The sequence below is a fragment of the Bombina bombina genome, chromosome 3 (genome assembly GCF_027579735.1).
Source record: "Bombina bombina isolate aBomBom1 chromosome 3, aBomBom1.pri, whole genome shotgun sequence".
NCBI lineage: Eukaryota > Metazoa > Chordata > Amphibia > Anura > Bombinatoridae > Bombina > Bombina bombina.
Genome location: NC_069501.1, coordinates 999,493,102 through 999,637,280, shown reverse-complemented (window position 1 = coordinate 999,637,280; position 144,179 = coordinate 999,493,102). Strand labels below are relative to the sequence as shown.

General features: G+C 39.8%; 1 protein-coding gene across 1 annotated transcript; it reads left to right on the top strand.

Annotated features, from left to right (window-relative positions):
* The first annotated feature begins 32,645 nt into the window (after window positions 1-32,645).
* On the top strand, window positions 32,646-133,240 carry LOC128654296 (retinol dehydrogenase 7). The gene is made up of 5 exons (XM_053708153.1): window positions 32,646-32,739; window positions 37,866-38,196; window positions 90,811-91,069; window positions 116,691-116,854; window positions 132,967-133,240. The coding sequence occupies exons 2-5, from the start codon at window positions 37,884-37,886 to the stop codon at window positions 133,185-133,187; spliced, it is 957 nt and encodes a 318-aa protein (XP_053564128.1). The 5' UTR covers window positions 32,646-32,739; window positions 37,866-37,883; the 3' UTR covers window positions 133,188-133,240.
* Window positions 133,241-144,179: the final 10,939 nt, after the last annotated feature.

Sequence of the window (144,179 nt, the reverse complement as noted above, 5' to 3'; positions counted from 1 at the left end):
GACAACAGTTGTAAAAGGAGTAGGTAGGAATGCAGTAGGATCTGAGGGAGGTGCTTACCTGGTTTACGCCTGGGGCAACGGTCCATTGTCCTCTTATTTCTCAACCTGTGGTACCTGCACCTCTGGGGTACCAGGAGCATTGGGAAGGAATAACTTTTACCTTTTATAATTTTATTTATTTTACTTATCCAGGCTAAGGTAAACATTTGATTTGTCAAATTTATTATTCTCATTTATTTGTACAAAAAATATTGTCATATTTATAATAATCATTTTTATGAGAAAGTGTATATATGAGTGTAATACTTTATTTTAATGTATTTATGTTAGCACAGCTTTAATTTTAGCCCTAACCCTTTATGTGAGCTCTTCAGTCTCGTTAACCCGACAAACGCAAATTTAGATTGCATTTGGCGGTGCACAATTACTTTTAACTTGTATTACGCGCGCAAGTTATGACGGGGGGCAATATTTCAAATGTTAGCGCACCATTTGTAATCTATCCCCATGTCGGTAAATTATCAGATGGCTGGTAACCCTACCGGCGCTAACTAGCTCACCACATCTGGAATTTAGTCCTAGCCTAAGAATAGTGTGTAGATGTAAATTATATTAGTTGTTTGAATATTGAAGCTATTAGTGTAACCGCTTGGTTTCTGTAAAGTACTTAAGGTTCTATAAAGTATTTTAGTTTCTTTAAATGAATGTGCACCACCATTGTCTGTCTCTTCTGCTGAGGACAGATTAGGGGCAGCTATAAAACAGGCAATAAAGAGAGTGTGCAAACAAGGCTGCGTGGGATATATGTTTGTAAAGTAACTATCATACATTTAAAGGGACAGTAAATATTTTGTGATTACAAGACATTTCTGTGGTCGTACTATAGAATAACAAATCATACAAGTCTAAACATTTTTTTTAAAACAAATTAACATCTTCTTTGCTGTATTTTTTTATTTTCTTCAAAAGCCAAACCCCAACCACCACTTGCCTTAATTGAATAATCCAGTCTGGGCTTAAAGGGACAGTCTACACCAAACTTTTTATTGTTTGAAACAATAGATAATCCCTTTATTTCCCATTCCCCAGTTTTTCATAACCAACACAGTTATATTAAAATACTTTTTACCTCTGTAAATACCTTTTATCTAAGCCTCTGCAAACTGCTTCTTATTTCAGATAATTTTACAGACATGCATTTTAGCCAATCAGTGCTGACTCCTAGGTAACTCCACAAGTGTGAGCACAATGTTATCTATATGGCAAACAGTTGTGAAAAAAAAATCAAAAATACAGTCAGATAAGAGGCAGCCTTCAAGGGATAAGAAATATTGCTAGATGAACATTACTTAAAGGGACAGTCAACACTAAAATTGTTATTGTTTAAAAAGATAGATAATGCCTTTACTACCCATCCCCCAGCTTTGAACAACCAACATTGCTATATTAACCTCTTAAGGACATATGACGGAATTTTTCCGTCATAAAACAATTGAGCAAACTGAAAGCTGTGTCCTTAAAGGGTTAATATACTTTATAACATTGAAACCTCTAAATATCTGCCTGTTTCTAAGCCATTAAAGACAGCCTCTTATCACATGCTTTTTATTTGCTTTTCACAACAGGAGACTACTAGTCCATGTGAGCCACATAGATAACATTGTGATCATGCCCATGGCTTGTGGGATACCCTGCACAAATTGACTAAAACGCAAGTCAATAGATAATAACTAAAAGTCATGTGATCAGGGGCTGTCAGAAGATGGTGTAGACCAGACTGTCCCTTTAAGCTAAAATTTGCCTTTATAAAATATTTTGAGGGACCTTGCCATACTGACAAGACTTAACAGGCCCTAAACCATTTATTTTAAAATTTTAAAGTGTTCACTGTCCCTTTAAATATACACTCAAACATTGATATGAAAGGGTAGCATTTAAACCTAGGCATTGACAAGAATAAGAAATCATCCAATGAACATTATCATGAAGTATCTATCATCCATTAGCATTAATAATTAGTACACAATCACCCAATGAGCATAATTAGGAAATATACAACTGAAATTACTGGATTAGTTTTTATTTAAATATAAAGCACTTTTGCTTTACCTTTTTCAGTCAAAAACAAATTCAACAGGGTAGATTTAACAAACAGCGGATGCGGCTTTCTATGCCCGTAGTTTACGGCTCGGTGATGGTGACGGACTGCAATCATCCCGATCCAATAATATCGGGATGATTGACACCCCCTGCTATCAGCCGATTGGCCGCAAATGTGCAGGGGGCAGCATTGCACAAGCATTTCACAGCGTATGCTTTCGGCATTTAGCGGTCAGGTGGACATGATTCGCTACAGTGAATCATGTCCGCCCAGCACTTGATAAATTGGCCCCAACATATTTAATTGCTGCTCTTCCCTGTGAGTGACAGAAAATTCTTACATACAATGTTACTTTAAGGGGACAGAATACAACACATTTCATATAAGTGCATGTAAAAGACACTACTATATAGAAGAATATGCACAGATATTTAGCACTGAGGTTAGGCTGAGACACCCACTGAAATGGGCTGAGAAAGCAGGAAGAGCAGAAACTCCCATTACACAAATAGAGGCAAGCAGGAATCTGTAGACATCAGTACATATACATCTAAAACTTTGGGGCTTGGTTTAGGAGTCTGAAAATAAGCACAATGTTATTTAAAAATAAGCAAAATTATACATTTTTACAAAAATACCCCCAGATGGGCTATATAAATGGGTCATCTACAAAACATTTATGCAAAGAAAAAATCTAGTGTACAATGTCCCTTTAAGTTAGCATATGCAATACTAGCTTTAAAGGAATGTTGAACAGAAGAAAAAAAATAATCATGTATAATATCTAAAAGAGCAGCATTTATTCATTTTATTACTATTTACATCAACACATTTAAGTTATAGCTCTTTAAAATTAAACGTAACCCAACAGGATATGAAAGATAGTCAAAAATATGTTGAAATATGTGTTTTTATCACTGAGAAGAAAACAACTCATCCTTATTCTGCTGGTCCAGGATTCTATCCTCTCCTGACAGTCTCCTCCTCTCGCAATTGTTGATATCTTGTACATGTATATCTTTTTTTTATCTACATTTAATTGATGATGATTTCATATTCATTATCAATTTTGTATTTGGTATGATTTAATAAAAAAGGAACATTACCATTGTTGGCATGGGCAACACCATCTTGTTTTTCAGATCCGGTGATGCTCAGATTTGTGGCCAATATTGTTATGATTTATATGATGTGCGTTATCATTCATTCTTTGGACGTTATCAAGTGCCTTTTTCTGTTGAATTTGAGGTGTCTATTTTCTTGATGATATTTAATCAATAAATTGTGTTGAGTTGCGATCCCAAATGTCTATGCTGTCCATGCATCGTATATCTGATCCGATATTTTTCCAATATGGAAATGGTCTTATTGTTTGCATTATGATTGTTCTGATGTTGAAAAAGACATATCAGGATAAAAAAATAGCTGGTAAACATAATTGATAAGATTGGAATCAACTCCATAATTTGTGCCATTATTCAGCAAAGATGAACCTCGTTCTCTACAGTGAGGTTTTGACATTTTGGTGATATTTTAAAATCCTTAACTTACGGCTAGATTTAGAGTTTTGTCGGTAACGACCCGCGTAGCTAACGCTGGCTTTTTTCTGGCCGCACCTTTAAAATAACTCTGGTATTGAGAGTCCACAGAATGGCTGCGTTAGGCTCCAAAAAAGGAGCGTAGAGCATATTTAACGCAACTTCAACTCTCGATACCAGAGTTGCTTACCGACGCGGCCAGCCTCAAAAACGTGCTCGTGCACGATTCCCCCATAGAAAACAATGGGGCTGTTTGAGGTGAAAAAAAACCTAACACCTGCAAAAAAGCCGTGTTCAGCTCCTAACGCAGCCCCATTGTTTGCTATGGGGAAACACTTCCTAAGTCTGCACCTAACACTCTAACATGTACCCCGAGTCTAAACACCCCTAACCTTACACTTATTAACCCCTATTCTGCCGCCCCCGCTATCGCTGATCCCTGCATATTATTATTAACCCCTAATCTGCCGCTCCATAAACCGCCGCTACTTACATTATCCCTATGTACCCCTAATCTGCTGTCCCTAACACCGCCGACCCCTATATTATATTTATTAACCCCTAATCTGCCGCCCACAACGTCGCCTCCACCTGCCTACACTTATTAACCCCTAATCTGCCGACCGCACCGCTATTATAATAAAGTTATTAACCCCTAATCCGCCTCACTAACCCTATAATAAATAGTATTAACCCCTAATCTGCCCTCCCTAACATCGCTGACACCTAACTTCAAACATTAACCCCTAATCTGCCGACTGGAGCTCACCGCTATTCTAATAAATGTATTAACCACTAAAGCTAAGTCTAACCCTAACACTAACACCCCCTAACTTAAATATAATTTAAATCTAACGAAATTAATTAACTCTTATTAAATAAATTATTCCTATTTAAAGCTAAATACTTACCTGTAAAATAAATCCTAATATAGCTACAATATAAATTATAATTATATTATAGCTATTTTAGGATTAATATTTATTTTACAGGTAACTTTGTATTTATTTTAACCAGGTACAATAGCTATTAAATAGTTAAGAACTATTTAATAGCTAAAATAGTTAAAATAATTACAAAATTACCTGTAAAATAAATCCTAACCTAAGTTACAATTAAACCTAACACTACACTATCAATAAATTAATTAAATACAATACCTACAAATAACTACAATGAAATAAACTAACTAAAGTACAAAAAATTAAAAAGAACTAAGTTACAAAAAATAAAAAAATATTTTCAAACATAAGAAAAATATTACAACAATTTTAAACTAATTACACCTACTCTAAGCCCCCTAATAAAATAACAAAGCCCCCCAAAATAAAAAATGCCCTACCCTATTCTAAATTACAAAAGTTCAAAGCTCTTTTACCTTACCAGCCCTGAACAGGGCCCTTTGCGGGGCATGCCCCAAGAAATTCAGCTCTTTTTCCTGTAAAAAAAACACATACAATACCCCCCCCAACATTACAACCCACCACCCACATACCCCTAATCTAACCCAAACCCCCCTTAAATAAACCTAACACTAAGCCCCTGAAGATCTTCCTACCTTGTCTTCACCTCACCGGGTATCACACCGATCCAAGCCCCTGAAGATCTTCCTACCTTGTCTTCACCTCACCGGGTATCACACCAATCCGTCCTGGCTCCGATATCTTCATCTAAGCCCAAGCGGGGGCTAGACATCCATCATCCGACGGCTGAAGAAGTCCAGAAGAGGCTCCAAAGTCTTCATCCTATCCGGGAAGAAGAGTAGATCCGGACCGGCAACCATCTTCTTCCAAGCGGCATCTTCTATCTTCATCCGATGAGGACCGGCTCCATCTTGAAGACCTCCACCGCGGACCCATCTTCTTCCGACGACGACTTCCCGACGAATGACGGTTCCTTTAAGGGACGTCATCCAAGATGGCGTCCCTCGAATTCCGATTGGCTGATAGGATTCTATCAGCCAATCGGAATTAAGGTAGGAAAATTCTGATTGGCTGATGGAATCAGCCAATCAGAATCAAGTTCAATCCACTTGGCTGATTCAATCAGCCAATCAGATTGAGCTCGCATTCTATTGGCTGTTCCGATCAGCCAATAGAATGCGAGCTCAATCTGATTGGCTGATCGGATCAGCGAATCAGATTGAACTTGATTCTGATTGGCTGATTCCATCAGCCAATCAGAATTTTCCTACCTTAATTCCGATTGGCTGATAGAATCCTATCAGCCAATCGGAATTCGAGGGACGCCATCTTGGATGACGTCCCTTAAAGGAACCGTCATTCGTCGGGAAGTCATCGTCGGAAGAAGATGGGTCCGCGGTGGAGGTCTTCAAGATGGAGCCGGTCCTCATCGGATGAAGATAGAAGATGCCGCTTGGAAAAAGATGGTTGCCGGTCCGGATCTACTCTTCTTCCCGGATAGGATGAAGACTTTGGAGCCTCTTCTGGACTTCTTCAGCCATCGGATGATGGATGTCTAGCCCCCGCTTGGGCTTAGATGAAGATTTCGGAGCCCGGAACGATCGGTCATACCTGGCATGGTGAAGACAAGGTAGGAAGATCTTCAGGGGCTTAGTGTTAGGTTTATTTAAGGGGGGTTTGGGTTAGATTAGGGGTATGTGGGTGGTGGGTTGTAATGTTGGGGGGGGTATTGTATGTTTTTTTTTTACAGGCAAAAGAGCTGAATTCTTTGGGGCATGCCCCGCAAAGGGCCCTGTTCAGGGCTGGTAAGGTAAAAGAGCTTTGAACTTTAGTAATTTAGAATAGGGTAGGGCATTTTTTTATTTTGGGGGTCTTTGTTATTTTATTAGGGGGGTTAGAGTAGGTGTAATTAGTTTAAAATTGTTGTAATATTTTTCTGATGTTTGTAAATATTTTTTTATTTTTTGTAACTTAGTTATTTTTTATTTTTTGTACTTTAGTTAGTTTATTTCATTGTATTTATTTGTAGATATTGTATTTAATTAATTTATTGATAGTGTAGTGTTAGGTTTAATTGTAGGTATTTTATGTAATTAATTTATTGATAGTGTAGTGTTAGGTTTAATTGTAACTTAGGTTAGGATTTATTTTACAGGTAATTTTGTAATTATTTTAACTATTTTAGCTATTAAATAGTTCTTAACTATTTAATAGCTATTGTACCTGGTTAAAATAATTACAAAGTTGCCTGTAAAATAAATATAAATCCTAAAATAGCTATAATATAAATATAATTTATATTGTAGCTATATTAGGATTTATTTTACAGGTAAGTATTTAGCTTTAAATAGGAATAATTTATTTAATGAGTTAATTTATTTCGTTAGATTTAAATTATATTTAACTTAGGGGGGTGTTAGTGTTAGGGTTAGACTTAGCTTTAGGGGTTAATCCATTTATTAGAATAGCGGCGAGATTCGGTCGGCAGATTAGGGGTTAATAATTGAAGTTAGGTGTCGGCGATGTTAGGGAGGGCAGATTAGGGGTTAATACTATTAATTATAGGGTTATTGAGGCGGGAGTGAGGCGGATTAGGGGTTAATAACTTTATTATAGTAGCGGTGAGATACACTCGGCAGATTAAGGGTTAATAAGTGTAGGCAGGTGGAGGCGACGTTGAGGGGGGCAGGTTAGGGGTTAATAAATATAATATAGGGGTCGGCGGTGTTAGGGGCAGCAGATTAGGGGTACATAGCTATAATGTAGCTGGCGGCGGCGTGTGGACGGCAGATTAGGGGTTAATAAGTGTAGGTAGCTGGCGGCGACGTTGAGGGGGGCAGGTTAGGGGTTAATAAATATAATATAGGGGTCGGCGGTGTTAGGGGCAGCAGATTAGGGGTACATAGGGATAACGTAGGTGGCGGTCGGCAGATTAGGGGTTAAAAAAATTTAATCGAGTGGCGGCGATGTGGGGGGACCTCGGTTTAGGGGTACATAGGTAGTTTATGGGTGTTAGTGTACTTTAGAGCACAGTAGTTAAGAGCTTTATGAACCGGCGTTAGCCCAGAAAGCTCTTAACTACTGACTTTTTTCTGCGGCTGGAGTTTTGTCGTTAGATTTCTAACGCTCACTTCAGCCACGACTCTAAATACCGGAGTTAGGAAGATCCCATTGAAAAGATAGGATACGCAATTGACGTAAGGGGATCTGCGGTATGGAAAAGTCGCGGCTGAAAAGTGAGCGTTAGACCCTTTCCTGACTGACTCCAAATACCGGCGGTAGCCTAAAACCAGCGTTAGGAGCCTCTAACGCTGGTTTTCACGGCTACCGCCAAACTCCAAATCTAGGCCTTAGTGTTTTACAGTATGTGAATTGTTAAAAACCTGTTATAAACTGATATAAGTGCATCCACTTTCTTCTAATAGAAAATAATCTCCTGCACTGTTCTTCTAGATTTCAGATAAAAAATCTCACTCAAAAACGAAAAAAAGTTCTTTCTTAATGATTGAAAAATTTAAAGAGAAATACTTTAAAAATATTACTAGTTAAAAAAATACCAATCATACCATACACAAATATCATTTAGGTCGGTTAACACTTATCAGGAGGGTTTTCGTCTCTTAAACTATTATTTTTACACATATAAATTAATATTTTCCTTAGACACTGTACAAAGGGATTGATCCAAACACCACAATATTTTTTTTCACACAATATTGCCTTGCTTTTGTGCCTTACCGGTTCCTTTTGTGAGCGATAAGCTAAAAAACTGCAGAGAGACAATAACTGTTAATATTGAAAACTTTGTAACTATGTAAATGCTGCCTTAGCAAGTTGGAGTCAGCAATGTAAAATGAAATGCTCTAGAGAATTAGAGCATATGTTTTTTTTGTACTGGAATGTCCATCTAAGTAACGTTTCCATGTATTCACTTACAAAATAATCAAAAAGCCCACGCCCAAAGAAGAACTCATCATTAGCAAGTAAGGGTTTAGACATGTTGCTACCAATATTTTATAATGCTGTTACATAAACAGAAAACTAAGAAACTTTTTCACTGTGAAAAATAAAATATGATCTTTCCTTTATGACCTTCAAAATTGAAATATTTCCAAAACAGTGTTATTCTTTTATATGAATTTTGTTGGCTGAAAGCCTTTGGAGACTAAGTTTGTCAGTTCTGTGGAAACAAATTGAGATTCATAATTTAACATGTTTGGAATATGAGCTTTAGCTGTCAGTTTTATGTTTTTTGTATCTTTATTTCCTTCCACCCAGATAACTTACCCAATGTGCACCCTCTATACCTACCATTTGGTCCTAGAATTAAAGAGAAAGGAAACCCCAACATATTATTTTGTGATTCAGATAGAACATACAATTTTAATCAACTTTCCAATTTACTTCTATTATCAAATATACTTTATTCTCTAGTTATCCTTTGCTGAAGGAGCAGCATTGCACTACTGGCAGCGAGCTGAACACATCAAGTTAGCCAATCACAAGAGACAAATGTGTGCAGTCTCCAATTAGCAGCAGCTCCCACTAGTGTAGGATATGTACGTATTATTTTTCCACAAGAGATACTAAGAGAACAAAGCACATTTGAAAATAGAAGTTAATTTAAAAGTGTCTTAAAATGACATGCTCTATCTGAACTCTGCAAGTTTCATTTTTACTTTCCTATAACGTTAAATAAGCTCTCTTATAGCCTTTGTCAGCAGTATCCTTCTTCCTCAATCTTTAAAACAACCATATAGCCAGTATAGATCTAGTAGGTGCTGGAGGGTGCTAGGCTCCCTTATTAATTACCAGGGACATAACTAGATTTCATTGGGCCCCAGGGCAAAGTTTGTGGTGGGCCACATATTTAAACAGCAGCCTTTAAATATGCGGCCTCGCCAACTTGCGCACATATTAATAATTGAAAGTAACGCGTTTGCTCAAGCACAAACTAAATTTGTTCTCACCAGTTTATCGCAACTGAAGACCTTGCATAAAGGCTAAGGGTTAAAAAAGTGCACCAAACACAACATGAATACATTCAAATAATGCTTACTCATATATACAATATACGATAAAAATTATTCATATAAATATTAATAACTTTTTTTATAATGGTTAAAATGTTTATGGTATATGTGTCTACTGTCTAACTATGTGTATATATATATGAATATATATATATATATATACTGTATATGTATATATACACATATGTATATACATACATACATATACACACACACTTTGAAGCCCTTTCTTAATATTATAAACATATATATATATATATATATATATATATATATATATATATATATATATATATATGTATAAAATATTTTGTACTAGTTACAATATCCGGTTATCTCTACTACAAAACTAAAAACATTTGCAAATAAGACTGATTAATTTTGATAAAATGAATTTTGGAACTTCATATCATGTTATTCACAAAATGAAACTAAGTATATATTTGATTCATTGTATTGTAGAAAGGCTATAATCATGTATATCTCTGTTAAAATAGACAGTTATTTCCCCCAGTGAGCCTATTCTAATGATGCTATTAAAGTTCACACCAATGATTGAACACCATACAGGCCAGACGAAGCCCAACATAAGTTTGGCATTCGGGTGAAATGCGCGTAGCCATGGAATTTCTACATGCAGGGGATTTTAGCTGAGCCCTGTTTTTTGTCTATCAGCAACTGCCCGGTTCAGAGTGATTCTCAGAGGTACAGCTATTGGCACCCGAGTAACTCAATGCCCATGTTCCTGGAACGGATGTATCAGGTATAAACTTACCTTTCTCAGGTGAAGCGGTCTTGGAATTATTAAGCCATTAAGGACTGAGGGAATGTTACAACAATACAGGTATGATGTTTCTATATTTGTCTAACCTTCTGTGAATAACCATCCCCGGATTAAAAGGGTTTCCGCTTATATCACTGATCATCACTACACATATCAAAGGGATTATCCGCCCTAGTGGAGGTTACTACAGGGGGCCTCAGCAAGACTTAGCTTCCTCATTTCTGGGCATACAGGACTTCCCCATGAGATTTACAAATCTGTATTTACTATTACTAACATCGGACTAGCAACAAAGTAGCATTCTTTTTTACCGAGCTTTACGATGGATATCCATTCTACCTATACAAGTCTTTACTAGCATTTGCTTAAATCCTTCCCGGGAAGTGTGTATTAATAGAACCGGTTGTTGCTTGATATACATGTGCCTTTTTTGCTTTTTGCTTTTTTCTTGTTATTTTTGGGTTGCTTTACCTTGGAATTTGATGTTGACATGATTAAAGTTCCAGTCTCTTATTGTGGCATTTACTAGAACCACTGAGTTCAAACATTTTTCTTTATAATCAGTGCTGGTTTAGAACAGTCTTTCTGGGGACTTTCATTTTTTGTTTGTACCCTAGATATTCTCTGTAATATTTTATTTAGCATATGACTTTTTCCGTGCACCTCCATTCTGTAACAGATTTGTCAAAGCAGAATGTAGTGAATTATTGATATATTTAAATTTGTGCTGGTAGTTATATTCTAAATATATATATATATTACAAAAAGTGACTCATATATATTTAAAAAAAAAATAAAAAGAACATTTCCTTCTATCTGAAGAACATAAGAATGTGGAATATTTAAAACTACATTTGGGTTTAGCGCTTTATGTCTAACGTGGTGTAGGGTTAGCGGGTGAGTGGTAAGTATTCGTTTTAAAAAAAGAAAAACATACTCCAAGTCTATGGGAGACGTATTTAACCAGCATGCGATATCCGAAGTCCAGCTGTTACAGTGCATCGGGTTTCACTTGGGCACAAACTATTTTCAAATTGTAATACCAGCACCAACCCGCCTGCGTTAAAATTTTACTTTCAGCAGTGTTTGCACACAAGCAGAAAAAAAGTTAGCGTGCACTTGTAATCTGGCCCAGTGCCTTTTGCTCTTTGATACTCCAGAGAGAAGTATAGGGATACAGGGGATTAAGAAAATAATCATAACACAGTGTAATATGCCACGTGTTGTTGTTAATCTGAGGTTGTATTTACCTAATTTCAAGACCTGCTAAGGACCAGATGATTGTTATTTTGTCCTGATATGTAAAATCATAGAATTTAAGGAGGTCTACTTTTTTTTCCGCAAGACTTTATACCACTTGTTATTGGCTCACCTGTTGTGTTCAACTAGTTCTCAGTAGTGCATTCCTTCAAAAAAGGATATCAAGAGAATATATAACACACAGAGGAAGTCTGGCACTCACTTGCAAGCACTCAGCTAAGATTAAAAGCAAAAATGAAAGAGTTAGTTATCGCAACTGAACAAATCGGCCAAGCCCAGGAACAACGTCAAGGTCTCTCCCCATCCTCTGTCCCTAATACAGCCAAATGCAAGCTCTCAAACAAACTGGAAGTCTCCCAAGGGTGCATAGGCCTTATGTAATCTCCCAATATACATACAAAACACGGAAGTGGACTGCACTTTCAGACTGGAGAATTATCGACTTCCGGTAGGAGGAGCAAACACACGCTTTGAGTCTGCATTCTCCTACAACTCGATGACAGTTCCAGGTCTCGTCGACCTGCCAGATTCCTTGGCTGAGACACTACTCTCCAGCTTGGATACTTCTGATGCCCTACTCCGGTAGGTCCTGACGGGTAGAAGTCAGCACAGTGGCTACAGGCTAGTTAGCCGTGGTCCATAGCCCCAGACAACACCAGCATTAGCTCAAGCTGTAGAACCACTTTTTGCTGCAATACAAAGAGGACAGACGCCAGGTGCACACAAGTACACAGAGCCGAAGGTAAGCTCTGGCTGAAAAATGGCCTAAGATCTTTCGGCCCAGGATGCCAAGCTACACTACGGTAGTTAAGGGGAGGGCATCACTGGGGAGTCCAGATCGATAGTGCTGATGTGCGAAGGCTCTAACAGACTGCATCCTTGACAGATTAGCTGGGAGTACAACTGGGAAAGTCCCTGTGGTACACAGGGAGAAGGTAAACCGGGCTGCTTTTATACAGTTAAAAACTGCAGGGAGGACCCTGGTAAGCCTGAACTGTGTATTAAATGCGGGGTTAAATGGAGATATCTGCTATGATTAAAGTAACGTTCCCTGTCCCCAGGGCTGAGGCCAGCATAAGAGTTGTTAAAACTTTAAATCTTGGACACTCCTTTAGCGGGGAGTACAATCGTGAAAGTCCCTGTGGTACACAGGGTGAAGGTAAGCCGGGCTGCTTTTATTCAGTTAAAAACTGCAGGGAGGACCCTAGTAAGCCTGAATGCTGTATTAAATGTGGGGTTAAATAGGGATATCTGCTACAATCTAAGTAACATTCCCTGTCCCCAGGACTAAGGCCAGCATGAGAGTTGTTAAAACTTTAAACCATGGACACTCCTCTCCCTCCCGAGGGAAAACAGCACAATAGCTGAGGGAGGCTTGCGGTAGTAAGCAGGAAGTATCAAGACCTACAACAAACCCTCAACTCATGCAAGAAAGGGAAAGTTAAAATTAAAATTTTGCTGGCATAGGAGGTACCTGGTCTGAAGGAGGACTGAAAATGATAAATTCTGGTTGTGACACTCCTCCCCGCATTAATACAAGTCAAGGAACTTTAAGCAGTTATCACTCTGCTATTATCTGTAAAAGGTAATTGTGTATGCCTGGTAACTTTTTACTTTACAGGTTAAAATAATGCTGGGTTGTGTCGGAATTTATAAGACCTAGTTGTTTTGTTTAAGATTGGCAGCTTCATACGATTAAAGAGATTACTGAGATATAAGTAATATATGTGTTACAGCTATAGAAATGCGGTTCAATGTATGTTGAAAATTGAAGAATCGTGTTTTTCTATAAAGACTCGGTTTAAAAGAAATTCACTATAAAACCCGGGCTGAATTTATATAAATTAACAAAGGCTATGTTGGAGTAATTTGCTGCAGTTATCCATAGAAATCAGTACTGCTGCCCATAAAACGACAACAAGAAAAAATTATAAAGGTGTTTGGTTTTCTAGATCTTAAATTGGCCCAAATGATGGTACTGAGCTTTGTAGTACTATATTCATTTTTATCACATCTAAATTGTCTGCTATAAGAATAATAAAGACAAAAGTGTACTGTTGTGATTACCAGGCCCCAGTGAACTGTGGATATTGTATAGGTTTGAATACGTCTGTATATCATGTTCGCATAACTAGAAGGTGTGTAAACAATTACGATTAAAACTATATTGGGAAGTATTAGACCCCTATTTAATATAGGGGACTATAGCGACAATATAACAGTGGTTATTTTAGGTCCTTTAATTAAAGAGGCATAGCTATAGTCACCTGAAAGAGAGCCTTCTTTAAAGGCTCCCCCTCTGTTCTCCTTTTTTTTTTTTTGCTTCCCCACTATCACCTACACCGCTTTTCAGCACTATCGTTTTTTTCTTCTCTTTGCTCTCAACCTTGTTGAGGGTTCACAAGCTACTAGATTTACACACGCCTTTAGACCTATATAGGTTTATTAAAAATCTTTTTGTTTTTCCTTGAATGGATAAATTGATGACACTAACAACTAGTAAATCACGAGCTATACTCCCTAAATCGAAAGTGAAAAAACACTTAAAAATGTTTAACCGTACATGAAGAATTACACTCAATTTCTATGGAGAACAATTATTAAAGCAGATGGCTGAGCTATTTACATTATAATTTGAAGGGATCAAGAATGAGCTTTCTAATCTTACCCTGGAAGTTAGACAGTTTGCAAACAGGCTGGTGATCTCCTGTCTTCTGCGACTGTTCTGTTGCCCCAGGTTGTTGGTATATTAAATCAAACCTCCATGCCCGTAGAAAGAGCACATAGAATAGGAGCTGTTAAGTACAATACTAGTGGGAACTCCAAGCCTAGAATAGTCATAATTAAGTATCTCAATTTTCAGGAAAAGGTAAGTATCTTTACATTCTTTCATTTTGTGATTTCTAGAGTTGAACTGCATAAGCTACTACTTTTTTAGGATTTCTCTGTGGAGACAGCAGCTAAGAGGAGAACTATGGCTCCAATCTGCACAAAATTTATTAATGCTAATTTTCAAGCAAGACTAGTTTACCCAGCAAAGATTATTATTGATATAAATGGTACTACAAAGGTGATCAGTGATAGTATGACAGCTTAAGCTTAAGCTTCATGCAAGGAATTAAAAATAGTATAGCAAGAATAGAAGGATTTTCTATTGATACTAAAAAAAATATTGATGGTGTCTGGGCTATTTTGTTGTTTTAAAGCTTCTTTTTTTTCTCTCTCTTTCTCCCATTACCCCTCCGCGGGTCCCCTTCCCCCTGCTCCACTCAGGCTAAGGGGTTAAAAAATGTTTTATATAGTTACCTGCAGACAAAGAAATATGGATAAGCCAAGTGGAATGAATACCTCCACAATAACAGAAAATACATAACTAAACCAGAGGTTTTCTGGGAAGCCTTTAAGGCATTTGTAAGGGGTGAGATAAAGGCCTATTTGTGTAAATGGAAAAAAAAATTAAAGCAAGAGAAATTCAACTGACCAACCAAGTAAGAAACAGTTATGAAGCATATATCGCTACCCCTTCTAAACAATTGTGGGATAAATATGCAGATAAAAAACAAGAAAGGGATCTATTCCTTAGACAAAAAGTTATACAAGAAGATTTAAAACAAAAAGCAAAAATCTGCGGTAATTATGGAAAGTCAGCCAAATACCTCTCAGCCTTAATCAAAAACAGACACAGTAATAAAACAATTTAAAAAATTAGGAACGAAGGTAAAGTTTATACTAATCCGGGTGAAATTAGAGAAGTTTTCTTTGAACATTATAAGAGGATTTATGCGAAGGACAATGTAAACTTACAGAATAAACAAAGTTTTTGGAGTAAGTGTAGGGTTCCCAAAGTTCCTAGAGGAATTAAATCTCCCAATTTCAGTGGAAGAAGTGGTAGCCCAAATTAAAATAGGCAACGCTAACTAAGCACCTGGTCCTGACCAGCTTCCGATTGAAATGTATAAAATCCTAAAAGACCACATTGCAGTTGTCCTGGTGAATCTTTTTAACCTCTTAAGGACATATGACGGAATATTTCCATCATTAAACAATTGAGCAAACTGAAAGCTGTGTCCTTAAAGGGTTAATGTATACTTTTTTGAAAATAAGAGGCCCTCGAAATACGTCTCGGCTTCTACAATTACTTTGATACCCAAGAAAGATAAAGACCCAAAAAATGTGTCATTTTATAGACTGATATCACTGCTTAATTGTGTCTACAAAATTCTTATGTCGATTGTAACAAATAGACTAAAGAATTATTTGGGGAAAATAATTAATGAAGACCAAGTAGGGTTTATGACTGGTAGAAATATTACTAAAATTATTCGTAGGGTCTTAATGGTGCTGGAATATTTCTGGACTAAAGCCAAAGATAAGGAAAAAATAAATAAATTGAACCTAGCACTACTACCGGTTGATGCTGAAAAGGCTTTCAACCTTATAAACTGGGACCACTTGTTTACTTCGCTTTCCCAATTTGGGTTTAGTGGGAACTTTGTAAATTTAATCCAAGCAGTTTAACATAATCCAATTTCTAATCTGTTAATTAATTATGAAATTACCAATGATATTACACTTGAGAAAGGTACTAGACAAGGATGTCCCTTGTCACCCCTTCTGTTTAATTTATCATTAGAACCCTTTGCCATTAGACTACGGCAAGAGCTGCTAGGGATAACAATTGGGCAAGTCAAAACTGTTCTCACACTTTTTGCTGATGATCTATTATTATTCTTAAGTGATACTGATAACTCGATACAACAATTTTTAACACTTGCAGAGGAATTTGGTTCCTTTTCAGGATATAAAATGAATCCAGATAAATCAGAAATCTTATGGATTATTAAAAATAAGTGTGTAAGATCTAGCTGTCCCTTTAAAACAGTAGAAACAATAAATTAGCTGGGTATTAAAATTAACAGAGACTCGTCCCAATGGTATAATTTAAATTTTACTCCTTTTTTTGATAAATATAATAAATGTTTAGATAACTGGATGATGCTACCCATCTCACTCTCAGCCAGGATCTCTATGGTTAAAACTATCTTCTTTCCACAATTACTATATCTTTTGCCAAATTTATCTATTATAATTCAGGCTAGAGATATTAATCTTTTTAACAGAATATCTGCAAGATTTGTATGGAAACAAAAGAGCAAGCGGATTTCTCTTTATAAGTTAAGTTTAGATGTTGAAGCAGGTGGATTAGCCTTTCCCAATCTAAGGTATTATTTTTAGTTGCCCAAACAGGTTAACAGAAAAAGAATATGTAACTAACTTACAGCTGGAGACTGGGATAATGACACCATTCTCCCTGAAGGCACTTATACATCTTTCTAAGATAGAAATGCCCAAATGAATAGCTAAGATGATGATATTTTCAAACCCTATTCTAGCTTGGCAAAAGTACTGCAAATAATTAAATGTTAACTGGAAATCATCTAAATTCTTGCCAATTTGTAGAAATCCAAAATTTCCAGGAGGGATTTCATCTAGAACTTTTAAAGCTCGGCATAATACATTTTTTAAAAACATTTTGCAAATTTAGGATGATACTCTAGAAGTAGTCAAAACATTTTCAAAGCTTTAAGCTGAATTCGCCTTACATAAGCATAACTTTTATGCCTATTTACAATTCAGACACTACTATGGAAAACTCAGGTAGGATAATAATTTGGATTGGAACTTGGGAGATATTTATTCAGCTATTAATATTTATAAACAAGGTAAATTCTCCATTTCTTTTATGTATAATATTTTACTTAAGCAGGCTGATCAAGTACATTTAAATGGCTTGTTGACAAGGTGGAAAAAAGACCTCCAACTTATTACGATTGAAGAGATCGAGGAAAGTTTTAGGTTGGTCAAAAAAGCAACCTCTAAAATCTCGTGGAGAGAATCGCATTGCAAACTTTTAAACAGGGTATATATAACACCACTTCAGTTAAAAATATGCGCCTAGATTACAAGTTTTGCGTTAACAGGGGTGCGTTGCTAACGAGCCTTTTTATCCCATCACTCCCTTAAGACAACGCTGGTATTGCAGGTTTTTTTAAATCCGGCATTAGCCGCAAAAAGGTGAGCGTAGAGCAGAATTTAGCTCCACATCTCACCTCAATACCAGCGTTGCTTAAGTCAGCGGTAAGCTGGTTAAACATGCTCATGCACAATTTCCCCATAGGAAACAATGGGGCTGAGCTGGCTGAAAAAAACCTAACACCTGCAAAAAAGCAACGTTAAGCTCCTAACGCAGCCCCATTGTTTCCTATGGGGAAATTAATTTTATGTCTGCACCTAACACCCTAACATGAACCCCGAGTCTAAACACCCCTAATATTACACTTATTAACCCCTAATCTGCCGCCCCTGCTATCGCTGATAACTACATTATATTATTAACCCCTATTCTGCTGCTCCGGACACCGCCGCCACCTACATTATACTTATGAACCCCTAATCTACTGCCCCCAACATCGCCGACACCTACATTATATTTATTAACCCCTAATCTGCCCCCCCCATTGTCGCCACAACTATATTAAATTTATTAACCCCTAATCTGCCGCCGTCAACGTCGCTGCCACTATAATAAATGTATTAACCCCTAAACCTAAATCTAATCCTAACCCTAACACCCCCCTAATTTAAATATAATTTAAATACATCTAAATAAATTTACTACAATTAAATAATTTTTTCCTATTTAAAACTAAATACTTACCTGTAAAATAAACCCTAAGATAGCTACAATATAACTAATAGTTACATTGTAGCTATTTTAGGATTTATATGTATTTTACAGGCAACTTTGTATTTATTTTAACTAGGTGCAATAGTTATTAAATAGTTATTAACTATTTAATAACTTCCTAGTTAAAATAAGTACAAAAGTACCTGCAAAATAAACCTTAACCTAAGTTACAATTACACCTAACACTACACTATAATTAAACTAATTACCTAAACTACCTACAGTTAATTACAATTAAATTAAATAAACTAAATTACGGAAAAAAAAAGCTAAATTACAGAAAAAAACAAGAATTACAAGAATTTTAAGTTAATTCCACCTAATCTAATCCCCCTAATAAAATAATAAAATTCCCTACCCTATACTAAATTACAAATAGCCCTTAAAAGGGCCTTTTGCGGGGCATTGCCCCAAAGTAATCAGCTCTTTCACCTGTAAAAAAAATACAATACCCCCCCAACATTAAAACCCACCACCCACACACCCAACCCTATTTTAAAACCCACCAATTCCTCCCTTAAAAAAACCTAACACTACCCCCCTGAAGATCTCCCTACCTTGAGCCGTCTTCACCCAGCCGGGCACAAGTGGACCTCCAGAGGGGCAAAAGTCTTCATCCAGGCGGCATCTTCTATCTTCATCCATCCGGAGCGGAGCAGGTCCATCTTCAAGCCAGCCAACGCGGAGCCATCCTCTTCAAACAACATCCTAACACTGAATGAAGGTTCCTATAAATGACGTCATCCAAGATGGCGTCCCTTAAAATGGCGTCCCTTAAGGATTCTATCAGCCAATCGGAATTAAGGTAGGAAAAATCCTATTGGCTGATTGGATCAGCCAATAGGATTTTTCCTAATTTAATTCTGATTGGCTGATAGAATCCTATCAGCCAATCGGAATTCAAGGGACACCATCTAGGATGACGTCATTTAAAGGAACCTTCATTCAGTGTTAGGACGTCGTTTGAAGAGGATGGCTCCGCGTTGGCTGGCTTGAAGATGGACCCGCTCCGCTCCGGATGGATGAAGATAGAAGATGCCGCCTGGATGAAGACTTCTGCCGCTTGGAGGACCTCTTCTGCCCGGATCGGATGAAGACTTCTGCCCCTCTGGAGGTCCACTTGTGCCCGGCTGGGTGAAGACGGCTCAAGGTAGGGAGATCTTCAGGGGGGTAGTGTTAGGTTTTTTTAAGGGGGGATTGGGTGGGTTTTAGAGTAGGGTTGGGTGTGTGGTGGGTTTTAATGTTGGGGGGGTATTGTATTTTTTTTACAGGTGAAAGAGCTGATAACTTTGGGGCAATGCCCCGCAAAAGGCCCTTTTAAGGGCTGTTTGTAATTTAGTATAGGGTACGGAATTTTATCATTTTGGGGGGCTTTTTTATCTTATTAGGGAGATTAGATTAGGTATAATTAGTTTAAAATTCTTGTTATTCTTTTTTTTAGGTAATTTAGTGTGTGTTTTTTTTCGTAATTCAGTTTATTTAATTTAATTGTAATTAATTATAGGTAGTTTAGGTAATTCATTTAATGATAGTGTAGTGTTAGGTGTAATTGTAACTTAGGTTAGGATTTATTTTACAGGTATATTTGTATTTATTTTAACTAGGTAGTTATTAAATAGTTAATAACTATTTAATAACTATTGTACCTAGTTAAAATAAATACAAAGTTGCCTGTAAAATAAATATAAACGCTAAGCTAGCTACATTGTAACTATTAGTTATATTGTAGCTATCTTAGGGTTTATTTTATAGGTAAGTATTTAGTTTTAAATAGGATTAATTTATTTATTTTTAGTAATTTTATTTAGATTATTTAAAATTATATTTAAGTTGGGGGGGTTTAGGTTTGGACTTAGGGTTAGGGGTTAATACCTTTAATATAGTAGCAGTGACGTTAGGGGTGGCAGATTAGGGGTTAATAAATGTAGTGTAGTGTTGACTCCAATCCTAACACTGTTAAGGTGTTTTCCAGCTAATACTACCACACTTGGTTAACAGATACGGCTGAGGTGGATTTCACACGTTGGTTTACACGCTCGGATTGTGGAATTATTGCAGCAGTTTTCATTCTGAAAATTGACCTTCACTATTGCCTTATATGCTTTTAATGTTTGTAAGTAGCCATTTGTCTTAGCGCACTTACCGATCAATAAATTGTACTTCACTTGAATCAGGCTACACCTGTCCTGTTTTTTGTTCTTTCAGTACTTCTGTTTTGGATGCGATTGGCAGAAATCCATCTTACGTCACAGGCAGCGTCTGTTCACTCTGACATACAGAAGGGAGGACCCTCAAAATACATGCAACCAGCTTGAACACTCCCACTTCCAGCTCAAAGGAGTAACCGGCTCCATTTCCAAAACATCACCTACGACGTTCCAGGACTGTAAGCTCCAAATACTGGCTTTGCTTGCTTTTTTGTATTGTTAATAAATGTAGGTAGGTGTCGGCGATGTTAGGGACGGCAGATTAGGGGTTAATAAAATTTAACTAGTGTTTGCGAGGCGGGAGTGCGGCGGTTTAGGGGTTAATATATTTATTACAGTGGCGGCGATGTGCGGTCGGCAGATTAGGGGTTAAATAATTTTCTTACAGTGTTTGCGATGTGGGTGGGGGCCTCGGTTTAGGGGTTAATAGGTAGTTTATGGGTGTTAGTATACTTTTTAGAACTTTAGTTAAGAGTTTTATGTTATGGCATTAGCCCATAAAACTCTTAATTACTGACTTTTAAATGAGGTAGGAGTCTTGACAGGAGAGGGTCTACCGCTCACTTCTTCCAAGACTCGTATTACCAGCGTTAGGCAAATCCCATTGAAAAGATAGGATACGCAATTGACGTAAGGGGATTTGCGGTATGCTCGAGTCGCGGAAGAAAAGTGAGCGGTACACCTGTACCTGCCAGACTCGTAATACCAGCGGGCGTTAAAAAGCAGCGCTGGGACCTCTCAACGCTGCTTTTTAAGGCTAACTTCAAACTCGTAATCTAGCCGATGGTTTTTAGAGGATACCTTCATATGTACAAAGTGTAACAATCCAACTGCAGATATACTGCACTGTTTCTGGGACTGCCCAAAAATTAAACAATTTTGTAATAAAGTGAACTACTGGCTACCCAAAAGTCTGGAGCAAGACGTTACTATAAATATACAAAATATATTCTTTTTGTGCACCTATAAAAAAATAAACAATATAAAGTAATTTATACAATTATTCTGACCGGACACAATTTGATTTTGTTAAATTGGAAAGCCAGAAATGCTCCAACATTCCAAATCTTTAAATCCATGATTGCTAACATAATAATCTCAGAACAGTACTATATTGATAGTAACTCAGAAGGAAAAATGGAAAAGTATATTGATAAATGTTTAGGTCCAATGAAAACTTTTCCTCTAGTGATTCAACATCAGTTCATAGCTATTCTAAAAAAAAAAAAAAATTTTTGATATCTGGATACAAACTGGCAAATTGCCAGCGGAGTGGGCATAGGTGGATAGCGATAGAAACGATGACTGAAAAGCTGATTAATATAGTGGGATGGGGGCAGGGGGAGACGTGGGGGGGGCATAAGGGGGTTTCTTTTTTTTTTTTTGATTTAATTAAAAAAAAGGGGATAAAAATGTTCCAACAGTATATTCTGGTTTGAGTGATTAAATGCTATACTTATGTTTTCGTACACCTCAGGAACCTTTTCTTTTTTCTTTATTTCTTTTTTCCATCTTTTGTTTGATATCCATCAAGAAGTTTGATATATACTGTAGGTTTAAGGATTGTTTAAGCAGGGTCGGTCTGAGGTTGTACTACTATGTATGTGTTTTGATGTATTTGCTCCTATCTACCCAAAAAACCCAGCAAGGTAAAATGAAAATGTGAAAGCAGGTTGTTTATTTTTGTTTATTCTGTTGGATATAAATAAAGATAAAAAAAAGTATATATTTGATTCATTGTATTGTAGAAAGGCTATAATCATGTATATCTCTGTTAAAATAGACACAGTTATTTCCCCCAGTGGGCCTATTCTAATGACGCTATTAAAGTTCACACCAATGATTGAACACGATACAGGCCAGACAAAGCCCAACATAAGTTTGGCATTCGGGTGAAATGCGCGTAATCATGGAATTTCTACATGCAGGGGATTTTAGCTGAGCCCTGTTTTTTGTCTGTCAGCAACTGCCCGGTTCAGAGTGATTACAACTATAGGCACCTGAGTAACTGAATGCCCGTGTTCCTGGAACGGATGTATCAGGTATAAACTTACCTTTCTCAGGTGAAGCGGTCTTGGAATTATTAAGCCATTAAGGACTGAGGGAATGTTACAACAATACAGGTATGATGTTTCTATATTTGTCTAACCTTCTGCGAATAACCATCCCCGGATTAAAAGGGTTTCCGCTTATATCACTGATCATCACTACACATATCAAAGGGATTATCCGCACTAGTGGAGGTTACTACAGGGGGCCTCAGCAAGACATAGGTTCCTCATTTCTGGGCATACAGGACTTCCCCATGGGATTTGCAATTCTGTATTTACTATTACTAACATCGGACTAGCAACAAAGTAGCATTCTTTTTTACCGAGCTTTACGATGGATATCCATTCTACCTATACATGTCTTTACTAGTATTTGCTTAAATCCGGGAAGTGTGTATTAATAGAACCGGTTGTTGCTTGATATACATGTGCCTTTTTGCTTTTTGCTTTTTTCTTGTTATTTTTGGGTTACTTTACCTAGGAATAAATTTGATGTTGACATGATTGAAGTTCCAGTCTCTTATTGTGGCATTTACTAGAACCACTGAGTTCAAACATTTTTCTTTATAATCAGTGCTTGTTTAGAACAGTCTTTCTGGGGTCTTTTATTTTTTGTTTGTACCCTAGATATTCTCTGTAATATTTTATTTAGCATATGACTATTTCCGTGCACCTCCATTCTGTAACAGATTTGTCAACTCAGAATGTAGGGGATTATTGATATATTTAAATTGGTGCTGGTAGTTATATTCTAAATATATATTTATACATATATATATATATTTATACATATATATATATATATATATATATATATATATATATATATATATATACATATATATTTAAAAATAAAAAGAACATTTCCTTCTATGTGAAGAACATTGGAATGTGGAATATATAAAACTACATTTGGGTTTAGCACTTTATGTCTACTGTGTTGTAGGATTAGCCGGCGAGTGGTAAGTATTCGTTAAAAAAAAAACATACTCCAAGTCTATGGGAGATGTATTTAACCCGCATGCGATATCCGAAGTCCAGCTGTTACAGTGCATCAGGTTTCACTCGGGCACAAACTATTTAATTTCAAATTGTAATACCAGCACCGCCTGCATTAAAATTTTACTTTCAGCAGTGTTTGTGCACGAGTGAAAAAAAAAAATTAGGGTGCACTTGTAATCTGGCCCAGTACCTTTTGTACTCTATGCTTTTTGCAACTCCAGAAAGAAGTATAGGGATACAGGGGATTAAGAAAATAATCATAACACAGTGTAATATGCCACATGTTGTTGTATTTACATAATTTCAAGACCTGCTAAGGACCAGACGATTGTTATTATGTCCTGATATTTAAAACCATAGAATTCAAGGAGGTGTACTTTTTTTTTTCCGCATGACTGTATATCACTTTTTATTGGCTCACCTGTTGTGTTCAACTAGTTCTCAGTAGTGCATTCCTTCAACAAAGGATATCAAGAGAATATATAACACACAGAGGAAGTCTGGTACTCACTTGCAAGCACTCAGCTAAGATTAAAAGCAAAAATGGAAGAGTTAGTTACTGCATCTGACCAAATCGGCCAAGCCCAGGAACCATGTCATGGTCTCTCCCTATCCTCTGTCCCTAATACAGCCAAATGCAAACTCTCAAACAAACTGGGAGTCTCCCAAGGGGTGCATAGGCCTTATGTAATCTCCCAATATACATACAAAACACAGAAGTGGACTGCACTCTCAGACTGGACTGGGTGCACATCCTATGACCCTGAAAAATGCACAGCCCTGGGTTCTCAATAGCACTCACAGATAGCTGTACAGTCTCCAGAGCCCCAGGCAGTTACCCCAGACAAGTCTGGGTGCAAAGCCCATAGGGAAAATTACAAAACAAATTAACACAACACACAGAGGAAGTCTAGCACTCACTTGCAACCACTCAACTAAGATTAAAAGCAAAACTGGAAGAGTTAGTTATTGCATCTGGCTAAATGGGTCAAGCCCAGGAACCATGTCAAGGTCTCTCCCCATCCTGAGTCCCTAATACAGCCAAACAAGGCAAGCTCTCAAACAAACTTGGAACCTCCCAAGGGTGCATAGGCCTTATGTAATCACCCAATATACTTACAAAACACGGAAGTGGACTGCACTCTCAGACTGGAACAGGTACACATCCAATGACCCTGCAAAATGCACAGTCCTGGGTGCTCAATAGCACTCGCAAGTAGCTGCACAGTCCCCATAGCCAAAGAGCCTGGTTAATTTGTTTTGTCATTTTCCCTATGGGCTTTGCACCCAGACTTGTCTTCTGTTAACTGCCTGGGGCTCTGGGGACTGTACATCTACCTGTGAGTGCTATTGAGCACCCAGAGCTGTGCATTTTGCAGGAACATAGGATGTGTACCCGGTTCAGTCTGAGGGGTCAATTTATGATTGACACCCCCTGCTAGTGGCCGATTGGCCATGAATGTGCAGGGGGCAGCATTGCACAAGCATTTCACCAGAAATGCTTGTGCAATGATAAATGCTGACAGAATATGCTGTCAGCATTTAGTGATGTCGGGTGGACATGATTCGCTACAGCTACATTACTACTGTGCAACATACAGGAAAGCAGTACACAACTTAGGGAAGTGTCACCTGGTTTGCTCCATCAGCATGTTCACGTTAGCCCAAGCAGGTGCTTTTTAAACATTTTCTTTTGTGCATTCTCTACAACTGCGCTGAGACACACTACAGTTTCAGTAAGACAACACAGATATTCCATGATGATGGCAGCATTAAAGTATGGATACTATTTAGGATGACATTGTGGATAACTACCCACCTGATCGGAACAGCCAATAGAATGCGAGCTCAATCTGATTGGCTGATCCAATCAGCCAATCGGATTGAACTTGAATCTGATTGGCTGATTCAATCAGCTAATCAGATTTTTCCTACCTTAATTCCGATTGGCTGATAGAATCCTATAAGCCAATCAGAATTCGAGGGACGACCATCTTGGATGACGTCATTTAAAGGAACCTTCATTCGTCGTTAGTCCGTCGGTGAAGAAGGATGGCTCTGCGTCGGCTGCTTCAAGATGGTCCCGCTCCGCGCCGGATGGAAGAAGATAGAAGATGCCGCCTGGATGAAGATGTCTGCCGGTCCGTATGTCCTCTTCTGCCCGGATAGGATGAAGACTTCGGACCTTCTGGAGGAGCTCTTCTGCCCGGATAGGATGAAGACTTTGGACCCTCTTCTGGACGGATCGGTGATACCCGGCTGGGTGAAGATAAGGTAGGAGGATCTTCAGGGGCTTAGTGTTAGGTTTTTAAAGGGGGGTTTGGGTGGGTTAGATTAGGGGTATGTGGGTGGTGGGTTGTAATGTTGGGGGGTATTGTATGTTTTTTTACAGGCAAAAGAGCTGTTTTCTTTGGGGCATGCCCCGCAAAAGGCCCTTTTAAGGGCTGGTAAGGTAATAGAGCTGTCAACTTTTTATTTTAGAATAGGGTATGGCATTTTTTTTATTTTGGGGGGCTTTGTTATTTTTTTAGGGGGCTTAGAGTAGGTGTAATTAGTTTAAAATTCTTGTAATCTTTTTTTATTTTTTGTAATTTAGTGTTTGTTTTTGTAATTTAGTTTAGTTGATTTAATTGTAGGTAGTTTAGTTAATTTATTTATTGATATATTGTAGTGTTAGGTTTAATTGTAACTAAGGTTATGATTTATTTTACAGGTAATTTTGTAATTATTTTAACTAGGTAGCTATTAAATAGTTATTAACTATTTAATAGCTATTGTACCTAGTTCAAATAAATACAAAGTTGCCTGTAAAATAAATATAAATCATAAAATAGCTACAATATAATTATTCGTTATATTGTAGCTATATTAGGGTTTATTTTACAGGTAAGTATTTAGCTTTAAATAGGAATGATTCATTTAATAAGAGTTAATTTATTTTGTTAGATAAAAATTATATTTAACTTAGGGGGGTGTTAGTGTTAGGGTTAGACTTAGCTTTAGGGGTTAATACATTTATTAGAGTAGCGGCGAGGTCCGTCGGCAGATTAGGGGTTAATAAGTGTAGGTAAGGTAGCGGCGACATTGGGGGGGCAGATTAGGGGTTAATAATTATAATGTAGGTGTCGGCGACGTTGGGGGTAGCAGATTAGGGGTTCATAGGGATAACGTAGGTTGCGGCGGTGTCCGGAGCGGCAGATTAGGGGTTAATAATATAATGCAGGGGTCAGCGATAGCGGGGGTGGCAGATTAGGGGTTAATAAGTGTAAGGTTAGCGGTGTTTAGACTCAGGGTTCATGTTAGGGTTTTAGGTGCAGACTTAGGAAGTGTTTCCCCATAGGAAACAATGGGGCTGCGTTAGGAGCTGAATGCTGCTTTTTTGCAGGTGTTAGGTTTTTTTTTCAGCTCAAACTACCCCATTGTTTCCTATGGGGAAATCGTGCACGAGCACGTTTTTGAAGCTGGCCGGATCTGTAAGCAACGCTGGTATTTAGAGTTGAAGTGGCGGTAAATTATGCTCTACGCTCCCTTTTTGGAGCCCAACGCAGCCCTTCAGAGAACTCTAAATACCAGCGGTATTTAAAAGGTGCGGGGGGAAAAAACACTAGTAGCTAACGCACCCCTTTGGCCGCAAAACTCTAAATCTAGTATGTTTAAACAATATTAGTGTACTAAAACACCCCTCACATGGATGTGTATGACAATTATATGGTAAATAACAGAGGACAAGATTTATGGTGAACTATAGGAATATTATTTTTTTTTATTTCTTCTTTGATGAGGGGGCTGAGGTGACTGGAGTGGATTTCCTGGTTCTCCTTGTTTGGGAAGATTCAGATGATTCTGCTGGAGTGCTGGCCACAGATGATAGGCTGGAGGCAGTGTCCTGCTGGTGTGTGAAATGATCAACCAACACACCCAAGAGTTGGTTTTGTTCCCGCCATCTGTTGTCAATCTGCATCTGCATATCAGAAATAACTCTCATCATCTGCGACTGGTTTTGTACAATTGCAGTTAATGATGCTGCCATGTCCCTCTGCAGCTCTATGGTACGCTGGAGTAACCTCTGTTGGCTCCTGTGAAACCTGTGTTGGCCTTTTTGTCTGCTCTCGCAGCTTGTTATGAGCCTCCTCTGGAGTGAAATGTATTCCTCGCCCAGGGGAGAATACAGTGGATCTACAGGCTCTTGAGCAGCAGTGATTCTAGGTGCAGGTTCAGCTCTATCTGCTGGTGCTTCAGGGACAACTTCAGCTGCTGGTGCTTCAGGGACAACTTCAGCTGCATCTGCTTCATGGACAACTTCAGCTGCTGGTGCTTCAGGGACAACTTCAGCTGCTGGTGCTTCAGGGACAACTTCAGCTATATGCTCATCTGAGGATGGTGGAGCTCTCCCAAGGGAAGCGGATGGTGGAGCTCTCCCAAGGGAAGCAGATGGTGGAGCTCTCCCAAGGGAAGCGGATGGTGGAGCTCTCCCAAGAGAAGAGTATGGTGGAGCTCTCAGGTTGGATTGGTAGTCCCATTGACGACTAGTGTGTGACCACTCAGCCTGTCCAGTTTGAATTTCTTGCGGCATCCCCTGTGGGGAAAAGCCATGACTGGCCTGATATTGTGTTGGGGGGGGGGGTAAAGACATGGACCCTCCGTGGCTGACTTGGCTCCCCCTCAAAGCCAAAAGGATATTCCTCAGGCCAGGTATCTTGCCAGGGGTCGTATGCCAACGGTGGTGGCATAACTTCTGGGTCCTCAACAGAGGCAATCCAACTCTGCTCATGCCTGGGAGCATACTGTCCATGTTGCTGCCTGAAGACTGGTGGTGGAGGTGGCTGCATGGCTGTGACTGGTGGTGGAGGTGGCTGCATGCCTGTGACTGATGGTGGTGGTGGAGGTGGCGGCATGCCTGTTTGCAGCCTGGTGACAGGAGGTTCTGTGGAGGAGTCAAATGATGATAGGGATTAGTACAGTCATATATATGTCCATGTGGGCATATAATGTACATTGATACATGCTAGGGACAATACTCATTCTCATGTCAAACTGTATAACATGCACAATGTGATTTGTGATATGAGGGATTTTAATCTGCACAGTATACAGGTATGTGTTTCATACAATAGTTATGTGTACATGTCAGTGATGGAGAAAATGTGATCTTTAAGTGACACTATGGTCACACAATTTACTTTAGCCTGATGTAGGCACAGAACCTGCTTTCAGAGTTAAAAGTATTGTGATGGCTATAGTGTCCATTTACTGAAAACTCAACATGTGGCTTGTGGTCTGTGTTACTCTGAGACATGTTAGTATTGCACTATTCCACCTCATATCATGAATTGCATTGTGTTAAGTAGCATTAATGTCAAATATAATTGTAGATGTTTTTGTTAGTAGGCCAAATACCATGCTCCGCATTGTGTACATGAATGTGTGACATTAAAGGATGTTATATCTCAAATACATATAATACTGGTGTGTGGGATGTTACTCACCAGCATGAGGTGCTGTGGTTGCAGCCCCTGAGTCACGAGCCCCTGGAAGTCCACTGACTGCTGTGACACTCAGGGACCTGTGTATCATCTCCTGCCAGGTGTTGTATTCGGTTTCCAGGGGTGGACCACCCCCTGTTCCCCTCTGGTGCATGGCTTCCTGCCCCATCTTCTCTTTCCCCCGCCTCTTGCAATCCTTCCACCTTTTTTTAAGTCCCTCGACAGTCCTCCTCTGCGGGGCCACACTGTTTACAGCATCCTCTACCGCCAACCATGCTGCCTTACGCTTTCGGGCAACACCTTTGCCCTTCTCCTGGCCAAAGAGGGCACTGTGGTTGTCCATGATGGCCTGGACTAGCGCAACATTCTCATCGAAGGAAAAGTTTGGGCATCTCATGCGCTCCTCCTCTGTGGCCACCTGGCTTGCTCCCTGGGATGTCCCTGGTGTGGGTTCCTCCCTATCCTCTCCCTCCTCCCCCCTTCTGTCCCCATGTGCACCCTCTGTCCCTCTTCTAAGTGTGTCTGGTCTCTGGGCATCTCCCCTCCCATCATCCCTTCTAACTCTCCCTCTCCCCACTCCACTTACTCCCTGACGGGGACCCCGCTGCTCCTCCTGTCCGCTACAATACTCCTCTCCCTGCAACTCCGCTCCCATCCTCCCCTCCACCCTACCTCTCCCTACCATCCTCACACTACACACACTCACACACTCACACTCAGTCCCAGTTCAATCACACACAATCACAACCAAACACTCAGCCTATCACACTGTAAAATTGAAATAAAATGTGTGAGGTGTTAGAAAAAAAAGTGTTGTGTATTTTGTATATGTATGTATGCAATATGTGTGCAATATGTAAAAATAAGTGTAAGTAAATGTACAAGCTTACCCAAACAAAATCCAACTTAACTAACTATTATGCTGCGCCTCTCTCACTACTCTTACTAATCCTAAACTCACTGTAGTGTGCTGTAGCTCAACGAACCATCCAAACACACTGAAGAAAATGGCGGCTGCGCATGGGTTTATATCTGACTTTTGAATAGCGTAATTACGTCGCGCATTTTTAGATGGAGTTGCGGGTAATTTTTACAAGTCTTAGCCTAATTTGCATAAAACTACACTTTATTGAGACTTTACGTGGACAAAATACTGGCGTAAGTACTTGCGATGACTAAAATGTGTATTTGCGCACTTTTCGGAACGCCAGTTTGTCCTTCTTACGCCACTTTAGCATCTGACGGCGGCGTATATTGAATACCCCAATGTGCGAGGTGAAATTATGGGCTGCGCGGGTTCCCTCGCTTGCGCCGAAAACTACGCCGTATATCGGATCGCGCCCCAAAATTTCCTGAGTAGTTACATCCTATTGCAAAGGGTCTTTAAGCATCCAATCAGAATGTCAGTCCTGGGGCTTGCAAGGGACCGTGCATCTGTCATGTGCGGGCACAGTCATGTTATTTTCCTACTCAGGGATATGAAACAGTATGTTACATTATTGTAATAAAAAAAAGCACTAAGCAGTGACTTATACTTAATTTTAAAAGGATTCTACCTTTTATTTATTTTTTAAAACTTAATTTGTGATTCCTGCCACATCCCTGCAAGGGTCTGGAATCTCTACAGGAAAGCATATCTAGCTTGATGTCATACAACTAATATGAGCTGGTTTACTATTAAAGGGACAGTCTACTTCACAATTGTCCTTGTTTAAAAGATAGATAATCCATTATTTATTCCCCAGTCTTGCATAACCAATACAGTTATATTAATATGCTGTCTGCCTATTTGATTACCTTGTATCTAAGCCTCTGCAGACTGCCCCCTTATTTCAGTTCTTTTGACTTGCATTCAGTGCCCTCTCATAAGTAACTCCACAAGAGTAAGCACAATGTTATCTATAGGGCACACATGTTCTAGTGCTGCCTAGCTCTAAAAAACTGTCAAATGCACTGATATAACGTTAAGAGGCAGCCTTCAAGGTCTTAAAAATTAGCATATGAGGCTAAGCAAGAGAACAAAGCAAATTTGATGATATATAGTAAATTGAAAAGTTGTTTAAAATTGCATGCCCTATCTGAATTGTGAAAGTTTAGATTTGACTAGACTGTCCTTTTAAGTTAAAGGGACAGTCTACACCAGAATTGTTATTGTTTTAAAAGATAAATAATACCTTTCTTACCCATTCCCCAGTTTTGCATAAACAACACAGTTATATTTATATATTTTTTACCTCTGTAATTATCTTGTATCTAAGCCTCTGCAAACTGCCCCTTTATTTCAGTTCTTTTGACAGACTTGCAGTTTAGCCAATCAGTGATGGCTCCCAGGTAACTTCACGTGCATGAGCACAGTGTTATCTATATGAAAAACATGAACTAACACCCTCTAGTGGTGAAAAACCTGTTAAAATGCATTCTTAAGAGGCGGCCTTCAAGTTCTAAGAAATTAGCATTTGAACCTCCTAGGTTAAGCTTTTAACTAACAATACCAAGAATACAAAGAACAAAGAAAAATTGGTGATAAAAGTAAATTGGAAAAATGTTTAAAATTACATGCCCTATCTGAATCATGAAAGGTTTTTTGGGACTAGAGTAGATAAACAGGGAGTCAGTTTTTCCCATGCTCAGAAGAGGCAGAATGCATCTTAATTTATAAACATGTCAGCTCTCATATCTCCATAAGGGTAATGGATACCCTGAGAATTTCTAAGTGCTCATTTTGCAAAAAAATATGTTTACTTTTTTTTTTAATGTTTTTTATGTTTAACAAAATAAGTTTCATATCCGTTTAAGAAAATTTACTATAAAATCTCAATAGATTTCAGCAAAATCCCATGAGATCACAGAAAAGCAAAGTGTGAACTCAGCACTGATCAAGCTGATTGGCTGTTTATTTTTTTCTTCACCATGCAGATGACAGTGAGAAGCTTTGGTGGGCAGAAGGAATTCTGAGGTAAAATAGAGATGTTCAGGTGTCATTTTCTTGTCAGCTTTTTACAGTTATGGGCCTCACTTTCAAGCAAATTGACATATGGGTATTATGCCACTTTAATTGCATTTGATAAAAAAAACTATAAGGTAAATTACTTTACTCCATGTTGTTATTTGATATTTTATCCAGATTAATCAGCAACAAAAGTGTATTTTTCCCTCCTTGATAAGTAATACAAAATATAACAATAAAGTTAATCTTAAACAAAGTAAAAAACATTTTTTAAAAAGAAATATACGCAAATTTAATTTATCTTTTTCCCTTAGGTTTCTACTAGTTAAATACCCAAAGCAAAAAAGCTATCAGGTTTACTATTGTCAAGAACTCAGGAAATACCAAGTTAGATCGATCAGCGTCTCACTTTGCAATTATCTTGTTTATATATTGTTGGAATTTTCCCAGATCCTGCTTTAGCTCGTATTTTCCTTCCTTTTCTGTGGCGTTTTGCTTTTCTTTCTATAATAAAAGGGCTGGTCTATTAAAGAACCAAATCCCTCCTTTCCAGCATTGAATATCCAAAGTTCATTGCACAATTTCTTGTTTGTATTCATTGTATGCTACACTAGAACATATTCTGTGGGAAACGCATTCATCTGCAAGATTTATCTGGGCATGTGAGTTATATTTCTTTATACAATAATTACATGTTTAACAAAAATATATATGTTAGATTTCCTTTGAGTTCCATAAACAAATACATCTGACTCAGTTTAGGAGAAATAACGAATATCATCAAGTTAAATAATCTTTGGGTTAAAAGGGAGATTCACGTGGTAGGCGATTACCATGGAAGGGTTAATACAGTAATGTGTTGGTGGGTATGGTGTTAAGGGGTAAACAAGAGGTTAGCAGGCAGTGCAGTTACTGTTAAGAAGGGTGGTTAGAGGTTAAAAGTTAGGGTTGTAGAGTGCTCACGTGGTATAGGATTAAAGGGCATTAAACCCAAATTTTCTCTTTAATGATTCAGATAGAGAATACATTTTTAAACATCATTCCAATTTACTTCTATTATTTAATTTGCTGCAATCTTTAGATATCCTTTGTTAAAGAAATAGCAATGCACATTGGTGAGCCAATCACATGAGGCATCTATGTGCAGCCACCAATCAGAAGCTACTGAGCCTATCTAGATATGCTTTTTCAGGAAAGAATATCAAGAGACTGAAGCAAATTAGATAATAGAAGTAAATTAGAAAGTTGTTTAAAATGGTATACTCTATCTCAGTGTTTTTCAACCAGTGTGCCGTGGCACACTAGTGTGCCATGAGAGATCCTCAGGTGTGCCACGGCAGACTGACAACAGTGTGACATTTTTTTAAACTTTGCTTGTTTTTTACTCCCAGTGCAGGGGTAGTTTGTAGGAGGCATGGCATAACAGCACAATACATACAGTATGTGTATGTGTATGTGTATATATATATATATATATATATATATGCGCTGTATTAGGCTACAATGTGTGATTTTTTTAAAATTTTGGGATGGTGGTGTGCCACAGGATTTTTTTAATGTAAAAAAGTGTGCCACGGCAAAAAAAAGGTTAAAAATCACTGCTCTATCTGAATCATGAAAGAAAAAATGGTTTAGGTTTAATGTCCCTTTAAGAGTAATGTTTGTTTGTTTTTGTTTTTTACAGTGGGGGATTATGGTAAGGATTACTGGGGAAGCAGGTGGTCTGGGCAATACAATGATCCCTGATTTATAGAAATATCACTAAGAACTCACTTTATAATATAGGTACCTGGGCTTATTACAGGGGCAGATGCTACTTATTGGCTGGTCATTGTAAGAAGATAAAAGTGCAAAAAAAAAAATATTTAAAAGATGCCAGCATGTTTGGACAAAAAAATACTAATCACAGTGTGGAAAAACTGTTATATTCCATGGGTGATCCAGCTGCTGGGGGAAAAATAAAGCATAAGGAATAAAACTTCAACTTAAAGGTATATGAAACCCAAACATTTACTTTCATAATTCAGATAGAGCATGTGATTTGAAACAACTTTCTAATTTACTTCAATTATCAAATTTTCTTCGTTCCCATTTGTATCTTTGTTGAAAAACAGAGAAGTACGCGCAGCAGTTTTGCAAGAATGTTATCCATTTGCCAGAGCACTAGATGCAGCACTATTTCCTGCTATGTAGTGCTACAAATGCCTGCAACACAGAATATCATGGGGAAAAGTAATTTTGATAATAAAACTTTTTTAAATAGTATGCTGTGTCTGAAATTTTTTGGATTTCATATCCCTTTAAATGGACATTATACTCAAAATTGAACCCTAGGCCTAGAGTAGAAGCGGAGTGCTATGGTTATCACAAGTTATGCAAATTATATCTTGATTATTTGAATGCTCTAATCTGTACTACAAGCTGGGAATTAAAAAAATGTTCACTATACAAAAATGTGTGCTCGTTTTACAAGTTCATTGTTAACCACTGCACTCAAGTGGAAATTCAGTTAACGCTGATAATCTTAACCAAAGTGATAAGCTCTGGCACTATTGTTGAGACTGTTCACACAGCACTTGATAAACCATCTAACTGGCCTGTTTTTTTTTCATACAAGGCATTTTAGAAAGTAATAATATACAGTCGTTGGCATTAATTAAGGCTATATTGATATCTGTTTCATTGTTATTTAACTACTGGCTGCTTCTGAACTTTAAATATTTCAATATATTAATAGGCCAGTTAGATGTTATATTGCACAGCACACCAGAACCAATATAAACATGAGAATACATAAATAACAATCACAACATCTAGAAGAAAATAACATTATGCAAAAGTCTTCTTACAACACCTGAATAAATTACATTTTTACATTACTGCACTATTAAAAAAGAAGTTAAAAAGAATTGTCATTGTTCAAGATATTTTATTTTTCTCCATAATCACGTTGGGGCAAACAGGAACTTATACTTTGTGTTTAAGGGGTGTTTATACTTTGTGCTTAAGGGGTGTTTGTTCACTGTCAAGATTTATTGTGTGAATTTTTAAAAATACAAAGATGGAAAATGTTGGTAGTTAGATGCCATTACAAAAACAGAATGTCGTGATGTGGTGATAATGACAGAAATATTTTGAGGTTCTGAAATTAATAGTAGAATGAAGGATGCAAGAAAATAACAGTTTTGCACATTCGAAGTCACTCAATTTCAGTTATTGAAATTTCACCATTTTGCCGAAACACTATTTACTGTACAGTCTGAGAACTGTTTTGAGTCTATTATAGTAAATAGGAATAGTTATATCCACTTTTCCTGTACTGTTCATTCTAGAACATAACTTTGTAAAATTTAAAAACGCATATTTAACATTAAAGTAAGTTTAAAAAGTGTAAGAAATGTTACAGTATAATGCATAGAAATCGCATGTCCTACACACATGCACAGGTACCCAGACTGCACTAGCTTAAATAGTTAATAATTAATTTACAAATTTCACAATTCTTTTAAAACAGAAAAGGATCATTTCACACGTGTCATTTTTTTATTGTCATTTCACACTGTACAATGGTGTCAATCCAAACACCTGTGATGGAAGTGATAGTCAGCCTACCAGCCAGAGGTTTGTAATGAATTGTCCTGTACACACTGATTTTACTGTGCTTTTCAATAAAAGCTAAGTTTTATTTTATCATTATAAGCTGCTGCACTTTTTATTCATTTGGCCGTTTTGACCTTCTAAAGGGCCATTATATTAGGGGTTTCATTTGTTTAATGCGAAACTGGTTGGTTTGTTAAAACAAAACTATTGGAAATACAATTTACTTGCACAAATAATATTTCTGCTTTTAAAATTAGCTCACAGGTGCTTGTGGCATACTCACAGGCTCCCTTTTATTAAGCTGCAAATGCGATTGGCTGCATGCAAGCAGGGGGCAGCAATGCACAAGCAACAGCCGCTGCACATTCGCCGCAAAACTTGGCAGAAGTGGTTCATGACAGCCTTATCTGTTCTGCAAAATGATAACTGGGGGGCAACAGTATCAGTTTTACTGGATCGTAATTAGCACATATCTCTCTCACATTAGTCCCTAATCTCCCACAGTAATGAGGATGATACAACACTGAAGAGGCTTTTCAAGGAGACTCTAACACAATGCAAAATTGACTTAAAATGGCAGTTTTAAATCCATTATTATGAATGCATATCTTCTGCAATACAGTGATTAAATTCTGATGCATATATAACAAATGTCCCTTTAAATGTATAAACAATAGAAGACAGTTTCAATCGGTAAGAGGGACAGTAAAGTTGTAACAGTGCAATGACAGCTTTAATGGTCCTTTAACATATTTTGAAAAAAAGTCATGCAGAGCCTATAAACTCTATGGGGTAGATTTAACAAGCAGCGGATGCTGCTGTCTCTGCCCGAAGTTTCCAGCTCGCCGGAAATGTATGTATGTATGTATTGGGTACTTGTAAAGCGCAGCTAATCACCTGTAAGGGTCTCAAGGCGCTGCTCATTTTATCACCCTCGGAAGGATGAAAGGCTGAGTGGACCTCGCCGGGGATCGAACCTGCAACCCTTGGGTTACTACAGAGCTACAGAAGTTAAGAAGCAGCAGTGGTAAGACTGCTGCTCCTTAACTTCTGTGGCAGACTGCAATCATCCCGATCCGATATGATCGGGATGATTGACACCCCCTGCTAGCGGTTGATAGGCCGGAAATATGCAGGAGGCAGCATTGCACAAGCATTTCAAAAGAAATGCTTGTGCAATGTTAAATGCAGACAGCATATGCTGTCGGCATTTAGCGATGTCGGGCAGACATGATTTGCTACATCGAATCATTTACGCACGGCACTTGTTAAATTGACTCCTATGTCACCATTTAATTTCACACAAATCTGTTTAGTAATTTTAGTTGAAACCGTGCATAAACTTTTCCAACAGAGCCTTATTTAGAAATGTTCAAAAATTGCAGTTTTGGAATTATCCTTAAAGGATTCATTTGTAATTCAGTACGGTCTGAGGTTACTCTTAGAACCTACATAGATATTAGTAAATGCCTTCCTCCCCATGTCCCTTTTTTCACATGGCCATAGCTATTTACCTGTTAACTAGAAATAATTCTAACACATATTGTGTTCACCTCTTTTTCATTCTTTGGTCTCTTTTAGCTTCTTTTTAACCACTATAACATTCTGATTGTCCTATTACCTCTGGAATATACAGGATTTACATTATAGCCTATGCTGACATGATCCTGACCAACTGTATAATGACAGTAATGGCTAGTGCAGTGCTTCTCAACTCAAATATCCCGTGAAAAAGACCAGATTTTATGTATTTTGCCAACTTAAACTCATTAGTGTCTTAGCTACTGGGATTGACTCACCTGTTCTCAGGTAGAGAAATCCTTTTAATCTGGCATATCAGGTGAATTTGAGGATTTTAAGGGACAATGGACAAGGTGTTTATATAAAATATAATATTAGTTACAACAAATGAAAGTACTTAAGACTGGTGGTAAGCTGGAGAGTATTGTTGGTGTTAAATGATGTGGGGAGTTGGGGAGTTTAGTTGCTAAGGGTCCGGGATAGTTTCTATTTTTACAATGAGAACCTACTAAGTTCCTCATACAGTTCTGCTAGCTGGTGCTTTTTTACTTTGACAATTTAGATTTGTTTATTTCTTAAGCAAATAAAGAAACAGCCTCATAACAGCAAAAAGATATTTTCATTATTGTAATTCTCAATTATTTCTTATGCCTTGTTGAAATTCCAGAGTTAATGTGTCTCCATCATGTGGCTCTGTCTTCTGGTGCTCTCATTGCTGGCCCTGGTGTACAGATGGTACAGACAAAGTCAGATACTAGAGAATCTCTCAGATAAATATGTGCTGATCACAGGATGTGACTCTGGCTTTGGGAACTTAGCTGCAAAACAGCTGGATCGCCGTGGTCTGAAGGTGCTGGCTGCTTGTCTGACTGAGAAAGGTGCTGAGGAGCTGAAGAAGGAGACGTCCAGCAGACTGCAGACAGTGATCCTCGATGTTGCTGACAGCCAAAGTGTGAGCTCTGCTGCTAAATGGGTTGCTAGCATTGTTAGAGATGCAGGTATGTTAATCTATTTATTATTATGATAAAAGTATAGTTATGTACAGTAGGTATTATGCAGCCCTAGGCATTGAAACTTGATTTTACATCACATTTCCCTTCTATATTTCTCACTTCTTAGCAGTTACTTATTAATCACTTCCAGGCAGAGATCTGTTGAGCACTGCCGGTAATGATACATTTTGCTATCTCTTAACAAATTACAGGTTTTTCGTTTGTTAGAGCAAGTCATTTTTACACTAAAGGGACACTAAACATTAACTACATTTCATGCACCTTCATCTAATTATGGGTGTTGCCATTTTGGAATCTAGGTTACACTGCAGGTATACAAAGGAGAGTTGCTGCACATGTGCAAACCTAATATTACAAGTCCATTGTAGTGTGTTGGGGTGGCCAACTTCACTCAAGCACAGCCTATACTTTCAGTGGATATCGCAAAAGCGCTAACTTGCACTGGTATTAAAAATTGAAAGTTATGTGTGCTCAAGTGAAAGCCGAAACTGTGCGAGAATATTTAGCGTGACTTCAGACCTGAGTTGCAGAAAACACATGTAAAACACATTAAAATAAAGTTTTATACACATATATACAATATTTATTAAATACATTTTAATTAAAAAATGTTAAAAGGGTTAAAACACATATTTTACCTTAAATAAGAGCATAGGAATGTTAAGTATTCCTTACTCACTTTGGACCAGATTACACATGGATCGCTTACAGTTACGCACAAGGGGTTTGTCGCAGGTGTTAGCGTGTGTTGGGTGTTTCTCTCATATTTCAAGTTGAAAGTAAATTCGATCGCTTGAGCTCAGTTGAAGTTAAAGCGAGTCGGGTTAGTGCATCCTCAGAGCTCTGGTTAACTGTTTTGCAAAACAAAAAAGTGTCTCAAAACACATTTTATTATTATACTTTATTTTTGAAGCACCAACATATTCCACAGCGCTGTCCATGGGTACAATTATTTAAAAAAAAACAATTATATAAAACCTGTAAGAGACAGGAAAAAAATTACAAACACATACAGGAGGAATTGAGGGTCCTATTCCCGTGGGAACTTACAATCTAGAAGGTTAGGAGGTTGAGAAACAGGAGGTGAGGACTGCAAGATTGAGAAAGATGTTAATGTAGATGAGGGAAGTGAAATTAATTTATTATTGAGTTGGGTGGTAGGCTTCTCTGAACAAAAAAAGTCTTCAGGGAGCATTTAAAGGAAGAAAGATTAGGGCAAAGCCTGACAGCAAGAGGGAGAGAGTTCCAAAAGGTAGGTGCTGCACGAAAGAAGTCCTGCAGTCTAGCATAGGAAGAGGTGATAGTTGAATATGCAAGGAGCAGGTCATTGTTGGATCTTAGAGGGCAGGCTGGAGTATACTTGTTTATTAGAGAGGACAGGTAGTGGGGAGCGGCGCTGGTGAGAGCTTTGTATGTAAGGGTGAGAATTTTTAATTTAATTCTGCTGTGAATAGGGAGCCAATGAAGGGACTCACAGAGAGGTTCAGCAGATACAGAGTGAGGTGAAAGGTGGATTAGCCTGGCAGAGGCATTTAGGATGGATTGAAGGGGGGAGAGGTGGGAAAGAGGAAGGACAGTAAGTAGGTTATTGCAATAGTCAAGTCGGGAAATAACAAGGGAGTGGATTATTTTCTTTGTGCTGTTAGCGTTTAGAAAAGGGCGAATCTTGGAAATATTGCGTAGGTGGTTGCGGCAGGAAGTAGAAAGCAATCGGATGTGGGGGACGAAGGATAGATTTGAGTCAAGTGTAATTTCAAGGCAGCGTACTTGGGGCAATGGTAAATGGTGATGCTGTAGACAGGGATAGAGAAGTCAGAAGTCGGCGTAGAGCTTGAGGGGGGGGGGGGGGTTAGAAGGATCTTTAGGTTGTGAGAGGCCACCCAGGAAGAGATACCAGACAAGCAGTCGCTGACATGAGAAAGGACAGAGGGAGAGAGAGCAGGGGTGGAGAGTAGATCTGGGTGTCATCCGCATAAAGGTGATATTTGAAGCCATAACTTTTGAAAAGTTTACCCAGTTAAGAAGTATAAATGGAGAAGAGTAGAGGACCCAGAACAGATCCTTGAGGGACTCCAGGCATTGGAGAGGAGGAGTCACCGGCAAATGACACAGAGAAAGACCTGTGAGAAAGATAGGAGTGAATCCAAGAAAGAGCAGTGTCACAGAGGCCAAAAGAGCTAAGGGTCTGTAGGAGGAGGGGGTTGTCAACTGTGTCGAAGGAAGTTGAGAGCTCAAGTAAGATGAGTATAAAGTAGTGGCCAATACGTTTAGCAGAGAGAAGATCGTTAGTACCCTTGGTAAGGGCAGTCTCAGTTGAGTGTTTGGAGCGGAATCCAGATTGCAGGGGGTCAAGCAAGGAGTTGGTAGACAGTAAGTGGGTTAGGCGATTGTAAACTAATTTTTAAAGGAGTTTTGATGTTAGTGGAAGCAGCGGTATGGGGCGGTAACTTTCAGGAGAATTTGGGTCAAGGGAGGGTTTTTTGAGTATGGGAGTGATGTTTGCGTGTTTGAAAGAAGATGGGAATGAACCGGTAGAGAGAGATAGGTTGAACATGTGAGTAAGAGCAGGAGTGAGGGTGGAAGACAGGGAGGGTATTAGATTGGAAGGGATAGGGTCATGAGGCAGGAGGAAGATAGTAACAAAGAAACTTCATTCTCAGTGGCTGGATGGAAGATGTAGAGGGTGGCATAGGGAGTAACTGGGCCTGTTGTTGGAATATTGCAGGTTGGTGATGGGATGTTGCTTCGGATAGTACGTGTTTTGTTTTAAAAGTAGTCTGCCAGGTCTTGAGCACTAAAGACAGATGGGGAGGGTGGAGAAGGTGGGTAGAGGAAAGAGTTGAAGGTGGAGAAGAGTCGTTTAGGGTTTGAGGAAAGAGTAGATATGAGAGAAGATAAGTAGGTTTGCTTGGCTAAGTGAAGGTCAGAAGTGTATGAACGAAGAATAAACTTATAGTGTATAAAATCAGGTTCAGAGTGAGTTTTCCTCCAGACACGCTCAGCAGTACGGAAGCATTTTTGCAAATAGCATGTTTGCTAAGAGTGCCAGGGATGTAACTGACAGGGAGGGGCAAAGTGTGTCTAGTGCATAGAAAAGAGTTTTGTTATAGTGGGCTGTAGCGGATCAGGGCAGGTTATAGTGGAAGTGTGAGGGAGGAGATCTTAAATGATTTTTGAAAATTGGAGCGGATCCACAGTGTGTAGATTTCTACAGGTGTGGGGGCAGGATGGAGAAGAGGGTTTAGCTGTTGTTAATATTATAGGTGACCAGGTGATGGTCTGGAATAAGAAAAGGGCAACAGGTGAGGTCAGATATAGAGCAGAGGTAGGAAAATACCAGGTCAATGGAGTGTCCATTACGGTGAGTAGGGAATAGGGTGGATTGTGAGAGACCGAAGGAGGATGTGAGTGAAAGAAGTTTAGAGGCAGCAGGGGCAGATGGGTTGTCAATGGGAATGTTGAAGTCCCCAAGAATTAGGGTTGGTATAGTTGTAGAGAGAATGTGAGGAAGCCAGGCGGCAAAGTTGTCAAGGAATTGGGAGGTCGGTCCAGGAGGGCAATAGTTGACTGCCACTCTGAGGGAGAGGGGGGAGAACAGGCGAATACAGTGGACTTCAAAGGAGGAGAAGGAGAGAGATGGGATTGGAGGTAGGTACTGATAAGTGCAGACGGGGTAGAGCAGGATTCCGCCGCCACCACCGCCACCATGTTTCTCACCTAGATTATGAGTGGTGTGCAAAACTGCAGTTTTGCGAGCATGATATTTGCACAATATTTGCACTCCACTCAATAATACCAGTGCACGCAAATGTGCATTGTTATTACAAGTTAATTGCCTGAAAGTCTTGCGCTCATAAAAGCAAGGCTTCCATCGGCTCCAATAAGAGCCTCATTCTCCAGCCATGAGACACAGCAAAGAACCTAGCGCAGCACAGGGGGTAAGTTGTGCAGAGTTAGGCAGCAAATGAAAAACATATAAATACATATGTATATAAATAACACATAAATACATATGTATATAAATAAGCATATACATATTTATTTAAAGTAAAGACATAGTCCCCCATAAACTTCAATGAAAAAAAAGATGCTCTTTTTTTTTTTTTTTTTTTTTTTTTTTTAACACAAGGAACTGTCCACTTTATTTTAGGGGCAATTGGGGCACTTTTTTAAATCAAAAGTACAGTTAAAAAAAAATATTGCACAAAAAATGTATAAGGGCTCAAACATACAAAGGCAGGCAAAGGGCTTTAACATTGAGATACATACATATACACGTCTAAAGATGGATATGTATATACAGTATATATATATATATATATATATATATATATATATATATATATAATTATATAAATATAGGTACATTCTGGTACATTAAACTCTTTTTACATTAAGCCATTTCCATTAAGTGTTTTAGGATTGTAAAACAAAAAATAGTTTAATGTGACTCAGGTAGATTTCGAGTTATGTGCGCTAGAAGGTTTTTAACGAACGCAACAAAAGTTGCGTTATTTCACCCTCTATAGTGCAGCCATTACAAGTTTTGAAACAGCCAGCTTGTGCGTGCGATATGGTTGCGTTGAGCTCCATACCTTACAAAATACAAGTGCTGTTTTGACGTGCTCGTGCATGCTTTACCCATAGATATCAATGGGGAGAGAGTGTCAGAAAAAAACCTAACAACTGCGATCGCGGAATGAAAAGCTCTGTAACGCAGCGCCATTCTATTGGCTGATTTGAACAGCCAATAGAATTTCAGATGCTCTCATCGTATTGGCTGTTTTGAACAGCCAATAGGATTTCAATAGCTCTCATCCTATTTGCTGATTTGAATTTCCAAAATCAAATTAGCCAATAGGAATGCAAGGGTCTGTCAGTATATGGCCAGGTTATAATACAATTTATTTAATAATTATTCTTTAAAAACAAACCCCCAATAAAATGCATATTCGAAACCATTAAAATTAATATAAAGGCCTAAATTCTTTATATTAGTTAAATTTATAAACACATTGAATTATATTTATAGAAAACCAGATATGAATCAAACTATACAAGCTTAAACTGTTACAATATTCTTTACAAAGCAAACCAAATGTAACTTTAGAATTAAACTTATTCACAATTGAATTGCATTACATCACCACAATGAAATACCAAAGTATGGGCCACTAACTTTCAGACCAGAACTATTAAAGGGACACTGTAACCAAAATTTTTCTTTCGTGATTCAGATTGAGCATGACATTTTAAGTAACTTTCTAATTTACTCCTATTATAAAATTTTCTTCATTCTCTTGGTATCTTTATTTGAAATGCAAGAATGTAAGTTTAGATGACGGACCATTTTTGGTGAACAACCTGGGTTGTCCTTGCTGATTGGTGGATAAATGCATCCACCAATAAAAAAAGTGCTGTCCAGAGTACTGAACCCAAAAAAAGCTTAGATGCCTTCTTTTTCAAATAAAGATAGCAAGAGAACAAAGAAAAATTGATAATAGGAGTAAATTAGAAAGTTGCTTAAAATTGCATGCTCTTTCTGAATTACAAAAGAAAAAATTTGGGTTCAGTGTCCCTTTAAGCTACTTAGCCTACAATTGATCCTTTATAACTCCAATTAAAAACATCAGAAATTATATATATTATTTGTGCAAACAACCAACTCCTATGCCAATTTCTCTGAGCTGAAATAAACTCTTTTGCAGCAATAAGGCAAATTCTAAAATATATGTATATATATATATATATATATATATATATATATATATATATATATATATATATATATATATATAGCAAATAACTTAATACACACCAGAGATAATTTACTCTTAATAATAATAAGCCTGCCTTCGAAATATGCAACACAAAGGGCCTTTACCTAGCAAACAATGAATTACTTAGCATGCAAAAGACTATCTTAAAAATACACAGGATTGTGAATATGAGTTTAAAATACAAAGTGCTCTTTTAAATTTACTAACTGCAATTTGACTGTAGCAAAAAAGAATGTATTTGCTTTAAAATATCAAATTATGTATTTAACAGTTTCTTATACTTCACCCAAATAAGCAAATCAATTATTTGCTCTCCCCAGAATCATAGTATTTAACATCCTGGTATTATATTCATACAAACACAGCATATTTCACATTCCTAATAATTTTTGAATACACAGATCCATGTTTATGGCTAATATTCATAGGATATCTTCCTGTCTGTAAGATAAAGAAACAGATGTTACCATTTTGAAACAAACATTTATACATCTACCATATAGCTATTTATTAAGTTCAGTATACACTTATCTAATATGTTACTGTTAGGCATTTCTTCTCAGGATATACATATATTTATAGTGTCTGAGAATCAATTATACTTGAAATTTAAACACAAGTTGTACTTTAAAATGAATTTTAAAGCTACAATACAAACATGTGTTTCTGTTTGGTTCAGTATATGTTTATCTAAACAGCAGGGGTAACTTAACACCTAGATGGAATGAATCATATCTTCCACCAAAAGTGATTCCCTTTCTGAATCTAATTAATCTTTAAAAGAAATCCTCAGACATCATGTTTGTTGGCATATGCTTCTCTCAGATCAGAAATAAATGGTGAGAATCTTCAAAAGGGCTTCTTGTGTCTGATCTAAGATTTGCAATACACAGTCATATAGATGACCATCTCTTGGAATAAATTGCCTAAACTAATGGCCAAATGTTTCAGAGCAAGAAGAAGGGGTCAATGGCAATCTGATAGGAAATTTTATTACACGTTTCCAGGTAGTGTGTCTTTTGAAGTGATCTTTCTAAGATTACTTCAAAAGCAATTCCTTTTGATGAATTGGGACAAAGGCCTGCGATGCATCCTATGTAACCAAAACGAAGTGGGGGTTGTTTTACCCAGCCAAGACCATCTGGCAGAGAGGACTGTAATTTATAGTAAATAAAACTGATGCAACCAGTTTCATATATAATTAACCTTGTGGTCTTATCATGTATAAATAATATATATACCTATACATATTATTTTAATAACACATACAGATATCCTGACAGGATGCCATTTTGAATAGCGTACCTTGCATTGAAGATTCAGTATATGGCGGCGACCGTATGAAGAGGATGCTACGCACTGGATGTCTCCAGGATGGACCCGCTCCGCTGGGATGAAGATAGAAGATGCTGCCGGGATGAAGATAGAAGATGCCACCTGGATGAAGATAGAAGACGCCGTCTGGATGGATGAAGACCTCGCCGCCTGGATGAAGACTTCTCGCCGTCTGGACTTCAGAAACTGTAAGTGGATCTTCGGGGGTTAGTATTAGGATTTTTTAAACTTTTTTGGGTGTGTTTTTTTTTTAGTTTAGGGTTTGGGCTTTTCTTAAAAGAGCTAAATGCCCTTTTCAGGGCAATGCAAAAGAGCTAAATGCCCTTTTAAGGGCAATGCCCATACAAATGCCCTTTTCAGGGCAATGGGTAGCTTAGGTTTTTGTTAGAGTTAGGTTTTTTATTTTGGGGGTTGGTTAGGTGGTGGGTTTTACTGTTGGGGGGGTCTTTTTTTTTACAGATAAAAGCTGTTTAACTTAGGGCAATGCCCTACAAAAGGCCTCTTTAAGTGCTATTGGTAGTTTATTGTAGGTCAGGTTTTTTTTAATTTTGGATGGGCTTTTTTATTTTTATTAGGCTATTAGATTAGATGTAATTCTTTTTTATTTTTGATAATTTCGTTTGTTATTTTTCGTAATTTAGGCCTAGATTTGGAGTTCGGCGGTAAAAGGGCTGTTAACGCTCCGCGGGTTTTTTTCTGGCCGCACCATAAATTTAACTCTGGTATCGAGAGTTCAAACAAATGCTGCGTTAGGCTCCAAAAAAGGAGCGTAGAGCATATTTACCGCAAATGCAACTCTCGATACCAGAGTTGCTTACGGACGCGGCCGGCATCAAAAACGTGCTCGTGCACGATTCTCCCATAGGAAACAATGGGGCAGTTTGAGCTGAAAAAAAACCTAACACCTGCAAAAAAGCAGCGTTCAGCTCTTAACGCAGCCCCATTGTTTCCTATGGGGAAACACTTCCTACGTCTGCACCTAACACTCTAACATGTACCCCGAGTCTAAACACCCCTAACCTTACACTTATTAACCCCTAATCTGCCGCCCCCGCTATCGCTGACCCCTGCATTACACTTTTAACCCCTAATCTGCCGCTCCGTAAACCGCCGCCACCTACGTTATCCCTATGTACCCCTAATCTGCTGCCCTAACATCGCCGACCCCTATGTTATATTTATTAACCCCTAATCTGCCCCCCACAACGTCGCCGACACCTGCCTACACTTATTAACCCCTAATCTGCCGAGCGGACCTGAGCGCTACTATAATAAAGTTATTAACCCCTAATCCGCCTCACTAACCCTATCATAAATAGTATTAACCCCTAATCTGCCCTCCCTAACATCGCCGACACCTACCTTCAATTATTAACCCCTAATCTGCCGACCGGAGCTCACCGCTATTCTAATAAATGTATTAACCCCTAAAGCTAAGTCTAACCCTAACACTAACACCCCCCTAAGTTAAATATAATTTTTATCTAACAAAATAAATTAACTCTTATTAAATAAATGATTCCTATTTAAAGCTAAATACTTACCTGTAAAATAAATCCTAATATAGCTACAATATAAATTATAATTATATTATAGCTATTTTAGGATTAATATTTATTTTACAGGCAACTTTGTAATTATTTTAACCAGGTACAATAGCTATTAAATAGTTAAGAACTATTTAATAGTTACCTAGTTAAAATAATAACAAATTTACCTGTAAAATAAATCCTAACCTAAGATATAATTAAACCTAACACTACCCTATCAATAAAATAATTAAATAAACTACCTACAATTACCTACAATTAACCTAACACTACACTAGCAATAAATTAATTAAACACAATTGCTACAAATAAATACAATTAAATAAACTATCTAAAGTACAAAAAATAAAAAATAACTAAGTTACAGAAAATAATAAAATATTTACAAACATAAGAAAAATATTACAACAATTTTAAACTAATTACACCTACTCTAAGCCCCCTAATAAAATAACAAAGCCCCCCAAAATAAAAAAATCCCTACCCTATTCTAAAATACAAATATTACAAGCTCTTTTACCTTACCAGCCCTGAACAGGGCCCTTTGCGGGGCATGCCCCAAGAATTTCAGCTCTTTTGCCTGTAAAAAAAAACATACAATACCCCCCCCCAACATTACAACCCACCACCCACATACCCCTAATCTAACCCAAACCCCCCTTAAATAAACCTAACACTAATCCCCTGAAGATCTTCCTACCTTGTCTTCACCATACCAGGTTCACCGATCCGTCCTGGCTCCAAGATCTTCATCCAACCCAAGCGGGGGTTGGCGATCCATAATCCGGTGCTCCAAAGTCTTCCTCCTATCCGGCAAGAAGAGGACATCCGGACCGGCAAACATCTTCTCCAAGCGGCATCTTCTATCTTCTTCCATCCGATGACGACCGGCTCCATCTTGAAGACCTCCAGCGCGGATCCATCCTCTTCTTCCGACGACTAGACGACGAATGACGGTTCCTTTAAGGGACGTCATCCAAGATGGCGTCCCTCGAATTCCGATTGGCTGATAGGATTCTATCAGCCAATCGGAATTAAGGTAGGAATTTTCTGATTGGCTGATGGAATCAGCCAATCAGAATATAGTTCAATCCGATTGGCTGATCCAATCAGCCAATCAGATTGAGCTCGCATTCTATTGGCTGATTGGAACAGCCAATAGAATGCGAGCTCAATCTGATTGGCTGATTGGATCAGCCAATCGGATTGAACTATATTCTGATTGGCTGATTCCATCAGCCAATCAGAAAATTCCTACCTTAATTCCGATTGGCTGATAGAATCCTATCAGCCAATCGGAATTCGAGGGACGCCATCTTGGATGACGTCCCTTAAAGGAACCGTCATTCGTCGTCTAGTCGTCGGAAGAAGAGGATGGATCCGCGCTGGAGGTCTTCAAGATGGAGCCGGTCGTCATCGGATGGAAGAAGATAGAAGATGCCGCTTGGAGAAGATGTTTGCCGGTCCGGATGTCCTCTTCTTGCCGGATAGGAGGAAGACTTTGGAGCACCGGATTATGGATCGCCAAACCCCGCTTGGGTTGGATGAAGATCTTGGAGCCAGGACGGATCGGTGAACCTGGTATGGTGAAGACAAGGTAGGAAGATCTTCAGGGGATTAGTGTTAGGTTTATTTAAGGGGGGTTTGGGTTAGATTAGGGGTATGTGGGTGGTGGGTTGTAATGTTGGGGGGGGGGTATTGTATGTTTTTTTTTACAGGCAAAAGAGCTGAAATTCTTGGGGCATGCCCCGCAAAGGGCCCTGTTCAGGGCTGGTAAGGTAAAAGAGCTTGTAATATTTGTATTTTAGAATAGGGTAGGGAATTTTTTATTTTGGGGGGCTTTGTTATTTTATTAGGGGGCTTAGAGTAGGTGTAATTAGTTTAAAATTGTTGTAATATTTTTCTTATGTTTGTAAATATTTTATTATTTTCTGTAACTTAGTTCTTTTTTATTTTTTGTACTTTAGATAGTTTATTTAATTGTATTTATTTGTAGCAATTGTGTTTAATTAATTTATTGATAGTGTAGTGTTAGGTTAATTGTAGGTAATTGTAGGTAGTTTATTTAATTATTTTATTGATAGGGTAGTGTTAGGTTTAATTATATCTTAGGTTAGGATTTATTTTACAGGTAAATTTGTTATTATTTTAACTAGGTAACTATTAAATAGTTCTTAACTATTTAATAGCTATTGTACCTGGTTAAAATAATTACAAAGTTGCCTGTAAAATAAATATTAATCCTAAAATAGCTATAATATAATTATAATTTATATTGTAGCTATATTAGGGTTTATTTTACAGGTAAGTATTTAGCTTTAAATAGGAATTATTTATTTAATAAGAGTTAATTTATTTCGTTAGATAAAAATTATATTTAACTTAGGGGGGTGTTAGTGTTAGGGTTAGACTTAGCTTTAGGGGTTAATACATTTATTAGAATAGCGGCGAGCTCCGGTCGGCAGATTAGGGGTTAATAATTGAAGGTAGGTGTCGGCGATGTTAGGGAGGGCAGATTAGGGGTTAATACTATTTATGATAGGGTTAGTGAGGCGGATTAGGGGTTAATAACTTTATTATAGTAGCGCTCAGGTCCGCTCGGCAGATTAGGGGTTAATAAATATAACATAGGGGTCGGCGATGTTGAGGGGGGCAGATTAGGGGTTAATAAATATAACATAGGGGTCGGCGATGTTAGGGGTAGCAGATTAGGGGTACATAGGGATAACGTAGGTGGCGGCGATTTGCGGTCGGAAGATTAGGGGTTAATTATTTTAAGTAGCTTGCGGCGACGTTGTGGGGGGCAAGTTAGGGGTTAATAGATATAATACAGGGGTCGGCGGTGTTAGGGGCAGCAGATTAGGGGTACATAAGTATAACGTAGGTGGCGGTCGGCAGATTAGGGGTTAAAAATTTTAATCGAGTGGCGGCGATGTGGGGGGACCTCGGTTTAGGGGTACATAGGTAGTTTATGGGTGTTAGTGTACTTTAGGGTACAGTAGTTAAGAGCTTTATAAACCGGCGTTAGCCAGAAAGCTCTTAACTCCTGCTATTTTCAGGCGGCTGGAATCTTGTCGTTAGAGCTCTAACGCTCACTGCAGAAACGACTCTAAATACCGGCGTTAGGAAGATCCCATTGAAAAGATAGGCTACGCAAATGGCGTAGGGGGATCTGCGGTATGGAAAAGTCGCGGCTGAAAAGTGAGCGTTAGACCCTTTAATCACTGACTCCAAATACCAGCGGGCGGCCAAAACCAGCGTTAGGAGCCTCTAACGCTGGTTTTGACGGCTACCGCCGAACTCTAAATCTAGGCCTTAGTGTTTACTTTTTGTAATTTATTATTTTTTATTTTTTGTAATTAGATACTTTGTAATTTTTATAGTAGTGTTATAATTTTTTTAATGTGTATTTTAGTTTTCTTTAATTGGTAGTTAGTTTAATTTTAGTTGAATAGTTATTTTAGTTTAATTGTTAGTTTAAACTTAGTTTTTTTAATTTGACAGGTAAATTGTAATTTAATTTAAGATAGGGAAATTGTAATTTTAATATACAGTTAGGGGGGCGTTAGGTTTAGGGGTTACTAGTTTAAATTAGTTTATTCGCTGTGGGGGCTTTCGGTTTAGGGGTTAATAGTTTAATGTAGTATATTTCATTGTGGGGGGCTTGCGGTTTAGGGGTTAATAGGTTTATTATAGTGACCGGTCGGTGTAGAGGTTAATAACTTTAGTATAGTGGGGGCGATGTGTGCGGATGGCAGATTAGGGGTTAATAATATTTAAATAGTGTTTGTGATGCGGGAGGGCAGCGGTTTAGGGGTTAATAACTTTATTATAGTGGTGACGATGTTGGGGAGCGGAGGAATAGGGGTTAATAAATTGTATTCGTGGCGGCGATGTCGGGAGCAGCCGATTAGGGGTTAATAAGTTTAATATAGTATTTGCAATGCGGGAGGGCCTCGGTTTAGGGGTTAACAGGTAGTTTATGGGTGTTAGGGTACTTTGTAACACTTTAGTTACGAGTTTTATGTAACAGTTTTGTTGCATAAAACTCATAACTACTGCTCTCAGATGGCGGTACGGATTTTGTTGTTATAGGGTGTAACGCAAGCTTTTTAGCCTCAAAACTCGTAATGGCTGCGCTATTCGAATCCCATGAAAAAATTAAATTTTTACAAGTGCGGGACTGACGTTGCGTTACAGGCTAAAAGGCTTGCGGTACAGCTATACCAACAAGACTTGTAATGGCTGCGTTGCTGTTTTAATGCTGAAATTACCATTTTTTCAGCGTTATAAGACAAACGCACAACTACCTGACTATCTTTTAGTATTTTTTTCCAATTGTCTTGAACTTTTCAGAATATGTTTGAATAGATAGATTATTGTATTGTGTGAAGTTTGGGGAAAATTGGTAAACAGCTTAAATCTTTTTTGTACTATAAGCCACATTAAGCTCCCTAAAAACAAGCTTAATGTCACTCATTTGCCTTGTAGGAAACCAAAATCCATGAAACTTCTAGGATAGACTTGGATAGGGAAAAACAGAGGTTGTGGAGGCAATTGATTGATGTTTAGTCACATTTTGGTACTTTAAGCTCTTTTAATGTTAAGCCAATCACATAAAGTGGTCAATTTATTAAATGTCGAGTGGACATGATTCGCTATAGCGAATCATGTCCACTCGACATCGCTAAATGCCGACAGCATATGCTGTTGGCATTTATCATTGCACAAGCATTTCTAGTTAAATGCTTGTGCAATGCCGCCCCTATCAATCATCCCGATCGGATCAGATCGGGATTATTTCAATGCGCCACCTAAAAGGTGCAGGAGAAGTTAAGGAGCAGCGCTGCTTCTTAACCTCCGTTTCTGGCGAGCCAAAAATGATGGGCGTAGAAAGCAGCATCCGCTGCTTGTTAAATCTACCCCTAAATGTTTTAAGATTGTAAAAAAAAAATAGGTAAATGTGAATATCTTTTGCTATGTTTCACCATTTGTTTAGACATTTTGAGAATATGTTTGAATAGATAGATTATTGTATTGCGTTAAGTTTGGGGGAAATTGGTTAACAACTAAGATCATTTTTTACGTTAAGCCACATTAAGATCGCCAAAAAAATAATCTTAATGTTACTCATTTGCCTTGTGGGAAACCAAAATCCATGATACTTCTAGGATAGGCTGAGATAGTGAGAAAATGAGGTTGTGCCAAGTTTCAAAGCAATTGATTGACATTTTGGTACATTAAGCTCTTTTTTCATTAAAGGCACAGTCTACACCAGAATTTGTATTGTTTAAAAAGATAGATAATCCCTTTATTACCCATTCTCCAGTTTTGCATAACCAACACAGTTATATTAATATACTTTTCACCTCTGTGATTATCTTGTATCTAAACCTCTGCAGACTGACCCCTTATCTCAGTGCTTTTGACAGACATGCAGTTCAGCCAATCAGTGAAGACTCCTAAATAACTCCACCGGAGTGAGCACAATGTTTATCTATATGACACACATGAACTAGTACTGTCATACTGTGAAAAACTTTCAAAATGCTCTGAGTTAAGAGGAGGTTTTCAACGGTTTAGAAATCAGTTTGAGCCTACCTAGGTTTAGCTTTACAAAAATACCACCAAAGGAACAAAGCAAATTTAATGATAAAAGTAAATTGGAAATTTGTTTAAAATTCCATGCCCTATCTGAATCATAAAAGTTTAATTTTGACTAGACTGTCCCTTTAAGTTGTTCACAATAAATGTTTTAGGATTGCAAAAAAAATAGTTAAATGTAAATATCTTTTGGAATGTTTTACCAAATGTCCTGAAATACAGTATGTTTGAATAGATAGATTATTGTATTGTGTGAAGTCTGGGGGAAATTGGTTAACATCTAAGATCTTTTTTGTACGTTAAGCCACATTAGGCTCCCAAAAAAAACAAACTTAATGGGGCCCATTTATCAAGCTCCTTATGGAGCCTGAGGGCTGTGTTTCTGGCGAGCCTAAAGACTGCTGCTCCATAACCTGTCCGCCTGCTCTGAGGAGGTGGACAGACATTATTATTATTATCGGTTATTTGTAGAGCGCCAACAGATTCCGCAGCGCTATTAACAAATGCGGAGTACAAAAAAACAGTTATAGGGATCAAATGTGTAGAGGGCCCTGCCAAGAGTTGCACTGTTGTGGTCAGCTCTTGAGAAGGTGATCAACAAACAGCTGGACTCTTAAGCTTACATGCTAGGGGGGTTCAGGGGATAGCAATGGAGGAGAGGAACTGGTATAAAGTAAGGTTATTGTATGTTGTATGCATCCCTGAACAGTAGAGTCTTTAGGGAGCACTTGAAGCTTTTAAAACTAGAAGAGAGTCTTGTGGAGCGAGGCAGAGAGTTCCACAAGATGGGAGCCAGTCTGGTGAAGTCCTGTAAACGGGAGTGTGATGAGGTGACAAGAGAGGAGGAGAGTAGGAGGTTGTGAGCAGAGCTAAGGGGACGGGAGGGAGAGTATCTGTAGACAAGGTCTGAGATATAGGGGGGAGCAGTGCAGTTGAGGGCTTTTTATGTCAGAGTGAGAATTTTGTGTTTGATCCTAGAGGCAAGAGGAAGCCAGTGAAGAGATTGGCAGAGAGTCGCAGCAGATGAAGAGCGACTTGTAAGGAAGATGAGTCTGGTAGAGGCATTCATTAAGGATTGTAAAGGAGCTAGGCGGTAGGTGGGGAGACCAGAGAGGACAGAGTTGCAGTAATCGAGGCGGGAGAGGATGAGAGAGTGGATTAAAATCTTAGTTGCGTCTTGTGTAAGGAAGTGTCTAATTTTAGAGATGTTTTTAAGGTGGAAGCGGCAGGCTTTAGCCAAAGACTGAATATCAGGAGTGAAAGAAAGATCTGAGTCAATGTGACCCCGAGACATCGGGCATGCGGGGTAGGGGTAATGATGGAGTTGTCGACAGTTATAGAGAGATTGGGGTGGAGAGTTTTGAAGAAGGGGGGGAATAAGGAGCTCAGTTTTGGAGAGATTTAGCTTGAGATAGTGAGAGGACATCCAGTTGGAGATGTGAGAAAACAGTTAGTGACACGGGTTAGCAAGGAAGGAGAAAAGTCTGGTGCAGAGAAGTAGATTTGGGTGTCATTGGCATACAAATGATATTGTAAACCGTGGGACTTTGTTAGGGAACCTAGTGATGACGTGTAGATTGAGAAGAGAAGGGGACCGAGGACAGAGCCTTGCGGTACTCTGACAGAAAGTGGTGACGGGGCAGAGGAGGCCCCAGAGAAGGCTACACTAAAGGTACGGTTTGACGGGTAGGAAGAGAGCCATGAGAGGGCTGTGCCACATATGCCGAAGGATTGGAGGGTGGTCAACAGTGTCAAAGGCTGCGGACAGATCAAGGAGAATAAGCAGAGAGAAGTGGCCTTTTGATTTTGTTGTAAGTAGGTCGTTGGTAACCTTAACAATTGCTGTTTCTGTGGAGTGATGGGGACGAAATCCAGATTGCAATGGGTCAAGGAGGGAGTTTATTGTAAGGAAATGGTATAGGCGTGCAGAAGCTAGTTTTTTGAGAAGATTTGATGCAAGAGGGAGGAGGGAAATAGGGCGGTAGTTGGATAGGGAGGTAGGATCAAGGGAAGGTTTTTTGAGGATAGGTGGGACCAGTGCATGTTTCAGTGATGAGGGAAATATACCGGTGCTGAAGGAGAGGTTGAAAGTGTGTGTGAGTATAGGGATAAGGGTGGCAGAGAGGGAAGGGAGTAGCTGTGAGGGGATAGGGTCAAGGGGACAGGTAGTGAGGTGAGAGCGCAGTATAAGTGCCGAAACTTCTTCTTCAGTAACAGGGGAGAAAGAGCTAAGTTTAAGGTTATGTGGGTTGTGGTTGATTGAGAGCATTTAAGGGGGTGAGAGAATGGAATTATGTTGAGAGCTGATTTCATTTCTGATGGAGTTGATTTTGGTATTGAAGTGGTTGGCAAAGTCTTGATCTGACAGATAAGTTGTATTAGGAGGTGGGGAGGGCAGAGAAGAGTATTGAAAGTGGAGAACAAACGTTTTGGGTTTGAAGAAAGATTAGAGATAAGAGTAGAGAAGTAGTGTTGCTTATGGAAATTAAGGGCAGAGTAGTAGGAGTTCAAGATAAATTTGTAATGTTGAAAATCAGCTGAACTCCTAGATTTTCTTCAGTGCTGCTCAGCAGTACGGGAACATCTGTGTAGGTATCGTTTCAGAGGAGTATGCCAGGGCTGAGGATGAGTGTTTGATTTCCGAGCTATGGTAAGAGGGGCAAGATTGTCAAGGACGGATGAAAGGGTGGAATTATAGTGGCAGATAGATTGGTCAGGGCATGAAAAGGAGGAGAAGGATGAGAGGAGAGGTTTGAGGGAATTAGAAAGCTGTTGTTGATCTAATGACGTAATGCTTCTGTGAAGTTTGCTGTGAGGAGCAGAAGGAGAGAGAGTTGTAGGGAGGGGATGATATGTTGCAAGTAAGGAGATGGTGGTCAGAAAGAGGAAAGGGGGAGTTTGTGAAGTTTGAAAGGGTGCATCGATAGCTAAAGATCAAGTCAAGGGAGTGACCATCTTTCTGAGTGTTAGAATCAGTCCATTGTGACAAACCAAAAGAGGAAGTGAGTTGCAGAAGTTGTTTTGCAGAGGAGGCAGTGGGATTGTCAAGAGGGATGTTGAAGTCACCAAGAATGAGGGAAGGGGTGTCTGAGGAAAGGAAATAAGGTAGCCATGCAGCCAAGTGATCTAGAAATTGAGTTGATGAGCCAGGAGGATGGTATATGACTGCGACACGTCTAGAAAGAGGAAATAATAAGCAAATCATGTGGGTTTTGAACAGTGGCGACTCTAGGAAAAATATATAGGGGGGGCACATAAGATACCACAGTGAAACTGGGGGGGCAATAATAATTTTCACCACTAAGTCATACCACTGAAAATAAACTAAATAAAAATACATAAATAAGATTCCAAAATACCAGAATATACGGTAAGCAATGATACCTTTTTATTGTACTAACCTAATACTTAAGAGAAGCTTTAAACAGTTTTCCTTTCTTCCTCAGGTATTGCTTCAGATCTGAGAAAGAGAGGAAAACTCTAAAAAGCTTTTCTTTATAGTTTAAATCAATTTCAGCAAACACCAGGGCTCTGTAATTAAAGGGACACTAAAACCAACATTTTTCTTTCATGAGTCTGATGTAGAATACAATTTTAAACAACATTCCAATTTACTTCTATCATCTAATCTGCTTCATTCTTTAGATATCCTTTGCTGAAGAAATAGCAATGCACATGAGTGAGCCAATCACACTAGGCATCAATGTGCATCCACCAATCAGCAGCTACTGAGCCTATCTAGATATGCTTTTCAGCAAAGGATAGCAAGAGAATAAAGCAAATTAGATAATAGAAGTAACTTAGAAAGTTGTTTAAAATTGCATGCTCTTTCTAAATCATGAAAGAAAAAAATTGGGTTTCATGTCCCTTTAATCTCCTATGTTAAATGCTGTGTGTCCCAAAGGATGGCCATAACTGTAATTTTAAGTATACTAGTAAATTCTACAATTACAATGTGGTAATATTTTTCTACCTTTTGTCTGGTAATTCACAATCAGGATATTAAATGGATAGTCTATTCAAAATGTAACTTTCATGATTCAGATAGAGCATGCAATTTTAAGCAACTTAATAATTAATCCTATTATAATTTTTTCTTCATTCTCTTGGTATCTTTATTGGAAAAAGCAAGAATGTAAGCTTAGGAGCTAGCCCATTTTTGGTTTAGCACCTGGGTAGGCATTTCTGATTGTTGTCTAAATGTAGCCACCAATCAGCAAGTGCTACCCTGGTGCTGAACCAAAAATGGGCCAGCTCCTAAGCTTACATTCTTGCTTTTTTTTAAAAAAAAAATTAAAAAAAAGATACCAATAGAATGAAGAAAAGATGATCAGAGTAGTAAATTAGAAAAATTGCTGCTCTATCTGAATCATGAATTTTAATTTTGACTAGACTATACCTTTAAGGGTGCAGACCAGAGCCATGCCATCATATGAGGGTGTCTTACTGTCTGAATAAGGTTTGGATATGAAAAGATCTCAGATTACTCATAGTTTTATTCTTTAAAGAGGCATGAGATGGGAGTAAAATAAATAAACTTTCCTGATTCAGACAGCAGATACAATACAAAATATATAAAATAATTGCTTACTTCTATTTACCTATTTTTCTCTTGGTATCCAAGAGAGCATACTGAGGACTCAGAAGTGTGCATGTGTATTGAGCACTAAAGTGCTATATCAGATTCAGAAGTATTTTTTTTTTGGGCGTTTATTTTTATACACAATTTAATAATAGACCTGAACTCTACTCTAGCAAAATTTCTGTAAAAAAAAGGTCAACTGTCTTGCACACCTAAATATTTTACCAAGAAATATATATAAAGTTGCTGGTAACAGGCACAGTAAGTATAATACATTCAGTCAGCACAGTGGATGATGTCAATCATCATCACATCATGTATTCTCTTCTTTGTTTTTTTAATGATTTTTTTATTATTTTTTTTTAATGATTGACCTGCTCTGCAGACCCAAAGAAATTACCAAGCAGGAAGCAGATAAAAAAGTTGGTAATAATGGTATAATATTAATGCCTGGTATGGTAAGTAATGGTATTGGCAATGGTAAATAATAACACATTTAATTGGGGAGGGAGGGATGTTTACACTCTAACAAGTTTTTTAAGTATGACAGATTCATAAATGATAACACTATGATACCCTAACCCTACCCAGGCCCAGAATCATCTGAGCTCCCTCTCTCCTAGTCTCCTTTGAACCGGATCACGACGTCAGTGACACAGACCGGTCTACAATCAATGCGCCACACAGTCACACTCAGCCACAGCAGCTAGCCTGTCAGGTGTCATCAGCAGAGTCATTCAGTCAGTCAGACAGTCCACAGGGAGACAGCCAGTCAGTGCCAGTCTGCCAGACAGAATGCCAGCAAGCTCCTACCTTGACCGAGTCTGTGACTTCCCCCACGCTTCTGCAGAATCTGCTGCACACTGTGCACACACGCATCACCTGCTGCTGCTGGCTTGCTGCTCCTCACTCTTCCCAGAGTCTCCGGTCATGAGTTCCTTGTGCTGGGCCTCCTGTGAAGGAATGTGACTGGATGGGCACACTGGAACTGATCTGGAGGACTCAGTAGGAGGAGCAAGCAACTAAGCAAGCAATGAACAAATAACGCCAGTTGCCAGCCGTGGTGCTGCGTGCAGAGTAGGCTTGAGGCACGTGCTGCTGAGTGCTGCCTGCTGGTGCGTGGGTGTAAATGACTTAATCCAATGGTAATGCTGCTTCAGTCTCACTCTCATGTCACTACAGAACAAACACAGCGGTTGCCGCGCAGCCGCTACGCAACTTACCCTAGCCTAGTAGTCAACATGATCTTAGTGCCAGCATCTATTCTATCTCAATATGAATTTTAAAACAAAACTAGAAGTTAATTCACAAGTTAACCGTAACACATTTTAAAAATACTCACAGATGATCATACTCATGACTCCTCCCTCCTTGTCCCTGAAGAATTTTGAAAGTGCCGGAGCTGGTGGGGGGGCTGGCGGGGGGGCAAGCCATTTTTCAGGGGGGGCATTTGCCCCCCCTAGCCCCCCCTAGTGACGCCACTGGTTTCGAATGAGGAAAATGTGAGGGAAGAGATGGGATGTATTTGTTGAAAGGTGCAACGAGAGGAAAGTAAAATACCTACACCACCTCCTTGTCTATTACCAGACCTGGGAGTGTGGCTGAAGTGGAGACCCCCATGTGACAGAGCAGCAGTGGATGCTGTGTCTAGGGGAGAGAGCCAGGTTTCTGTTAGGGCCAGAAGGTTGAGGGAGTGGGAGATAAAGAGGTCATGTATAGAAGTGAGTTTGTTGCAAACAGAGTGAGAGTTCCAAAGTGCACAAGTGAAAGGGGAAGTGGCTTTTGATGCAAGAGGAATGTGAGTAAGGTTGTCAGGGTTTTGTTTTTTGAGTCTGTGAGATGGTATAAATGGATGTGCATGGCTAGGCAGTTGTTGGGAACCAGGATTAGGGGAGATGTCACCAGCAGTTAGTAGAAGCAAGAGGGAGAGTGACATGAGATGAGATACAGATTTGCAGTAATGAGACTGCTTTTGAGACAAGGTGCAGGGGGGAGAGAGAGTGTTTAGGAATAGGTAAAGTTCATGAGTACAAAAGTAATGTGAGTTTAAGAGAGATGGGCTAATGAACAGTGCAGGTGGAGAGGGAGAAGGAGTAATTGAGTAAAGTAGTTTGTTATAGAGACACAAGGCAGCAAAAAGGAATAAGAAGATATAAGGCATTTTTACAAAAGAGGGAACCAGTTAAACACATAAGACACAGTATTACAGTAGCAATTAAATTTGAAAACTGTAAGGTATATCAAACATAATATTACCCAATCCTTGTTGAATTCTTATATAATTCTATTGCTAGTGAATCACTTATAAAATGTTCACTTTGAAAATGTGAACATATGTTATAGCAATGCACATCTCAGACTGGTGTGAAATATATGCAGGGAGGGCAGTCAGCTGAGTCCACTAAATTTTGTTGATTGCTAATCAAAGACAATTGGAAAGGCCCATTGGAAAGTTAGATTCTGGTCTGGTCAGGGTGAGATGTTAAGTAAACAGACAATAAAATTTGGGGGAGGTTAATACTATTGAATGAGACAGCTATACATTTTAGAATAATAGCAAGTATTGATAAGGATTGAACATCACATGGCAATTAAATGAGCATTAGAAATAACACATTGGATAACAGTACAACAGATGTAGGACTAAATTAACAAACTAAAATCATTTGCTCTATGTAAATATTCATGTACCAGAAGAGAGTTACAGGAGAGTAAAAAAACACCAGAGTGCAGTGAATAGTTGCAGATTGACAGGGTCTCTATTCACGTACCATAAGAGAGTTACAGAAGAGTAAAAAAAACACCAGAGAGCAGTGAATAGTTGCAGATTGACAGGGTCTCTATTCACGTACCAGAAGAGAGTTACAGGAGAGTAAAAAAACACCAGACATTGCCGCAATTCAACCCGATCGAATGCAATTGGGTTGATTGACACCCCCTGCTAGCGTTCAGATTTGGCTTTTTTTTCCCTCTACTTTTTTGTGTCATACCAATACAAACAAAAATAAAAAAACAAATAAACATGAGAATACCTAAACAATTGTAATTGCAACAATTTTCTGGGTGAAGTGGTGCATTATCTGACAGAAATGCAGGGGTTCCAATATTTTTGGCCATTACTGTATATATATGATGGTATTTTGGTACAATATTTATCTATACCTATATGTATACATGATTATCTAAATGTATAGATATATACAGATATATATACAGTATCTCACAAAAGTAAGTACACCGCTCACATTTTTTGTAAATATTTTATATTATATATTTTCATGTGACAACACTGAAGAAATTACACTTTGCAACAATGTAAAGTATTGAGTGTACAACCTGTATAACAGTGTTAATTTTATGTCCTCTCAAAATAACTCAACACACAGCCAATAATGTCTAAAATGTTGGCAAAAAAGTGAGTACACCCCTAAGTGGAAATTTCCAAATTGGGCCCATTTAGCCATTTTCCCTCCACGGTGTCATCTGACTCGTTAGTGTTACAAGGTCTCAGGTGTGAATGGGGAGCAGGTGTGTTAAATTTGGTGTTATCACGCTCACACTCTCTCATACTGGTCACTGGAAGTTCAACATGGCACCTCATGGCAAAGAACTCTTTGAGGATCTGAGAAAAAAGATTGTTGCTCTACATAAAGATGGCCTAGGCTATAAGAAGATTGCCAAGACCCTGAAACTGAGCTGCAGTACAGTGGGCAAGAGCATACAGCGGTTTCACAGAACAGGTTCCACTCAGAACAGGCCTCGCCATGGTCGACCAAAGAAGTTGAGTGCACGTGCTCAGCATCACATCCAGAGGTTGTCTTTGGGAAATAGACGTATGAGTGCTGCCAGCATTGCTGCAGAGGTTGAAGGGGTGGGGGGGTCAGCCTCTCAGTGCTCAGACCATACGCCGCACATTGCATCAAATTGGTCTGCATGGCTGTCGTCCCAGAAGGAAGACTCTTCTAAAGATGATGCACAAGAAAACTGGCAAACAGTTTGCTGAAGACAAGCAGACTAAGGACATTGATTACTGGAACCGTGCCCTGTGGTCCAATGAGACCAGTATAAACTTATTTGGTTCAGATGGTGTCAAACGTGTGTGGCAGCAACCAGGTGAGGAGTACAAAGACAAGTGTGTCTTGCCTACAGTCAAGCATGGTGGTGGGAGTGTCATGGTCTGGGCCTGCATGAGTGCTGCAGGCACTGGGGAGCTACAGTTTATTGAGGGAACATGAATGCCAACATGTACTGTGACATACTGAAGGAGAGCATGATCCCCTCCCTTCAGATACTGGGCTGCAGGGCAGTATTCCAACATGATAACAACCCCAAACATACCTCCAAGACGACCACTGCCTTGCCAAAGAAGCTGGGGGTAAAGGTGATGGACTGGCCAAGCATGTCTCCAGACCTATACCCTATTGAGCATTTGTGGGGCATCCTCAGACGGAAGGTGGGGGAGCGCAATGTCTCTAACATCCACCAGCTCCGTGATGTCGTTATGGAGGAGTGGAAGAGGAATCCAGTGGCAACCTGTGAAGCTCTGGTGAACTCCATGCCCAAGAGGGTTAAGGCAGTGCTGGAAAATAATGGTGGCCACACAAAATATTGACATTTTAGGCCCAATTTGGACATTTCCACTTAGGGGTGTACTCACTTTTGTTGCCAATGGTTTAGACATTAATGGCTGTGTGTTGAGTTATTTTGAGGGGACAGCAAATTTACACTGTTATACAGGCTGTACACTCACTACTTTATATTGTAGCAAAGTGTCATTTCTTTAGTGTTTTCACATGAAAAGATATAATAAAATATTTACAAAAATGTGAGGGGTGTACTTAGAAAAGAATAAGCCTCTTTCACATTTGCATAGATAGAAAGTATATACTAAAGTCATATGAACATAAACATTTCAAGATTCAAAATAACTTATTTACAGCCAGATTACGAGTTTTACGTTATGAGCGGCTCGGTACTAACTTGCAAGTTATTTCCACCGCTCACCTTTAATAACGCTGCTATTACAGGTTTGCAAAAACCCTGCGTTAGCGGGCAATATGGCAGCGTTGAGCTCCATAACGCACACAAATACCAGCGCTGCTATGAGCTGGTTTTACGTGCTTGTGCAAGATTTCCCCATAGACATCAATGGGGAGAGCCGGCTAAAAAAAAGCCTTACACCTGCAATAAAGGAGCGTAATGCTCCGTAACGCAGCCCCATTGATTCCTATGGGGAAAGAAAAGTTATGTTTACACCTAACACCCTAACATAAACTCCCGAGTCTAAACACCCATAATCTGCCGCCCCCGACATCGCAGACACCTACATTACACTTATTAACCCCTAATCTGCCGCCCCAGACATCGCGGACACCTACATTACACTTATTAACCCCTAATCTGCCGCCCCCAACATCGCCGCCACCTACCTACACTTATTAACCCCTAATCTACTGCCCCCGACATCATTGCTGCCACTATACTAAAGTTATTAACCCCCAAACCTCTGGCCTCCCACATCACTAACACTAAATATATATATTAACCCCTAACCCTAACACCCCTAACTTTAATATAATTAAAATAAATCTAAATGAAACCTACTATTATTACCTAAATAATACCTATTTAAGACTAAATACTTACCTATAAAATAAAATAAACCCTAAGCTAGCTACAATATAACTAATAGTTATATTGTAGCTAGCTTAGGTTTTATTTTTATTTCACAGCTAAGTTTCGGCTAAATTACGAGTTTTGCGTTAGAGGCTATGCGGTGCTAATGAGCAGTTTTGTCTCACCGCTCACTTACCTGCAGCGCTGGTATTACGGGTTTTTACAAACCCGGCGTAAAAGGCAAGAAGTGAGCGTTGAGCAAAATTGTGCTCCTTACCGCACTCCGATACCAGCGCTGCTTAAGTCAGCGGTGAGCTGGTCATACGTGCTTGTGCACGATTTGCCCATAGGAATCAGTGGGGAGAGCCGGCTGAGAAAAAGTCTAACACCTGCCAAAAAGCAGCGTAAAACTCAGTAACGCAGCCCCATTGATTCCTATGGGGAAACACATTTTATGTTTACACCTAACACCCTAACATGAACCCTGAGTCTAAACACCCCTAATCTTACACTTATTAACCCCTAATCTGCCACCCCCAACATCGCTGACACCTACATTATACTTATTAACCCATAATCTTCCACTCCAGACATCGCCGCCACCTACATTATACTTATGAACCCCTAATCTGCTGCCCCCAACATCGCCGAATCCTACATTATATTTATTAACCCCTAATCTCCCTCCCCAATGTAGCTGCAACCTAACTACACTTATTAACCCCTAATCTGTCGTCCCCAATGCCGCTGCCACTATAATAAACATGTTAACCCCTAAACCGCCGCACTCCCGCATCGCAAACATTAGTTAAATATTATTAACCCCTAATCTGCTGTCCATAACATCGCTGCCACCTACCTACATTTATTAACCCCTAATCTGCCGCCCCCAACGTTGCTGCCACTATACTAAATGTATTAACCCCTAAACCTAAGCCTAACCCTAACCCTAAAACCCCCAAACTTAAATATAATTACAATAAATCTTAATAAAAGTTAATATTATTACCTAAATTTTTCCTATTTCAAACTAAATACTTACCTATAAAATAAACCCTAAGCTAACCACAATATAACTAATAGTTACATTGTAGCTATCTTAGGGTTTATTTTTATTTTACAGGCAAGTTCATATTTATTTTAACTAGGTACAATAGTTTTTAAATAGTTATTAACTATTTAAAAACTACCTAGCTAAAATAAATACAAAAGTACCTGTAAAATAAAACCTAACCTAAGTTACAATAACACCTAACCTAACCCTACAATTAAATAAATAAACTACATTAAAAACAATTTAATAAATTAAATTAGCTAAAGTACAAAAAAAACAACACTAAATTACAGAAAATAATAAACAAATTAGAAGATATTTAAACTAATTACACCTAATCTAATAGTCCTATAAAAATAAAAAAAGCCCCCCCAAATAAAAAAAATCCCTAGCCTAAACTAAACTATCAATAGCCCTTAAAAGGACCTTTTGCAGGGCATTGCCCCAAAGAAATCAGCTCTTTTACCTGTAAAAAAATACAAACAACCCCCCAACAGTAAAACCCACCACCCACAAAACCAACCCCCCAAGTAAAATACTATCTAAAAAAACCTAAGCTCCCCATTGACCTGAAAAGGGCATTTGGATGGGCATTGCCCTTAAAAGGGCAGTTAGCTCTATTGCAGGCCCAAACCCTAACCTAAAAATGAAACCCACCCAATACACCCTTAAAAAACCCTAACACTAACCCCCTGAAGATCGACTTACAGTTCTGAAGACCGGACATCCATCCTCAACGAAGTCCTCAACGAAGCCAGGAGAAGTCTTCATCCAAGCCGGGTGAAGTGATCCTCCAGACGGGCAGAAGTCTTCATCCAGACGGCATCTTCTATCTTCATCCATCCAACGCGGAGCGGGTCCATCTTCAAGACATCCGACGCAGAGCATCCTCTTCATCCGGAGTCTTCTTACTGAATGAAGGTACCTTTAAGTGATTTCATCCAAGATGGCATCCCTTAGATTCCAATTGGCTGATAGAATTCTATCAGCCAATCAGAATTAAGGTAGAAAAAATCCTTTAGTTCAATCCTATTGGCTGATCCAATCAGCCAATAGGATTGAGCTCGCATTCTATTGGCTGTTCCAATCAGGGGGTTAGTGTTAGGTTTTTTAAGGGTGTATTGGATGTATTGGGTGGGTTTTATTTTTAGGTTAGGGTTTGGGCCTGCAATAGAGCTAACTGCCCTTTTAAGGGCAATGGCCATACAAATGCCCTTTTCAGGGCAATGGGGAGCTTAGGTTTTTTTAGATAGTATTTTATTTGGGGGGTTGGTTGTGTGGGTGGTGGGTTTTACTGTTGGGGGGGGTTGTTTCTATTTTTTTTACAGGTAAAAGAGCTGATTTATTTGCCCCGCAAAAGGCCCTTTTAAGGGCTATTGATAGTTTAGTTTAGGTAAGGGGTTTTTTTATTTGGGGGGGGGGGGGCTTTTTTATTTTGATAGGGCTATTAGATAATAATTAGATAGTGTAATTAGTTTAAATATCTTGTAATTTGTTTATTATTTTCTGTAATTTAGTGTTTGTTTGTTTTTGTCCTTTTTTTCTGCTAATTTAATTTATTTAATTGTTTTTAATGTAGTTAATTTATTTAATTGTAGGGTTAGGTTAGGTATTATTGTAACTTAGGTTAGGTTTTATTTTACAGGTACTTTTGTATTTATTTTAGCTAGGTAGTTATTAAATAGTTAATAACTATTTAATAATTATTGTACCTAGTTAAAATAAATACAAACTTGCCTGTAAAATAAAAATAAACCCTAAGATAGCTACAATGTAACTATTAGTTATATTGTAGCTAGCTTAGGGTTTATTTTATAGGTAAGTATTTAGTTTTAAATAGGAATTATTTAGATAATAATATTAACTTTTATTAAGATTAATTGTAATTAGATTTAAGTTAGGGGGTGTTAGGGTTATGGTTAGACTTAGATTTAGGGGTTAATACATTTAGTATAGTGGCAGCGACGTTGGGGCGGCAGATTAGGGGTTAATAAATGTAGGTAGGTGGCAGCGATGTAAGGGGCGGCAGATTAGGGGTTAATAATATTTAACTAGTGTTTGCGATGCGGGAGTTCGGCGGTTTAGGGGTTAATATGTTTATTATAGCTGTAGGCGATGTCCGGAGCGGCAGATTAGGGGTTAAAATTTTTATTTTAGTGTTTGCGATGCGGGAGGGCCTCGTTTAGGGGTTAATAGATAGTTTATGGATGTTAGTGTACTTTTTAGCACTTTAGTTATGAGTTTTATGTTACGGCGTTGTACCATAAAACTCTTAACTACTGACTTTTAAATGCGTTAGGGATCTCGGAGGTAGAGGGTTTACCGCTCACTTTTTGGCCTCCCAGGACAGATTCGTAATATCAGCGCTATGGAAGTCCCATATAAAAAAGACTTACGAAGTTTACGTAAGTCGTTTTGCGGTAAGGCCAAAGAAGTGTGCGGTGCCCCTAAACCTGCAAGACTCGTAATAGCAGCGGGCATAAAAAACGCTGCTTTTTTACCTTAACGCACAACTCGTAATCTAGCCGTTTGTATTTATTTCAACTAGGTAGACTAGTTAGTAAATAGTTATTAACTATTTACTAGCTACCTAGTTAAAATAAATACAAATTTACCTGTAAAATAAAACCTAACCTGTCTTACACTAACACCTAACATTACACTACAATAAATAAATTACATTAATTAAATACAATTAACTAAATTACAAAAAAAATAAACACTAAATTACACAAAAGAAAAAAGAAATGATCAAATATTTAAACTAATTACACCTAATCTAATAGCCCTATCAAAATAAAAAGCCTCCCCCCAAAATAAAAAAAACCCTAGCCTAAACTAAACTGCCAATAGCCCTTAAAAGGGCCTTTTGCGGGGCATTGCCCCAAAGAAAACTACTGACTTTCAGTTTATGGTACGGATCTTGTAGTTATGGGCTGTACCGCTCACTTTTTGGCCGGACAGGCAAACTCGTAATACCTGCGCTATGGAAGTCCCATTGAAAAAGGACTTTTTAAAAAGTGCAGTAGTTATGTTGCATGACGGCCAAAAAAGTGTGCGGTACAGCTATACATACAACACCTGTAATACCAGCGGTAGTGAAAAAGCAGCGTTATGAGGCTTTTTCACTCATAACGCAAAACTCGTAATCTAGCCATTAGTATGTTCAAATGTATCTGTTGTGACTGGACCTCATACAAATAGCAATCAAATACTTTACTGAATAAGTATAGAAAAAATATCACTTAAAGGGATATTTATGTATCATAAATTTGCAACAGATAAAAACATATACTGTAGGTCCTCTGCTTGTTACTCCTCTAATCTGTTACGTATTGTATCGGATACCCCTATTGTAAAATAAGGAAATCAGGTACGATACATGACGGATTAGATGAGTAACAAGCAGAGGACCTATATGTGTCTATCTGTTGCAAATTAACGTGCACTGGTTTAACAAGTAAATCACAATGCAAACGATAGCTTGCGTTGGCATTGCTAGGAGGCATAGCGCAGCAACGGGCAGCATTTTTAAATATATATGCTTATATACAGATACTGTATATATTTACAGGAAACACACAGTTCCCATAGACCATAATGTAAAGGCAGTTTTCAGTGCGATTTTTTTTCAAACACCCCACACCCGCCAACTTTAGCCCCTTATAACTGACTTATGCAGTTACTATATTAAAAAATTTAAATACTAATATTTTTATTTTTTATTAAAGATTAATAAACAGAAATTTGGGGGCAATTGGGGGACATTTTGAAAATTAACCAGAGAACTGACATCTGGTTTATTTTCTTAGCGGTGATGGCTAGTTATTAATCTCACACACGCAAGCAATTAATTAGTGCTCCCCTTGTAATCTAGTCCTAAATGGTGCTGTATGTGTGCCTTGGGGAAAAATGCTCGCTGTGCATATATTAGAATACTGTATTATGGTCAATTGGTCATAGATATCAATCAAGGCTTCTCCAGTTAAAACATGCATACAAACAAGTAATAGATATAAACATACATAACATATGTTTATCTCCATATAATGGTGTACTCACACAATACATTCAATGTTATGTTTACCCCATATAGTTATGCATAATCATGCACATCTATATACTTTGTAGCTCTCTACTTCTGAGACACACAAAAACATTCCCTAACAATGTGTATTTAGATTTATGGCTTCATTGTTTTAGCAGGTTTGTTTATAAAACTTGTGTGATATGGTCCAGGTTACTCAGGGTGAATAGTTCAATCTCTCAATATTTTTTTTCTATAAGTCTAAACCTATATTATATACATACTGAAAATATCTTGCAAGCAATAAATCATATGGCAACATTTGCCCCTTGTGGTCATTAGAAATTTTGAATTGGCCACACAAGATTAATATATAAGAACAATTGCTTGAACACTGCACTTTTGATTAACTAAATTATTTAAGCAAATTAAAACAAATTTTAGTCAAATATAAAACGTAAAGTGCTCATGTGAGGTGAAAAATAATTTACTATATATAAGGCTAGATCACAAGTGGTGTGATATCTGGGATTTCTCGTTCACTTACTAACTGCTCTCAAATTTTTTTTTTAACAAGGCTGGGTTAGCACACATATTATAAGGTAAAAATATCAAGTTAGTGTTTGAGTTAAATCCTTCAGGATTTTAGATATATCAATGGAGCAAACATAGGCCTAGATTTAGAGTTGGGCGGTAGCCGTCAAAACCAGCGTTAGAAGCTCCTAACGCTGTTTTTTTACGGCCCTCTGGTATTTGGAGCCAGTCATTAAAGGGTCTAACGCTCACTTTCCAGCCGCGACTTTTCCATACCGCAGATCCCCTTACGTCAATTGCGTATCCTATCTTTTCAATGGGATCTTTCTAACGCCGGTATTTAGAGTCGTGGCTGAAGTGAGCGTTAGAAATCTAACGACAAAACTCCAGCCGCAGAAAAAAAACAGGAGTTAAGAGCTTTCTGGGCTAACGCCGGTTTAAAAAGCTCTTAACCACTGTGCTCTAAAGTACACTAACACCCATAAACTACCTATGTACCCCTAAACCGAGGTCCCCCCACATCGCCGCCACTCTATTAAATTTTTTAACCCCTAATCTGCCGCTCCGTACACTGCCGCCAGCTAAATTATCCCTATGTACCCCTAATCTGCTGCCCCTAATACCGCCGACCCCTATATTATATTTATTAACCCCTAATCTGCCCCCCTCAACGTCGCCTCCACCTGCCTACACTTATTAACCCCTAATCTGCCGACCGGACCGCGCCGCTATTATAATAAAGTTATTAACCCCTAATCCGCCTCACTCCCGCCTCAATAACCCTATAATAAATAGTATTAACCCCTAATCTGCCCTCCCTAACATCGCCGACACCTAACTTCAAACATTAACCCTTAATCTGCCGACTGGAGATCACCGCTATTCTAATAAATGTATTAACCCCACACGGAACAGCCAATAGAATGCAAGCTCAATCTGATTGGCTGATTGGATCAGCCAATCGGATTGAACTTGATTCTGATTGGCTGATTCCATCAGCCAATCAGAATTTTCCTACCTTAATTCCGATTGGCTGATAGAATCCCATCAGCCAATCAGAATTTGAGGGACGCCATCTTGGATGACGTCATTTAAAGGAACCGTCATTCGGCTAGTAGGCGTCGCTTGAAGAGGTTGGATCCGCGTCGGCTGGGAAGAAGATGGCTCCACTCCGCTCCGGAAGAAAGAAGATTGAAGATGCGGCTTGATAGAAGACTTCATCCCGATGATGGACTTCCGACTTCAGCCCAATGATGGATTTCTTCAGCCGCCGCTTGGATCCAGACTTCAGCCCGAGGATGGACGTCACTCTTCAGCCCCCCGCTTGGGCTTGGATCAAGACTTCGGACCCTCTTCTGGACAGATCGGGACCCGGTGAGGTGAAGACAAGGTAGGGAGATCTTCAGGGGCTTAGTGTTAGGTTTATTTAAGGGGGGTTTGGGTTAGATTAGGGGTATGTGGGTGGTGGGTTGTAATGTTGGGGGGGGGGTATTGTATGTTTTTTTTTCAGGCAAAAGAGCTGAATTCTTTGGGGCATGCCCCGCAAATGGTCCTTTTCAGGGCTGGTAAGGTAAAAGAGCTTTGAACTTTTTTAATTTAGAATAGGGTAGGGCATTTTTTTTATTTTGGGGGGCTTTGTTATTTTATTAGGGGGCTTAGAGTAGGTGTAATTAGTTTAAAATTGTTGTAATATTTTTCTAATGTTTGTAAATATTTTTTTATTTTTGTAACAGTTCTTTTTTATTTTTTGTACTTTAGTTAGTTTATTTAATTGTATTTATTTGTAGGTATTTTATTTAATTCATTTATTGATAGTGTAGTGTTAGGTTTAATTGTAGATAATTGTAGGTATTTTATTTAATTAATTTATTGATAGTGTAGTGTTAGGTTTAATTGTAGATAATTGTAGGTATTGTATTTAATTAATTTATTGATAGTGTAGTGTTAGGTTTAATTGTAACTTAGGTTAGGATTTATTTTACAGGTATTATTTAATAGCTATTGTACCTGGTTAAAATAAATACAAAGTTGCCTGTAAAATAAATATTAATCCTAAAATAGCTATAATATAATTATAATTTATATTGTAGATATATTAGGGTTTATTTTACAGGTAAGTATTTAGCTTTAAATAGGAATAATTTATTTAATAAGAGTTAATTTATTTCGTTAGATAAAAATTATATTTAACTTGGGGGGGTGTTAGTGTTAGGGTTAGACTTAGCTTTAGGGGTTAATCCATTTATTACAGTAGCGGCGAGATTCGGTCGGCAGATTAGGGGTAATAATTGAAGTTAGGTGTCGGCGATGTTAGGGAGGGCAGATTAGGGGTTAATACTATTTATTATAGGGTTATTGAGGCGGGAGTGAGGCGGATTAGGGGTTAATAACTTTATTATAGTAGCGGTGCGGTCCGCTCGGCAGATTAGGGGTTAATAAGTGTAGGTAGGTGGATGCGACGTTGTGGGGGGCAGATTAGGGGTTTATAAATATAATATAGGGGTCGGCAGTGTTAGGGGCAGCAGATTAGGGGTACATAGGGATAATGTAGGTAGCGGCGGTTTACGGAGCAGCAGATTAGGGGTTAAAAAAAATATGCAGGTGTCAGCGATAGCGGGGGCGGCAGAATAGGGATTAATAAGTGTAAGGTTAGGGGTGTTTAGACTCGGGGTACATGTTAGAGTGTTAGGGGCAGACGTAGGAAGTGTTTCCCCATAGAAAACAATGGGGCTGCGTTAGGAGCTGAACGCTGCTTTTTTGCAGGTGTTAGGTTTTTTTTTCAGCTCAAACTGCCACATTGTTTTCTATGGGGATATCGTGCATGAGCACGTTTTTGAAGCTGGCCGCGTCCGTAAGCACCGCTGGTATCTAGAGTTGCAGTGGCGTTAAATTATGCTCTATGCTCCCTTTTTGGAGCCTAACGCACTGAAAACCCAGTCATTCTGTGAACTCTAAATACCAGCGGTATTTAAAAGGTGCGGGAGAAAAAAAGCACGCGTAGCTAACGCACCACTTTGGCCGCCAAACTCTAAATCTAGCCGTTAATTATTTTTTTTTAAAGATATGGTTCAAAATTATCTTTTTATTATGAAATATAAATTTATATATATATATATATATATATATATATATATATATATATATGTAGTTCTGGGTTCCAAGCACTCACTGCACTGGTGAATTGCCTGGGTGCTCTCTATGGTAGATAGGTAGACACTTGAAAGACAGAAGAGGCACCCAGAGGGCTTAATGAACAATATTTTTAATAATATTTCATCAACAAGGTTCAGTCAACGTTTCGGTCCTCACAGGGACCTTTGTCAAGACTGTTTCTAATAGAGGGTTCATAAGTTAAAAACATACGGCTAGATTACGAGTTTTGCATTATGAGGGGTGCGGTACTAATTTGCAAGTTATTGTCACCGCTCATATACCTACAGCGCTGGTATTACAGGTTTTAAAAAAAACGGCGTTATCAGACAAGAAGTGAGCGTAAAGCAAAAGCTGCGGTAAGCTGGTCTTACGTGCTCGTGCATGATTTCCTCATAGACATCAATGGGGAGAGCTGGCTGAAAAAAAGCCTAACACATGCAATAAAGCAGCGTAAAGCTCCATAACGCAGCCCCATTGATTCCGATGGGGAAACAAAATTTAACATGAACCCCAAGTCTAAACCCCCCTGATATTACACTTATTAACTCCTAATCTGCCGCCCCCGACATTGCCGAGACCTACATTATATTTATTAACCCCTAATGTGCCGCCCCCAACATCGCCAACACCTACATTATACTTAATAACCCCTAATCTGCTGCCCCCAACATCGCCGACACTTACATTATATTTATTAACGCCTAATCTCCCACCCCCAATGTCGCCGCAACCTACCTACACTTATTAACCCCTAATCTGCCGCCCCCAATGTCGCAGCCATTATAATAAACATATTAACCCCTAAACCGCCGTACTCCCGCATCGCAAACACTAGTTAAATATTATTAACCCCTAATCTCCCGTCCCTAACATCGCCGCCACCTACCTACATTTATTAACCCCTAATCTGCTGCCCCCAACGTCGTTGACACTATACTAAATTTATTAACCCCTAAACCTAAGTCTAACCCTAACCCTAACACCCCCTAACTTAAATATAATTAAAATAAATCTAAATAAAACCTACTATCATTACCTAAATAATTCCTATTTAAAACTAAATACTTACCTGTAAAATAAACCCTAAGGTAGCTACAATATAACTAATAGTTACATTGTAGCTATCTTAGGGTTTATTTTTATTTTACAGGCAAGTTTGTATTTATTTTAACTAGGTAGAATAGTTACTAAATAGTTATTAACTATTTACTAGCTACCTAGCTAAAATAAATGCAAATGTTTCCTGTAAAATAAAACCTAACCTGCCTTACATTAACTCCTAACCTTACACTACAATTAAATCAATTACATAAATTAAATACAATTACCTAAATTACAAAAAAAAACACTAAATTACACAAAATAAAAAAATAAATTATCAGATATTTAAAATAAATTACACCTAATCTAATAGCCCTATCAAAATAAAAAAGCCCCCCCCCCCCCAAAATAAAAAAACCTAGCCTAAACTAAACTACCAATAGTCCTTAAAAGGGTCTTTTGCAGGGCATTGCCCCAAAGAAATCAGCTCTTTTACCTGTAAAAAAAATACAAACAACCCCCCAACAGTAAAACCCACCACCCACACAACCAACCCCCAAAATAAAATCCTAACAAAAAAAACTAAGCTCCCCATTTCCCTAATAAAGGGCATTTGGATGGGCATTGCCCAAACCACTAATCAAAAAATAAAATCCACCCAATAAACCCTTAAAAAAGCCTAACACTATGCTTTGCCTTTGCGTTGTTTCAGACCTGTTTGTGAGAGTTCCTGTGTATTACCTGGCTGCCTGACATCCTTCCTGGTTCCTGATCCCTGGCTTGTTCCTGACTCTGCTGTTTTCCTTGTTCCTGATTCCGGCTCGTCTGACTATTTGCTTTGGCTCCTGACTCGGCTCGTCTAAACTACCAGCTCTGGTTTTGATTCCTGGCTTGTTATTTGACTTGTGGACTTTTTATTATTTTTTGCTATTAATAAAGGTGTGATTATTTTTGCACTTCTCGTCTCAGTCTGATTCCTGGCACCCTGACATTACGCAAAGGCCATGAATCCTGATGGTGCTAATAATCCACCTTTACCTGCCATGTACAGGATCACCTTGGATCAATTTGCACTAGCCCTGCAAACCCTGCTGACTCGCACTGCACATTTGGACCAAAGTGTCCCGCAAGTTATGGCTGTTTCCGCTGCTGCACCTATGCCTACCAGGAGCATGTCCGGTTCTGCACCTCTACCTCAGCGATATGGAGGCGATCCTATTCAGTGCAGAGAGTTTTTGAACCAGGTGGACATTTACTTTGAGATGTTACCTCAGGCGTTTCCCTTTGACAGAGCTAAGGTGGGATTTCTCATCTCGTTACTCTCTGACACAGTTCTTGCCTAGGCTAATTCCTTGCGGGAGTCTAATAAACCTGTGATTTCAAATTACCCTGAATTTGTGGCCTCCTTTCAAAGGGTATTTGATGTTCGGGGCTCCCTCCTCCTCTGCTGCTAAACGACTCATGTCCATTCAGCAAGGTACAAGATCTGTTGCTCAGTATGCTATTGAGTTCCTTACTCTTGCCACAGAGGTAGGTTGGAACAATGAAGCCCTTGTTGCTGCCTTCTTTCATGGGCTCTCTGATGCAATTAAAGATGAAGTTGCTGCCAGATATTTACCAGAGGATCTCGAGGCATTGGTGTCTTTTTTGATCCTAATTGACATCAGACTCAGAGAGAGGCCCTCTTTCAAGGAGCGCTTGCGGAAGCCTCCTGTTCCGTTGTCTCCTACGTGTTCGTTCCCACCTATGCCTCCCTCTCCTCCCATGCCTCCTGGTCCCGAGTCACCAGGTACTGCTGAGCCGATGCAGCTGGGATTCACACAACTCTCCGCGGCGGATAGGGCCTTTAGGTGGATGGAGGGGCTCTGCCTCTATTGTGGGTTACAGGGCCACCTTTTGAAGTCTTGTCCTACACGGCCGGGAAATGCTCACACCTAAGGTCCTGTCGGGGGCAGACCTTGGGTGGTTTTTCCTTGTCCCCGGAACCGCTTAAGGAGAAACCTATGGTCACGGTTGTCCTTTCCTGGGTGGAATCCTCCATAGTCACCCAGGCTCTTGTTGACTCCGGTGCTGCAGGCTATTTCATTGACAGTGCTTTTGTATCAAAGCACTCCATTCCTGTTTTGCCTCGGTCTGTTCCGCTTGCTATTGAGGCCATTGATGGCAGGCCCCTTCAGCCCACACTCGTTACTCACGAAACTGCTCCATTGTCCATGGCTGTTGGGGCTCTCCATTTTGAAACCCTCCAGTTCCAGGTGATAAACTCTCCGCATTTTACGGTTGTTCTGGGTTATCTCTGGATCTAAAAGCACAATCCCAGTCTCAACTGGCGCAGGTCCGTAATTTTGTTGTGGTCGCTGCAATGTATTTACAATTGTCTTCGGAAAACAGTTAAAGTCTTGTGCACTTCTTCGGTTTCTCAATTGCCAGAGGAGTACCGAGAGTTCCTAGATGTGTTTGACAAGGTGCGTGCCGGTACATTGCCTCCTCACCGGTCTTACGATTGTACCATAGACCTGCAACCCGGAGCAATTCCTCCTCGGGGCCGGGTTTACCCTCTGTCTGTTGCAGAGAATTGTGCTATGGAGGAGTATGTTGCCCATGCTCTGTCGCGGGGGATCATCCGCAAATCCTGCTGTCCTGCAGGGGCTGGCTTCTTCTTTGTGAAGAAAAAGGGTGGCGAGTTAAGACCATGTTTCGATTATAGGAGTCTTAATAATCTTACCATTAAGAATGCTTACCCTATTCCGCTTATTACGGAACTCTTTGACCGCCTCAAGGAAGCTACGGTCTTTACTAAACTTGATTTGAGAGGAGCGTACAATCTCGTTAGGATTAAGGAAGGCCACAAATGGAAAACAGCATTTAACACCAGGAGCGGGCATTATGAGTATCTTGTAATGCCCTTTGGCCTATGTAATGCTCCTGCTGTTTTTCAGGAATTTATTAATGATGTCCTATGAAATATGTTGCAACAGTGTGTTGTGGTGTACTTAGACGACATCCTCATACACTCACCTACACTTGAGGCTCATCGTTCTGATGTTACACGGGTTCTTCAGAGACTACGTGAGAACGGCCTGTTTTGTAAACTCGAGAAATGTGAGTTCCATCAGACTCAAGTAACCTTCCTAGGTTATGTTATCTCCGTTGCAGGGTTCTCCATGGATCCTGACAGTTCTGCAGTGGCCTCGCACAGTTGGTCTTCAACGTTTTTTGGGGTTTGCCAATTACTATAGAAAGTTTATTAAAACTTTTCTTCCTTGGTCAAACCTATCACAGACATGACCCGTAAAGAGAATGATCCTCTCCATTGGTCACCTACTGCCATTAAGGCCTTTGATAGTCTTAAGACTACCTTTGCTGCCGCTCCAGTTCTGGCTCATCCTAACCCTGTCCTGCCTTTCGTTCTTGAGGTCGATGTGTCTGAGACTGGAGTAGGTGCCCTCTTGTCTCAACGTCCTATGCCTGACGGTTCCTTGCATCCGTGTGGTTTCTTCTCTAAGAAATTGTCTCCAGCGTAGTGCAATTATGAAATTGGTGACAGGGAATTACTGGCCATAATTTTGGCACTTAAGGAATGGAGGCATCTTCTCGAGGGTACTAGCATGCCAGTGCTCATTCTTACTGACTACAAGAATTTAACTTATCTATCTGAAGCTAAACAGGTGTCGCCCCGACAGGCCAGATGGGTGCTATTTTTGTCTCGGTTTAATTATGTGGTCTCCTACCTGCCTGGTAGTAAGAATGTAAGGGCTGATGCCCTCTCTCGACAATTTTCGCCTCTGTCCAAGGAGGAGTCTGTACCTACTCCTGTTATACCTCCTGACCATATTTTGGCTACCATACATACTAATTTGACTTCTCCCTTGGGGGAGGAGATCCTGGCTGCACAAACCAATGCACCTCCTGAGAAACCTAGTGGTAAGTGTTTTGTTCCTGAGAATCTTTGCACTAAACTTTTGCACACTTACCACTATCCTAAAGCCGCAGGTCACCCAGGCAAGAACCAAATGATTTGGTCTGTCACTCGACAATTCTGGTGGCCAGGTCTTCGTTCTGATGTTGCTGCGTATGTTGCCTCCTGCTCAGTTTGTGCACAGAATAAGACTCCTCGACGTCTTCCTGTGGGTCTTCTTCAACCTATTGCTAATGGTGAGCATCCTTGGACACATCTTTCCATGGACTTCATTGTCGAGCTCCCTGTTTCCAATGGCAATACTGTTATCCTTATGGTGGTTGACCGTTTTTCTAAAATGTCACATTGCATTCCCTTGATGAAGCTGCCTACCGCTCAGGAGCTTGCTTCAATTTTTGCCCGGGAGGTCTTCCGTTTACATGGGTTACCCAAGGAGATAGTGTCGGACCGGGGTAGCCAGTTTGTCTCCAGATTTTGGCGTTCCTTTTGTGCTCAAATGGGGATCCAGCTTTCCTTCTTCTCGGCATATCACCCCCCAAGCCAATGGGGCTGCAGATCTGCTATGTCTCAGATCACCACAATAATTGGTCTGAACTGTTACCTTGGGCAGAGTTTGCTCGTAATAGTGCTATTAATGCTTCCTCCAAGATATCCCCGTTCATGGAGATTCCTTGCACTCTGACACACTAATCCCTGAAGATCCACTTACAGTTTTTGAAGACCTGACATCCATCCTCAATGAAGCAGCAGAAGTCCTCATCGAAGCCGGCAGAAGTCTTCATCCAAGCGGCTGAAGTCTTCATCCAAGCCCGCAGAAGTCTTCATCCAGACGGCATCTTCTATCTTCATCCATCCGGCGCGAAGCAGCTCCATCTTCAAGACATCGGGCGCAGAGCATCCACTTCAATCGAAGTCTTCTTGCAGAATGAAGGTTCCTTTAAATGACGTCATCCAAGATCGCGTCCCTTGAATTCCGATTGGCTGATAGAATTCTATCAGCCAATCGGAATTAAAGGTGAAAAAATCCTATTGGCTGATGCAATCAGCCAATAAGATTGAGCTTGCATTCTATTGGCTGTTTCAATCAGAAGGGGATAGGGGCGGCAGATTAGCGGTTAATAATATTTAACTAGTGTTTGTGATGCGGGAGTGCCGCGGTTTAGGGGTTAATATGATTATTATAGTGGCGGCGATGTCCGGAGCGGCAGTTTAGGGGTTAATAATTTTATTTTAGTGCTTGCGATGCGGGAGGGCCTCGGTTTAGGGGTTAATAGGTAGTTTATGGTTGTTAGTGTACTTTTTAGCACATTAGTTAGGAGTTTTATGTTACAGCTTTGTAGCGTAAAACCCATAACTACTGACTTTCAGTTTACGGTATGGATCTTGACGGTATTGGCTGTACCGCTCACTTTTTGGCCTCCCAGGCAGACTCATAATACTGGCGCTATGGAAGTCCCATTGAAAAAGGACTTTTTGAAAGCTGCGGTAATAACGTTGCGTTACGGCCAAAAAAGTGTGCGGTGCAGCTAAACCTGCAAGACTCGTAATACCAGCGGTAGTGAAAAAGAGCCTTAACGCTGCTTTTTCACTCATACCGCAAAACTCGTAATCTAGCCGATAGTTAGTACCCCTAAATGAAGAACATCCCATCTAAAGGGTTACATCCATATCGAATAAAAACAGAGTGACTTTACATATGTAAATTAGTACATGCATATATATCTAAGTTCATTTCTATATAGAAATTTATACTCAAATTCAGTTAAGTAAACTGTATATAAAAGGTAGATATGCAGATAATTAATGTTACAAATAATTGAAAAACAGGTGTTTCTCAACCAAACACAGCTCATAATATTTCAATCCATACTGCTAAGTGCATATTAAATAGTACATGACTATATGTAAGGTAAAAATGGAAATGAAGACTCAAAGTATGTTATCCTAACAGTTTGAATAAATAGAGAATAGAGAATATGGCTTACACTATAAAGATTATAGTATCGTATCTCTACAACACCACACTGTTTCACCGTAGTTATCACTGCTGTTGTAGAAGTTTGCTTGTCCAATATGGTATCATTACATCTACCGGTCTAAATTGTGTGTATACTGTTAGAAATTTGTTTATGTACTGTTCCCTATTTATTCAAACTGTTAGGATAACATACTTTGAGTCTTCATTGCTTCATAGTAAAAGTAATGTAATTTAGTTAATTTAATTGGTAGTTTAATTTAAGTGTGGTATAATAGTTAGGGTAGGTTAATAGCTTAATAGTTTAAAAATAGTTTATTTTAAATCTACAGGTAAGTTTAAATTTATTTTAAGATAGGGATGTGGTTATTTTAATTTAAAGTTAGCTTGTTAGGTTTAGGGGTTAATAGCTTAATTTAGTCTATGGCGATGTGGGGGGCTTGTGGTTTAGGGGTTAATAGGTTTAGTTAATGGTAGTGATATGGGAGGCCAGAGGTTTAGGGGTTAATAACTTTATTTAGTGACGGCGGGGTCCAGGAGCAACGGGATAGGGGTTAATACATTTATTTAGTGGCGGCGGGGTCTGGGAGCGGCGGGACAGGGGTTAATAACTTTATTTAGTGGCGGCGGAGTCCGGGAGTGGCGGGAGAGGAGTTAAACCTTTTAGTAGAGTGGCGGCGTTTAGTAACAGATTATAAATAAAGTTGGTAAAAAGCCAAATAGACGCGAGATCAATGACTGTTAGTTAACAACAGTTTGATGCTCATCGCCCCGTACTTGGTGCGCGTCTTTTTGTCAGCTTTTTTTATGAATATGGAGAGCGTATTCAGGTCCGCGGCCACGATGTTAGGCGAGCGTGTTGGTGCCACAAATGCCTGCTGAACTTTTATCAGCTGTCCAGAAAGCTATCCTTCAGCAGCAGTATGGAGTCTCCTAAGAAATTGTGATCCCACACAAACTGGATAAGTCCCTTATAGGCTCAAAAACCCCAGAGTGCAATATAGGAGCCCTCAAAGAACAGGCTGCAAATGATCGTAAGAAATTAGTATTTACTAGTGATGTCCCGAATAGTTCGCCGGCGAATAGTTCCTGGCGAACATAGCTTGTTCGCGTTCGCCACGGCGGGCAAACATATGCGATGTTCGATCCGCCCCCTATTCGTCATCATTGAGTAATACTTTGACCCTGTACCTCACAATCAGAAGACACATTCCAGCCAATCAGCAGCAGACCCTCCCTCCCAGACTCTCCTACCTCCTGGAGAGCATCCATTTTAGATTCATTTGAAAGCTGCATTCTTAGTGAGAGGAGGGACAGTGTAGCTGCTGCTGAGTTAATAGGGAAATCGATAGCTAGGCTAGTGTATTCAGTGTCCACTACAGTCCTGAAGGACTCATCTGATCTCTGCTGTAAGGACAGCACCCCAAAAAGCCCTTTTTAGGGCTAGAACATCAGTCTGCTTTTTTTTTTTTTTTCCTGTGTAATCTAATTGCAGTTGCCTAACTGCCAGCGTCTGTGTCAGGCTCACAGCGTATACTGTGCCCACTTGCCCAGTGCCACCACTCATATCTGGTGTAACAGTAGTGTACATTTAAAAAAAACAACACTTTTTTGACTGTGTTAAATAATAGCGGTCAGTTTCCTTCACACGGGTGTGTTTCAGTGCCTGCCTGCCAGGGCACAGTGTCACCCCAGTGCAACTCATATCTGGTGTACTAGTAGTGTATATTTAAAAAAAAAAACACTTTTGACTGTGTTAAATAATAGCAGTCAGTTTCCAAGTTCACACGTGTGCGTTTCAGTGCCTGCCTGCCAGGGCACAGTGTCACCCCAGTGCAACTCATATCTGGTGCAACAGTAGTGTAGATTTAAAAAAAACAACACTTTGTTGACTGTGTTAAATAATAGCAGTCAGTTTCCTTCACACGTGTGCGTTTCAGTGCCTGCCTGCCAGGGCACAGTGTCAGCCCAGTGCAACTCATATCTGGTATAACAGTAGTGTAGATTTAAAAAAAAAAACACTTTTTTGACTGTGTTAAATAATAGCAGTCAGTTTCCTTCACACGTGTGCGTTTCAGTGCCTGCCAGGGCACAGTGTCACACCAGTGCAACTCATATCTGGTGTAACAGTAGTGTACATTTAAAAAAAACATACAATTTTGACTGTAATAGATTGAATAGCAGTTAGTTGTCTGCAAGCATGTGTGTCAGGCCTACAGCGTCTACTCTGCCAACTTCTGCCAGTGCACAGTGCCACTCATATCTGTTGTCACAGTAGCTTGCACGCATAGTACCACTAATCGGAAAAAAAATGACAGGCAGAGGCAGGCCACCCCCCAGGGGCCGTTGTGTTTGTGGTGCTGTGATTCCCTTTGGCCCTAGAATAATGCCCAGTGTTCAGAGGCCACGTACCCCGAACTCGAACAGTTCTGAGGACATAGTTGACTGGCTAACACAGGACACCCAATCTTCTACAGCTTCCGCTCGGAACCTTGACGCACCATCCTCCTCCAGCTTAGCTTCGGGTACCTCTCAAGTTACCACTCGCCCGCCTGCCGCCACCACCAACACTAGCACCACAGCCGCTTCACTTGATCTGTCAGAGGTGTTATTTACACATCAGTTGGAAGAAATGAGTGATAGTGATGCGCAACCATTATTGCCAGAGGATGTAGATAACAGGGAGATGTCTCAGTCAGGCAGCATTACACACATCACGGTGTGATGATGATGATGTTGTACCCGCTGCTGCTTCCTTTGTTGAGTTGTCAGATACAAGTGAAGCGATTGATGATGACGATGCGTCCGTGGATGTTATGTGGGTGCCCACTAGAAGAGAAGAAGAAGAGGGGGAAAGTTCAGATGGGGAGACAGAGAGGAGGAGGAGACAAGTTGGAAGGAGAGGGAGGTCATTGCAAGGAGCTAGTGGCACAGTCAGACAGCATGCATCGGCACCCGGGGTCAGCCAGACAGCACGCCAATCAACGCATGCTGTTGCCACCACCAGAATGCTGTGATTGCAGAGCTCAGCAGTGTGGCATTTTTTTGTGTGTCTGCCTCTGACAACAGCGATGCCATTTGCAACCTGTGCCAAAAGAAACTGAGTCATGGGAAGTCCAACACTCACCTAGGCACAACTGCTTTGCGAAGGCAAATGATCGCACATCACAAACGCCTATGGGATCAACACATGAGTACAAGCAGCACACAAACTTAAAGCCGCCATCCTCCTCCTGGTCCAGCATCTTCAGCCACGTCAACCACTGCTGTCCTCCTTGCCCCCTCTCAACCATCCGCCACTCCATGTCTCGCCTTGAGCAGTTCCTGCTCATCTGCCCACAGTCAGGTGTCTGTCAAGGACATGTTTGAGCGTAAGAAGCCAATGTCACAAAGTCACCCCCTTGCCTGGGATCTGACAGCTGGCTTGACTGAACTCTTAGCCCACCAGCTTTTACCATACAAGCTGGTGGAGTCTGAGGCGTTCAAAAAATTTGTAGCTATTGGGACACCACAGTGAAAGGTACCCGGCCAAAATTTCTTTGTACAAAAGGCAATCCCCAACCTGTACTCGATTGTGCAAAAGGAAGTAATGGCATGTCTGGCACACAGTGTTGGGGCAAGGGTCCATCTGACCACTGATACCTGGTCTGCAAAGCATGGTCAGGGCAGTTATATCACCTACACTGCGCATTGGGTAAACCTGCTGATGGCTGCCAAGCATGGAACGCGTGGCTTTGCAGAGGAGCTGGTGACACCGCCACGACTTGCAGGCAGGCCTGCTGCCACCTCCTCTACTCCTCCTACTCCATCCTCTTCCATAACCTCCTCGGCTGAGTCCTCTTCTGCTGCTGCGTCTTGCTCCACATCAACAGCACCCCCCCAGCTCCCCAGGTACTATTTCACATCCCGGATACGGCAGTGTCACGCCATCTTGGGGTTGACTTGCCTGAAAGCAGAGAGTCACACCAGACCAGCACTCCTGTCCGCCCTGAATGCACAGGTGGATCAGTGGCTGACTCCGCACCAACTGGAGATCGGCAAAGTGGTTAGTGACAACGGAAGAAATTTGTTGGCGGCATTGAAATTGGGCAAGTTGACACATGTGCACATGTGTGTAATCTGATTGTACAACGCTTTGTGCATAAGTACCCATGCTTACAGGACGTCCTGATGCAGGCCAGGAAGGTGTGTGGCCATTCCAGGCGTTCCTACACGGCCATGGCGCACTTTTCAGATATCCAGCAGCGAAACAACATGCCAGTGAGGCGCTTGATTTGCGACAGGCCGACATGTTGGAATTCAACACTCCTAATGTTCGTCCGCCTGCTCCAACAAGAAAAAGACGTTAGCGACTATTTGTATGACCGGGGTGCTAGGACAGCCTCTGCGGAGCTGGGAATTTTTTCGCCACGTTACTGGACGCTCATGCGCAATGCCTGTAGGCTCATGCGTCCTTCTGAGGAGGTGACAAACCTAGTCAGTCGCACCCAAGGCACCATCAGCGACATCATACCATTTGTTTTCTTCCTGGAGCGTGCCCTGCGAAGAGTGCTGGATCAGGCCGTAGATGAGCATGAAGAAGAGGAAGAGGAAGAGTTGTGGTCACCATCACCACCAGAAACAGCCTTATCAGCATCGCTTGCTGGACCTGCAGCAACGCTGGAAGAGGATTGTGAGGAAGAGGAGTCAGAGCAGGAATGTGGCTTTGAGGAGGAGGAGGAAGACGAACCACAACAGGCATCCCAGGGTGCTCGTTGTTGTCACCTATCTGGGGGCAAGAACATACCTTCAGTGAGATCACTGAAGACAAGGAACAGGACATGAGTAGCTCGGCATCCAACCTTGTGCAAATGGGGTCTTTCATGCTGTCGTGCCTGTTGAGGGACCCTCATATAAAAACACTGAAGGAGAACGACCTGTACTGGGTGTCCACACTACTAGACCACCGGTATAAGCATAAAGTGCCTGAAATGTTACCGAATTCCAGCAAGTCAGAAAGGATGCAGCAGTTCCAAAATAAATTAAAAAGTATGCTTTACACAGCGTATAAGGGTGATGTCACAGCACAACGGGAATCTAACAAGGGAAGAGGTGAAAGTAATCCTCCTCCTCCCACGACCACGCCGGCAAAGACAGGACCCTGTACAGACGTGTTGTTGATGAAGGACATGCGGAGCTTTTTAAGTCCTACTAATCGCCACAGCCCTTCGGGGTCCACCCTCAGAAACGACTTGACCTACAGGTAGCAGGCTACCTTGCCTTAACTGCAGATATCGACACTCTAAGGAGCGATGAACCCCTTGACTACTGGGTGTGCAGGCATGACCTGTGGCCTGAGCTATCCCAATTTGCGATAGAACTTCTGGCCTGCCCCGCTTCAAGTGTTCTGTCAGAAAGGACCTTCAGTGCAGCAGGAGGTATTGTGAGAAGAGAAGTCGCCTAGGTCAAAAAAGTCTAGATTACCTCACCTTTATTAAGATGAATGAGGGATGGATCCCGAAGGGAGTGACATTGGGCGATACATTCGAGTAAAAAAGGCCTGATGAGATGAGCTGCCTTGGGCTAAAAATGGTCCACACGCTGCTGTATTTTATCTCTGAATGCCGGATGACTTGCGTGACTTATCTGCCACCAACTAGGGTTCAAGCCGCAATGTTTTAGGGCACTTTCTGCCTGGGAAACAAAAATCAATTTTTCTGGCCGCTGCTACAGCAGCGGCTGCAACAATACCTAATTTTTCAGGCATGTGTACATGCCTAATTTTTCTGGCCTCTGGTGCTGCACTGTTGCTTCAAAAACCAAACCAAAAAAAAGGCACATAACAGGGATTAAACTGATAGGAATAGTACTACTTAACACACCACTCCTATCTGGTGGCACATTAGATTGCACGCGCAGTGCCCCAAATTTGAAGTAGGAGGTCCGACCAAGCATGTTTTTCCATCTCCCGGTTCCTAAAATCGATGCCATATACACGTCCCCTGATAGGGGATGTAACAGGGATTAAACTGATAGGAATAGTACTACTTAACACACCTTATAATAACGCAGAGAGAGACAACGCAGAGAGAGGAGTCTGAAGAAGAGGAGTCAGAGAAGGATGGTGGCTTTGAGGAGGTGGAAGACCAAACACAGCAGGCGTCCCAGGGGGCTTGTTGTCACCTTTCGGGGACCCTTGGTGTTGTACGTGGCTGGGTGGAGGAAGAGACCTTCAATGACATCAGTGAGGACAAGGAACGGGACATGGCTAGCTTGGTATCCAACCTTGTGCAAATGGGAAGTTTGCGGTTGTGCAAATGGACTGTTTGTGGTTGTTTGCGGTGCGTTAAAGGGACAGTCTAAGCCAAAATAAACTTTCATGATTCAGATAGAGCATGTAATTTTAAACAATTTTCCAATTTAGTTTTATCACCAATTTTGCTTTGTTCTCTTGGTATTCTTAGTTAACCTAGGAGGTTCATATGCTAATTTCTTAGACCTTGAAGCCCACCTCTTTCAGATTGCATTTTAACAGTTTTTCACCACTAGAGTGTGTTAGTTCACGTATTTCATATAGATAACACTGTGTTCGTGCACGAGAAGTTATCTGGGAGCAGGCATTGATTGGCTAGACTGCAAGTCTGTCAAAAGAACTGAAAAAAGGGACAGTTTGCAGAGGCTTAGATACAAGATAATCACAGAGGTTAAAAGTATATTATTATAAATGTGTTAGTTATGTAGAACTGGGGAATGGGTAATAAAGGGATTATCTATCTTTTAAAACAATGTAGACTGTCCCTTTAAACGGGGAGTTTGGTCTGTCACTGTGAAGTGGGCGCAACCCTTACACTACCTGATCGATACAACATCATACCTGATGTTTTAAAGCCCGTTATTCCAAACAATTTAGCAATGTTAGGTGATTTATGCCCTTTATGGATTAAAACCAGACTCTGCATCAACTATATAATTTTCCATGGGAGTTTTGCCATGGATTCCCCTCCGGCATGCCACAGTCCAGGTGTTAGTACCCTTGAAACAACTTTTCCATCACTATTGTGGCCAGAAAGATTCCCTGTGGGTTTTAAAATCCGCCTGCCTATTGAAGTCTATGGCGGTTCGCCCGGTTCGCCCGTTCACAAACAGTTGTGGAAGTTCATGTCCGCCGTTCGCGAACGCAAATTTTAGGTTTGCGACATCACTAGTATTTACTCGATAAAAAGTTGTGATGCCAAATGTCTTAAAAACACAAAAAGCCTTATTGTATCAAAAAAGTATCACACAATGCGTTTCCCGGTCTTGCTTACCGCTTCATCAGGTGTATACTAACAGAATGTATTCACAACTTAAAAATCTGACTCGGCATCTATTGCCGAGTAATGCACATGCGCACGGATACTCCCACAGCCAATAATATGTTTGGCAATAATCGGCTTGATTCTAATAGGATGTGACTCCGTATCGTCAGTATAGAAAGAGACACACCTCCCCATTGACCAATGATCATCTATTTGCTTAGACGCAATTGTCAGCTGTAAGCATGAGTGCCGAATGTCAAATCTGAAAAACCCACATCCAAACAAAACAATACATTGGCCAATTCCTGTCTCGAGACCGGCACCAATAGCTGGTTGATGCCAAAACAATAACATTGGATTTGCGGACCGATGCGTGCGCATAGTAACAAAACATTAAAAATATAGCATAATATAATATGTACATAGTTCATAAAAAAGACAGACATTAATGGCTATTGAAACAAATCCAAGCCAAAGAGTCATAATGAGTATCTGAAAATAATAAAATAAAAAACTATAAAATATATAATAGTAAAAACATCATCATATGTCAAAAATGTCATTTTAAAACATGGCCCATAGAGTTGATATAGAATAACAGAAGGACAACATAGAACAGAACAGGCTCTTATATGAATAGTAAGGAATCATGACAATATCAAATAGGTGTATATCCATTTCTGTAATATAATACACACTACAAACCTAGCAAAAATGGGTAATGACAAAATCTATATTAAACCCAAGATCATAATATGTAAATATGCTCAAATATATTGAGCCTAAAATCCATAATGACATGCAAATATGCAATTATGTGGATGATGGTAATATATGAATATGCACATATGGGGATGGAGGTAATAAATATAATAGTATACGATAACTAAAAATCAATGAAAAACCACTACTGATAATAAATAAGATAAAAACTTCATAGGTCTAACTTATATAATCAACAAACAGTAGAACTAGACCATACATATTCAATACATCAAATATATCAGTTGATAACAAAAATGAAATTGATGATAAAACTATGTATATATACTGTATGTATATACATGTGCATATATGTATTCATATTTGTATATATGTATGTATATACTTACATATATAAACACATACAGTGCCCTCTGCTAGTATTGGCATGCTTGGAAAATATATACTGTATATATTGATATAAATATATATTTGTGTGTGTGTTTGTAAATACGTGTATGTATATATATACAGGGAGTGCAGAATTATTAGGCAAATGAGTATTTTGACCACATCATCCTCTTTATGCATGTTGTCTTACTCCAAGCTGTATAGGCTTGAAAGCCTACTACCAATTAAGCATATTAGGTGATGTGCATCTCTGTAATGAGAAGGGGTGTGGTCTAATGACATCAACACCCTATATCAGGTGTGCATAATTATTAGGCAACTTCCTTTCCTTTGGCAAAATGGGTCAAAAGAAGGACTTGACAGGCTCAGAAAAGTAAAAAATAGTGAGATAAAATAGTGAGATATCTTGCAGAGGGATGCAGCACTCTTAAAATTGCAAAGCTTCTGAAGCGTGATCATCGAACAATCAAGCGTTTCATTCAAAATAGTCAACAGGGTCGCAAGAAGCGTGTGGAAAAACCAAGGCGCAAAATAACTGCCCATGAACTGAGAAAAGTCAAGCGTGCAGCTGCCAAGATGCCACTTGCCACCAGTTTGGCCATATTTCAGAGCTGCAACATCACTGGAGTGCCCAAAAGCACAAGGTGTGCAATACTCAGAGACATGGCCAAGGTAAGAAAGGCTGAAAGACGACCACCACTGAACAAGACACACAAGCTGAAACGTCAAGACTGGGCCAAGAAATATCTCAAGACTGATTTTTCTAAGGTTTTATGGACTGATGAAATGAGAGTGAGTCTTGATGGGCCAGATGGATGGGCCAGTGGCTGGATTGGTAAAGGGCAGAGAGCTCCAGTCCGACTCAGACGCCAGCAAGGTGGAGGTGGAGTACTAGTTTGGGCTGGTATCATCAAAGATGAGCTTGTGGGGCCTTTTCGGGTTGAGGATGGAGTCAAGCTTAACTCCCAGTCCTACTGCCAGTTTCTGGAAGACACCTTCTTCAAGCAGTGGTACAGGAAGAAGTCTGCATCCTTCAAGAAAAACATGATTTTCATGCAGGACAATGCTCCATCACACGCGTCCAAGTACTCCACAGCGTGGCTGGCAAGAAAGAGTATAAAAGAAGAAAATCTAATGACATGGCCTCCTTGTTCACCTGATCTGAACCCCATTGAGAACCTGTGGTCCATCATCAAATGTGAGATTTACAAGGAGGGAAAACAGTACACCTCTCTGAACAGTGTCTGGGAGGCTGTGGTTGCTGCTGCACGCAATGTTGATGGTGAACAGATCAAAACAAAGAAAGGTGGCTATATTGGTCACTGATTTGTTTTTGTTTTGTTTTTGAATGTCAGAAATGTATATTTGTGAATGTTGAGATGTTATATTGGTTTCACTGGTAAAAATAAATAATTGAAATGGGTATATATTTGTTTTTTGTTAAGTTGCCTAATAATTATGCACAGTAATAGTCACCTGCACACACAGATATCCCCCTAAAATAGCTATAACTAAAAAAAAACTAAAAACTATTCAGCTTTGATATTAATGAGTTTTTTGGGTTCATTGAGAACATGGTTGTTGTTCAATAATAAAATTAATCCTCAAAAATACAACTTGCCTAATAATTCTGCACTCCCTGTATGTATATTTACAGTGCCCTCCACTAATATTGGCACCCTTGGTAAATATGAGCAAAGAAGACTGTGAAAAATTGTCTTTATTGTTTAACCTTTTGATCTTTTGTTAAAAAAAATACACAAAAATACTCTCTCATGGATATCAAACAGTTGCAAACACAACACAGGTTATTAAATAAAAAAAAATGTTAAATATATGTGTGGACAATTATTGGCACCCTTTTAGTCAATACTTTGTGCTACCTCCCTTTGCCAAGATAACAGCTCTGAGTCTTCTCCTATAATGCCTTATGCGGTTGGATAATAAATGGCATGCAATCTGAGACCATCCCTCCATACAGAATCTATCCAGATCCTACACATTTTGAGGTTGATGCTGATGGACTCTTCTCTTCAGTTCTCCCCACAGGTTTTCTATGGGGTTCAAGTCAGGGGACTGGGATGGCCATGGCAGGTCCTTGATTTTGTGGTCAGTAAACCATTTTTGTTTTGCTTTTGGTGTTTCTTTTGGATCATTGTCCTGCTGGAAGATCCAACCATGGCCCATTTAAAGCTTTCTGGCAGAGGCAGTCAGGTGTCCATTTAATATCTGTTGATAATCCATGATACCATGTATCCTAGCAAAATGTCCAGGTCCTCTGGCAGAAAAACAGCCCCAGATCATTAATAATCCACCACAATATTGAATCGTGGGCATGAGGTACTTTTCCATTAAGCTACCTTTCTGTGTGCACTCAACCCTCTGGTGTTTTTTGCCAAAAAGTTCCATTTTGGTTTTATCTGACCATAGAATCCGATTCCATTTGAAGTTCAAGTATGGTCTGGCAAACTGAAGATGCTTAAGTATGTTTTTGGATGAAAGTAGAGGCTTTTCTCTTTAAACCTTTCCGAACAACTTGTGGTGATGTAGGTAATGTCGGATTGTAGTTTTGAAAACTTTCTGATCCCAAGACGCAACTAACTTCTTCAATTTTCCAGCTATGATCCTTGGAGATATTTTGGCCATTCAAACCATCCTTTTCACAGTGCATTGAGATGCATTCTAGGTTGATTCATAACATCTCCAGTTGACTGGAACTTCTTAATTACTGCCCTGATGGTGGAAATGGAAGTTTTTTTTTAAATATTTTGCTATTTTCTTATATCCATTTCCCATTTTGTGACATTCAACAACCTGTTGCTGCACATCACAGCTGTATTACTTGGTCTTACCCATTGTGATGAATGACTAAGGGAATTTGACCTATGTGTTATCTCATATTTATACCCCTGTGAAACAGGAAGTCATGGTTGAACAATTTCCTGTTCCTAGTTACTCAGCTTTACTAAAAAATGTAAAATTTCTTTGGGAATATACTTCAAATATATTTTTCTCATATGAATTCATAGGAGTGCCAATAATTGTGGCATACATATATTTAAGAAAGATATTTTTTTTTTGGATAAACCTGTGTTGAGTATTTTTGTGCATTGTATTGAACATATACATAATAGCCCTTTCCAGTCAAACACTTTGTCATATACCATATACCTTTTAATCCTCATTAAAACAAGTTTTAATATTTATTAGAATCATTTTTATCAGATATTGTATATATGAGTGTAAGACTCTGTTTTAAAGTACTTATGTTGTGCTTTTTGCAACTTTTTTTAGGTCTCGCACTAATCTGACGAGAGCAAATTTTGTATGCTCTCAAGCACACCAGTTTACTTTCATCTCGTAATATGTGCAGAAGTTAACTCTGATGAGATATTGTTTATCGCGACCCTTGCTAACTTTAGCGCGCCACTTGTAATCTTTTCATAAAGTACAATGTAGTCAGTAAAATGACAGTTACATTTTATTTTGATTTTATAGTTTATGAGTTTCTCTATATAAATATATGATAGAATATATTAAATAAGTCTTGTGGTGTGAATTGCTTGAACAAGGTATTTTTTTTGGAGTATTTGATATTTTTTTGCTGATGTGACAGGAATTCTACAAAGCTCTCTCTTGCTCTCTAATCTGAGGCAATCTCATATATCAGTTTCACCATAAAAAAACTAGTAAAGTTCTCTCAAGCACACAAAGATGAACTTTATTTATAAGCAAATTATACTGACTATAAATATAGGCACATCCAAAAAATACTCTCAATGAAGCTCTTAAGCAGATGTGCGGAGTCCTAATGGGATGAAGCCCAACAGAAGGATTTCAGCTAAAATATTTGAATACTATAAGCATTGAAAAAGCTTTAACAAAAAGAGGCACATTCACTTTTTTCAGTGATAATACATTATTATACTATGATTGTGATCTATACAAGTAGCTACATCTAATTGTTGGCTTGGACTACATTTTGTGATTATTTATTTATAAAGGCTAATTTTAACATTTTCTTTATACACCTTTGCAGGGCTCTGGGGTTTGGTGAATAATGCTGGAATAGGTCTTCCCACAGCTCCTAATGAGTGGTTGAAAAAAGAAGCCTATATGAAAATGCTAAACGTAAATTTACTAGGAGTGGTTGATGTGACAATAAAATTGCTCCCCCTCATCAGAAAAGCCCATGGGCGAATTGTCAATGTTTCTAGTGTCCTTGGAAGAGTATCTACACTTGGTGGAGGCTACTGTATTGCTAAATATGGAGTTGAAGCTTTCTCTGACAGCCTTCGGTAAGAAGGATTATTTTACAGAAATATTTTTCTTTCTTTTTTATAAGTTATGGTGTTTCTTAAAATGAAGAACAGGTGTTTAAAATGTTCTATTCTGTAACGTTCAAAGCAACTCATACAAAATCATGCAAATAAGATTATTAAACTAGCATATCAAAATGAACAGTTGAAACTAGTCAGCTCATTAACTTATCTTTAACAGACATTTATGCATTACTTGATTATCAGACAAGTTCAGCTTTAGTTGAGTAAGAAAATCCATATCTAAAGCCACCAATTATCAATATAAGCGCTAGATTTTGAGTGGATTGCTAATTATTACTCCCGTTCACGCGCTAACTGCACTCAACTTCAGCATTTTGTGCACATCAGATACCTTGCATATTACAAGTTGAAATTAAAAAAATTTCACTCACGCGCTAACCCGACGCGATAATGCGATTATGTTACTTCAATGAAGTGGGAAAAAAACTTTCTCACGTTTACTCAAGCACGCTAACCCAACATGAAATATTAATGTTTCACATTACAATGTTCTTTACATATTAACACATAAATGTTTATGTATATAACTCATATTAATAAATATATATTCCTATATATATATATATATATAAATATATACTATATATATATATATATATATATATATATATATATATATCTTTTAGGTATAGATATAAATATATATATATATATATATATCGATAAATATAGGAACATCTATTTAAAAAAACAGAACATATTCCTCTATGTGAAGAACATTGGAATGTAAAAAATGTACAGTAAATACATAATTATTATTATTTATTATTATTATAGGTTATTTGTAGAGTGCCAACAGATTCCGCTGCGCTATGAACAAAGGCAGAGTACAACAAAACAATTATAAGGATCAAATGGGTAGAGAGGGCCCTGCCAAGAGTCGCACTGTTGTAGTCAGCTCTTAAGAAGGTGATCTACAAACAGATGGGCTCTAAGGCTTACATGCTAAGGGGGTTCAAGGGGATAACAATGGAGTAGAGGAACTGGTATAAAGAAAGGTTAGTGTAGGTTGCATGCATCTCTGAACAGTAGAGTCTTTAGGGAGCCCTTGAAGTTTCAAAACTAGGGGAGAGTATTGTGGAGCGAGGCAGAGAGTTCCACAAGATTGGAGCCAGTCTGGAGAAGTTCTGTAAATGGGAGTGTGATGAGGTAACAAGAGAGGAGAAGAGTAGGAGGTCATGAGCAGAGCGAAGGGGATGGGAGGGAGAGTATCTGAAGACAAGGTCTGAGATATAAGGCAGAGCAGTGCAGTTGAGGGCTTTGTATGTCAGAGTGAGAATTTTGTGTTTAATCCTAGAGGCAAGAGGAAACCAGTAAAGGGATTGGCAGAGAGGTGCAGCAGATGAAGAGCAACATGTAAGGAAGATGAGCCTGGCAGAGGCAATCATTATGGATTGTAAAGGAGCTAGGCAGCAGCTGGGAAGACCAGAGAGGACAGAGTTGCAGTAATCAAGGTGGGAAAGGATAAGAGAGTGGATTCAAATCTTAGTTGTGTCTTGTGTAAGGAAATGTCTAATTTTAGAGATGTTTTTAAGGTGGAAGCGGCAGGCTTTAGCCAAGGACTGAATGTGAGGAGTGAAAGAAAGATCTGAGTCAAATGGTAGGGGCAATGATGGAGTTGTCAACCGTTATAGAGAAATTGGGGGTGGAGATTTTGGAAGAAGAGAGGAAAATAAGGAGCTCAGTTTTGGAGAGATTTAGATTTAGGTAGTGAAAGGACATCCAGGAAGAGATGTTTGTTAGTGACACGGGTTAGCAAGGAAGGGGATAGGTCTGGTGCAGAGAAGTAGATTTGGGTGTCGTCGACATACAAATGATATAGTTAAATACCTTATTAAATATGAATATTGCATAAATATGATTTTACATGTTTTCAGCTACTTGATTGCAAAAGGGTTCCAAAGCACTTATATATATATATGTATGTATATATATATATATATATATATATATATATATACAGGGAGTGCAGAATTATTAGGCAAATGAGTATTTTGACCACATCATCCTCTTTATGCATGTTGTCTTACTCCAAGCTGTATAGGCTCGAAAGCCTACTACCAATTAAGCATATTAGGTGATGTGCATCTCTGTAATGAGAAGGGGGTGTGGTCTAATGACATCAACACCCTATATCAGGTGTGCATAATTATTAGGCAACTTCCTTTTCTTTGGCAAAATGGGTCAAAAGAAGGACTTGACAGGCTCAGAAAAGTCAAAAATAGTGAGATATCTTGCAGAGGGATGCAGCACTTAAAATTGCAAAGCTTCTGAAGCGTGATCATCGAACAATCAAGCGTTTCATTCAAAATAGTCAACAGGGTCGCAAGAAGCGTGTGGAAAAACCAAGGCGCAAAATAACTGCCCATGAACTGAGAAAAGTCTAGCGTGCAGCTGCCAAGATGCCACTTGCCACCAGTTTGGCCATATTTCAGAGCTGCAACATCACTGGAGTGCCCAAAAGCACAAGGTGTGCAATACTCAGAGACATGGCCAAGGTAAGAAAGGCTGAAAGACGACCACCACTGAACAAGACACACAAGCTGAAACGTCAAGACTGGGCCAAGAAATATCTCAAGACTGATTTTTCTAAGGTTTTATGGACTGATGAAATGAGAGTGAGTCTTGATGGGCCAGATGGATGGGCCCGTGGCTGGATTGGTAAAGGGTAGAGAGCTCCAGTCCGACTCAGACGCCAGCAAGGTGGAGGTGGAGTACTGGTTTGGGCTGGTATCATCAAAGATGAGCTTGTGGGGCCTTTTCGGGTTGAGGATGGAGTCAAGCTCAACTCCCAGTCCTACTGCTAGTTTCTGGAAGACACCTTCTTCAAGCAGTGGTACAGGAAGAAGTCTGCATCCTTCAAGAAAAACATGATTTTCATGCAGGACAATGCTCCATCACACGCGTCCAAGTACTCCACAGCGTGTCTGGCAAGAAAGGGTATAAAAGAAGAAAATCTAATGACATGGCCTCCTTGTTCACCTGATCTGAACCCCATTGAGAACCTGTGGTCCATCATCAAATGGGAAATTTACAAGGAGGGAAAACAGTATACCTCTCTGAACAGTGTCTGGGAGGCTGTGGTTGCTGCTGCACGCAATGTTGATGGTGAACAGATCAAAACACTGACAGAATCCATGGATGGCAGGCTTTTGAGTGTCCTTGCAAAGAAAGGTGGCTATATTGGTCACTGATTTGTTTTTGTTTTGTTTTTGAATGTCAGAAATGTATATTTGTGAATGTTGAGATGTTATATTGGTTTCACTGGTAAAAATAAATAATTGAAATGGGTATATATTTGTTTTTTGTTAAGTTGCCTAATAATTATGCACAGTAATAGTCACTTGCACACACAGATATCCCCCTAAAATAGCTATAACTAAAAACAAACTAAAAACTACTTCCAAAACTATTTAGCTTTGATATTAATGCGTTTTTTGGGTTCATTGAGAACATGGTTGTTGTTCAATAATAAAATTAATCCTCAAAAATACAACTTGCCTAATAATTCTGCACTCCCTGTATATATATATATATATGTGTGTGTGTGTGTGTGTTTATATGTGCTTTACTGTATATTTTGTTGTACATATCTTACATTGTTCTTCACTTACAGGATAGTGTTATATTTATTCTTTTTTTTTTATATATATATATATATATATATATATATATATATATATATATATATATACAGTATCTCACAAAAGTGAGTACACCCCTCACATTTTTGTAAATATTTTATTATATATTTTCATGTGACAACACTGAAGAAATTACACTTTGCTACAATGTAAAGTAGTGAGTGTACAGCCTGTAGAACAGTGTAAATTTGCTGACCCCTCAAAATAACTCAACACTCAGCCATTAATGTCTAAACTGTTGTCAACAAAAGTGAGTACACCCCTAAGTGGAGATGTCCAAATTGGGCCCAAAAAGTCAATATTTTTTGTGTTTAACATTATTTTCCAGCACTGCCGTAACCCTCTTGGGCATGGAGTTTACCAGAGCTTCACAGGTTGCCACTGGCGTCCTCTTCCACTCCTCCATGAGAACATCACGGAGCTGGTGTATGTTAGAGACATTGCGCTCCCCAGCTTCTGTTTGACAATGCCCCATAGATGCTCAATAGGGTTAAGGTCTGGAGACATGCTTGGCCAGTCCATCACCTTTACCCTCAGCTTCTTTAGCAAGGCAGTGGTCACCTTGGAGGTGTGTTTGGCATCGTTATCATGTTGGAATACTGCCCTGCGGACCAGTGTCCGAAGGGAGGAGATCATGCTCTGCTTCAGTATGTCACAGTACATGTTGGCATTCATGGTTCCCTCAATGAACTGTAGCTCCCCAGTGCCCGCAGCACTCATGCAGGCCCAGACCATGACACTCCCACCACCATGCTTGACTGTAGGCAAGACACACTTGTCTTTGTACCCCTCACCTGGTTGCTGCCACACACGCTTGACACCATATGAACCACATAAGTTAATCTTGGTTTTATCGATCCACAAGAATCCATGTCCTTAGTCTGCTTTTCTTCAGCAAACTGTTTGTGGGCTTCCTTGTGCATCATCTTTAGAAGAGGCTTCCTTCTGGGACGACATTCAGGCAGACCAATTTGATGCAGTGTGCGGCTTATGACAGGCTGACCCCCCACCCCTTCAACCTCTGCAGCACTGCTAGCAGCACTCATACATCTATTTCCCAAAGACAACCTCTGGATATGACGCTGAGCACGTGCACTCAACCTCTATGTTCAACCATGGCGAAGGCCTGTTCTGAGTGGAACCTGTCCTGTGAAACCGATGTATGGTCTTGCCCACCATGCTGCGGCTCAGTTTCAGGGTCTTGCCAATCTTCTCATAGCCTAGGCCATCTTTATGTAGAGCAACAAAGAGAGTTCTTTGCCATGAGGTGCCATGTTGAACTTCCAGTGACCAGTATGAGAGTGTGTGAGGGCGATAACACCAAATTTAACACACCTGCTCCCCATTCACACCTGAGATCTTGTAACACTAACGAGTCACATGACACCGGGGAGGGAAAATGGCTAATTGGGCCCAATTTGGACATCACCACTTAGGGGTGTACTCACTTTTGTTGCCAATGGTTTGGACATTAATGGCTGTGTGTTGAGTTATTTTGAAGAGTCAGCAAATTTACACTGTTATACAGGCTGTACACTCACTACTTTACATTGTAGCAAAGTGTCATTTCTTCAGTGTTACATTAAAAGATATAATAAAATATTTACAAAAATGTGTGCTCACTTTTGTGAGATACTGTATGTATATATATATATATATATATATATATATATATATATATACTGATATATATATATATACCTATGCCTGAATATTTTACATCAGTATCAGATATGTATAGAAAATATATATGTGAAGAAAATAGGAATGTAAAATATGTGTTTCTCAATTTAGATCTTAACATTAAATTAAATTGCTCTTGAATGTACGCATTTGCTTTCAACTTGTAAAAGGCGCTACATTTGACGCACGCTAAAGATATTTTAACAAGAATAATTAAAGTCATTAGCCTTTAACATTTTGTTTGTTTGTTTTCTATTCACATGGTTTATCTTGGGCCTCTGCCATACCTTGTAAGTTACTAGAGTTGTAAAATGGTATACACAGTTCATAACATTATGCACAATAGGTTTAATATGTAAAATATGTCTAGTTTGACTTTTGATTTAATATATTTATGTTTTCTAAAATATATGAGGCTTAGGTGCTATTTTATTGCCTGAGTTATTGCCTGAGTTAGAGAGCAACTGTAATTTGGTGAATAAGCTTTTTGTATAGCTTGCAGCTTTAAGAATAATTAAAGGGATACTGAACCCAATTTTTTTCTTTCATGATTCAGATAGAGCATGCAATTTTAATCAACTTTCTAATTTACTCCTACTATCAATTTTTCTTTCTTTGTTCTCTTGATATCTTTATTTGAAAAAGAAAGTCCAGAACCCTTTGTCGGGTGGAAAAAAAACAGCACTGAAGTGCCTTTACATTGCAGTCTAATGGAACTGTGTGTTCCCAGTAAATACAGGGAGTGCAGAATTATTAGGCAAGTTGTATTTTTGAGGATTAATTTTATTATTGAACAACAACCATGTTCTCAATGAACCCAAAAAACTCATTAATATCAAAGCTGAATAGTTTAGGAAGTAGTTTTAGTTTGTTTTTAGTTATAGCTATTTTAGGGGGATATCTGTGTGTGCAGGTGACTATTACTGTGCATAATTATTAGGCAACTTAACAAAAAACAAATATATACCCATTTCAATTATTTATTTTTACCAGTGAAACCAATATAACATCTCAACATTCACAAATATACATTTCTGACATTCAAAAACAAAACAAAAACAAATCAGTGACCAATATAGCCACCTTTCTTTGCAAGGACACTCAAAAGCCTGCCATCCATGGATTCTGTCAGTGTTTTGATCTGTTCACCATCAACATTGCGTGCAGCAGCAACCACAGCCTCCCAGACACTGTTCAGAGAGGTGTACTGTTTTCCCTCCTTGTAAATCTCACATTTGATGATGGACCACAGGTTCTCAATGGGGTTCAGATCAGGTGAACAAGGAGGCCATGTCATTAGATTTTCTTCTTTTATACCCTTTCTTACCAGCCACGCTGTGGAGTATTTGGACGCGTGTGATGGAGCATTGTCCTGCATGAAAATCATGTTTTTCTTGAAGGATGCAGACTTCTTCCTGTACCACTGCTTGAAGAAGGTGTCTTCCAGAAACTGGCAGTAGAACTGGGAGTTGAGCTTGACTCCATCCTCAACCCGAAAAGGCCCCACAAGCTCATCTTTGATGATACCAGCCCAAACCAGTACTCCACCTCCACCTTGCTGGCGTCTGAGTCGGACTGGAGCTCTCTGCCCTTTACCAATCCAGCCACGGGCCCATCCATCTGGCCCATCAAGACTCACTCTCATTTCATCAGTCCATAAAACCTTAGAAAAATCAGTCTTGAGATATTTCTTGGCCCAGTCTTGACGTTTCAGCTTGTGTGTCTTGTTCAGTGGTGGTCGTCTTTCAGCCTTTCTTACCTTGGCCATGTCTCTGAGTATTGCACACCTTGTGCTTTTGGGCACTCCAGTGATGTTGCAGCTCTGAAATATGGCCAAACTGGTGGCAAGTGGCATCTTGGCAGCTGCACGCTTGACTTTTCTCAGTTCATGGGCAGTTATTTTGCGCCTTGGTTTTTCCACACGCTTCTTGCAACCCTGTTGACTATTTTGAATGAAACGCTTGATTGTTCGATGATCACGCTTCAGAAGCTTTGCAATTTTAAGAGTGCTGCATCCCTCTGCAAGATATCTCACTATTTTTGACTTTTCTGAGCCTGTCAAGTCCTTCTTTTGACCCATTTTGCCAAAGGAAAGGAAGTTGCCTAATAATTATGCACACCTGATATAGGGTGTTGATGTCATTAGACCACGCCCCTTCTCATTACAGAGATGCACATCACCTAATATGCTTAATTGGTAGCAGGCTTTCGAGCCTATACAGCTTGGAGTAAGACAACATGCATAAAGAGGATGATGTGGTCAAAATACTCATTTGCTTATAATTCTGCACTCCCTGTATATATGTATATGCTTATATACATATATATTTATGTGTTAATATGTGTATATACACATATTAACACATAAATCTATATGTATATAATAATATACATATATATTTACACTTTGCTGCCATCACTGTGCTACTTACCCCCTTTGCTGCGCGAGGTTCGCATATCATGTCTCACGGCATGAGAACGAAACTCCTATAGGCTCTCGTGAGCGCAATGCTTCCTAGCAATGCGAGCTCGCGTTCGCATTGTTGTCAACTTGTAATACCAGCGCACTTATTTGCAGAAAACACACATTTTGGGCTGTGTGCTAAAACTATTATCTAAAGGGATATTATATAGCCATGAAAATACGGGGATATGTTATTCCTCTAGGGCTGTAAGGACCCAATTAGCGCTTAGACTGTTACTTCTGAGAGGGTAAACAGGGAGAGAGAGAGAGAGAGAGAGAAAGAGAAAGAGAAAGAGAGAGAGAGAGATTGGAGAGGAAAAGTAGAGAAGAAGGTAGAGTTAAGAGAGAATGGAGAAAAAAAGAGAGAAGAGATATGAGAGAGGGGAAAGAAAGAGTGCAAAGAGAAGATATGGCTTGACAAAAAAGGGGGAGGGTAAAAAAAAAAGATATTGAAGAGAGGAGAGAGTCGAGAAAGATAGTTAAGAGCGAGAAGGTAGAGATGATAGTTATTAAAAAAAAAATCTCCAGGTCTCCTATGATCTTCCATCACTGTCAGCGCTCTCTGTACTCTCTATGTTCAACAACTTCATTTTTCTATCCAGCTGTTGTCTTCCCCAGAACATCTAGTTGATGTTTCTAGCTGCTATGAAATTATTTTTGTTAATTTATTAATGTATATAGTATTATTTAATTTGTTATGGTATAATATAAAAACAATATTACAAATTGTTTCACAATGGCTAAACATATGCAAAGAGGGGTGAAGTAGAGGATGTGCTGTGGGTGAGATTAGAAGTGGCAAGTAGAATTTTGTCCTGGCTAGTAGCTTAGGATTTAACATTTTGAGCCCTGACTATATACATAAATATTTATGTGTTAATACGTGTATACAGTACATATATTAACACATAAATATATATCAGCTAGATTACAAGTTTTGTGTTGCGGCTAGTAACGCTGAAAATATGGCATTTTCAGCGTTAAAACAGCACCGCAGCTATTACAAGTCTTGTCAGTATAGGTGTATCGCACACCTTTTATTCTGTACCGCAAGGCCAGTCCCGCACACGTAAAAATTACGTATTTTCATGGTATTCCCATAGAGCTGCTATTACGAGTTTTGTGGTGAGGCTAAAAAGTGAGCGTTACAGCCTAAAACCACATGATCCGTACCGCCATCTGAAGTCAGTAGTTATGAGTTTTACGTTACAAAGCTGTAACATAAAACTCATAACTAAACTGCTACAAAGTACACTAAACACCCATAAACTACCTATTAACCCCTAAACCGAGGCCCTCCCGCATCGCAAACACTATAATAAATTTATTAACCCCTATTCCGCTGCCCCCGACATCGTCACCACTATACTAAAGTTATTAACCCCTAAACCGCCGCCCTCCAGCATCAAAAACACTATTTAAATGTTATTAACCCCTTGTCTGCCGTCCGCCCACACCGCCGCTATAATAAACCTATTAAACCCTAAACCTCAAGCCCCCCCACAAAGAAATATACTAAAATAAACTATTAACCCCTAAACTGAAAGCCCTCCACAACGTAATAAACTAATTTAAACTAATAACCCCTAAACCTAATGCCCCCCTAACCTTATATTAAAATTACAATTTCCCTAGCTTAAATTAAATTAAAACTTACCTGTCAAATTAAAAAAATAATTTTAAACTAACAATTAAACTATTATAATTATTAAACTAAAATTGAACTAACTACCAATTAAATAAAACTAAACTACCAATAAAAAATCCTAACACTATTCTAAAAAGTATCTACCTACAAAAAATAAAAACTAACTAAATTACAACAAAAAAAACACTAAATTACGAAAAATAACAAGCAATTTATCAAAAATAAAAAAGAATTACATCTAATCTAATAGCCCTATCAAAATATAAAAGCCCACCCAAAATAAAAAAAAACCCTAGCCTACAATAAACTACCAATGGCCCTTAAAAAGGCCTTTTGTGTGGCATTGTGGGGTGTTTGTATTTTTTTCCAGGTAAAAGAGCTGATATATTTGGGGCAATGCCAAACAAAAGGCCCTTTTAAGGGCCATTGGTAGTTTATTGTAGGCAGTCGCGTCACTAGGGTTGGTGTCACCTGGTGCGGTAACTCATGGTGTCACCCCCCCCCCATGAAACAGACACGCTCTCTTACACACACACTCTCACACAAATTCTCACACACACACTCTCACACAAATTCTCACACACTCACACAAATTCTCACACACACACACTCACACAAAGACACACACATGCAAGAGAGAAATAACTGTAACCAAATGCAAATCACCTTTTTGGCTGTGGCTGTTTTGGGAATACTCAGATATTGTGCAAACACAGAAATGTTAGCAGCAGCAGAAGAGGTTAGTATCACCAGAGGAGGACTGGAAACTTTTGAGGGCAAGTACAACCCTTTTAAAATACAATATTTGACACAGTGGCCTCTAGTTATAAACGTGTCTACCTCAAATACGCTGGAATTCCGCAGCGTATTTGAGGCGAGGCTGATTCGCCGTAATTATCAAGCCCTAGACACCGGCAAAAGTAGAATTTTGTGACGTAAGCTTCGATCCGCCGGACTCAGTCCGACACAGATCGATTCTTACGTCACTCCAGATGTTCCGCACACAAGTGCGGCACTATCTGACTACTTTTGCTAGTTATCAAAAAACTAGCAGGTACACTCGGCACTTTTCCGGCCCAGCGTACCTGGTTTTCAAACCGCCGCCCTGGAGGCGGCGGATCCCATAGGAATCAATGGGAGTCTGACCATAGCAAAAGTTCATGTTCGCTGCTGCCAGATATCCCATTCATTCCTATGGGAGCTGTCTACACCTAACACCCTAACATGTACCCCGAGTCTAAACACCCCTAATCTGCTCCCCCTACACCGTCGCAACTAAATAAAGTTATTACCCCCTAAACCGCCGCTCCCGGACCCCGCCGCAACTATAATATATGTATTAACCCCTAAACTGCCGCTCCCGGACCCCGCCGCCACCTACATTATACCTAGTAACCCCTACCCTGCCCCCCCTATACTGCTGCCACCTATAATTAAGTTATTAACCCCTATCCTGCCGATTCCGTACCTCGCCGCACCTAAATAGTTTAACCCCTAAACCGCCGGTCCCGGACCCCGCCACAACCTATATTAAACTTATTAACCCCTAATCTGCCCCCCCTACACCGTCGCCACCTCTAATAAATTTATTAACCCCTATCCTGCCCCCTCTACACCGCCGCCACTGTAATAAAATGATTAACCCCTAAACCTAAGTCTAACACTAACCCTAACACCTCCCTAACTTAAATATTAATTAAATACATCTAAATAAATTTAACTCTTATTAACTAAATGAATCCTATTTAAAACTAAATACTTACCTTTAAAATAAACCCTAATATAGCTACAATATAAATAATAATTATATTGTAGCTATCTTAGGATTTATTTTTATTTTACAGGCAACTTTCAATTTATTTTAACTAGGTACAATAGCTATTAAATAGTTATTAACTATTTAATAGCTACCTAGTTAAAATGAAGACAAATTTACATGTAAAATAAATCCTAACCTAAGTTTCAATTACACCTAACACTACACTATACTTTAATAAATTATTCCTATTTCAAACTAAATACTTACCTGTAAAATAAACCCTAAGGCCTAGATTTGGAGTTTGGCGTTAGCCGTGAAAACCAGCGTTAGAGGCTCCTAACGCTGGTTTTAGGCTACCTCCGGTATTTGGAGTCACTCAAAATAGGGTCTAACGCTCACTTTTCAGCCGCGACTTTTCCATACCGCAGATCCCCTTACATAAATTGCGTATCCTTTCTTTTCAATGGGATTTTTCTAACTCCGGAATTAAGAGTCGTGTCTGAAGTAAGCGTTAGACATCTAACGACAAAACTCCAGCCGCAGGAAAAAAGTCAGTAGTTAAGAGCTTTCTGGGCTAATGCCGGTTTATAAAGCTCTTAACTACTGTGCTCTAAAGTACACTAACACCCATAAACTACCTATGTACCCCTAAACCGAGGTCCCCCCACATCGCCGCCACTCGATTAAATTTTTTTAACCCCTAATCTGCCGACCGCCACCTACGTTATACTTATGTACCCCTAATCTGCTGCCCCTAACACCGCCGACCCCTATATTATATTTATTAACCCCTAACCTGCCCCCCACAACGTCGCAGCCAGCTACCTACAATAATTAACCCCTAATCTGCCGACCGCAAAGCGCCGCCACCTACGTTATCCTTATGTAACCCTAATCTGCTGCCCCTAACACCGCCGACCCCTATATTATATTTATTAACCCCTAATCTGCCCCCCCCCAACGTCGCCTTCACCTGCCTACACTTATTAACCCCTAATCTGCTGACCGGACCGCACCGATATTATTATAAAGTTATTAACCCCTAATCCGCCTCACTAACCCTATAATAAATAGTATTAACCCCTAATCTGCCCTCCCTAACATCGCCGACACCTAACTTCAAACATTAACCCCTAATCTGCCGACTGGAGCTCACCGCTATTCTAATAAATGTATTAACCCCTAAAGCTAACTCTAACCCTAACACTAACACCCCCTAAATTATTCCTATTTAAAGCTAAATACTTACCTGTAAAATAAATCCTAATATAGCTACAATATAAATTATAATTATATTATAGCTATTTTAGGATTAATATTTATTTTACAGGTAACTTTGTATTTATTTTAACCAGGTACAATAGCTATTAAATAGTTAAGAACTATTTAATAGCTAAAATATTTAAAATAATTACAAAATTACCTGTAAAATAAATCCTAACCTAAGTTACAATTAAACCTAACACTACACTATCAATAAATTAATTAAATAAACTACCTACAATTACCTACAATTAACCTAACACTACACTATCAATAAATTAATTAAATACAATTCCTACAAATAACTACAATGAAATAAACTAACTAAAGTACAAAAAATAAAAAAGAACTAAGTTACAAAAAATAAAAAAATATTTACAAACATAAGAAAAATATTACAACAATTTTAAACTAATTACACCTACTCTAAGCCCCCTAATAAAATAACAAAGACCCCCAAAATAAAAAATGCCCTACCCTATTCTAAATTACTACAGTTCAAAGCTCTTTTACCTTACCAGCCCTGAACAGGGCCCTTTGCGGGGCATGCCCCAAAGAATTCAGCTCTTTTGCCTGTAAAAAAATAAACATACAATACCCCCCCCCAACATTACAACCCACCACCCACATACCCCTAATCTAACCCAAACCCCCCTTAAATAAACCTAACACTAAGCCCCTGAAGATCTTCCTACTTTATCTTCACCATACCAGGTTCACCGATCCGTCCTGAAGAGCTCCTCCGATGTCCTGATCCAAGCCCAAGTGGAACAGCCAATAGAATGCAAGCTCAATCTGATTGGCTGATTGGATCAGCCAATCGGATTGAACTTGATTCTGATTGGCTGATTCCATCAGCCAATCAGAATATTCCTACCTTAATTCTGATTGGCTGATAGAATCCTATCAGCCAATCGGAATTCGAGGGACGCCATCTTGGATGACGTCCCTTAAAGGAACGGTCATTCGGCTAGTAGGCGTCGGGAGAAGAGGATGTTCCGCGTCGGAGGTCTGCAAGATGGATCCGGAAGAAAGAAGATTGAAGATGCCGTTGATAGAAGACTTCATCCGGATCATGGACCTCTTCAGCTCCCACTTGGATGAAGACTTCAGCCGGATCATGGACCTCTTCAGCCCCCCGCTTGGGCTTGGATCAGGACATCGGAGGAGCTCTTCAGGACGGATCGGTGAACCTGGTATGGTGAAGATAAGGTAGGAAGATCTTCAGGGGCTTAGTGTTAGGTTTATTTAAGGGGGGATTGGGTTAGATTAGGGGTATGTGGGTGGTGGGTTGTAATGATGGGGGGGGGTATTGTATGTTTATTTTTTTACAGGCAAAAGAGCTGAATTCTTTGGGGCATGCCCCGCAAAGGGCCCTGTTCAGGGCTGGTAAGGTAAAAGAGCTTTGAACTGTAGTAATTTAGAATAGGGTAGGGCATTTTTTATTTTGGGGGTCTTTGTTATTTTATTAGGGGGCTTAGAGTAGGTGTAATTAGTTTAAAATTGTTGTAATATTTTTCTTATGTTTGTAAATATTTTTTTATTTTTTGTAACTTAGTTCTTTTTTATTTTTTGTACTTTAGTTAGTTTATTTCATTGTAGTTATTTGTAGGAATTGTATTTAATTAATTTATTGATAGTGTAGTGTTAGGTTAATTGTAACTTAGGTTAGGATTTATTTTACAGGTAATTTTGTAATTATTTTAGCTATTAAATAGTTCTTAACTATTTAATAGCTATTGTACCTGGTTAAAATAATTACAAAGTTGCCTGTAAAATAAATATTAATCCTAAAATAGCTATAATATAATTATAATTTATATTGTAGCTATATTAGGATCTATTTTACAGGTAAGTATTTAGCTTTAAATAGGAATAATTTATTTAATAAGAGATAATTAATTTCGTTAGATGTAAATTATATTTAACTTAGGGGGGTGTTAGTGTTAGGGTTAGACTTAGCTTTAGGGGTTAATACATTTATTAGAATAGCGGTGAGCTCCAGTCGGCAGATTAGGGGTTAATAATTGAAGTTAGGTGTCGGCGATGTTAGGGAGGGCAGATTAGGGGTTAATACTATTTATTATAGGGTTAGTGAGGCGGATTAGGGGTTAATAACTTTATTATAGTAGCGCTCAGGTCCGGTCGGCAGATTAGGGGTTAATAAGTGTAGGCAGGTGGAGGCGACGTTGTGGGGGGCAGATTAGGGGTTAATAAATATAATATAGGGGTCGGCGATGTTAGGGCAGCAGATTAGGGGTATATCGAGGGAGAGGTACAGGGGTACATAGGGATAATGTAAGTAGCGGCGGTTTACGGAGCGGCAGATTAGGGGTTAATAATAATATGCAGGGGTCAGCGATAGCGGGGGCAGCAGATTAGGGGTTAATAAGTGTAAGGTTAGGGGTGTTTAGACTCGGGGTACATGTTAGGGTGTTAGGTGCAGAAGTAGGAAGTGTTTCCGCATAGCAAACAATGGGGCTGCGTTAGGAGCTGAACGCGGCTTTTTTGCAGGTGTTAGGTTTTTTTTCAGCTCAAACAGCCCCATTGTTTCCTATGGGAGAATCGTGCACGAGCACGTTTTTGAGGCTGGCCGCTTGCGTAAGCAACTCTGGTATCGAAAATTGAAGCTGCGTTAAAAATGCCCTACGCTCCTTTTTTGGAGCCTAACGCAGCCTTTATGTGGACTCTCAATACCAGAGTTATTTTTATGGTGCGGCCAGAAAAAAGCCGGCGTTAGTTTTTCGGGTCGTTACCGACAAAACTCCAAATCTAGCCATAAGATAGCTACAACGTAATTAATAATTACATTGTAGCTATTGTAGGATTTATATTTATTTTACAGGTAACTTTGTATTTATTTTAGCTAGTTAGAATAGTTATTAAATAGTTATTAACTATTTAATAACTACCTAGCTAAAAGAAATACAAAATTACCAGTAAAATAAATCCTAACCTAAGTTACAATTAAACCTAACACTACACTATCATTAAATTAATTAAATAAATTAGCTACAAATAACTACAATTAAATTAAATTAAATAAACTAACTAAAGTACAAAAAATAAAAAAAGCTAAGTTACAAAAAATAAAAAAAATTACAAACATTTAAAAAATATTACAACAATTTTAAGCTACTTACACCTAATCTAAGCCCCCTAATATAATAACAAAGCCCCCCAAAATAAAAAAATGCCCTACCCTATTCTAAATTAAAAAGTTACCAGCTCTTTTACCTTACCAGCCCTTAAAAGGGCCTTTTGCGGGGTATGCCCCAAAGAATTCAGCTCTTTTGCCTGTAAAATAAAAATACAACCCCCCCAACATTAAAACCCACCACCCACATACCCCTAATCTAACTCAAACCCCCCTTAAATAAACCTAACACTACCCCCCTGAAGATCATCCTACCTTGAGTCGCCTTCAGCCAGTCGACCACCGATGGAACCGAAGAGGAGATCCGGAGCGGCAGAAGTCATCATCCAAGGGGCGCTGAAGAAGTCTTCCATCAGATGAAGTCATCATCCAGGCGGCGCTGAAGAGGTCTTCCATCCGATAGAAGTCTTCATCCAGGCGGCGTCTTCAATCTTCATCCATCCGGAGCGGAACGGAGCCATCTTCAGACGAGCCGACGTGGAGCCATCCTCTTCTTCCCGACGAATGAAGGTTCCTTTAAGGGACGTCATCCAAGATGGCGTCCCTTCAATTCCGATTGGCTGATAGGATTCTATCAGCCAATCGGAATTAAGGTAGGAAAAATCTGATTGGCTGATTGAATCAGCCAATCAGATTGAAGTTCAATCCGATTGGCTGATCCAATCAGCCAATCAGATTGAGCTTGCATTCTATTGGCTGTTCCAATCAGCCAATAGAATGTGATGTGAGCTCAATCTGATTGTCTGATTGGATTGAAACTGTAAAATGGTCTTTTAATGTAAACTGTATACTGATAGAGTATCTGTACACTGACTGGACAATATTTTGTGCATAGGTATCTATACACTATAATGAGCACACTGTGTCTGTATGGTGATATTAGGCATACTGTGCTAACTTATATATTATTATTAGGACCTATATGCTAATAAAAAAAAACATGGTTAAATGCAAATGGGGTCTTAAAATGAATGCAGGTCATTTTTGGTCAGGTCCAGCACATTAAAAAGAATACAACATTGACAAAAAATTGACATTGTAAAAAAAAAATTATAGACTAGCGTATGACAAATGCAGTTTTCATTTAAAGTAATTAAACCTCTAAATATGTGAAAAATATGTGCAAAAAAATATAAAAAACAAAATTTATGCTTACCTGATAAATTTATTTCTCTTGTGGTGTATCCAGTCCACAGATCATCCATTACTTGTGGGATATTCTCCTTCCCAACAGGAAGCTGCAAGAGGATCACCCACAGCAGAGCTGTCTATATAGCTCCTCCCCTAACTGCCACCTACCAGTCATTCGACCGAAGACAAGCAAGAGAAAGGAGAAACTATAGGGTGCAGTGGTGTAGTTTAAAAATAAAAAACACCTGCCTTAAAATGACAGGGCGGGCCGTGGACTGGATACACCACAAGAGAAATAAATTTATCAAGTAAGCATAAATTTAGTTTTCTCTTGTAAGGTGTATCCAGTCCACGGATCATCCATTACTTGTGGGATATCAATACCAAAGCTATAGGACATGGCTGAATTGAGGGACAAGGCAGGCGCTTAAACGGAAGGCACCACTGCCTGTAAGACCTTTCTCCCAAAAATAGCCTCCGAAGAAGCAAAAGTATCAAATTTATAGAATTTAGAAAAAGTATGAAGCGAAGACCAAGTCGCCACCTTACAAATCTGTTCAACAGAAGCCTCATTCTTAAAAGCCCATGTGGAAGCTACCGCTCTAGTAGAATGAGCTGTAATTCTTTCAGGAGGCTGCTGCCCAGCAGTCTCATAAGCTAAGCGGATTATACTTCTTAGCCAAAAAGATAGAGAAGTTGCCGAAGCCTTTTGGCCTCTCCTCTGTCCAGAGTAGACAACAAACAATGCAGATGTTTGACGAAAATCTTTAGTAGCTTGTAAATAAAACTTTAAAGCGTGAACCACGTCAAGATTGTGTAATAGACGTTCCTTCTTTGAAGAAGGATTAGGACACAGTGACGGAACAACAATCTCCTGATTGATATTTTTATTAGATACCACCTTAGGCAGAAAACCAGGTTTGGTACGTAACACTACCTTATCTGCATGGAAAATGAGATAAGGGGAATCACATTGTAAAGCAGATAACTCCGAAACTCTTCAAGCCGAGGAGATAGCTACTAAAAACAGAACTTTCCAAGATAAGAGCTTAATATCTATGGAATGCAAAGGTTCAAACGGAACCCCTTGAAGAACTTTAAGAACTAAATTTAAACTCCATGGCGGAGCAACAGGTTTAAAAACAGGCTTGATTCTAACCAGAGCCTGACAAAACGCCTGAACATCTGGAACCTCAGCCAGACTTTTGTGCAAAAGAATAAACAGAGCAGAAATCTGTCCCTTTAAGGAACTAGCTTATAAACCCTTCTCCAATCCTTCTTGGAGAAAAGATAATATCCTAGGAATCCTGACTTTACTCCATGAGCAACCAATGGATTCACACCAATGAAGATATTTACACCATATCTTATGATAGATTTTCCTGGTGGCAGGCTTTCGCGCCTGTATTAAGGTATCAATGACCGACTCGGAGAAACCACGCTTTGATAAAATCAAGCGTTCAATCTCCAAGCAGTCAGACGTTGAAAAATTAGATTTGGATGGTTGAAAGGACCCTGAAGTAGAAGGTCCTGTCTCAGAGGCAGAGTCCATGGTGGAGAGGATGACATGTCCACCAGATCTGCATATCAAGTCCTGCGAGGCCACGCAGGTGCTATCAAAATCACTGAAGCTCTCACCTGTTTGATCTTGGCAATCAGACGAGGGAGCAGAGGAAACAGTGGAAACACATAAGCCAGGTTGAAGGACCAAGGCACTGCTAGAGCATCTATCAGTGCTGCCTTGGGATCCCTGGACCTGGAACTGTAACAAGGAAGCTTGGCGTTCTGACGAGACGCCATGAGATCCAGTACTGGTTTGCCCCAAAGTTGAATCAACTGTGCAAATACCTCCGGATGGAGTTCCCACTCCCCCGGATGAAAAGTCTGTCGACTTAGAAAATCCGCCTCCCAGTTCTCTACTCCTGGGATATGGATAGCTGATAGATGGCAAGAGTGAATCTCTGCCCATCGATTATCTTTGAAACCTCCAACATTGCTAGGGGACTCCTTGTTCCCCCTTGATGGTTGATGTAAGCTACAGTCGTGATGTTGTCTGACCAAGCCTGAAGAGCATTGAATATCGCTCTTAGTTCCAGAATGTTTATTGGAAGGAGTGCTTCCTCTTGAGTCCACGATCCCTGAGCCTTCAGGGAGTTCCAGACTGCACCCCAGCCCAGAAGGCTGGCATCTGTTGTTACTATTGTCCAATCTGGCCTGCGGAAGGTCATACCTTTGGACAGATGGACCCGAGATAGCCACCAGAGAAGAGAATCCCTGGTCTCTTGATCCAGATTTAGTAGAGGGGACAAATCCATGTAATCCCCATTCCACTGACTGAGCATGCAGAGTTGCAGCGGTCTGAGATGTAGGCGGGCAAACGGCACTATGTCCATTGCCGCTACCATTAAGCCGATTACTTCCATACACTGAGCCACTGAAGGGCGAGAAGTAGAATAAAGAACACGGCAGGAATTTAGAATTTTTGACAACCTGGCCTCTGTCAGGTAAATCTTAATTTCTACAGAATCTATCAGAGTTCCCAGGAAGGAAACTCTTGTGAAAGGGGATAGAGAACTCTTCTTTTTGTTCACTTTCCACCCATGAGACCTCAGGAATGCCAGAACAATGTCCGTATGGGACTTGGCAATTTGGAAATTCGACGCTTGTATCAGAATGTCGTCTAAGTAAGGGGCTACTGCTATGCCCCGCGGCCTTAGGACCGCCAGAAGTGACCCCAGAACCTTCGTAAAGATTCTTGGTGCCGTAGCTAACCCAAAGGGAAGAGCCACAAACTGGTAATGATTGTCTAGGAAGGCGAACCTGAGAAACCGATGATGATCTTTGTGTATCGGAATGTGAAGATAAGCATCCTTTAAGTCCACGGTAGTCATGTATTGACCCTCCTGGATCATAGGTAGGATGGTTCGAATAGTCTCCATCTTGAAAGATGGGACCCTGAGAAATTTGTTTAGGATCTTGAGATCTAAGATTGGTCTGAAGGTTCCCTCTTTCTTGGGAACCACAAAGAGATTTGAATAGAAGCCTTGCACCTGTTCCTCCTTTGGAACTGGGTGGATCACTCCCATAACTAGGAGGTCTTGAACACAATGTAAGAATGCCTCTCTCTTTATCTGGTCTGCAGATAATTGTGAGAGGTGAAATCTTCCTTTTGGGGAAGAAGCTTTGAAGTCCAGAAGATATCCCTGGGACACAATTTCCAACACCCAGGGATCCTGGACATCTCTTGCCCAACCCTGGGCGAAGAGAGAAAGTCTGCCCCCTACTAGATCTGTTACCGGATTGGGGGCTGATCTTTCATGCTGTCTTAGAAGCAGCAGCAGGCTTCTTGGCCTGCTTACCTTTGTTCCAGGCCTGGTTAGGTCTCCAGACCGGCTTGGACTGGGCAAAATTTCCCTCTTGTTTTGCATTAGAGGGAGTTGATGCCGCGCTCGTCTTAAAGTTTCGAAAGGCACGAAAATTAGTTTGTTTGGTCCTTAATTTATTAGACCTATCCTGAGGAAGGGCATGACCTTTTCCTCCAGGAATATCAGAAATGATCTCCTTCAGTCCAGGCCCGAATAGGGTCTGCCCCTTGAAGGGAATGTTGAGAAGCTTAGACTTTGAAGTAACGTCAGCTGACCAGGATTTAAGCCATAGCACCCTACGCGCCTGTATAGCAAAACCTGAGTTCTTAGCCATTAGTTTGGTTAAATGAACAACGGCGTCAGAAACAAATGAATTGGCTAGCTTAAGCGCTTTAAGCTTGTCAAGTATATCATCCAATGGAGTTTCTACCTGTAAGGCCTCTTCCAGAGACTCAAACCAGAAGGCCGTAGCAGCAGTGACCGGGGCAATGCATGCAAGAGGCTGGAGAATAAAACCTTGTTGAATAAACATTTTCTTAAGGTAACTTTTTATCCATTGGATCTAGGAAAGCACAACTGTCCTCGACGGGAATAGTTGTACGCTTAGCTAGGGTAGAAACTGCTCCCTCCACCTTAGGGACCGTTTGCCATAAGTCCCGTGTAGCGGCATCTATTGGAAACATTTTCTTAAAAATAGGAGGGGGGGAGAATGGTACACCTGGTCTATCCCATTCCTTAGCAATAATTTCTTAAAACCTTTTAGGTATTGGAAAAACATCAGTGTAAACAGGCACTGCATAGTGTTTATCCAATCTACACAATTTCTCTGGCACTATAATGGTGTCACAGTCATCCAGAGTAGCTAAAACCTCCCTGAGCAACACGCGGAGGTGTTCAAGCTTAAATTTAAATGTAGACATATCAGAATCAGGTTGAAGCATCTTCCCTGAGTCAGAAAAATCACCCACAGAAAGAAGCTCTCCTGCCTCAGCTTCTGCATATTGTGAGGGGATATCACACATAGCTACTAAAGCGCTTCTCTCTTTTTATTTATAGCTACTAAAGCGTCAGAGAGCTCTGTATTTTTTCTAGTCCCAGAGCTGTCTCGCTTTCCTTGTAACCCTGGTAGTTTGGACAATACCGCTGTAAGGGTATGATCCATAACTGCCGCCATGTCTTGTAAAGTAAACGCCATGGGCGCGCTAGATGTACTTGGCGCCACTTGAGCGGGAGTCAAAGGTTCTGACACGTGGGGCGAGTTAGTCGGCATAACTTCCCCCTTGTCAATTTCCTCTGGTGATAAATCTTTTAAAGACGGAATATGATCTTTATAACTTAAAGTAAAATCAGTACATTTGGTACACATTCTAAGAGGGGGTTCCACAATGGCTTCTAAACATAATGAACAAGGAGTTTCCTCTATGTCAGACATGCAATGAGACCAGCAAGCTTGGAAAACACTTTGGTAAATGTAAAGAAGCAAAAAATAAAAATGGTACTGTGCCTTTAAGAGAAACAAATTTTGTCAGAAATTGAAAAACAGTGATAAAAAGCAGTAAATCTTACGAAATTTTTACAGTGTGTATAATAGACTAACAGAGCATTGCACCCACTTGCAAATGGATGATTAACCCCTTAGTTTCAAAACCGGATTAAAAAAAAACTATATAAACGTTTTTTAACAGTCACAACAAACTGCCACAGCTCTGCTGTGACCCTACCTGCCCATACAACGACTTCTGAAGGCACAAAAACCCTTTGTAGAGGTCCTAAGTGTTCAGGGGACTCATAGGGAAGCTGGAAGTCTCAAGCTGCAAAAACTACTGCACGATTTAGGCCTGAAATTAGGACCCTCCCAACCTGTACTCACAGTGAGAGGGCCATAAAAAACTATCCCTAGGCAAAATCTAGCCAGCCATGTGGAAAAAACTGGGCCCCAATAAAGTTTTATCACCAATATGTAGAAAAAAACGTTTAAACACTTCCAGCAAACGTTATCTTATTTTCAGTAATGTGAGAAAGTAATAAGAATATTACCTTTTACAGCAAGCATGATACTAGTCGTTATTAAATCACTGTAATCAGGCTTACCTTAAATAAATCCGGTATTAACAGCATTTTCTAGCATATTCATTTCTCTAGAAAAATTTAAAATGCACATACCTCATAGCAGGAGACCCTGCACGCCATTCCCCCAGCTGAAGTTACCTCATCTCTTCAGTTATGTGTGAGAACAGCAATGGATCTTAGTTACAACCTGCTAAGATCATCAAAAACCACAGGCAGACTCTTCTTCAACTTTCTGCCTGAGGCTAAAACAGTACAACTCCGGTACCATTTGAAAATAATAAACTTTTGATTGAAGATAAACTACATAAATTCACCACATCTCTCTAGCTACTTCCTATCTTGTCGAGAGCTGCAAGAGAATGACTGGTAGGTGGCAGTTAGGGGAGGAGCTATATAGACAGCTCTGCTGTGGGTGATCCTCTTGCAGCTTCCTGTTGGGAAGGAGAATATCCCACAAGTAATGGATGATCCGTGGACTGGATACACCTTACAAGAGAAATAAAAGGCAAAAACACACCTTTCTTGGTACTGTGGAAACATGGATATTGCCGCTATTTTCACTTGGATCGGGGAGGGGGGGGAATGTAAAAACAAAACATGTTCTACAAGATATGACTCAATGCAACCTTGACAGCAAATAGGTTAGTTAGTTTTTTTTTATCTAAGAATTTGAAGATTTGGAAAGGGGGTTCATACAGATCCCTTTTAATATATTTGCAGTGACTGACATAGCTGGGTGAAGAGCCTAAATTCCTGAAGAAATGGTCTGGGATTTTTTTTTCTTTCTGGCATGTGCATAATAATAAAAAAAAACTGAACACAAAGAATAGCAACAGCAAAACATGTGCATAAATAAGTAATAAATTAACTTCATTTCCACAGATTAATAAAAAATATAAATGCTATGATGTATTAATTTGTATGTACTGCATGCAATTGTATATATACAAAATATGTATTTATACAGACAACATGCAATCTTCAGTTTGCATAAAAAAAAATCACTATAGTACAGTAAGCCAAACTACAATGCTATATTATATTATTGTGTAGCCAAACATGCATTTAACTATAAACAGGAAAGAGTTAATCCAGAGAGTGTCTAGTGGATTCTTTACAATAATAATAAAGGGCCCATAAAAGGGATAGCTCTTCTATGTTTGGTGGATGCTGTGTATTGTTACTATGTGATAATAAAATTACAACCTGTATCACAGAGGCTCCCTGTCATGCCTAAAACATCAATGCAGAATAAAACAATAGAGGGGGTCACCTCTTTCTCATCGTGGGTATGAGAAGACATGAATGCGTTGGTTGAGCCCGCCTCTTGCTGTCTGATTTTATTGTGCGGTGCATGTCAGTATCAGACCACCATCAGACCAGGCCAGCCTTTCCATCTCACACAAAGCACCAGCTGGGTGTCAGCTGCACCGGCTGGGAAAGGAGGGGCATCTCCTTCAGACTCAGAGACTGGACTGTTAAAGCCCGCGCGTAGCACTGTGTTACAGCGCCTGCGCGCGGCGCAGGTTTATGCGCAGGGCTTAGCTTGGGAAGCCGGGAGGCAGAGGCTAGCCCTGCCCTGCTGACACTTCCTTGCTCTGTGCCCAGGTGTGCTGATAATAACCCCCCGCATCTAGCTTAGCATTGACGGTGGACCCCTTGGCCTTGACCCTTCTTACAACAAGGCACAAGCCATGCCACTCCGCACCCCCTAGTGACGCCACTGATTGTAGGCTAGGTTTTTTTTATTTTGGGTGGGCTTTTTTATTTTGATAGGGCTTTTAGATTAGATGTAATTCTTTTTTATTTTTGATAATTTGTTTATTTTGTAATGTATATTTTTAGGAGGTGTTTTTCTTTTAAAGTAAAAGAGCTGTTTATCTCAGGGCAATGCCCTACAAAAGGCCCTTTTAAGGACCCTTGGTAGTTTGTATAGTGTTAGGGGGTGTTTGTATTCTTATTTAAGTAAAAGTACTGGTTATCTGTAAATGGGAAAGTCACTTAAAATTGTATGCTCTAGCTGAACCATGAAAGAAAAAAATGTGGGTTTCATATCCCTTTAAGTGGGTGAGACGATGTGACAGAGGAGGAGTTTCAGGCCCAAAGGCAACCATTCAAGCCTTCATTGGTTTTAATTTGCTTTCATTAATCAAGGTATATAGATCATATACATATAAATACAGTGTGTGTGTGTGTGTGTGTGTGTGTGTTTGTATACGAGTGTGTGTATAAAACAATACTAATTGTGAGGGGGTGGACGTCTTGGTGAGTTCCCACACTTTTTTTGTATGTCTTGAACCCTGCATATAAATTACACTTCAGCCAATGTCTATTAATCTATCTGTGACTGTGACCATGTATAACAAATAAGGGCTAGATTACAAGTTGTGTGCCGTGTTAGCTTGCACATGTATTACAAGTTGAAAGTAAATACGTTTGTCGAGCACAATTGAATTGAATGTGTGTTAGGTTAGGTTACCAAGACGGAAGACCTCGCCTAAAGAGTTAGAGTTAAAAAATAATGTGCACCAAACACAACATAAGCACATTAAAATATTTTATATATATATTTATGTATTTATATATGTATATTCATACATATATACAAATATAAACATATATAAACATGTATGCTTGTCATCTTATAAATGTATGGTTAGTCCAATAAAAAAGTATCATTGCTCAATGCAATACTCTTGTTATTTTGATATTTAAAAATGCAAACAACATTTACCCCATGTGAAGAACAATGGAATGTGTAATATTAATAACTCCTGTCAGGTAAGGTATAGTGCTGTGGGTTTAATATGGTGGCGAGTTAGTGCGCGATAAGTTTTGTTTTTTTTTTTAGAATAAATTAACCCTTTTGTGATATCGGAAGTCCTTTGGTTAGGGCACGTCGAGTATCACTCTTGTGCAAATCTTTTACTTTCAACTTGTAATACAAGTGCTAACTCTTGTGTGCAAAAAGTGGTAGTGGATGGTGGTAGCATTCGAGCAAAAGTAATAAATAGTGCTCCACTTTTACTCTAGCCCTAAATGGGGCTCAGCTGACTTCTATGACCATAGTATCTAGAGATAAAAGAAGGACAGACACAAAACCAATGTAATAAACATGCAATTGATATAACAGGAATGAAAAAATGTTTGCAATTTAATTTGTTTTCTGGAGATGGACAGATTTTCCCTACTTACTCCTGGTTCCAGTGTTTGAGTTTTATATCAGCAACTCAAAGGTCTCTGACGTATATTTTCAAGAATGTAAAATTAAAATTATCTGAAATAATGAAGCATCAAGGGTCCACCTCTAATTTCCATTTCACTTGTTTGTTGGACATTGGAGATGGCACCAAGTACACAGACACTGACCAATGCATTTATTTCTCTTGCAGGAGGGAGCTGCGGGACTTTGGAGTAAATGTCTCAATCGTGGAACCTGGTGGTTTCAAAACCTCTATTGCAAACTACTCTGTTTTTAAAAAGTACTTGGATCAGCTATGGGAGACTCTCCCCACTGAGGTCAGAGAGAGCTATGGAGAACAGTACTACCAAAAATGTATGTATCTATTTTGTTTTGTTTATGTATTCAAGATAAATTCCAGTAGTGTTGATAAATGATTCCCTTTTTGTTTGAAAAATATAAACATAGAAGTTATGTATTACTTTGTAGAATGTATATTCTGTAGAGTTTTGTGGTGCTATACAAATAAATAGTAATAATAATAATAATAATGTGTTTTCTCAGAGTTATATAATTCCGTATATATTTTTATACATGATAGATAAACCACATAAAGGGATCAATTTCTCAAAGCTTCAACTGTGAATACAATGTAATTCTGCGTCAAATTAATCACAAAAAGGATATGCCAAAGTTAACAATGTGCCAACATAGTAAAATGTACACTGTCAGAAAAAATGTGCAAAAATTGTACCTTAAGGGGTACAACAGCTTGTCACTGGGACAGTACCCTCAAAGGTACACCCTCTGTACCCTTTAACATGGGTACAAATTGGTACCCTTGCAGATTGTACCTTTCAAAGGCAAATATGTACCTTTGGTGACTAGATTGGACCTCAGTGCTATGGTACTATATTGTACCCTTATGAAATGGTGCAAATCTGGCCTTTTAAGGGCACTGCCCCAGTGACAAGCCCTTTGTACCTCATGATGGCAAATTTGTACTCAACACAGCATATTACAAATGCTGTTCCATTAAACTTACTATATAATCAAATATGCATTCATTTAATGTGTACTTTTTTAGACAGTATTACAATAGCCACACTGCAGTTTAAAAAAAAGTTTGGATATTGTAACCATATAGCAAATCCAGACTGCTACAGAACCAAGCTAAACAACCAGTTCCAAAAAATGCTACTCAACAAGTTATGGATCACTTTGTACTAGACTCTAAAAACACCCCATTTAATTTAGGGTGACATGCCACATAAAACATGAATATATATAAAACATATAGAAAACAACATAATAATAAAATATAATTAACAAAAAGAAGGGGGATTCGGGGAGGGATAAACAATAAAACTCACAACCATACATTGAATTGTCACTCTATGCAAAATATATGCAAATGAGTCTTTCTCCAGTACACATTTTGGTGATGAACCTGCTACCAACTTTCAACCAACAGATGGCGCTATCGCGTGTTACACAATGTCCATGTATGTGACTGGGGAATAATTACAATTTTTTTTTTTTTAAATGGTTCATAAACAGCTCTTGTTTATTTTATAGAATTTAAAACTAAACATTTTCTTTGTAATTTTAGTTAATACATTTGCTTTATGTTTAAGAGTTAACATCTTGATGCTCTAAATATAAAAATTAAAATGTTAAGTGCTTGTTTGCTATTTAGAACCAACAACACAGTATCATTGAATATATGGGTTATTAAGTATTTTTTTTGCTTTGTCCGCTTCTTGCATATTATCAACAACGATTGAACATAATTATTTTGCTGTACAACATGTATGTGGCATTCATTTTAGGTGACTGCCAGTTATGTGAATATGAATCATTGAGGTGTGCAAATTATATGGACTTGCAGCGTTTGCAAGCCTTGAACCACCCATCCCCTTCAAACTTTTAGTCACACAAGTGATTGTACCTTTTTGGGGGGATTAAATGGTATAGACATGGACCCTTTGACAGTTGGAAACATATTTGTACCTTATTTACCACTAAATGGTACATATTAGTTCCTTAAGGTGTAATTATGATACATCGAGGGTACAACCACAGCAGTTGTACCCCAAGTGTTCACAAACGGACCCCAACCTTACCCTTTTTTCTGACAGTGTAGGCCAGTTCACTGACATACTGTCATGATCCATATGTACTGCGTCCTGTACCTTTAATTTCCTCTCATGTATTTGACCCTGCCCACATCTCCTTTAAAAAGACCGCGCACACAGAGTTCAATGCTTAGTATTTTGCTGTTGCCCTAGCTGTAAGCTGCTACTACTACCTAAGCTAAACTTTGGTTTATAACCTACCACTCTTCGTTGATATCAAGAACTGCAACTTATCGTTAAATTGTCAAGAGTTTCATCTTAGTAACTAATCGTATCCAGATCTAACAAGCCAAGATTTTCTCAGCCCTGCACAGAGTGAAAGTACTGCAGCCATTCCGCTCTCACATGCATGTACTGCACTAGTCCTGCGCACATTGTCTCTGATTGCCCTATACTTCAGAAGAACAAGAAACGTAAGTCTACTTTCATTCACTCATCTCAAATATTGACTAATAATGTATCTTATTGTAAGCTCTCTCTCATTTTACAGTGGGACCACAAGCGAGTGAGAACTGAAGCCATAATCGACTCTGGAGCATTTGGGAATTTCTTAGATTCTAATACTGTAGAGGTTAATAAAATTCCTTTAGTGTTAAAAAATTCTCCTGTTTCCATTTGAGTTATTGACGGCTCTCTTATCACTACAGGGCCTATCACACATCACACTGTACCATTACAAGTCATCACTGACACAGAACACACTGAATACTTTACTTTTGATGTGTTACCATCTCCTCATTTCCCCGTAATTTTAGGTATCAAGTGGCTTCAAATACATCAACCAACGATACATTGGTTAAGCTCTCAGGTATGCTTTGATTCATTATATTATAGCAATACTTGCGTACCCAGTAAAGCAATCCTTCAAGCACTACCGGGGGACCAAAACCTACCTATAGAATACACAGAATTTTCTGATGTCTTCAGCAAAACTGAGGCTGAAAACCTGCCACCTCATCGCCTATATGATTATCCGATCCAGTTACAACCTGGCGCCACTATCCCATACGGACATCTATATCAATTAAGTCAACCTGAATTAGAACATTTAAAAGAATATCTAGACTAAAATTTACGTAAGGGTTTCATCAGACCATCTACTTCACCCGCAGGTGCCGGAATGTTTTTTGTCACAAACAAAGACAATACTTTGTGTCCTATTATGGATTATCGTGAACTTAACAAATGAACAATTAAAAACAGGTACCCCTACCCCTCATTCCGGAATTGATTGAACGACTATCAGATGCCACCATATACACCAAACTCGAACCTTAGAGGGGCTTACAACCTCATTTGCATTAGAGAGGGGGATGAGTGGCTAACAGCATTCAGGACCAGGTATGGGTTATTTGAGTACCTGGTAATGCCTTTTGGCTTATGTAATGCCCCAGCCACTTTCCAACACTTTATCAATGAGGTTTTCAGGGATTTATTGGATATCTGTATGGTCGTTTAGTTGGACGATATCTTGATATACTCCAAAACTAAAGAAGAACACATTAAACATTTCAGATGGGTCAAGACTAAGGGTACACAAGTTATATGCAAAACCTGAGAAGTGTTTGTTCCACACCACCAACATCTTGTTTCTTGGTTATAACATAACTCCCAAAGGAATTCAAGTGCAAACAGAAAAGGTTGAAACAGTCAAGGACTGGCCTCTACCCAGGAACATAAAAGAACTCCAAGGATTCTTAGGTTTTTCTAATTATTATAGGAAGTTCATAAAAAAACTTTTCAGCTATAGCAAAACCTCTCACTCAATTAACTTGTGTTACTAAACCGTTCATCTGGACTCCACAAGCCATCACAGCCTTTGAGTTCTTAAAAACGAGTTTTACAACTGCTCCCATATTGAGATTCCCAAACGTCAATCATCAGTATGTTTTAGAAGTTGATTCCTCTGACTACACCATTGGAGCAGTCTTATCACAGAGGAAATCCTTCTCTGAGCCTTTACATCCAATATCATTCTTCTCAAAGATAATGAGCTCAGCTGAAATCAATTACTCTATAGGGGAAAAGGAACTTTTGGCTATTAGAAGGTCCCTGGAACACTGGAGACATTTATTAGAAGGAGCAAAACATCTGATCATAAATTTTACGGACCACAAAAATTTGCAATATTTGCAAACTAATAAAACCTTGTCATCCAAACAAGTGTGTTGGAGGTTATAATTTTCCAGATTCGATTTCCAGATTCTATATAGACCAGCTAGTAAAAATGGAAAAGCTGATGCTCTATCCAGACAGCCAAACAAACCCACGCCTCAGCCTTTGACCACCTCTATCATTTCTACAGAACACTTCGTTGGTATTGCTTCACAATTAGCAACAGACATCAAGTTATTTCCTCAGCTAGATGAAGAGGTACCTCATTCTCTCTTAACCAAAATCGCTGGAATATATTACCATAATGGTAAGATTTTCATTCCAACCGGACTTCGACAGCTGATAATAAAGACTCATCATGATACCCCCTTATCTGGGCACCCAGGAATACAGCGTACAATGGAGCTGCTTTCCAAGACTTTCTGGTGGCCTGGAATGAAACAGACCATAGAGGAATACAAGCCCAGAAGTTACCCATTACCCAACATTGTTAAGCTACATGGGATACCCCCTGTTATTATCACTGACAGAGGGACACAATTCACTTCACACTTCTGGACCAGTCTTTGTGAATTAGTTCAAATAGATCATTGTTTCACCACCTTCTTCCATCCACAGACCAACGGACAATCTGAAAGACTAAATCAATGGTTAGAGGAATTTCTCAGATGTTTTTGTTCCTACCAACAGAATGAATGGGTCAAGTTTTTACCTATGGCGGAATTCCCCTACAATAACTTGACCAACTCCTCCACAAAGATGTCACCATTTTTTGCAAATTATGGTTATCATCCTTCATTTATTTTTTTTCCTTCTGCCAGTCTGGATTCTCCTCCAGTTGAGGATTTGGGTAATTCATTATTGGATAATTTCCAATTCATCAAACGTAACATCCATAAAGCTCAAACTTCACAAAAAACGACACTATGATTTGAGAAGGAGGGACCCACCAGACTATTCAGTAGGGGACAAGGTATGGCTTTCAACAAAAAACCTTAAACTACAAATTCCCAGTAAAAAACTAGCAACACGATACATTGTTCCGTTCACAGTTCACCGAATCGTGAACAAGAATGCCATCACTTTGGTTTTACCATCAACACTCAAAATACACACAACCTTTCATGTCTCGCTGTTAAAACCATATCTTTCCACACAATCCTCTCAAATGATTCTCCCACCACTTGCGCCCACCGTGGATCCAGATATTTACGAAGTCCACTGACTCCTTGACTCACGACTTCATGGTGGAGACCTGCAATACTTGGTCCATTGGAAAAATTATTCATCCGAGGAGGATACTTGGGAACCAGCCTCGAACATCAACGCTCCAAAGCTTGTTTCACTGTTCCATAGACGGAACCCCGATCGCCCGAAACCTCAAGCTGTGGATCAGCTTGCTTGACTGGGGGGTCATGTCATGATCCATATGTACTGCGTCCTGTACCTCTAATTTCCTCTCATGTATTTGACCCTGCCCTGCCCACATCTCCTTTAAAAAGACCGCGCACACAGAGTTCAATGCTTAGTATTTTGTTGTTGCCCTAGCTGTAAGCTGCTACAACTACCTAAGCTAAACTTTGGTTTATAACCTACCACTCTTCATTGATATCAAGAACTGCAACTTATCTTTAAATTGTCAAGAGTTTCATCTTAGTAGCTAACCATATCCAGATCTAACAAGTCAAGATTTTCTCAGCCCTGCACAGAGTGAAAGTACTGCAGCCATTCCGCTCTCACTCCGACTCTTCACACCACTTCAACCACCGCTAGCTACTGAACTAACAGGTACTTTCTAACTGTTTGGTTACCTGATCTTTTGCCTAAACAGATCTCATAACAGACTGAATTCACCGGTCATTTGGCTGTTGGTGTCGCCGGGTTCAGGAAGAGACGGATCTAGAGAGCGTGAGTAAAACTCCTCCCACATTGGACTTTAACACCAAATACCAGCTCCACTTTGTAAACTCCTATATCAGCTGTAAGACGGATCTCGAGAGCGTGAGTAAAACTCCTCCCACATTGCACTTTAACAACTAACACCAGCTCCGCTCTGGAAACACCTTTACCAAATAGTAACCGAGTCTTAACATAACGAATTGCTGAGTGAAGTTTATGCATAGGAACTGAGTTACTTCTTCAAATGCTTTATGTTTAACAAAGAATTAAGCATCAGTATCCGCTGTCTTGTTTTTGGCTGCCAGTAACTTAAGTCTATCTAGTGAAGTTATATCTAAACTTACTCTGGAGAGAAATTAAGTATTAATATTATTCCACTCTCTCTCATTTGATAAAACACTTTTATATCGTAGTGTTCCTCTTTGAGAGTGTGGTACAAATTTTTTTTTTGTCACACCTGCAGTTGAGTTCCTTCATTTAGTTTCCTTGCACATACACTCTGGCGGGATTAGTTTGACGCTCTACAGATAACAGATAATAATAATAATAACATACACTCCTATGGGATTAGTTTGATGCAAATCGATGCTCGCGTTATTTGAGCCTACTACTAGTAATCCACCTTTACATATGAAACAGAGAACAGAGGGGCGCCTCATGTGTACATCAGCATATCAGAGTAAGTGAAGAGAAATAGACAACGCCAAATGGATACTCACATTTAGCCCAAGTACACTTATGTACTAGTAGGAACAGGCTGGTAGCTTGGGGTGTACCAGCTAACCCTCTTCAGGGGAAGTAGAGACAATGCAGGTGTGTCCTGCCCCACACAGTGTATAGTGGATTCCAAATAATCGAATGTCAGATATAGTACTACTATGGGTTAGTATTACCCTGTGTAAATCCAACAATATACGCCACTCACAGTGTTTTATTATGTGCTGATTGTAGACGATCGTGAACATCAAGCTAGGAAATAATACAGTAGAAAAAGTGGATAAAACAACATTATAAATACCCGAATCCTAATAAGAGTTAAGTATAGAAATTAGAATTGAGGGTAATAGGTCAAAATCGCCAACCGTAAGTATGGCACAATAAAAGTATAAGAACTATAAACACTATTTCCATGTTGGATGCTACAACTATGTAGGTGTCTAATAATAAAAATTGGCTTATAACACAGTAGAGACATAAGGATCATGAACATAATACTTATGATGGATGTTATGACTATTCATGTGCCTAATACTGTCAATTTATATCTGCCTACATTATACGCTTGCATGATAGATGGTATACATGCAGATCTGCATATTATAAAATGTTTATATTTTTTTGGGCAGCACTGTGATTGCAATTTATGTTTTTGCTCATATTGTATAACACTGTTTAGTTAGATTTGTTTCCATCTTAACTGCAGGGTTGTCGTTAGTTACCTATCAATCAATTAATGATATATGTATTCTTACACGCCCTATTATGGGTGTGTATTTGTCCACTATTGGTTTGAATTGGTTTAAATAGGTGCCTTCAGTTAGAAGGTGCCTTATGCCTGATGAAACAGCCGATGCTAAGGCTGAGAAACGCGTTGCATTTTATGTTCTTTGTAACCATTGCTTGTTGCACATTTGTAATTGTTTTTAATAAACAACTTGGTTTAATACAAGCATTGGCTCAGTACCTTATTGAGTAGCATAGCTACTATATCTGACATTCGATTATTTGGAATCCACTATACACTGAGTGGGGCAGGACACACCTGCATTGTCTCTACTTCACCTGAAGAGGGTTAACTGGTACACACCAAGCTACCAGCCTGTTCCTACCAGTACATAAGTATACTTGGGCTTGATGTGAGTATCCATTTGGCGTTATCTACTTCTGTTTAGTCATGTCGCGAACCTAAAATTTTGCGTTCGCGAACGGCGAATGCGAACTTCCGCAAATGTTTGCGAACCGGCGAACCGGGCGAACCTCCATTGACTTCAAAGGGCAGGCGAATTTTAAAACCCACAGGGACTCTTTCTGGCCACAATAGGGATGGAAAAGTTGTTTCAAGGGGACTAACACCTGGACTCTGGCATGCCGGAGGGGGATCCATGGCAAAACTCCCACGAAAAATTACATAGTTGATGCAGAGTCTGGTTTTAAGCCATAAAGGGCCTAAATCACCTAACATTCCTAAATTGTTTGGAATAACGTGGGTTATGGGTAGTGCCACTAACTTGGCAAGTGGGCCTGGCACACATGCTGGCAGGCAGGCAACTTCAATTAGATTACACTAGCAGACTGATCTTTCACAGTCAAAAAATATTTATTTTTTTATTTTTACACTACTGTTATAACAAATATGATTGGTGGCACTAGTTGGCAAGTGGGCCTGGCACACACGTTGGGAGGAAGGCAATTGCAATTAGATTACACTAGCTGACTGATGCTTCACAGTCAAAAAAGTTTTTTTTTTTTTTAAATATTTAAAATACTGTTATAACAAATATGATTGGTGGCACTCGTTGGCAAGTGGGCCTGGCACACACGCTGGCAGGCAGGAAACTGCAATTCAATTGCACTAGCAGACTGATGATTCACAGTCAAAATAGTTTTAATTTTAAATATTAACACTACTGTAATAACAAATATGATTGGTGGCACTAGTTGGCAAGTGGGCCTGGCACACACGCTGGCAGGCAGGCAACTGCAATTCAATTGCACTAGCAGACTGATGATTCACAGTCAAAAAAGTTTTTATTTTAAATATTTACACTACTGTAATAACAAATATGATTGGTGGCACTAGTTGGAAAGTGGGGCTGGCACACACACTGGCAGACAGGCAACTGCAATTAAATAACAATAGAAGACTGATGTAAAAAAAAATTAAAAAAATTACAGTAATGTTACAACAGATAGGAGTGATGGCACTCAGGATAGAAGTAGGCACAGTATGTGCTGGCAGCCTGACACACAGGCTGGCACTAGTGGCAGGCTGGCCTGGCAACTAAAATTAAATAACACTAGAAGACTGATGTAAAATCCTTTTTTTACAAAATTTAAAATAATGTTACACCAGATAGGAGTGGTGGACTGGCACTGAGGATGGAAGTAGGCACAGTATATGATGGCAGCCTGACACACAAGCTGGCACTAATGGCAGCCAGGCTGGCCTGGCAACTAACATTAAATAACACTAGAAGAGGACTGATGTAAAAAAAAAAAATGTATTAAAATTTTACACTAATGTTACACCAGATATAAGTGGTGGAAAAAAGAGCTAGTAATCACACTATATTATGTGGGCCTGACACACAGGCCTGATGGAAAATGAAATTAGATTACACTAGCAAAATGATTTAAAAGTTGTTTTTTTTAAATTTACAATAATGTTAAGCAGATATGAGTGGTGGCTGGCACAACAATTAAGCACAGTATATGCTGTGTGAGACTGACACACAGGCCTGATAGAAAATTAAATTAGATTACATTAGCAAAATGATTTTAATTTTTTTTTTTAAATTTACACTAATGATTGTTAAGCAGATATCAGTGGTGTCACAGAGCAATTAACCACAGTCTATGCTGTGTGAGCCTGACACACAGGCCTGATAGAAAATGAAATTAGATTACACTAGCAAAATGAATTAAAAGTTTTTTGGTTTAAATTTACACTAATGTTAAGCACATATGAGTGGTGGCTGGCACAGAGCAATTAACCACAGTATATGCTGCGTGAGCCTGAGACACAGGCCTGATAGAAAATGAAATTAGATTACACTAGCAAAATGATTTCAAAGTTTTTTTAAAAAAAAAATGTTTACAATAATGTTAAGCAGATATGAGTGGTGGCTGATGGCACAGAGCAATTACCCACTGTATATGCTGTGTAAGCCTGACACACAGGCCTGATAGAAAATGAAATTAGATTACACTAGCAAAATGATTTAAAAGTTTTGTTGTTAAGCAGATATGAGTGGTGGCTGGCACAGAGCAATTAACCAAAAGGGCTTTTTGGGGTGCTGTCCTTACAGCAGAGATTAGATGAGTCCTTCAGGACTGTACTGGACACTAAATACACTAGCCTAGCTATCTATTTCCCTATAATGTCAGCAGCAGCAACACTAAACCTCCTCTCACTAAGAAAGCAAGATCGTAATGAATCTAAAATGGCTGCTGCCCAGAAGCTGGGAGGGTCTGTGAGGGAGTGTCTGCTGCTGATTGGCTGAAATGTGTCATCAGGCTGTGAGATACAAGGTCAAAGTTTACTCAATGATAAAGAATAGGGGGCGAATCGAACATCGCATATGTTCGCCTGCAGCGGCGAACGCGAACAAGCTATGTTCGCCGGGAACTGTTCTCCGGCGAACTGTTCGCGACATCACTACTTCTGTTCTCGTATTCTGATATGCTGATGTACACATGAGCTGCCCCTCTGTTCTCTGTTTCTTCTTTAGCCATATCCGGACAAGTCTGTGAGGAGGAGAACAGCCATCTAACTGGGTTCCCATATACAGAGTTGGATCATCTGGTCATATTGGATTTCCCATACAACTACCAGTCCAATACTTCAATTGGGACTTTTTGTTGGGACTATCACCACCCATGATTATTGAATGATGGTTTGATTTATATGTTATTTGAATATATGTTTTATATATGCCATTTTTAATATTTATTAAAATATTTATTACACAATTTTGATATACAATTGGATATCATCCACCATACTAAATAAAGATTCACAGAGCGCCCCCTCACTAACGGCTAGATTTGGAGTTTGGCGGTAAAAGGGCTGTTAACGCTCCGCGGGTTTTTTTCTGGCCGCACCATAAATTTAACTCTGGTATCGAGAGTTCAAACAAATGCTGCGTTAGGCTCCAAAAAAGGAGCGTAGAGCATTTTTACCGCAAATACAACTCTCGATACCAGAGTTGCTTACGGACGCGGCCGGCCTCAAAAACGTGCTCGTGCACGATTCTCCCATAGGAAACAATGGGGCTGTTTGAGCTGAAAAAAAACCTAACACCTGCAAAAAAGCAGCGTTCAGCTCCTAACGCAGCCCCATTGTTTCCTATGGGGAAACACTTCCTACGTCTGCACCTAACACTCTAACATGTACCCCGAGTCTAAACACCCCTACCCTTACACTTATTAACCCCTAATCTGCCGCCCCCGCTATCGCTGACCCCTGCATTACACTTTTAACCCCTAATCTGCCGCTCCGTAAACCGCCGCCACCTACGTTATCCCTATGTACCCCTAATCTGCTGCCCTAACATCGCCGACCCCTATGTTATATTTATTAACCCCTAATCTGCCCCCCACAACGTCGCCGACACCTACCTACACTTATTAACCCCTAATCTGCCGAGCGGACCTGAGCGCTACTATAATAAAGTTATTAACCCCTAATCCGCCTCACTAACCCTATCATAAATAGTATTAACCCCTAATCTGCCCTCCCTAACATCGCCGACACCTACCTTCAATTATTAACCCCTAATCTGCCGACCGGAGCTCACCGCTATTCTAATAAATGTATTAACCCCTAAAGCTAAGTCTAACCCTAACACTAACACCCCCCTAAGTTAAATATAATTTTTATCTAACGAAATAAATTAACTCTTATTAAATAAATGATTCCTATTTAAAGCTAAATACTTACCTGTAAAATAAATCCTAATATAGCTACAATATAAATTACATTTATATTATAGCTATTTTAGGATTAATATTTATTTTACAGGTAACTTTGTATTTATTTTAACCAGGTACAATAGCTATTAAATAGTTAAGAACTATTTAATAGTTACCTAGTTAAAATAATTACAAATTTACCTGTAAAATAAATCCTAACCTAAGTTATAATTAAACCTAACACTACCCTATCAATAAAATAATTAAATAAACTACCTACAATTACCTACAATTAACCTAACACTACACTATCAATAAATTAATTAAACACAATTGCTACAAATAAATACAATTAAATAAACTATCTAAAGTACATAAAATAAAAAAGAACTAAGTTACAGAAAATAAAAAAATATTTACAAACATAAGAAAAATATTACAACAATTTTAAACTAATTACACCTACTCTAAGCCCCCTAATAAAATAACAAAGACCCCCAAAATAAAAAATTCCCTACCCTATTCTAAAATACAAAAATTACAAGCTCTTTTACCTTACCAGCCCTGAACAGGGCCCTTTGCGGGGCATGCCCCAAGAATTTCAGCTCTTTTGCCTGTAAAAAAAAACATACAATACCCCCCCCCCAACATTACAACCCACCACCCACATACCCCTAATCTAACCCAAACCCCCTTAAATAAACCTAACACTAATCCCCTGAAGATCTTCCTACCTTGTCTTCACCATCCAGGTATCACCGATCCGTCCTGGCTCCAAGATCTTCATCCAACCCAAGCGGGGGTTGGCGATCCATAATCCGGTGCTCCAAAGTCTTCCTCCTATCCGGCAAGAAGAGGACATCCGGACCGGCAAACATCTTCTCCAAGCGGCATCTTCTATGTTCTTCCATCCGATGACGACCGGCTCCATCTTGAAGACCTCCAGCGCGGATCCATCCTCTTCTTCCGACGACTAGACGACGAATGACGGTTCCTTTAAGGGACGTCATCCAAGATGGCGTCCCTCGAATTCCGATTGGCTGATAGGATTCTATCAGCCAATCGGAATTAAGGTAGGAATATTCTGATTGGCTGATGGAATCAGCCAATCAGAATCAAGTTCAATCCGATTGGCTGATCCAATCAGCCAATCAGATTGAGCTCGCATTCTATTGGCTGATCGGAACAGCCAATAGAATGCGAGCTCAATCTGATTGGCTGATTGGATCAGCCAATCGGATTGAACTTGATTCTGATTGGCTGATTCCATCAGCCAATCAGAAAATTCCTACCTTAATTCCGATTGGCTGATAGAATCCTATCATCCAATCGGAATTCGAGGGACGCCATCTTGGATGACGTCCCTTAAAGGAACCGTCATTCGTCGTCTAGTCGTCGGAAGAAGAGGATGGATCCGCGCTGGAGGTCTTCAAGATGGAGCCGGTCGTCATCGGATGGAAGAACATAGAAGATGCCGCTTGGAGAAGATGTTTGCCGGTCCGGATGTCCTCTTCTTGCCGGATAGGAGGAAGACTTTGGAGCACCGGATTATGGATCGCCAACCCCCGCTTGGGTTGGATGAAGATCTTGGAGCCAGGACGGATCGGTGATACCTGGATGGTGAAGACAAGGTAGGAAGATCTTCAGGGGATTAGTGTTAGGTTTATTTAAGGGGGTTTGGGTTAGATTAGGGGTATGTGGGTGGTGGGTTGTAATGTTGGGGGGGGGGTATTGTATGTTTTTTTTTACAGGCAAAAGAGCTGAAATTCTTGGGGCATGCCCCGCAAAGGGCCCTGTTCAGGGCTGGTAAGGTAAAAGAGCTTGTAATTTTTGTATTTTAGAATAGGGTAGGGAATTTTTTATTTTGGGGGTCTTTGTTATTTTATTAGGGGGCTTAGAGTAGGTGTAATTAGTTTAAAATTGTTGTAATATTTTTCTTATGTTTGTAAATATTTTTTTATTTTCTGTAACTTAGTTCTTTTTTATTTTTTGTACTTTAGATAGTTTATTTAATTGTATTTATTTGTAGCAATTGTGTTTAATTAATTTATTGATAGTGTAGTGTTAGGTTAATTGTAGGTAATTGTAGGTAGTTTATTTAATTATTTTATTGATAGGGTAGTGTTAGGTTTAATTATATCTTAGGTTAGGATTTATTTTACAGGTAAATTTGTAATTATTTTAACTAGGTAACTATTAAATAGTTCTTAACTATTTAATAGCTATTGTACCTGGTTAAAATAAATACAAAGTTACCTGTAAAATAAATATTAATCCTAAAATAGCTATAATATAAATGTAATTTATATTGTAGCTATATTAGGATTTATTTTACAGGTAAGTATTTAGCTTTAAATAGGAATCATTTATTTAATAAGAGTTAATTTATTTCGTTAGATAAAAATTATATTTAACTTAGGGGGGTGTTAGTGTTAGGGTTAGACTTAGCTTTAGGGGTTAATACATTTATTAGAATAGCGGTGAGCTCCGGTCGGCAGATTAGGGGTTAATAATTGAAGGTAGGTGTCGGCGATGTTAGGGAGGGCAGATTAGGGGTTAATACTATTTATGATAGGGTTAGTGAGGCGGATTAGGGGTTAATAACTTTATTATAGTAGCGCTCAGGTCCGCTCGGCAGATTAGGGGTTAATAAGTGTAGGTAGGTGTCGGCGACGTTGTGGGGGGCAGATTAGGGGTTAATAAATATAACATAGGGGTCGGCGATGTTAGGGGCAGAAGATTAGGGGTACATAGGGATAACGTAGGTGGCGGCGATTTGCGGTCGGAAGATTAGGGGTTAATTATTTTAAGTAGCTTGCGGCGACGTTGTGGGGGGCAAGTTAGGGGTTAATAAATATAATATAGGGGTCGGCGGGGTTAGGGGCAGCAGATTAGGGGTACATAAGTATAACGTAGGTGGCGGTCGGCAGATTAGGGGTTAAAAATTTTAATCGAGTGTCGGCGATGTGGGGGGACCTCGGTTTAGGGGTACATAGGTAGTTTATGGGTGTTAGTGTAGTTTAGGGTACAGTAGTTAAGAGCTTTATGAACCGGCGTTAGCCAGAAAGCTCTTAACTCCTGCTTTTTTCAGGCGGCTGGAATCTTGTCGTTAGAGCTCTAACGCTCACTGCAGAAACGACTCTAAATACCAGCGTTAGAAAGATCCCATTGAAAAGATAGGCTACGCAAATGGCGTAGGGGGATCTGCGGTATGGAAAAGTCGCGGCTGTAAAGTGAGCGTTAGACCCTTTAATCACTGACTCCAAATACCAGCGGGCGGCCAAAACCAGCGTTAGGAGCCTCTAACGCTGGTTTTGACGGCTACCGCCGAACTCTAAATCTAGGCCTTAGTGTTCTACCTTTACATATGACCCTATTTGACCAAATTAAAATTTATGAAACATTCCACTGGTACGCTCGGGTCTAAACTGACGCAGCAAACCTGATTTTCAATCTGCCAGCTTTAAGCATGCGAATGTCAAAGGAATTAAAGGGGTGTTACTAGACTATTAAAGGTTATTTAGAAAGGTTTAGTTACTGTATATGCTGTTTGTCCTCTCATACAGTCCTTAACAATGAACATGATTATTGTCTTTATATTTGCAATCCTCCTTCAATCAAAATAGCTATTTCAAGGACACAACAAGTTAACCAACTAAGGGTCAGATTACAAATCGAGCACTAAATAAAAGCGATATTAGCGCTCCACTTTGTAATACCAGCTCACGGTGATATTAATTATCACACGCCCACAAACGGAAAATTTGCCCCTTTGCAGGCGTGTAATAATTTAGCACTCCACTTGTAATCTAGCCCTAAATCGTACATTAACTGTTATTATTCATGGACTAAAATGCTGTACGTGATATAGTGTACAGAGTAAAAACTGTATGAAAACATGTCACATTATGGATATGAGATGAGAGCCATACACAGTTCTGTGTAGATTACTTGATAAATAGTGAAATCTGCTCACTCGATGCTTCATATTTATCAACAGTACAATGCTCTTTGCATAATACTTGGGGGCATATGTATCAAGCTCCGTATGGAGCTTGATGCCCCATGTTTCTGGCGAGTCATCAGACTCGCCAGAAACAGCAGTTATGAAGCAGCGGTCACAAAGACCACTGCTCCATAACCTGTCCGCCTGCTCTGAGCAGGCAGACAGACATCGCCGGAAATCAACCAGATCGAGTACGATCGGGTTGATTGACACCCCCCTGCTGGCGGCCCATTGGCCGTGAGTCTGCAGTGGACGGCGTTGCACCAGCTGCTCTTGTGAGCTGCTGTTGCAATGCTGAATATGGCGAGCGTATTGCTCGCCGTATTCAGTGAGGTCTGGCGGACCTGATCCGCAGTGTCGGATCAGGTCCGCCAGACCTTGATAACTATAGGCCTTGATGTGCGTGAGTTTGACAAAATGTTTATAAATAAGAGCGTTGAATGGAGATTTGTGTCAGCGATGTACAGCAAGCCTATTTAACATAGCAAATGTGGTCATGTTGACGCATTGATAAATTGATCCCATAGAGTTAGAGTTTTCTCTCACACCAACTGTAACAAGCCTGGTCATTCGGTGGTGCATAATTGTGGACATTCTGTAATATAATAGTTCTTTAAACACCCTTTAAGTTCTTATGCAGAATTTTTGGCAACAAACTAATTACATACCATTTTGTTTCTCTCTGTTGCTACCAGACTTGCAGAATCTACAAGAAATTACTAATTCACTTTCCACCAAGCTCCACAGAGTCACAGACTGCATGGAACATGCACTAACAGCTTGTTATCCCTGGACCCGCTATGCTGCTGGATGGGATGCCAAATTATTTTTTATCCCACTTTCCTACTTTCCAACTATTATATCTGACTATGTGTTCAGTAAGCCTGATATGCAACCAGCTAAAAGGGTTACGTAGGGGCATTTGCATCAGGAACCCATTTATGAATAAATTTGAGAATTCTAATTTTATTCACTGTGTTCTTCATTATTAAAATAATTGACAGGTTTGCCTTAGTGTAAATGTACAGATATAACTTTCCTTGCCTTATAATGATCTGTACACCAGAAAAAAAAATTTCTAGAGAAGTTACATGTGTATTATGTTTATATCTCCTTATTAAGGACCCAGAATGAAAATAAGAAAAATAAAAAATTATATATATATATACAGTTTTTATATTTCCACACAACATCACATCTTGATCTCCATGAATTACCAACAAAAATTAGTTGTTATTTTCATAGGGATAAATAAGAGTAGTATCCTATCATCATCAAATGGTATAGTATACAAAATACCTTTATGTCATGTTTATTTTGTACACATATGCATTTATTCTACCCCTAATATAGCTGCAGAATGTTATCACATGCTTAATACAGGATAACCAGAGGTGGGTTAGAGCGACCGATATTGCTCTAGCACAACCTATTTACAGATATAATATATATATATATTTATATATATATATATATACCGGTATATATATATATATATCACTGTGAGACAACTGGTTTGTATTGGAAACATTCCAAGGGGCATATCTATAGAGCTTGAGGCCCCGTGTTTCTGGCAAGCCTGCAGGTTCGCCAGAAACACCAGTTATGAAGCAGCGGTCTAAAGACCGCTGCTCCATAACCTGTCCGTCTGCTCTGGGCAGGCGGACAGACATCGCCGCAATTCAACCCGATCGAGTACGATCAGGTTGATTGGCAACCCCCTGCTGGCGGCCAATTGGCTGAGATTCTGCAGGGGGCGGCGTTGCACCAGCAGCTCTTGTGAGCTGCTGGTGCAATGCTGAATACAGAGAGCGTATTGCTCTCCGTATTCAGCGAGGTCTGGCGGACCTGATCCGCACTGTCGGATCAGGTCCACCAGACTTTGATAAACAGAGGCCCAAGTGTCCATCCTTTACAGTGTACACATTGTTTATCCTAAAACAGAACTGCAAATCAAGCATCTCCCTACAGCTAAAAAGTTCTATAGTCATATTTACAGCAAATCAATTAGATTTTATGTCCCGCTTTAGGATTTAGCTTTAGGTGCCAAACACAACTGAATGTATACAAAATGGCTGTGACAGTTTGTTAAGAAGTTGAAGAAGAGGAGATGAACTAAAATCCAAAAGTCGTGTAACTGCAATTTTGTAAATATTGTTTATTGCTTCAGACCTAAAGAAGAGGAAGACACTCTCAAAAGGATGTCTTAGTCCAATAAAAAGGTATCACTACTTACAATAAACACATATCAGTGGCAATATGTGCACCAGTGAGTTGTTTGTTGTACACAATTGCTCATCTATTAAAAAATGGTGGCTCAGTGGCATAAAAAAACTGACTCAATTGGTTCTTCTCCTTAAATATAAAGATAATTTTTTTTTGAGCAAGGTGGATTTCCACCATACTGATACCAAACTATATATATAGAGGTAAAACTTTATGCCAAGTGTTGTAGTGTAATTTTTTTTTTGGGGGGGGGGTTTATTGCTCTAATAAATATTATACTTCAGAATGAATACGTCTATTCAAAGAATTTTAATAAATTAATATAATATATATTCCAGAAGACAGCACTCACTGTATTTTATATCAACAACAAAAAATTAGTGTCAAGTGTGTAGCTACAAAATGTATGTATTATTTTTTTAATTTTATTTTTGTTGCTGTGATTAAATCCATAGGATGCTGAGTTCTCTAATATCTGATGTTTTTCAAGTACCCTGATCTGAACTTTTGTATTGAAAGTGCAGATGGGTTTATATACAGTTTGATCTTTTACATTTTTATTCTGTCCCTTTGATCTATCACAGCTCTATGGGCAAGATTACAGGTTGTGTGGCAAATCTTTTTTTTTGCATTTGTATAATCACCGCGCACCTTATGTTTTTTTCGCATCTGTTAACCTGCGTAATCCATAAAGTCAAATTGTGTGCGCATTCATGTATTCCCCCATAGAAGTCAATGGAGAAGACAAATAGAGATAAAAAAAACTAAAACCCTATTCTGTTGCGCAAAGCCCATGACGTATTCTCCTCGAAAAGTATACATGAAAATGCAAATAGTTAATATTGTGAGAATGTTTTCTTAACGGAATATGTTCTATTTAATTGTAAATAAATATTTCTCTATATATGTGATGATTTTTGGACAGATATATCTATTTATAGAGAGATATGTATATGATTATATATATATATATATATATATATATATATATATATATATATATATATATATATATATATATATATATACAATGGCCTCTAGTTATCAATGTCTGTCGGACCTGATCCGACAGTGCGGATCAGGTCCGACAGACATCGCTGAATACGGCGAGCAATACGCTCGCCGTATTCAGCATTGCACCAGCAGCTCACAAAAGCTGCTGGTGCAACGCCACCCCCTGCAGACTCGCGGCCAATAGGCCGCCAGCAGGGGTGTGTCAATCAACCCGATCGTACTCGATCGGGTTGAATTGTGGTGATGTCTGTCCGCTTGCTCAGAGCAGGCGGACAGGTTATGGAGCAGCGTTCTTTGTGACCGCTGCTTCATAACTGCTGTTTCTGGCGTGCCTGCAGGCTCGCCAGAAACATGGGGCATCAAGCTCCATACGGAGTTTGATACATATGCCCAAATATGTCTAGATATCTCGAGATCTATATGCGAATATCTCTTTGAAAATCCCTCTGAGATATTGTTTATTGTGCATACGATTGTAATGTGAAATCTTTTCATTATCTCCATAGTTAAACATATCTTTGTCCATATAAATCTGTATCTCTATGTATGTGTATATATGTCAATGTAAAATCTCTTTGTCTGCTTTTTTTTCTAAAACCTAAGATCTCCTATCTTTTAGCCCTTATAACTTTTGTGTGCAATACATTTTTTAAATATTTTTTATTAGACAGTGTTAATATAAGTGTTCAAAACAGCCAATAATAGGATGAGAGCTACTGATGTTTTTATTTTGAGAGGGGGCTTTTTTATTTTTATAGGACTATTAGATTAGGTGTAACTGTTTTTATTTTTGATCATTTCGTTCATAATAGGATTTTAGAAGCTCTCATCCTATTGGCTGATTTGAATTTGAAGAATCAAATCAGCCAATAGGAATGCAAGGTACGCCATTTTGAAATGGCTACCTAACATTGAAGCTTCAGTGTACGGCGGGGGCTGTATGAAGAGGATGCTTCCACGCTGGATGTCTTTGCCGCGCTGCCGGGATGAAGATAGAAGACGCCCACGTGATGTGTGAAGATGTCGCCGCCTGGATGAAGACTTCTCACTGCTTGGATGTCCAGACTTCAGCAACCGTGAGTAGATATTCTGGGGTTAGTGTTAGGTATTTTTTTTATTTTTTATTTTTATTTATTCTTTTTAAAAAGAGCTAAATGCCCATTTAAGGGCAATGAAAACTAGCTGAATGCCCTTTTACGGGTAATGCCTATACAAATGCCCCTTTAGGGGCAATGGGTAGCTTAGGTTTTTTTAGAGTTAGGTTTTTTATTTTGGGGGGTTGGTTGGGTGGTGGGTTTTACTGTTGGGGGGACTTTGTATTTTTTTTTTACAGGTAAAAGAGCTGTTTAACTTAGGGCAATGCCTTACAAAAGGCCCTTTTAAGGGCTATTGGGAGTTTACTGTAGGCTAGGGGGTGTTTTTATTTTGGGGGGCTTTTTTATTTTTATAGGGCTATTAGATTAGGTGTAATTGTTTTTATTTTTGATAATGTTGTTTATTATTTTTTGTAAGCTTAGTGTTTTTTATTTTTCGTAATTTAGTGTTTATTATTTTTTGTAGTTTTAGATTTTTTAAATTTTCTCGTAGTGTTAAGTTTTGTTAAATTTGAAATATAGATTTTTTAATTGATACTATTTTTTTATTTTGTAAGACTAGTAATGTTAGGTTAATTTATAGATTAATGTTAGGTTTATTTTTATTTCACAGGTAGTTTTTATTTATTTAAATATAGTTATATTGTAATTTTAATTTAAAGTTAGGGGGTGTTAGGTTTATGGGTTAATAGTTTAATGTAGTGTTTTACGATGTGGGGACCGGAAGTTTAGGGGTTAATAGGTTTGTTTAGTGGCGGAGCTGTGGGAGGCCGGAGGTTTAGGGGTTAATAACTTTATTATAGTGTCTGCGATGTCGGGGAGCGGCAGAATAGGGGTTAATAACTTTATTATAGTGGTGGTGATGTCGGGGAGTGGCGGAATAGGGGTTAATAACTTTATTATAGTGGCGGTGATGTCGGAAAGCGGCGGAATAGGGGTTAATAACTTTTATTAGTGTTGGCGATGTCGGGAGCAGCAGATTAGGGGTTAATAACTTTATTTAGGTGTCGGCGATGTCGGGTGTGTTTAGACTTGGGGTTTATGTTAGGGTGTTAGGTTTAAACGTAACTTTTTTTTCCCCGTAGACATCAATGGGGTTGCGTTACAGAGAATTTTCATTCCGCACTTCAGGTGTATTTTTTCTAACACTCTCTCCCCATTGATGTCTATGGGGGAAAGCGTGCACAAGCACATCAAAGCAGCCCTTGGATTTTGTGCGGTATGGAGCTTAATGCCACCATATCGCACACACAAGGAGCCTTTTCAGTAACTAGTAATGGCAGCGCTATGGAGGGTGAAATAACACAACTTTTTTGGCATTAGTTTCGCACCCTGTTTAGTGCAAAACTCATAATCTTGGTGTATGATAATTATTAATAATTATTATTCAGATTTTTTCAATATTTTCTATTTCATATTTGCATAAAGTGCCTTAAAATAACTAATTCTTCATGTGTGCTAACCCGATACCGCGTTAAACCTAAGTTATAAAACACAAAGCATGTTATGCATATTTTACATTCCAATGAATAGATATATAGGTATAGGTATATATACAGATATATATATATATATATAAATCAATGTATATAAAGGAATATATATTTAACATTTTCCTGTATGTGAAGACATTGGAATGTGAAATATTAATAATTACTGAAGGGGTAGCTTGCAAGCGATGTGTTTTTTCTCTTCTGAGCTCTCCGTTTAAGTTTATGGGGAGAATAAGTTAGCACTGTCGTGATATCCAAAGTCCTTTATTTAGTGTGCATCATTTTTTGCTCTCGCACACAAGTTTTACTGTCTAATATGCACATTAACCCGCTCACACAAAAAAGATAACTTCTGGTGGTGTTAACACTTGAGCAAAATAACTAAATAACGCGGCACTTGTAATCTGGCCTTAATCCTCTCAATTTATTTGTTATCAGATAATTGAGTGCCTGATAGAACGAGTGCTGAACATTCAATTCACCCATATAGACCTACAGTACACTGGTTTTCTGCATATATTGCAGGCTGCTGTAAAGCCATCAAGGAAATGTAAGGCAAATTGCCTGGAATGCACATAAGGGTTAAGGCCAAGACGGAGGAGGGGAGTGCTGTGTTGTGTGTGTGAAACAATGTTGCATAAAGAGAGGAGGGGTTCCAGCTTACCCCTTTTTAAGCCCAGTACAGGAAGCAAAAGTCCTCTTTCTGCTGTCTTCTTCAAAGTTTTCACATGAGGTGTTCAAGGAGATATTAAGTACCTCCGAAACGAATCATGGAGGCTAGGGAGGAACCTGCAGAGAGAGAAGTGGAAGACAGTGATGAAGCTGCGGAGAGGATTGCACCATCCCCAGAAACGGTGGGTCATACCCCTTTACTTTCTTCCTCCCTTGCCCCTTCCTTTAACCAATCTAGGGGTGATGTGGGTGCTAGTGGGGTAGAAATTTCTGACCAGGCCTTGTTGGTGGCCTTTTCTCAAGTGGGCTGTTGGGAGGGAGCGGCCTCGCCATCGGATGTTGCGTACGAGTCCGCAGGCCATGTGGCCGCTGCGCGGTCCTCCCATCGGAGGGTTAATGATGGGACCAAGGTCCCCAAGTTTTCCCCGGGGCCCGTTGCGGCCCCTTCCAGGTCTACTCCCGGTCTCAGACGGCCTACTGATATGCCATATATCTGCCCCCTCTAGGGTCTCTACTCAGGCCCAGGTACTGGTTTCCGCTCCTAGCGGAGTTTCTGGTGGCCCCTCATGGCCCTCTAGTATGCCCCAGGCCCAAGTACTGCTCTCCGCTTCCGGCGGAGTTTCTGATTGCCCCTCGCGGCTTTTTCTAGTCCCCCAGGCCCAAGTGTTGCCTGCCGTCACTAGCGGCGTTTCCTCTGTTCCCTTCGTGGCCTAGTTTTTGCCCCAAATGGTTGGCAGGTATAGTGGGAGTGGATTGGCCTTACCTGCACCTTCGGCGGTATCCCAAGATTCCATCGCGGCGGCGGTCCCTGTTCCAGATGTGTGCGTCGGGTCTATCCGGGGGCTCCGGGCGGGTCCCACGAGGTCCAAGGTCCTCCGTCGGTTGTTGCGCGGGCTCCAGCGTCGTCGGTATCCTTCCGCGCGTCGACTCCAGGTTTGTGGTCCTCCAGCGGCGGAACTTCCGGTGACGTCACTTCCGGTGACGTCACTTCCGGTTCTACCAGTTCGCGCCAAACATCGGATCGGAGTAGGTCGAGTTCCCCACGCGGCGACCACAGTAAGAGAGGAGTGCCGCGGGGGGGAACTGGCGCTCCGGGGGGCAAGTCTATTGAGGCGCTGGGGGTCAGAGTTGTAGCGGATGCTGGGGCAGGATTTACCGGGCTGGATAGTCTGGATTCATTAGGGGGGAATTTCACAGGATGGGCTATATGCCCGGCGCGTGAATCCTGGGGCCCTGGCTAAAGGCCTTCAAGGGCAGATCATGAAAGGCATGATTGCAGCTAAAGCGCTTCAGGGGGCAAAGGCCCCATTGGGCAACAATAAAGGTGGTGGGACACCTAGTAGGCCCAGTTATAGAAGGTAAAAGGGGCTAACGGGAATAGTGCAGCCTCAGGGGGTGTGAGTGACATGCAGCCTGACGGTGTGTTTGTGGCACAAGAGGTTGGTAGCGATAGTAGTAGGCCTCAAGCAGCAGGCGCGGCGCCACCTGTGGCGAGAGGGGTAGTGACCAGATCCACTGCCAAGCAGGGTTTTCAAGAGTATTTCATAGCTTAGATTTGTCGCTAGCATCAACTAGGAGCCGTAGGAAGACCCCTCCCCAGGCCCAGAAATCAGTTAATTTCAGGGAGGTTATTGAGGATTTTTCTGATGAGCAGTGTGTGCATGATGAGGTTGAGTCTGGCAATCGCGCTGGCAATCCAGATGTGCATGGGGGGGATGAATGAACGGCCTGTGAGCAGGGGAAAAGGGAGAGCTGATCTTCCCCTTCATGGTACTCCTCTCTGGCTTTCTTTTTCGCAGGATAGTGTCATGGCGACCACAGGTGATTCCGGAAGCGGGTTGGAGAGAGGAGCTGAGAGTGGCCCAGTTTTCATGGTATCGGAGGACGAGCGTCCATCGACCTCAGGAGTGGTGGCAATTCCTTCCAGGACGGGTTCGCAAACTGGTGAGTCATCAGTTTCAGTGGGGTTCCGAGGTTTCACGTCATCTTCGGATGATTCTGGGTCTGAAAACGATAAGGAGCCGGGGTTAATTGGAATAGGGAATAAAAGTATGTAAAAAATGTTTAGGTGGTTAACGGTAGAGAGAAAATCAGCAAAAAAGGGTTAACGCAGATCTGCCGGACCTGTTACCTCTGATAGGTCTGATAGGGCATTCCAATCTAGACTTCGAATAAGTGGGGTATGGGGGCCTGTCCACCGAAAGGTGGCGCTCCAGGGGGGACGTTTGCTAATGTCTTCGAGCTCTTGGTGGAAGCCTGGAGGCAGAAGGCGAGAGCTGTAGATGGAATGGGCCCAAAGAGATACCAGCGCCCTGACACGTCCCACGATGGGCAACGTTGTTTCAGGAGTTGCGCTTCTGGTTATTTGGAAAAGTGGCCAGACTAGTGTTTAGCTGTGTTAAAGTACATGGAGAACCTGGAGATAATTGCAGACAATTATCGTGAGGGGGCCTGGCGTGACTATGATGAGGAGTTCCGAAGGAAGATGGTGGGTAACCCACTGTTGGATTTTGGGTGCGTAGAGATGCAGCTCTGGGCCCAGCTGGGTCCTGAGACATCGCAAGGTACTTCTGCTTCCCCAGCAGGTTCGACAGATCCGAACCGCCAATAGGTTGCGCAGACGCCCCGCGGGGGTCTGTTGGAAATTTCAGGACAAACAATGCACGTTGGGAACTACGTGTTCCTTTCGGCACGCTTGTCGCATCTGCGGGAGATTTCACCCAGCCGCGGATTGCGCTAAGAAAGGTGACAAACAAGACAGGACTGGACCGAGAGTCCCTGCTGTCGGTAAGAGCGGGCACCCTGCTGAGGGTGGCCGCAATTAGTACGTGGCTCGCGATGTACCCGGATAGGGTGGCGGCGGCCTTGCTGGAGTCAGGGCTCCGGGAAGGTTTTATTATCCCAGTACAGGGTCCGGTTTCAGGTGCTGAATCCCGCAGGAACCTGAAATCGGCTTCCCAGTTCCCAGAAGCATTAAGGGAGATATTGGGTAAGGAGGTTTCACTGGGTAGAATGGCTGGCCCGTTTAGGGAGTAACCTATGTCGGGATTAGTTATCTCGCCTCTAGGGGCCATGCCAAAAAAGGACCCGAAAAAATTTAGGGTGATTCAACATCTTTCCTAACCGAAAGGAAAGTCAGTTAATGACGCCATTCCTCAGGAATCGAGTACGGTTTATTACCTGTTTTTTGATGATGTGTTACAAGTGGTTCGTAGATCGGGTCAAGGGGCTTTATTAGCCAAGCTTGACATCGAGTCTGCCTTCAGACTCTTGCCGATCCACCCCGCATCATTTCATTTATATGGGGTGTTTTTTCAACGGACACTATTACGCCGACCGTTGTTTACCCACGGGGTGTTCCATTTCCTGCGCCTATTTTGAGGCGTTTAGTTCCTTTTTGCATTGGGCTGTTGCCGAGGTGACTGGGGAAGATAGAATCGCTCACTACTTGGACGACTTTCTCCTGGTAGGTAGACAGGACTCCAGGGAATGTGAGTTGTTTCTTTACGCCATGAGGCTGTTGATGGAGAACTTTGGTGTTCCCTTAGCGGAAGACAAAACGGAGGGCCCTTGCACATGTCTTACTTTCCTGGGTATCGAAATTGATTCGGTAGCAAGGGAATGTAGGCTCCCGGCGGATAAAGTCCGGAAGATGTTGACGGAAGTCAGGAGACTCGCTGCGGCACAATTCTGCACGCTAGGAGAGCTAAAATCTGTATTGGGTCTGCTCAACTTCGCAGGAAGGGTCATCCCGATGAGGAAGATTTTCCTGAAAGGAATGGAGCGCGTGTTGCCGGGAGTTACATCTCCGAAGGCGAAACTAATGATTAGTAAAGACATGAAGGATGACCTTCATGTCTGGGATCTGTTTCTCAGGGATTTCAATGGGATCTGTATATGGAGAACCCCTCAGACTTCGGCGCAGGCCATGCACCTTTACTGACGCTGCTGGGGGTTTCGGGTACGGCGCATATTTCAATGGTGAGTGGAGCGCCGAACCTTGGCCGGCCGAGTGGACGGCCAGGGGCCTTACCAGGAATATGTGCCTTCTGGAGTTTTTCCCCATTCTGGTGGCGTTGGAGATCTGGGGGGACAAGCTCGAAAACAGTTCTGTCGTTTTTTGGACGGACAATTTGAGTGTGGTTTTTGCCATTAACGGGCTTTCCTCTTCTTCACCACCAGTAATCTGATATCTGAGGATTCTGGTTTTGAGATGCTTTAAGTGGAACATTGACTTTCGGGCTAGGCATGTCCCAGGGGTTGCTAACGTTATTGCTGATGCACTGTCTCGCTTTCAATGGGAAAATTTTAGGAAATGTGCTCCTAATGCTGCCACTCATGGCTTTCCCTGTCCTCCTTTTCTTTGCCAGGTGGCTTTGGATGGCAGTCCCTGATGCCGGTACTGAAGGCGTCCCTGGCACCTTCCACTTGGAAGTCCTATGTAAGGTACTGGGAAGAATGGGTGTTCTTCTGCGATGTCCAAGGATTTCTTTTTTGTGCTGGTGAGCAGGATTGGCTATTGCGCTGGCTCGCGGAGCTTAAGACTACGCTAGCAAAGAAGGGGGCGGTGCCCACGCGGTTAGCAGCGGTGTCCTTTTTTCTGTAGACTATTCACGCTGACGGGACTCTTCCAAAACGTTTTTGATTTGTCAAATTCTGAGGTGTTGGGGGAGGACTGAGTTTCGGCGACCGGATATTAGAGAACCCATAACGGCGGACAGGTTGGTCCTCCTGCTTCGGGTTCTCCCTGAGGTCTGTTCCTCGGACTACGAGGTCCAGCTTTTTTCCGCGGCGTTCGCCATGACGTTTCATGGCGCACTCCGAGTAGGGGAATTGGTCCCGCAATCTAAATTAGCGAAAGTGGGTGGGGTTCTGGCGGATCACGTCAGATTTCCGTTGTTTTTTATCCCTCGATCGGAAGTCGATCAGGATGGTAGGGGGGCCTGGCTGTCGCTACCCACGCGTATGGGTTCTGCAAGCTGCCCTTGTGCCCTGTTGAAGACCCTCTCGGACATGCGTCCAGTGGGTGCTGAGAGATTTTTAAGTCCTCAGGATGGTACCCCTCTTACGAGGTTTCAATTTTGGAAGGTTTTGGGTGGGCAGCTGAAAAGGTGGGTTTGAATCCCAATACTATAGCTCCTCACTCCTTTAGGGTTGGAGCTGCTACGACTGCAGCGGCTTTAGGCTGGTTGGCTGACCGCATAATGGCGCTTGGGAGGTGGAAATCCAAGAAGTATCAGATTTACGTTAGGCCACTTTTATCCCAATGTTAATATTCTGCAGTGTGATAATGTTGAGATGTTGTTATTGGTTACGATATGCTCTAACGCTTGTTTCTATTGCAGGGCCTAGAAGTGGTCCGCTTTGTGCCTGGATCGTCGGGCACTCGTTCATGCACTGGGCAGCCAT

What these genes read in the sequence shown, in the direction of transcription:
- LOC128654296 (XM_053708153.1), top strand. Translation starts at nt 37,884, where the DNA reads ATGTGGCTCTGTCTTCTGGTGCTCTCATTGCTGGCCCTGGTGTACAGA. An exon ending in GCTTTCTCTGACAGCCTTCG is followed by an intron (nt 91,070 to 116,690) that starts GTAAGAAGGATT and finishes TTTCTCTTGCAG; the next exon opens with GAGGGAGCTGCGGGACTTTG. An exon ending in AGAACAGTACTACCAAAAAT is followed by an intron (nt 116,855 to 132,966) that starts GTATGTATCTAT and finishes TGTTGCTACCAG; the next exon opens with ACTTGCAGAATCTACAAGAA.